We start from the raw sequence: 139,881 nt of genomic DNA, 5'->3' as shown, positions 1-139,881 counted from the left end.
CAGGCCTGTTTCTGTGGTAGGGTACCTCGGAAGCATGCATTGCTGCTCCCAAAATTCGGCCTTTATCTAACAAAAAGGGTGCCGTTCGCCTCCAGGGCCATCGCCAAGGTTTTCTGAAGTCAGTAGGAAACTTGAGCTTTAAGTCTGCTCCCCGTGTACCTCTCAGAGAAAACTGCCTTCCTAGCTGAAACGTGGCTGGCAAAGAGGAAATGCCTCTCTCACAACTGTTATTTGCTTCCACTCGCCAGCCGCTCACCAGCCCTGCAGAGATGGCCCTTAGGCGTTAAGAGGATGGATGCTCTTGTTGTCCAGTGCTGACAGAGACCTGGCAAAACGGATTCGCAGCAGGCGAACGTAGAGGCTAATGTAGAGAAGCAGCCCCTAAATAGCTGGATCTGGGGACATGCTTGAAGAAAGCTGCTGATAAACGTTAATACTCTTCCCAGCACACAGGACACGCCAGAGTTCAGTGTGTAGGGTCATTTCCAATCACTGCAGGGAGAGGTTTATTCAATGGAAGAGATGCAACAGCCTCTCTGATTTCTGAGCTGTCTTGGGAGGAGAGTTTGGGAGAAGCCGAGGTTACATCAGCAAATCCACCCCGGAGCGTGCGTGGGAGGGAGAAAGAGCTCAGAAAAACGGAGAAATAAAAAAATTCTTCCCCCCCCACCCCGACCCCCCCCCAGGCTGCGGGAGCCCCGGACGCCCGGCTGAGCCCTTACGCAAGGGAAAGCAATGGCTCCCGCCGAGTGTGCTTACGGGCTGGTGATGGTTGGTTTTAATCACAAGCAGTGGAAATTCAGGGCGCATTTGTCCCCTGCCCTGGCTGTGGGACGAGGTGCTGGCGAGGTTAAAGCCGAGAGGTCACCTTTGTGTGCTGCCTTAACGTGCAGCCGCCACCTTGTCCTCGCCAGGGATTTATTTTATCTGTCGCAGCGGAGGGGAGCCCTGTGTGCATGTCAATATTGCGAAGGCAACTTTGGCTTGATGGACATGTTGGGTAATAAAAAAAGCTCTCTTTTAAAACAGAGATGAAAAGCGGTAGCAGCAAGGCCCGTGCTTTCAGGGAGCACATTTGGGGGCTCCGCGCTTAGCCCTGGATATGTTTATAGCACTTTAGATCTGTTTGTGAGTTTGGAGCCTTTCCAAAAAAAGAAGGGGAAAAATGAGAAAGACATATATTATTGTTTATAATCTGCTTTATTCAGCCAAACCTTTCCCCAGCAGCCTTGTGGATTGCTGTTTAAATCCCCCAGTGCCTTTAACTACCGCTACAGAAAGTGGTTAATGTGCATTCGGGCTAAGCTTGGCATCTACTCCAGGAAATCACTTTAATTGAGAAGCATTAAATGTTAAAATGATTAAAATATATGAAGCCAACACACCGGTGCCTACGGCGGGGCTCGGCTGCCCTGGCATCGCTCTCGGCCCCGCGACGCGCCGGCCCTCCCGCGGGAGGCCGGGAGCTGCGGCCGGCTGCGGCGGGACCCCGGCGCGGGGGCGTTTTCGGCGGCGTGCCAGGCCCCGCTCGCCGGCAGAGAGGGGCGGCGGGCAGGGCGAAGCCGTTTCGCTCGGCCGAAGCAGCTCGCCGGCTCACCCCGGCCCTCCCGCTGCCGGCGCGGGGCTGCGGCTCGGCTGGCCCCGGCGCAGCCCCCGGCTCCACGAGCCGCCCGCTCGGCCCCGGAGGTTTAACCTCGGCCCGCTGAGCAGGCAGCCGGGGCTGGGGGGGCTGGGGACGAGGGGGGGGTCGCAAAGTGCAGTCCAGGGCTTGCGGGCAGGGAGGAGCGCCCCAAGGGCAGCGGCCGCAGCGGGTCCCGGGGGGGGCGGGGGGCAGGACACCCCACGCCGCGCCGGCCCTGGGGGCTCCTCTCCCCACACACGCGGCAATTTAAAAAAAAAAAAAAAAAAAGTTGCCGTCTTTGATATATTTCTTTTTATTATTATTATTTTTTGTTGTTTGTGTTTTTTCCAGGAAACAAGACTCTCCCTTGTTGGAACTGTACAAAATTTACACCGCGAGGGGGACAAAGGGGGGAGGAAGGGGTGACGTTTGGCATGTCGAAGTTTTTGGGGGGGGGGGGACAGAGCGAGCGAGAGCGCGCCCCGCGGCTCCCGGCTCCGGCGGGGGGGGAGCCGCCAGCCTCCTGCAGCACCAGCACGCGCGGCCGGGGCGGCCGGCCGCGACACGGCCCGACCGCTCGTGTGCTTTCTTCCTGGCGTCTGTTTCTATATTTTTTGGACCCCCCCAGCCCCGTCGCCCTCAGCGATCCCCCCCCCCCGACCCCAGCTCGCCGCCGCCCCGGCGAACCCGCCGCCTCCGGCCCCGGGCGCTGCCAGCCGCCGCCGGCCTCTCAGCCAGCAGCCCAACCGGCTTCAGCGTGTATTTTTTTTTTAAACCTTTATTTTTAATTATTTTTGTGCGTGTGACTTTTTTTTTTTTTAAACCCCGGCAGCGAAGAGCAGGCAACGGCGGGGGTGGGGGGGTTTTTTTTTTGGGGGGGGGGGGGAAGGTGGTATGTCGTCCTCTGCCGCGCTACCGCAAACCCGCTCTCGCCGGTCTCGCCTGGGCCGTCGGCCTCCCCCGCCGCCGGCGCCTCTCTTGTGCTTGGGCCCGGCCGCGCGCCGCGGGCGGTGAGGGCCGCGGCGGGGCTGCGCGCCGGCGCCGCCTCGGCCGGTTCCCCCCCACCTCAAAGCCCGGGGCGGCCGTCGAGGTGCCGGCGGGCGCTTAGAAAGGCGGGTGATCCATGTCGTCCAGCCAGGAGGCCGGGCTGGTGGGGAAGTCCGGGTAGCCCACGCTGCTGCCCGTGGAGATGTCGGAGGTGGGGCCGGGGGCCAGGGCCCGCAGCGCCTGGCCGCCCCCCGGCCCGCCGGGGGCCGCCAGCCCCAGGCCGTTGTCCATGGCGTACTCCAGCAAGGGCGGCGGCACCGGCAGCGAGGCGATGGACGAGGGCGACTGCGGCAGGCCGTAGGGGCTGCCGTCCCGCAAGTCCTGGTAGGGTTGTCCCGTGCCGTCCATGGAGAAGCCGCCGTTGAGCAGCTGCCCGCCGGGCACGTCCCCGCCGCCGCCGCCGCCGCCGCCGCCGTAAACCCTGTTGGCGTGGCCGAGCTCGGCGAGGATCTGGTCGTCTGCCGGCGAGAGAGGAGGGGAGGGCGCGGGGTGAGCAGCCGCCCCGGCTGGGGTGGTTTCGGCCGCCCCTCTCCGGCCACCCTCCCGCCGCCCCGCTCACCGCGGAAGCTGAGCTCGCTGTCGCTGACGCCGCAGTCCTCGGCCGAGCTCTCCTTCTCCAGCTTGCCGCCGCCGCGGCTCCGCTTGACGCTCTTGTAGAACTGCCCCCAGCGGTGCCGCCCCGCGTCCTTCTTCAGCCGCTTCTCCTTGGCCCGCCGGTTCTGGAACCACACCTGGGCCGCGGCGCCCCGCCGTCACCGCCCGCCCCGGCCCCCGGCCCCCCGGCACCTCGGCAGCCTGGCAACCCCTAGCCCAGCGTCCCCGGCACCCTGGCATCCCAGCACCCCAACATCCCAATACCCCAGCACCCCAGCACCCCAGCACCCCAGCATATCCAGCACCCCAATACCCAGCCCCCTGGCATGCCAGCACCCCAATATCCCGGCACCCTGGCACCCCAGCATGTCCAGGACCCCCATACCCCAGCACCCTAGCATCCCCGGCACACTGGCACCCCCATACCCCAGCACCCTAGCATCCCCAGCACTCTGGCACCCCCATATCCTGGCACCCTGGCATCCCAGCACCCCAACATCCCATTACCCCAGCACCTCCAGCACCTCCAGCACCCCAGTACCCCAGCCCCCTGGCATCCCAGCACTTCACTATCCTGGCACCCCAACATCCCCAGCACCCCCATACCCCAGCATCATAGCATCCCTGGCATCCCCATATCCCAGCACCCCAATTACCCCAGCCCCCTGGCATCCCAGCACCCCAATACCCCAGCACCCTGGCATCCCAGCACCCCACTATCCCAGCACCACACTATCCCAGCACCCCTACATCCCCAGCACCCCCATACCCCAGCATCATAGCATCCCTGGCATCCCCATATCCCAGCACCCCAATTACCCCAGCCCCCCTGGCATCCCAGCACCCCAATACCCCAGCACCACACTATCCCGGCACCCCACCATCCCCAGCACCCCCATACCCCAGCATCATAGCATTCCTGGCATCCCCATATCCCAGCACCCTGTCATCCCAACATTCCCAGCATCCTATTACCCCAGCACCCTGGCACCCCAGCACCCTGATATCCCAGCACCCCAGCATCTCCAGCATCCCATTACCCCAGCACCCTGACATCCCAATATCCCCAGCACCTCCATACCTCAGCACCCCAGCATCCCTGGCACACTGGCATCCCCATATCCTAGCACCCCAGCATCCCAGCACCCCAATATCCCAGCACCCTGGCACCCCAACATCCCCAGCACCTCCATACCTCAGCACCCCAGCATCCCTGGCACACTGGCATCCCCATATCCTAGCACCCCAGCATCCCAGCACCCCAATATCCCAGCACCCTGGCACCCCAACATCCCCAGCACCTCCATACCTCAGCACCCCAGCATCCCTGGCACACTGGCATCCCCATATCCTAGCACCCCAGCATCCCAGCACCCCAATATCCCAGCACCCTGGCACCCCAACATCCCCAGCACCTCCATACCTCAGCACCCCAGCATCCCTGGCACACTGGCATCCCCATATCCTAGCACCCCAGCATCCCAGCACCCCAATATCCCAGCACCCTGGCACCCCAACATCCCCAGCACCTCCATACCTCAGCACCCCAGCATCCCTGGCACACTGGCATCCCCATATCCTAGCACCCCAGCATCCCAGCACCCCAATATCCCAGCACCCTGGCACCCCAACATCCCCAGCACCTCCATACCTCAGCACCCCAGCATCCCTGGCACACTGGCATCCCCATATCCTAGCACCCCAGCATCCCAGCACCCCAATACCCCAGCACCTTGGCACCCCAACATTCCCAGCATCCCATTGCCCCAGCACCCTGGCACCCCAGCACCCCGATATCCCAGCACCCCTGCATCTCCAGCACCCTGGCACCCCAGCACCTCAATATCCCAGCACCCTGGCACCCCACCTTCCCCAGCACCCCAGCATCCCTGGCACACTAGCATCCCCATATCCTAGCACCCTGGCTAGAGTCCCCAGCATATCCTAGCCTAGCATCCCCAGCACCCCAATACCCCAGCACCCTGGCACCCCTATCACCCTCTGCACCCCAGCACCTCACTCTCCCCAGCAGCCCCATATCCCAGCACCCTGGCCCCCCCAGCATCCTTGGCACCTCAGCACCCCAGCACACCCTGGCAGCCCGGCACACCAGCACCCAGACCCGCCAGAGCCCAGCACCCCCGCCCCACCGCCCAGGCCTCCCATGCCTGGCGCACGGGGTCCAAGCCCTTCGCTACGGGACGAACCCGCTCCGGGCTGGCAGCGGGGCCTGAAGCTGGGACCGGCTGTTTCCCACGCGCCGGGCCCCCCTCCGCCCCCACACGTCCCCACGGCCTTACCTGCACCACCCTCATGTCGAGCCCCGTCTCGGAGGAGAGCTGCTCCCGCACGTGCCGGGCGGGCTTGGGGGAGTTTTTGTAGGCGTTCTTCAGCGTCTCCAGCTGCTTGGCCGTGATGGTGGTTCGGGGCCGCTTAGCGCCCGCCTCCGAGTCGTCTGCAAGAGAGCCAACGGCTGCGGCGGGCACCCAGCGGGCTGAGCGCCCGTGGCTCGGAGGCAACGTGCCTCCGCCCGAGGAGAGCAAGGCAACGCCACGGAAACACTGAGGACAACCCTTTCCTCCTCCGTTCCTTCAGCTCCTCCTGTAGCTCAGCACCCAACCGCCTGCAGCTCTCCCGCCCTCCCCAAGCTGCTCTCCGGCGGAGAGGAACCCTCTTCCCACTTCCAGTTGAACCAAACCATCGGAAAAACCCAGGCGGTAAAAAAAAAAAAAAAACCACCCTACAATGCACCCCGCACCCTGGCCACCAAGTCTTCCAGCACCCGCTGAAGCCCTCGGCGCCCGCGGCGCCTACCGTTCTGCTTGGCCGTCTCGTAGTCCTCCTTGCACACCAGCCGCCCGTCCTCCATCAGGTAGAACTCGTCGCCCGTGGCCAGCTGCCGGCTGCAGATGATGCAGGCGAAGCAGTGCAGGTGGTAGACGAAGTCCTGGGCCTTGCGCACCACCTGCGTGGGGGGGATGCCCTGCTGACAGGCCGTGCATTTTGTCCCGAAACGCCTGCAAGGAGAAGCGGCGGCCGTGAGCGCCCCGCGGGACGGGCGCCTGGGGCGGGGGGCTGGCCGCGAGGGCGGTGGACGGGGTGGGGGGGACTTTAAAACGGTGATGGGTCTAATTATGCGTGACCCTTCGCCCGGTGGGGTTTTATCCTCCTCAAGCGTCAGCGAGTGGCCTGACGGAGCCGGTCAAGGCTGGGTTTTAATGGCCCCCTTTAACTGGTGCCTCCCCGGGTGGCCTGCGGTTTCCACCCGCTACCGCCGCTTAAATGCTGCAAACCGCAGCCTGGCCGGTGGCGGAGCAGGTACCTCGGCGGCAAAGCTGCCTCCTGCCCTGTCTCTCCAGGCTTCGAGAGCAACTTTGTCCTAAATCCCCGCGTCCGCCGCAGGTCGCCTACCCCTGAATCGACGAGCGGCTGAAATAAAGGCGCACGGCGTGAGTGAGTGAAGGCCGTAAAGCTATTGATTGGCACAAAATAATCTAGGCAGGACCTAATCTAAGAAAGTCGCTGATCTTTCAACTCTAATTAACATTGATTACCTGCACCTTTTGGGCAACTATTTAAATGACTTCGAGATTAATAGGCTGGAAAAAAATATATATATATCACAGGCGAAACGTTAGCAGGGAGCCTGCAGCCGCTGCCGGGCCGTGGCAGAAGCCCCGCTGGATACTGGCCCCATCCGCGCCAGCACAGACGGCTCCTCGCCGCCCGCCCGCCTGGCAGCTTTCCGCTTCAGTAACAGCGTTTGCATTGCCTGACTTGTGTTTACACCACGGCCTCAAAGGGCTTCACCAGCCCCGGCCCATTAATCAGCACGTACCCCCCCAGGGCCGCGAGGAAAGCAGCCGAGACGGGCAGGGCAGCCCCCAGCCCCGCTAAGCCGGGCTCGCGTCAGGGAAAGTCCTGCCTCGGGGATTAACGCGGGTGTGTAATCGCCGTTTCGCGGTTTAGCCGGGCGGGCGGGCAGGGGATGAAGCTCGGCCTTCGCCGCCCTCCCAGCTGACCGCGCGGGAAAGGCGACACAGGTGCCTCGAAGGCGCAAGGTCTCAGCCCCACGTCGCTCCAGCCAGGACGCGGCTCTGGGCGGCCGGCTCACGGGCCGGCGGCCGCGGGAACCCGAGCCGGGATTAGCCGGGGAGAGGGATCCCGGTAAATAACGGAGGGTGGGCGAACCAGGGGTCCGAGCGCGGTGGTCGGCACCGTCCGCTCCCCTTCGGCCTCACCCGCGCCGGGCGGCCGGCCGGCGTGTAATAACGTTTTACACTACCGCGGTGGTGGTGGCGGGGGGGGGGGAACCAAGATTAAAAAGCTGAAGAGAGCGAAGCGGCGGCGGCGGCGAACCCCCCCCTCCCCGGGAGGCGAGCGGAGGCGCTGGGGCCGGCGGCGGCGGCACCGCCGTTGTGCGGGTTTCTCCTGCCCTCTAGCTCCGAGCCGCACAGATGTGCCCGCCGGGGCCGGGCGATTAGCGAGCCGAACCTTTAGTCCAATTTGGGTTTAAAAACGTGATAGGGAAGGGGTGGGCAGGGGGAGGGCAGGGAGTATTAGAGAGATTTGGGTCTTTAAGAAGGTTAAAGCTCAACAAATAGCATTCAGCCTGCGGCCGCTCTAAAGCAGCCAAATTCCCTTTATTTAAACACTTGGGCTTAAAAAAAAAAAAGCAGCGGGCGAGTCCCGGCGCGGCGCGGGGACTCACTTGAAGAAGTCCTCCTTGCAGTAGACGCTGCCGGCCCGGGAGAAGCAGCGGTCAGCCAGCTGCATCTGGCAGTCGGCGCACTTGAGGCAGGAGCTGTGCCAGTGCCTGTCCAGGACCTTCAGGATGAACTTGTCCAAGATGTGCTGGTTGCAGCCGGCGCACTGGGGGATCTCTGCCGAGGCGGCGGGCGGCAAAGAGAGAGCAGAGCGGCGTCAGCGCCCGCGGCCCCCCACCCCGCGCCGCCCTCTCCGCCAGCCGCTAGTGCCCAAACCCCCCCCGGGCCAGGGCAGGTGTGTGCTGGTGCTTCGCAGGACCACGCGTCACCCGGAAATGTCCCGTCGATGCCCTGCCACCCCTCGCTTTGCTGGTGTCCCAGGGCCTCTTCGCTCACAAGCATTTGCCAGACCCCCCCCCCCGGGGTACTCAGAGCCCCCAGCCCCGCCATGCATGTGCCTCTTGGGCTTCTCTTCCCCACCCTGGTTTTTTAGGCCACCTCCTGTCCTCTGCCACCCTTGTCCCTGCGGGCTCGCCGTTGAGCAGCCCTCTGGCCCACTTCTTCCATCCCCAAAGGGAAGCGGGTGCCCCGCAAGTTTCTCTGGCCATAGCAAGGCCCTCCCCGATATCTTATGGGATCTCCTCGATAAGAGGTGGCTCATCCCTGATCCACCCAGGTCCCCTCCAGGGCGTCCCTGCAGAAAAGAGCCGCTGCACAGAGAGAGGACCTGGCCACAGCCCGGACGTGCTGGGCATCCCCGGCCACGCTCAGGAGGAGAGCTGGCATGGGGAGCAGCAACGTGGACAAGTTACTGCAAACTTTGTCTTTGCTGGCAACCTCCTGCCTGCTCTGGATCAGGGGCCAGGCAGGCTCCAGGGGGCTCCCAGCTCCAAGCCAGGTCTCCGGGCACTGGTCTTCTCCACCCCACCACTAACGGCAACCTCACATGATGAGAAGCAGCAAAGGTAAAAGCCCTGCTCGCAGCCACATGCCCGTTTCCGTGGGCATCCAGCGCCGAGGCCCAGCCCCAGCCGAAAAGACAGTGCAACAAGAGCTCTGGCCTTGGACAGACCAGCACAACCAGCCCCGTCCTGGGCAAGTCCCACCCCAGGGGACACCCGGCCTGCGTCCTCGGCGGTGGCCCTGTGGGCTGCCAGCACGGCGCGGCGGGGAGCACAGACACACGCGCGTGAGCAGGGTGACCCCCGGGGGAGTCCCTCTTCCCTGGCCCCCTCCCTGTTCGGCTCCCCCCTGCGCACGCACCCCGCTCGCCGGCACCGTGGTCCCGCCGCATGTTTGGCCGGAGCCGAGGCTGGAGGACGCTAGAGCCAGACGGCACCTTTGGGAGACGAGGAGCCGGCGTCCCACCAAGCCCTGCCCTGAGACGTGCCCCCTCCCGGCCGGCCCTCTGCCCTCTTTCAAGCCTCTTCCCTCCCGCCTGGCACCAAGGGGAAAACAGAAAATCTAGATTTCATCAATGTGCGCGAATGTCTTTTCTGCTCTGCTCCCACTTCCTCCTGCGAGCAGGAACCGCCCGCACTGACCACCCTGGGCAGACCAGTGGCTGCCCAGTGCCCCCTCGCCAGCAGCGGCCACCCGCGCGTGCCTAGGAAGACGCCTAAGGCAGGCAGCCCCGTGGCACTGGCGGTAGCCTCCTCGCCTATTTGCAGCTCGGGGGACACGAAAAAGAGGTCGTCACTTTGCATTCACCTTCAGCCCAGCACCAGCGTGGTCACCGAGGCCCTCGTTTTCACGTTACACGCGGCAGTGCGTTTCTGTCTGCTTTCTCCGGGCCGCTCGGGGTTTTACAGCCCTCTGTCCCTGGAAATGGTTGGAAAATCGGGGCTGAAGGAAGCCCACAGCGAGGCACAGCGACGGCGCAGGAAGCAAACGGGAGCCAGTCCGGCACGACGCATGAGGGACGTTTCTCTCTCTCAAAAGCTCGGGGGGGATCTGCTGGGAGCTGTTAAATAGCTACCTTGTACCGTGCCCCCAGCGACGGCATTTCGCAGGGGGACAGTCACCTTCCAGAGCGTTTGTGCTTCGGGAAGATCCTTTGGGATGGTTGGCGTGGGAGGGCTTTTCATAAGGCAAGATATATATCCAGCCATCTAGAGTCATATGTGATGTCTGTCTGCAGCTGGACAGCTTACAGACATCTGGATAGCTGGGTATTTATCTGTTTCTGTCTGACCACCGTTCAGCATAAACAGGCGGTGCTGTAAAAGTCTGCAAGAGAAGATTGCCCAGTAAAAGCAATGCACATAATGCTGACAAGCACGCATGAAAGAAGATTGATTTTGGAAAAAAACATACCCATAGCTGGAGTGTAATAGCACCAGAGATGTTTATGCATAAGGTCTGCCTCCCTCTCCTGCCGGGAGCACCGGTGCCGGGAGAGCGGCTGACAGTAAATATCTGTGCGGGTTTTTCTTTTTCTTTTTTTTTTTTTCAACGCTACCACAAATCCTGCACCGGATTAGGAGCTACTCTCTTCTATCCAAACGAACTAGCTGAGCTGATTGCCTTCTTTATTGACCGGCATTAAAAAAAGCCCTCATGCACATCAGCTCATCAAAGCCAGCCTACAAGGAAAGGAAAAATATAAGCCAGACAGACAGAAACTGTGGCTGCGCTAGAGCCGCTCGCCGAGTGGCCCCGAGCACCCGAGAGCTGCTGCTCGGACAAGCAGGTGTCACTTTGCGAGCGCGACATAGCGATCCCTCGCCTCCGTTTCCGTAACCGCTCGGGGCTCCGTCCCACCGCGGTCCGGGCTCAGCCCCGCGCCCGCCGCCGTCCCGGGGGCAGGCGAGTCCCGTTAGGCTCCCGCGCAGGGCAACGGCCTGTCGGGGAAAAGGGGGAGGCTCCTGCTCCCCCACCCCTGGCCTTCCCGAGGGCATGAGGGGGAAGAAAAGAAAAAAAAGGAAAGAAGGAAAAAAGAAAGAAAGAAAAAGGAAAAAGGAAAGAGAAAAGAAGGAAAGAGGAAAGCAGGAAAGCAGGAAAGAAGGAAAAAAGGAAAGAAGGAAAAAGGAAAGAAGGAAAGAAGGAAAAAAGAAAAAAGGAAAGAAGGAAAAAGGAAAAGGAAAGAGAAAAGAAGGAAAGAGGAAAGCAGGAAAGCAGGAAAGAAGGAAAGAAGGAAAGAAGGAAAGAAAGAAAAAGGAAAAGGAAAGCAAAAAGAAGGAAAGCAGGAAAGCAGGAAAGAAGGAAAAAGGAAAGAAGGAAAAAGGAAAGAAGGAAAATAAAAAAGGAAAAAAGGAAATAAGGAAAAAGGAAAGAAGGAAAAAGAAGAGGACAGAAAAAAAGGAGACACCTCATATGAGTAATAGTCTCTCGGAAAATGAAGAGTGTTTTGAGCACAGCTGAAAATTATATTGTTACTGTCTAAAACAACATTATTTAAAACAATTTTAGGTACTGACAGGAATCTCAAGTGAAGCCAGTTTATTTCATAATTTACCAGGTTGGTTAGGCAGTTACAGCCAGAATTAATTCAGACCACATTTATTGCTGACCTTTAAGTCTGTTGCATTAACTACACTAGCATAAATAAAAACCGTATATATAGATGCCATAGGTCCCTCTTCTCGTTCTTGCTCTGAAAATGTGGGTTTCTTCCAAATGTGAATTATTAGCTCTCTCCTTTCAGAGCATTTCCGATATCAGTAACGCCACCTCTGCAGCCAACAATAGCTACGCGCTCTGTTTTCCAAATTTCAATTGTTAATCCTATTTCAGAGGCATATCAAAAATGGTAAGATACATGATGGCGTGTGCCACATCATCGTCTCTAGGTAGGTGCATTTGTCGTTATTGAAGAGTAAATCTTTTTCATTTATTTCAGAAACAAATACACTCCCGCCGCCCGCCCGCACTAGCAAACAAACACGGCAGCTTTCTCAGTCTTAAAGGCAACAACGCAGCTTAATTCCAACAAGCGAACAACGGCAACAAACATTGCAACGTCTTCCTCCCCGTGTCCGGAAGATATTCCGAAAAAAACCCCGCAGGGAGCCGCTTTCTGCGGGCTGCCGACGGGCGCCCGCAACCGGCGCAAACTTGGCCGCTTTTTCCTGCGCCCTGTGCGTAATAAAACAACGCGCTTCGCAGCCCTCCACCGCTGGCTCTGCCACCCGGGTGTCCCGGGAAAGGGGCGCCCGGAGCGGAAAACACTTATTTCCCGTATTTCCGAGACGCGCCTTTGCCTCGGTGCCCGCAGGGGACGAGCCCGGGTTTTGTTGTTGTTGGGGGGTTGGGGGGGGGGGGCTGCTGCTTGTTTTACTGTTGGTAAACTTATTCCGAGCCGGGCAGAAACCCCAGAGCAATTGTTGTCCACGGGCTGCTCCAACCAGCAAAGCCGCGGGGGGCTTTGATTCCCCGGCGCGGCCGGGGGGAGAGGTGCCGGTACCGTCCAAGCCGTGCGGGAAGTGATGCCGGAGCCCAAAGGCGGGTTGCTGAGTGATGTGCGAAGCCCGGATTTTCGGGTACCTCCGCGGCGGATGCCTCCAGCTCCCAGCTCTCTTCCCCTTCCCCCCCTCCCCCCCCCCCAAAAAAAAGGGTGCCTGAGACACCGCGCACGGAGCCTCCCCGGCCCGGAGCAGCCCCCGAGCCGGCCCGTCCGGCCGCCGCCGGCTCCCGGGACGGACGGACGGAGGGACGCACGGACGCACGGACGCACGGACGGACGCTCGCGCGGGCCAGCGGCACAATTTTGGCACTAACCCACCGAAACCCGCAGCCCCTTCCCCGACCCGGCCAAGCGGCGGGCTGGCAAGGTTTGCTGGGGTCCGTCCCGAAGCCCCCTTCCCCAGCAGCGGGTTTTCGAGCAGCTCGGCGGTTACACTGAGTTATAAACGGCAGGTCCAGCTTTGCCTCGCTGCCTCCCTGACGGGAAAGAGAGAAACGATTACGGAAACGAGAGAAAAACTCGCGGAGAGCCTCAGAAATCCCTCAGCCCGCAAAAACCTCAAAACGCAAACGCAGAGGCAATCCCCCGGCGGCTTTGGGAGACCGCCCAGCCGGTCCCCTCGTGCCCGGGCAATACCCGACCCACGCGCTAAGTTTGCAAGTGACCCCCCCGTTTATTTTTTTTATTTTTCAAGTGGAAGGGATCGTCACCCGCAGGCACGAACGCGGGGCAGAGCTGGTGCATTGCAAACGCGGGTCCGACGCCAGGCTGCGTTTGGGGGGCACGAAGGCGTTTCTGTTCCGCCCCACGCGTGCCGGCCCCGGCTGCGCCGCCGCGCTCGCTCCCACGCCGCGCCGCTGCAGCGGGCTCACGCCTGCTTTCTGCACGCTTTCCGTAAACCCACGCACACACTCCTGTGTCACACAAGCGCAGCGCGGCCGGAGCGCTTTTGTTTCCCTCACGCACACCGAAATCTGCTGTCATAAACGCGCGATCTGACAAAAAGCACCAGCCAAGGGGCTCCTCTAACGGCTCGGGGGGAAGAGGAGAAGATCATTCCTTCACAAGCGAAAAAACCTCCAATCCGTTTCGCTGCATCGCAGCACGCAAACGACTTTCCCAGTGCCAATTAATCAACCCCCCCCCACCCCCGCCCCAGACCTTTGGACAGAGGTTGCTCCTGCTGTCTATACCCGGGCACAGTTCCCACAGGCTTTGGCAGAAGTTTTGCATAACTAAGATTTGCAAAACCGTAATAATAATTAATACTATTAATAATATCTCCAAAGCAGGGCTGTAGCTAGCTTCATCGCGGGGCAGCTCCCCAGGCACAGCTCCCCTCCTCTTGGCGAGCTTGATGCTACAAGACCCAGTGCCCGCTAAGTTAAGGAGGCTCAACAGTGGTTTAAACTCAGAGAGCAACCTGCAATTTAATAGCCGTTAGAAATAAAAATGCCAACTGTTTTTCTCCCCTCGCACACACCAGCGCTGCGCAGGGGGATCACAACAAAAGCGAGCGAGCCCTCGGCCGTCGCGGCCCTTCGTCCCGGCCTCTGCGACCCAGACCCTGGCCACGCACCCCGGGCTGCGGAGGGACGCGCAGCCTCACTCGCCGCCCAGCCACGAGGCAGAGGCCTTCGAGCTGTTTCTGCATTTCGGATAGCAGGGGCTCGCTAACCTCCCAGGGCTGCAGGCGTGAGGTGCTGCTGGAAAGCAGCCCCCGGCACAGCTGGCGCAGCTGGATTTCCCCTGGCTTTCCCTGCCCGGGGGCAGCCCCCCCTCTGCCACAGGGGCACCGTGCGCGTGTGCAACCCGTGCAGGATCGGGCCCGAAGCACGTCCTCCCATAGCGAACTGACGGCCCTAAGCGTGCGGCGGCCGCACGGCTCTGGGTGCTGGAGCAGCAAGGGGATTACACAGCTTTTCCCAAATAGGCAGCAAGGAAAACTTTCATAGCATCCCCCATCACATATTTTGTTTATGCCAGTATTTTTTGGTGCTTAAATAAATAAATAATAATTTTTAAAAGCCGGTTATTTCCTCCCTGAAATGCACCAGTTCCTATGGAAATGGCAGTGTCATGGGGAAGAGTCTGCTGGCACTCGGGGGGGGGGGGGGGCAAATGGCAGTTTTGCTGGGTGGTTGCTGCTCCGAGGTGACTTAGGCACCTAATTTCTTGTCGAGCCGATGAGGCTTCAGGGGCATAAAAGTAACTCTGCGGCTCTGCACACGAGGTCTTATTAGGGGACGGGAGGGAAGGCGCGGAGTCGGCTGCGGGACAGACCTCTGCGGCCCCTGCGGTGGCACGGGCTGTGCTCCTGCCCGGCTCGGCTCGCTTTCCCTGTTGGGGAATTTCTCTCCTCTCTACTGCAGAGAAATACCGTTTCAGAAGCGTGTTTACCCATCTAGGGCAGAGAGCAGAAACGAAAAAAGGGTAAATCCGGGAAAATACAGCCAAGGGAAGAACGAACGCGAGGACCGGGGGGCAGCGGCTCGCCGCCGCGGCAGGGCCGGGGCTGGCGCAGGCGGGTGGCACCGGCTTGAGTCCTTGGGAAAAAACAAAAATTAAAAAAGACCGAAAACGAATTAAAGCCGCCCAGGGCCGGGGGGAGCCGGAGAGCCCCGGGCACCGGCTCCAAAGCCGGGGGGGAGGCTCGGGCTCCCGATCAGGGACCCCCCACGCACCGTGTCTCAGCGCGTGTATCCTGCGCGGGTGCGTGTCCGTGTGCTCTACGCATACATGTGTCTTCGCACATGTATGGATACACCCACGCAGAGCGCACCCGCGCGTGCGTCTCCATACGGAGAGGCTGCTCGTATCTGTATAGATTATACGTGATCCGTTACACTATGCTTTTTTGGTATGTATAGACACAGCTATATTAACACACGTGCTGCGCGGGAGCGGAGCGGGCCCTCCACGCAGGCAACGCGCACACACACGCACGCGGGCGCCTTCCCGGCCCCGCTGCGTGCGAGGCTCCGCATATCGCGATACACGACATAGCGGGGCTCGGGGCGCGCGGCGGCGGGTGGGGGGCACCGCTGCCCCTGCGCACAGCCCTGCACACGCAGCGCCGTGCACACACACACACACACACAGACACACACACACACACGCCGACCGCTCCGTCGGGGCTGGGGGAGCCCGGCCGTCACCGCGCCGCGGGGCTGCCCCCCCCCGGCACCCGCAGCCGCGTCCCCCCGCGCTGCCCGGGGCGCTGCTCTCCCCACCGCTCGCTCCTATCTTCACGTCTGCTAACGCTGCTAGACATGGGGAGAGGGGGGGAAAAAATAAAAAATAAAGCCAAGGCCAAAGCACACGCAGGCAAAGCCCGGGCCCAGCAGCCCCCGGCCCAGCCCGCCCCGCACTCCCCGCTTTCGCCGCTCGCCGCCCTTCCCGGCTCCGCCGCGGCTCCCGGTTTCCTTTATTATTAGCCGAAGGAGGGGAAAAGAGAAAAGCGTCCTTACGTTGCATCGGCACACCAAGAATCTCTGGAAGCCCCTTGACAGCCCCTTCGGCAGCCAGCGCTGAGCTTTGCATCATTTTATTGCACCGGGGTGGGGGGGAGAAGAGAATCAAATCAAATCAAACCAAATCAAATGAAATAAAATCGAGGGAGCCGGCTCTTTTCCTCGCCCCTCCGCACACGGGGGCCGAAGCCAGCCCAGGGGCGAGGGAAGGGCGGCGGGCGGCCCCGCAGCCCCGCAGGCTGCCCCGGCGGCCGGGATGCCGCAGCTCTGCCCGCCCGAGCGCTGAGCTGAGCCGGGCCGGGCCGGGCCGGGCAGTGCCGAGCCGTGCCGAGCCGTGCCGAGCCGTGCCGAGCCGTGCCGTGCCGTGCCGAGCCGTGCCGTGCCGTGCCGAGCCGTGCCGAGCCGTGCCGAGCCGCCCGCCCGCCTTTGATTCATTCACACTGCGGGGAGCGCGCCTGACGTCACCGGCCCCGCAGGGGGGGGCGGGGCGAGCCGCCCCCCGCAGCCAATCCCCGGCAGCCCGCGCCTCGGGGCGCCGCCGGAGCGTGGCGGGGGCGGGGCTTGCAGCCGGCGAGTGGGCGGGGCCTGCGGGGAAGGGGCGTGGCATCTTCGGGTGCCCCGCCCCCAGCGGCTAGAAAAGGGGGCGGGGCGGGGCGGGGGAGCAGGGTGCTGTCGCGACAGGCGCTGTCGCGACAGGGGCTGCGGGGAGCGCACGGCCCGAGGCGCGGCGGCGGCGGCCCTGAAATCCCGCACCCGGGGCTGAGCCCGCTCCCCGAGGACAAACCTGCTCCCAGAGCTCAAAACAACAGTAATAATAAAATAATAGTAATAATAAGGAAAAAGAAGCCAGTAAGCTGAAAGCGAGGTGCGCAGCGGGCTGGCAGGAGCGGCGCGGAGGAGGAACCCGTGGGGGCGTCTGCCCCACGGCTGCGCCGGGCAGGACGCGGGCGGGCGGCTGCGGGGCTCTGCCGGCGGCGCGGGGGTCCGGGGGGGCGCGCGGAGCGGCCCCGCGAAGGCTGAGCCGGCCCTCCTGCCCGGCGGCGGCGGGGCAGGTCGGGAACCGCACGGTTTCAGCAGGTTCATGGTTTCACAAACTGACCGCCGAGGGGCAGGGGAAGGGGCTCCGATGCGCCGGAGCAGCCTGACGGCGTTTCGGCGCGCTTCGGCCTTCGCTCCCGCGCCAAAATGAACAAATAGAGGCGGTTCCCACCAGAAAGCCCTGAAACGGGGCCTCCGGCAAGGCGAAGAGGGCTCTCAGCAACTTCAAAAAAAGTCTTTTTTTTTTTTTTTTTTTAAACCCAACCTGAGACATTTATTAAGCCTGACGGTTTCAACAAGAAACCATTTTCAACGAACCGGTGGCTTTTAACCCCAAAGCCCCGTTCTGCCAGCGAAACCCCAGCCAGCACCTCTCCCGGCTCGGGCAGAGACCAGCGCGCACTCATGACAGGAGTGAGTCCCGCGGCACTAACACGTCTCCCCGGGCTTTCAGCCGGGGCCTGGTGGCGGTCTCGCCCGGAAAGCAGCTCCCCGCGGCACGGCCGGGACGCGGCCGGCCTCGGCCCCGTCGCCCCGCTCCGCGGGGAAGCCCCCTCCTCACTCGTCTCTCCGCTGTGCTAGGTCGGGGCCGACCCCCGCGTCCCCGGCCGCATCGCTCGCCGCGGCGGAGCCGAGCCCCGCGGCAACGACCGCTGGAAGAGGGGTTTCCGCTGGATACCGAGGACGAGGACGGTCCTGCTCCCCGGCTCGCCACGGCTCCCCCGGCGTTTGCATCTCCCCCCCCCCCAATTTCTTTGTCTCCTTTTTTCTGGCTGTTGTACTTTTCGGCTGCCCACGGGTTTTGCTTTGCCAGAAGGGAGGGGTTTGCAAGCAAAAACCCACCCTGGCCCGGGGCGGCGTTGGGGCTCTGGACAGGCGGCCCACGCCGGCAATATGGCGGCTCCCATGGAGTGAGTTTGCCAGGTCTCAGCCTGGCGTCTCGCCCTGCGCGGCCAAAGGCGCTGACGGGGACCGCGGAGGATCGCCCGAGCCCGCCGGGTGCAGGAGGCCGCCAAACCCTCGCTGTCCCCCCGCTTCCCCCCCGCCCCAGCCTTTCGCAGGGGGACGCCCGCCCGCCCTTCGCTGCCCACCCCGCCGTCGGCACCGCAGCGGCACCGACCGACTCCCACACGGGGCAACTCCCCTGCTTACCGGAGGCGCAAGACACGGTCTCGCCCCGGCGCCGGCCCTCGCCTTGCAGCAGTCGCCCGACGGGCGCCGAAGCCGCGGCGCCCCGCGCGCCCGGGGAGAGATGCTCTCGCCCGTGCCGAGAGGGGAAAGAAAGAGGGAGGCGGGAGGCAGCGCTGGCCGGCGCCCGCCCGGGGCGGGGGGGTGGGGGGGGGGGGCTGCAGCCCGGCCTCGGAGAAAATTAAATTGCACTCGAGGGCAAATGCTATTAGGGAATAGCGAGCGTCTCTCAACAGCCTGCGGCCATTTAGGTAATTAGCCGCGGGCGCTCCGTTTCCCCCGCCGGGCCAAGGAAGGGCTCAGACCCCCCTCGTCGGCCCGGCGGGCGAGCAGGGCTCCGCTAGCGGCAGAGACCTCCCGCGCTCGTCACACCCGCGGGCTGCGCCTGGCCGCCCGCCGGCTGCCGGCAGGTCTCGGCCCCGCAGGCGGGAGCCGCCGGCCGAAGGCTCGGCTAAGGGCACCTCTCCTCCCACCTGGGCAAAGTGAAGATATCAAGAAAAAGGCTCCAAATCGGATTGACCCCCCCCTCCCCTTGCTCCCCCCTAATAAAGTTTATTATCAGCCGGGCTCTAATCCTTTTTAAATCCCCCGTGCTGGGGGGAAGGGCTGGGATTAGGGCAGGGCAGCGTAATCCCAATGAATTTGTTACAGGGGGATTTAGGCAGCGCCGGGCGAGCAGATGGCCCCGGCCCCGGCTCTGCAAAACAACCATTTTCCTTAATGATTCGTAACAAGGATAAAAGGGCAGGGAGGAAGGGGGCCGGGCACCCGCCGCGGCAGGCGGGGACGCGCGTAGGGGACGGGACAGCGCGCGGCAGGGACGAGCCACCACAGCCGAAGTGATGTTGGCAAAAATAATTTATTCCGCTACCGCACGAAAACGAAACACGCTGCTGACCACGGCCCAAACCGACGGCTTTTCCATCACCTGCCCGGGAGGGTGCAGGGGATAACACCCAAAGCCACTCCCGGGTCGTCTCTGGAGGATTCGGCCTTCGAGGGAGCGAGCCGGGAGCGCGCGGGGACGGTTTCCCCCCTTGCGGGCTGCCGCCACCCTCCGCCGCGGGGAAAGCGAAGCGCAGAGGCCGGCCGGCCCACCCCGCAGCCTCCCAAGCGCCCCCAACGCTGCTAGTGGTTTAACCCCAAAGGGCTGCTCGGCCGCGCCGGCCCGAGCTTCCGCCCGCTTTGAGACCAGCCCAGCGCCGAGGAGCTCCGCAGGCTGCTCGGTGGGGAGACCCCGGCCCCCGCCGGCGATGCCGCGCCCAGCGAGCGGGGTGCCCCCAAACGCGGCGCGCCAAGCCGAGGCGCTGCTCTTCTGATACCTCCCCCCCCCGCCCACCCCCAAATTCGCCCTCCCGCCAGGGTGAGCTGAGCTGGTTCCCAAACCCGGGGGCCTCGGAAGACGCGGCTGCCGCAAGCGGGGCAGCTCCTGGCGAGGAAGCAGCAAAACCTTTCCCCTTCCGCTACAAAACTGGCCTCAACGCCGTCCCACCTGCGAGCCGAGCAGGCGCCGGGCCGGGGAGGAGAACCCCTCGCCCCCCGCCATGCCCCCGGCGCCCCGCTCCGGCTCAGGCCATGGGGAAGCCCGGGCGGCCCTTGCGGGAGCGCATGCGGAGGCGGAAGAAGGTGTACATGCCCAGCAGGCACATGGAGGAGAGGAAGTAGAGCACGATGCACAGGCTGATGTCCACGCGGGAGAAGCCGAGACCCAGCACGCGGAACCACTGGCTCCTTCGCAAGCCGGCGCCGGCCTCCTCTTCCTCGCCCGGGTCGCCCCCCTGCCGCCACGAGCCCAGGTCCCGCTTCCGCGGGCGCTCCCAGCCCGCCGCGTAGTCGAAGTCCTGGGGGCCGCCGGGCGCCAGGTGCAGGGGGATGGTGTCCCTCTTGGTGAGTCGCCGTCGCCTGCCGGCCGCCGCCGCCCGCAGCGCCTTGCTCTTGAAGTGCTGCTCGCTGAAGGAGTCCAGGTCCACGATGTCTTCCTCCGTCTCCCGCGGCTTGGGGTTCATCCGCACGATGCTGGGCCTGCGCAGCTCGGAGGAGCCCGGCCGCTCCGGGGCTCCCATCTCCCCTTCCGCGCCGTCCCCCTTCGGCTTCTCCGCTTCTTTTTCTTCCTCTTCCTCCTCCTCCTCCTCCTCCTTTTCCCTCTCCACCCCTCTGTCTCTCTCCCCTGGCCTGTCGGTACTGAGCCTGGCGTCTGCCGCCGCTCCCATCTCCCGGCTCTCCCTGGCCAGGAGGTCCGCGCCGGACTCGGTGTAGTCCGGGTAGATGTTGGCTGGGGAGAAGTGAGCCTTGAGGAAGCGCAGCACGGCCGGCTCGTCCCACGCGTGCACCCCGCTGTCCTCCTTGTGGCACAGGGGACACATGTCCGGCGGAGGCCACTGCAGCTTGGGGAACTTGGGGTCCTCCGTGTCGCTACCTGGAGGAACGGGATCCAGCAAAGGGGGCTGGAGAGGCTCCTCCCAGCAGCCCTCCCTCCTGCAGAGGGGCCTCCCCTGCCCCAGCACCAGCAAAGCCCTGGGATTTTTCAGGATCTGCTCGGCTGTGGAAGGCAACCAAACACAGCCCTTCCCAGGGACTCTCACCCTCCCTCCTGCGAAAAACGGGCTTTCTCCAGAGAGGAAAAAAAAAACCCACACGATCCAGTCTGGGGGCAGCATTCAGAGAAATGCTGTGCCAGGAGCAACACGCCGCAGCCAGTCCGCCCCGAACAGCAGGTTTTACAACCCCTTGACTTTTTGGGATGCGGCAGGGGCTCAGCCTCCTGGAGGCTGCAGCGAGCTCCTCCTCGGCTCTCTCGGCTGGAGACCTCCCCGCAGCACGCGCCGGGGCCGCAGACCACCGGGGACGACGGAGACGCATTCCCGAGAGAGGGGAGGCCGCCCCGACACGCATTCATCCGCCCCCTCCTCGCCGGGGCACGCTCGTCTCCTTTTCAGCCGTCAGCGGCTTTTGTCCCCAGCCCCGGCCGCGCAGCTGGGGCCGGGCAGGCAGGGAAGCGAGAACATTTGGAGGAGCCGTCTCGGGAGGAGGGTCCTCCCGGGGCACGTGGCAGCTTTGGAAAGCTCCCCGCGGGGGGCCGGATAAGGTTTAACCGCATCTCTGGGGCGGTCTCCGACGCCACGCAAACAGCTGCCGGGTCCCCGTGGCTGCGGGGGCCCAGATCTCCCCGAGCAGCCCCTGCCCGGGGCTGCGGGGTGCCCCCTGCCCAGACGAAGCTCTTAGCGGATGGAGCCAGCCCTTGGCCCACCTGCAAGGAGCCTCTGCCTGGGCTTCCGCCCACCTCCCAGACCGCCGTCCTTGCTGCTTTATCCGCCTGCAAAGCAGCCTGAGGACAGAGGCAGCCTCAAGGCCACGTATGACCGTATTTTTGGCAAGAAGGAGACCTCCCAGCCTCCCTCCTGTGATGCGGCCAGGAGCAGGTATCGCTCCCAGTGCTGCCTAGCAGGAGAGGGGAGCTTCTACATCTCATCTCTTCCCTTTTCCTTGGGAAACGGCCCCTGCTCCTGTCTCCCATGGCTCTGGGTTGCCTACAGCACCCGGCAGCCCCTCTCCCCGGCCTGGCCAGTCCGGGGCCTTCCCGCTGGGGGCTAACACCGCATCCCCCCCGGCGCTAGGCGCACGCCTTACCGGCCAGCCGAGCGTTCACCTCGTTGTGGTGCGACCAGAGCCAGAAGACCGCCTCCTCCCGGCCCTGCACCTTGTCCATGGACTCCGCGGCCATGGCCTCGAAGTGCTGGGCGCACTCCTGGCAGCCGAAGAAGTTCCTGATGTAGCAGCGCATGGTGCTCAAGACCTCCAGCGGCAGCTCTAGGGCAGGGCAGAGAGGGACGGGGTGGGGGAGCAGGTCCAGAGCCAGCGCGCCCACAGCCACGCCGCCTGCCCCTCGCTCCGCGGCCCCGGCAGCACGGCCGAGCTCTGCCACGGCCCGGCTCCTCCGCGGAGGCTAGAGGGAAAAGGGCAACAAGCCTCCGCCCCCAGAAGAAAGGAAAGAGCCCCCCAAACAGCCTTCTGGGTCCCATTTCCAAGCTGAGGGCAGCGAGCCGGCAGCCTGCAGGCTCCCCGCCGTTTCCCCCTGGACAGGGCATCCCTGGCCTGCCGCCTCAGCCTGCGAGCCGCGTCCCTCCCCACGCCCGCAGGGAGCCCCCCCGGCACCGTCCGCGTGCCTCACGCCGCGGTGTCGAGGCAAGCGCCGCCTGAGCCGTTACCTTTGTCCGGCCCGCTCTGGAGGGCCCGGACCGTCAGCAGGTGGAAGAGCGTCCAGAGAGAGCAGGGGTAGCCGCGGAAGTGGGGTTCGCTGCCCTGGCAGCCCACCCAGGTCACGTTGGTGGGCAGCATGGCAGGGTGGGAGGCCTGAAGGACGGACGGACACAGGGTGACGCAGCTGGAAACTAAAACGAGGGGCAGCAAGGGGAAGGGGAGGGAGAGGAAGGCAGGAGCGTGGACGCCCTGCCCGTCGCGGGAGGCGCTGCCGGGTGCCTTACATCTCCCTTATTCTTCACGGCCTCCTTCAAGACGTCGCGAGGCAGCTCGGGCTCCGTCCAGTTCCTCAGCCAGCCGTCCAGAGACTGCAGGTAGGTCTGCACGAAGGGGCGCCCAGGGAAGTACTGCGCCAGAAGCGAGAGGAGAGGCAGGTGAGAAAAAAAGCTGCCCTGGCAGCAGCGCCGGCAGAGCAGCCAGCCCCGCGCCGGGGAGGCAGCGTCCGCGGCCCCAGCTCAGCCCAAAGGTTTGGCGCTGCCGGGCGCTCGCGGCCCCAGCCGCCTCCCCCTCCGAAGCCACCCCGGCGGCTAAGGGTACGAGAGCCTTTCATTTGCACGCGAGCTGCCGCAGCAGCGAACGAGCCAGCTCTGCCGGCCGAGAGCCAAGCGCCCAACCTCGGCCCTAGCTCCGCGTAGTCTGAGGAACACAAAAAGCTACTCTGACAATAAGTCAACTCAAATCCGATTAGCATCAGCACTTTACAACCGCAAGCGCTCCAGGGAGAAGGGGGAGCCGGCGAGCGCGTGCCACCGGCAGGCGGACCGACACAGGCAGCAGAGGGACTGACCCCCACCGCCGCCACAGCAGGGAACGAGGACAGCGGCAGGACATCGGAAGAGCAACGGGGCAGCGAAAGACAGGAGTATTCCTTTCTGTTCTCCCCGGGCCCGTGGGGGAATTCAAGCGACTCCATGAACTACGCTGGAAGTCCCAAACGCAGCAGGGGGATTCACCGACGATCTGGCATTTCTGCTGCAGAACTCAGTTCCTCCCTCCTCGCCACGCCGCCCAAAGGAGGTTCGACCGCATGACGTGTGGCTTTCTAGTCGGCGTTTCTCTCCACACTAAGTTTTTTTTTTTTCCCCCCCGCTTGCCTGAAAGACCTCTTGGAAACACAACAGTTAAAAAGCCCAGGCCCCGGTGGCAGAGGGAGGGTGGATTCCCCCAGTCGGAGCAGGCTGCAGCTGCCAGGGCTGGCAGCAAACCTGGTGCCGCTGCTCCGACCCGTGGACGAGAGCTGGAACGGCAGCGCCGGCTCAGCATCCTCGGGCTGCCGCTCCCCGCACGCGCCTCGTCCCCGGCCCGTGGGACCGTCCTCGGCACCCTCCCAGCCAGCCACCCACCGCCTCCAGCCTGCGTTTCCAGGCCTCGCAGAGCTTCAGCTCCTCGTCAGATCTGGGTGCTGCAGCTCGTCCTCGGCCGGCGAGGGGAAGGCTTGGAGGGACAGTTAAAAGCTGATCTGACGAACGGTACTCCTCCTCCCTACAGCCCTGGCCAAGCTCGTAGGCTTGGCCAGCGCGGCCCTGCAATGTGACACAGCGCGCACCGCTCCGGACCCAGAAAAGGGCAAGGCGACCAGCTCGCCTCCGATGGAAAAACACAGCAGGCTGCAGGCTCTGCAGGACCTGACCTCTAACAGGGACCTTTTGGGATGGGGCATTTATTTAACAAAATCCTCCATGTTCCAGAAAGGGAGAAACATCAAAGGCAACAACTGGTGGCAAGTAGGAGAAGAGATAAACAGGCTTCAACACAGCCAAGCCAAGCACGTCTCAGTCCTGACCACTTCCTACATGGCCTCCTTTCTGCCGTGCTGAGCTCACCCTGCCTCATTTCACACACACACACACACACACACACACACACACACACACACACACCTTCCTGTTGCTGTGAAAGGGACCACCAGCAATGTAAAATCATTACGAAGCTCCAGGCTGAGAACTTAAGACTTGTTGCACTAGTGGCTTGTGTTCGGAGCAGCTGATTATTCCTCTCTCTGTGTTCAGGAAGAGGAGGCAGACGTGGGAGCAGGGACTGTCTTGCACATCACGGAGGTCTGTCTGCTCTGAGACCCAGAAGGTCCAAACTGAGTGCAATGGTCCGGGTAACGAACAAGGGAGAAAAGAAAACAGACCTGGTTGGGGCAAAGGTCTACCAGAGAGCCCCGGACTGGGAAAGCCACGGGAACAGAGCTCTGTCTACACCACCAGCAGAAACATCGTCTAAACACAGCACTCGACAGTACCAGGCAATGAAACTGCCCGGCTTCTGCTGGCTCAAAGCTTTCCCGTGCTACTGGTGCGCTTGAATTTTGTCAGCCCATTAGAGGGGAGAGAAAAAAAGATCTTACATTAGGCTATTCCAGAGCACAATTCAGAGCAGGAGTCTCTTTCCCCTGACTGTAAAAGGAGCCTGCAGAGATAACCCCCTAAACTGAGCATTCAAGTCAGGAGATGAGAAACGGGCAGTGCAAACCCCTCCACTCACGTCTGTCATCTCTGCCACCCCCGCTGGGGGTCCGCATTTCTTTTCAGAAGACCTTCTGCCTCGATACAACTTCTGCAAACAGTCTGCTCTGTCCATGGATAAACTGCACCTTATTTCTTGTCTGAACCTAACTGGCACCTGCTTTTGGCTGCTGCCTCTCATCAGCCCACCAGATTAAGGAATCCTCCTCTATCAAGAACCTCATCCGCAGACTCGACTTTGACCAAATCGCATCTTTGCCTTCTGTCAAATAAAATCGCCCAAGCTTCTTAAGCAACCTCCTTGTCTTAAGGAACCCAACCCCCAAGGAGCGAGGGCACAGTCTGCAAGGGGGTAGGAAAAAAAACATCACGAGTCTGTATGACTGCGGGCAAACTGCAGGGCAGGAGTCAGGCCAGCCGTGGAGCTGCCGGCTGCAGAGGGCTCTGCCGGGACGAGGACAGCAGGGAATGCCACCGCCGTGGCCCGGGAAGCAGCAAGGGACTCGCCGAGCGACAGGAAGCACGGCTCGGCTGCCTACGTAGGCTCGCGAGCACAGCTTGCGTTATCAGCCCCGCGGGGATGCAGTCCACATCCTGCATTTACATTTAATAGCATAAACAGATATACAGAAATGCAGACAGCTCCTGTATCAGTACTGAAATACAACAGCTACAGCCACAGCTCAGCACAGGCAGGGACCTGACTTGTGCCCGCAGGATCTCATGTGGATTTTTAGCCTGCTGGATTAAGGCGTCCCCGGAGACCCAAATTCCTGTCCCAGACTAGGCTCCGACCGGCCAACAGCTAGGTCATTTGTACTCTTAACACAGGCTGGTCCCGTGGCGAGCACAACTCACCAGGTCTCCCCGCGTGAGCGAGAGCGGGTCAGACCAGCGCCGCTGAGAGCGGCGAGGAGGCCAGCAGGCCCCGTTCCTCCCCCCGAACGAGGCCACCGCAGCTCCTCACCTTGGCCAGCAGCGCCACGTAGCACTTCAAGGCTGACAGCTGGGCTCCCGACAGCACGGCGGCCCGGGTGGCCTCCACCCGCAGCGAGTAGTGAAGCGCTGACTCCAGGTCGGCCGTGTACAGCTTGGAGCTGGGGAGGGCAGGACAACAGGCGCAACGGGCTGTGAGCGTTTTACTCGACCAAAGGCAGCTTTGAACCCCAAGGGACCCGGCCACGAGAAGGAGAGTTTTCTTTGCAACAGTGATTCGGGGCTTTTGCTGGGGGCAGGGCACGGTCCAGCCTGTTGCTGACTCACCCAGGAGCCACCTTCGCTCCGCTGCTTGCACAGCCCTGCACAGACACATCCCCTCCTCTGGCTCCTGCCTGCCCACACCAAAGCCCGTCTCTCCCAGCTTCCCGCAGCCCCAAAGCAACTGAGCCGCGTGCTTGCCCAGCTCGCACCGCGCACCGGCACCTTGCTCCTTGAGAAGGCACCAGCGAGGGGGCTTGTGGGAGTGTAGGGGCCGTGCAAGGATGAAGGGGCTCTCACCGGTCAGCGTGCTTCAGCTGGGAGGCAGTAGTCGCGCTGGAAGTGCTGGCAGTCATGTTCAGCTTGTAAGAGCCCCGGGTCACACCAGAGAGCGTCCTCAAGTAGTAGGTGTAGAAGGAGCGCGCCTCCATGTGCCTGCAAGGAAGGAGAAGCCACGAGTGAAACCTCTCTCCATCCCACAGGGCTGCTGGCTATGGCAAGGAGGTAAATGAGACCCAAGACTCTGAGGTGGACCAGCAACTCCCAGCCTGGTATAACCCACCCTGCGACCCTTCATGCTCTCTCTGCTGGGGACATCTCCACTCCCAAACGCAGCGTGATTAAAGCTCTCCGTCTGCCCCCAGCAGCAGGTATCTTGGCACACAACCCAAAGTAAGCCTTTTATCACAGAAGCCAAGACTGGGACACCCCAGCCACCAAGCCCTTCCCAGCACCCTAGAGAGGGGAGGAGGGTGTTGGGGCCAACAAGGGCTGCAGGGAGGAAGGCGTCTCCGCAAAGCCCACCCGGCACATCGGCAAAGCTGGCAGGCAGCAGCGGGAAAGCCCAGGGGACCCAGGCAGCGCGGAGCTGTCTCTCTTGCCGCCCGGTGCTCGCCTGCAAGCAGATGGTGGAGCGGCAGCTTCGTCACAAGCAATTTTCCCCTCCGCCAGCTCCGCGGCGGAAGAACAATAGCTCGGCTCTGGGCAGAGCTGGCATCCCTCGTTTCGCCGCATCTCCCCCTTCCCTCACCTGCCGCCAGCCCCCGCAGCATCCCCTCGTGCCTCCCACACCAAGCAGGTCTGCAAATCCCGTCCCTCCCCAGGGAAACATCCCCTCTCCCTGGCGGGGTGGCACCAAGGGCCGCCTCCTGCACCCTTCGCGGGGCAGCCACAGGTGGCCCCGCCAGGCACCCTGCTGCCGGGCCGGCCCCACGTCAGCCGAGGCTGCAAAGGCACCATCTGGCCGCTTCTCGGCGTGCCATTCAGTGGCAGGATCCGCTCGAGGGAGCGAGCGGCCCATTGTTCCCTGCCAGCCGTTCAGAACCAGCCATTGTTTGCCTCCTAATGAACTTTTCTGCAATTAGAAAACCAATGGGGAAGAGCAGAGAGATGGGGAGAGGGTCAGGCACAAGCCTGGTACCCTGCCAGGCTTGGGACGTGGCAGATTTGTCTGTCAACCAGCAGGACAACTGGTGGAGATGGAAAAAAGCCCATGGCTGGGCAGCTCCCCAGGTGCTGGGAGCCGGCGCTCCAAACACAAAAGGTCAGGTAGACTCACCAGCACCCCGGAGCCAAGATTCATCCCCTTCCACCACGAGGAAAACATCCCACAGGAACTAGCGTGGGACTCCTTCAAGGAACTAGCGTGGGACTCCCTCCAGGCCTTTCCAGCCCGACAGGAGGGCTCAGAACGAAGCAGCTCTGCAGGAGGGGTGATGCTCTCTGCTGAGCCCGTCGGCTTTTCCCTCTAGCACATCCCTAGTGCCGAGCCAGGCCAAGGGGAAAGGCCGTGCACAGTCCAGCCATTTTCTGCTCCCTCATTCAAGGACACCAGGGAAAATCCCCAGGTAGAGTGACTTAGTTTCCCCAAAACCCATCTAGGGTACCTTTTAGGAGTTCAAACAGATGCAGCACAGTTTCCATTCCCATTACATGTCACAACGCTGGTAGCATCCAAATACACGCACCCTCCTGATCAGGACTCATCCCCCAGCCCTATCCAACCACTAGTGCCACACGAGGCCCCGGCCCTCCGCAGCCAGGACCGTCCCCTCCGCATCCCCGGACTCACACAGGCAGGCGGGAGAAGGACCCATTGCTAAGGAGCAGGTAGCCGGAAGGGAAGGTGGTCACGCCAAACTTCTTCACGAGCTCCTCCTCACTGCTCAGCACCCTTCTCACCGAGATGTTCTCGTACTGCAGCATGTCCAGCGTCACCTGCAACCCAAGGAGCTCCAGGGTCAGGGAGTGGGACGCCCCAGCCCTGACAGCACCCGCTTTCTCTCCGCGATGGAGAGGAATGCCACAGGACTATTTAGCACCCTGTACAACACCTCGTGCTTTCAAAGCGGCGTACAAACATGAGCTAACCCTCCCTGACTGCCTCGAGAGGTGGGGAGGCTGCAGGGAGAGGCCTGGCCTAAACTGCGGCGGGCTGAACCCACCAATCCCTGGCCCCTGGTCCCGTGCCCAAACCACACCACAGAGCATACGGGAAAGCTCGCCGCTACGCTCCGGCTGGGAGAGGCCAAGGGGTGAGGACAGAGCCTAGGGCAGAGCCTGGAGCCTAGGGCAGAGCCAGCAATTTGCAATGCAGCGTGCGAAAGCAGAGCTTGTTTTCTCCTCATCAGCCTTGTGTCTCAAAGCAGGAGTTCCTGCCTGCGTTTCCAGAGGCCGTGGTGTGAGCAGCCCCCTCGGTACAGGGTCCCTGTCCCCTCCTGGCCCACCCGTTTTCACCAAGGAGAATGCAACACCACTTGGGACTTCCCCACCTCTGCCAAACGCGTTTGGGAGTTATTAGACAGGACCGATGGGACTGCGGGCATCAATACGTACATTGGGGACACCAGCTTCAACAGAAATGCAGGATAAACACGGCCATACCCACCTCTCTGCCCACAAAGGAGTCGCTCTTCTCAAAGATCAGCGCCAGGTACTTGACGTTGTTTCTCTGGAAGAAGCCGCGAACCTCCTCCGCGCTGCAGGAGAGAACAAGAGTGAGCGGCAGCGTGCACCAGCCCAGAGCTGTGGGACATCCCAACAGGGTGCCTCCTGCCAGCACACATCAGCTTGGCAAAGTGGACGGATGTTTTGCCCTCTCACATGAAAGGAGCTCAGCCCTAATCTGAGGGGATTTGTCACAGCATGTCGATGCTGGGTTCAGCTTTGCTGAGCTAACAATTTCTTCCCGCTGAAGTTTCCAGCCCAATTTTCTGCTTTGGTTCACAGGTTCTGTGAAAACCTGCCAGGGTCAACCAAGGAGGCAGAAACAGCGAGGCTATGGAGAAGGGAGTTGCATGCTCCCCCAGGGGAAAAATACAGCAATGAATTTGAACCAGTGGTTTTTTTTTGCTATGACACAGAGGCACCAGACAAGACTGAAGCCTGACTGCTGCTCTGGGAAAGCCAGACGCAAGGCCCTCTCTCCAGGGCTGGAGAGGGGCGCAGTGTCAGACGCAGCAAGCGTGGAGGTGGTCCTCACCAGGGCCACCCCCGCAAGAGGTAAGCCTCTCCGCCGACACAGAGGAGCCCACTGGGGCCAGCCATCGCCTGGACGGCAAAGCAAAGACTTTCTAATGAATGAAGAAAACCCTTTCTCAAGCAGGGCAAGAAAAAGCCGCTCTGGGGTCTAAGGACACAGACGCTGGTGATGGCTGCTGGCCCCATCTTGCTCCATCACCAGCTGAGCGCTGGCCTTGCTCGGCATGACACAGCGGTGGGCACTGCCACGTCCCTGCCCCGCGCCCAGCCCAGGCACCGCCTGCTCTAATTGAGCCCAGGCTGACGAGCAGGTTCATTAGGAGACGTGCGAGAGACAACGAAGTAACCCACGGAGGCACATGAAACCAGCAGCTCACAGCTACCTGGCTCAGAAAGTCACCCGTCCTGTCCAGGCCACGTCCTAGCATCTCATTTGATCCCAGATATCACGGCACGAGTCTCTCCCACGCCAGGTGATCGGTTTGGCTTGTACCTCGGGCACGTGCCACCGTCAGCCACTCGGCTCGGTCCCCACATCACCTTCCCCACCTGCCACCGGCATCACGTCATACAACCTCCTCCAGAAATGAAACCAGGTTGCATCTCCATTGCGTAGATCTCATCACTTCTACCAGGAGCCTGAGCCCTGCGGACCTTACTATTACAAGCTACCTTCAAAATAACAGCGGTTTCTTCTAACTGCAACGGTTCTTCTCTGAAGCACTCCTAGCGTCAACACCTCTCCCCTGAGCATGGGGAACCAGCACCGGCTACAGCACCGCAGGTGCTGCCCTACCAGGCCTTGCGCCTCAGCCTGAAAACTGCCGTAGCCACCAGGGAACAGCTCTGCTGTCAGGCCAGCGCAGTCTCTGGGCCTTTCTCATCTTGCAGACCTCCACCAGGAATTCTTCCCTCCATCCTGATATCCCCACCAAGCGCTCCCCACAGCCACCCGCCTTTAGTGGTTCCATAGCTCTACTCAGCCCTGCACAATCCTGGCGTTTTTCTCTCCTAGGTGACAATACATCAAATGTTTCACCGAAGTCCAGAGATCAGGTCTATCACATTTCTCACATCTAGAAACAGCTATCAGTTACCTTATCGCAGAAAGATATCCATTCAGTCCGGCACTGCCTGTTACTGGCAAATTGATGTCCTAGTTTTCCCCTATTTTCCATGTTCCTCCATTTTTATTTTTATGAGCTTTTTTTCTGTTAAAAATGCATAAATCAGGCTGCAAATGGCTGTAACCTTGCCAGACGAGTTGTGTCTCCCCTGGAACAGAGGTCATAAAGCAGCTACTCCGCGCTCGTTTTTGGCTCAGGACTTGCATCAGAAACCAATCTTCACTACCCAGACTACACTTCCAGCTGCCAGTTCCTCCCAAGATCCAGGAAGGACGTTAATCCAATGATTCCCAGCTAAGCGCACTTGTTTCCACCTCCAGCATGGCCACTTCTGTTCCCTCCTTCCCAAGAGCCACCCTGCTGCTCCATTTCCAGAGTCAGAAGCGTGAAAGCACAGACAAAATTTGTGCTCTGTTCTTGGCCACCCCTCGATTTGGGCTCATCAAGGTCTTCCCATTTCTCTTTTCTTCCTCATGGCTGTCCACCTGGCTGAAAAGCCTGGTGAGATCTTTGCAAGAGGCCAGAAGCCCCATCCACCTCCTTCTGGTGCTTTGAGCCTCTCATCATCCCTCTCCGCACCAGCATCTCTCTATCTGCTCTTTGTGGGACCGCTCCCAGTAAGCTGCCAGGAGCCATCCCCTCCTTCCCAGCGCCTCGCTCCACCACCCATGCACGGCCCCAGGCCAGCGGTCAGCCCTACCTCGCCGGCTCCAGCGGAGGACAGGCGGGCGGCCAGGCATCCTGGCTCTGCTCCAGGTTGGTGATGATGCTGTGCCTCAGGTCCCGGACGGTGGCGCTGGGATCTATCAGGGGGACAAGACGCGGAAGGTCAAGCCCAGGGGGAAGCTGGGCTCAAAGGCCGAGCCCGGCTCGCCCCAGGCAGGTCGGGTTGCTGAGCTGAGCATCCTCCCAGGGCTGCCAGCTTCACCCCTGCCCTGACGGCCCAACCAGGGAACGTTGCCCTCCTCTGTCCCTATTGCACGGGGGCCGCAGAAACTGCGGCAGGGCCTTTCACACCCAGGGTAAAAAGCTAACATGGCTTTGAGTACTCACTAGCAATCTTTATCCCATCTTCTGCCTTCTTGGAAAAAGCTCTGAAAAACTGAAAGGAAAGGAAAAACAAGAGAAAGCTGGAGAGAGGGCAGCTGGACAGGGGGCAGGAAGACAGCCCAGCCCAGCCCAGCCAGCAGGTTTCCTGCCAGGTCCGGCTCTGCCTCTCCACCCCACTACCTCAGTTTCCCCACTCTCCCCAGCAGTTACCTGGGCTCCTTCGCAGGCCTCAGCTTATCGCTTTCTGAAGCCCATTTGGCATGAGATGAAGCCACAGATTTACCGACAGCCCTTCTAGGTGCATTCAGACCAATCATTAAATTAGAGTGTATCAACCGATACCACGCACCGCTCGAGGAACTCCTGGCTGCAAGCCCGCGCGGCATCCACCCCGCCTCCTCCCAGGAGCCTGCGCGCCGGCACGTCCCATCTCGCAGGGCGAACGCCCACCCTGGCTGTGGCAGCCGGAGCTGGGGGCACAGGGTGCCCCCACGCACTCCGCTAGCCTCCACCAGCCACCCCCAAAAGCCCCAAGACATCACCCCCAATGGCATCACCGAGCCGAGAGACCTCAAGGACGACGAGGGAGGCAAAAAGCCACAGCAAAGAAAGCCCGGACTGAACTCGAGTGCACAAAGGGCTCAGGAGACAGGGAGGAGAGCCGGAGGCAAGGATGGCCTTAGGAAAGGGAGGATCAAATGCCTTGTCTCCTACATCTCCCTCAGAGGCCGGGGCCCACTGCAGACAGTCTGGACACACCCGTAGCGCGGCCAGACACTGGGGAGACTCTGGTCCCCGCTCCCATGCCTGGCCCGGGCACACCAGGCTCGTTGCACAAGGGCTGCGGCTCTGGGCCCGGCAGCCCTGGAGCAAGCGGGCTCAGAGAGCGGCAGGCCTGGGCGAACCGGCTCCCGTCGAGGGGGACGCCAGTTGGCACAAAGGACGGACGCTGGCCGGCTCCGCATCCGTCTCGCCCGCCCGGAGGGGAGGGATGCAGACACAAGGCCAGGAGCAGAGCCGCACCTCAGCCGTGAGCGGGTGCACAGGAGACATTTCCAAGGGATGCAGAGAGGCAGCCAAGACCCTCCAGGTCTTGCAAACTGTTGACTCTCCGCCTCAGAGCTTTTTAAAAGGGGAAGTAGAGGTTTTATCCCAGTTCTGCACGGGCCACTTCCTGCCCAAACTGTCTGCTGTGCCCGGTGGCAGTGTCCCACAACGGCTCCACCGCAGGTGGCACGGCCGGAGCAGCGCAACCCGATTGCATCAGCCGGGTGTTTGCTTAGCAGGCTGGGCTGGGAGCAAGTGCTGTTTGCAGAAGGTGCTCAGGTCTGAAGGAGAGGAGGGGAAGACAGGGCAAGGCGAGCGACGTCTCAGCACTGCCACATCAGCACATTTTCCCATCCTGAGAGACGTTTCTGTGAACACCCAGGTAGAGGCATCTGGGGCAAGGAGGCAACCAGGTGGGTGTCCGGGGCAGGAGACTGCTTCAACCCCACTCCAGTGCCTGCCTCAAGAGGAGGCTCAATAAATGCATCCATCTCTCCTGGGCCCCTTGCTGAACCGCCAGGGTGTCCCAGCTGGGGCGCAGAGGCAGACGAGGCCCCCGCCGGCCGTGCCAGCTGCCGTCGCTGGCTGCCACGCAGGGAGAGGAGCTGGGACCCCAAAGGGGCCAGGGTGCTCACCGCGGGCCTGGCGCAGGGTGCACCCGCTCCTGTGGCTGCCCAGGTGGGTGGCTGCCCTCAGGTGACCCCACGTGCTCTCCTCCATGCGCTGAGCAGCATAAAGGCAATGTTCATCTTCCTTCCTAAGGCCCAAAGAGCTCCCGTGCCCAGCAGCACCCCAAGTCTGACCCCTACCCGACACTTACCCCCACAGCTCCCAGCGCGTAGCTTCTTTTCCCAGCAGAGAAGGAAACGAGCTGAGTTTTGCTGCTGGAAAGAGCACGATTTTTGTGGTGAGGTTCCGTAAAAACCTCGTGAAGCCGGATCGGGAAGGAGAGGGCCAAGAGCATTTCGCTGTACCATAGTCAGGGCTCAGGGAGCCCTGGCAGGACTCTCCAAGGAGCGTGCGAGGTGCGTTAGCAATCAGAGCCAGCAGCACGCGTGCGCTTGCACGCAGTGCTTTCAACTAGTGTAGACAAAGCCAGAGGTTTCAGCCTGGTGAGGCTCTGCCTAACTGATTCTCAATTATCTCAGGCTTAATTAAATGATCCAGGACATGACTGCTGCCCATAGCGCTACAGGAGTACACTCCAGGTTAGAGCTTCAAAAGCCGGGCCAAGCCTCGAGGCCCGGAGAATAGCTTAATCGGCACCGAGCGCCTAACCATCTCCCACCAAACACAGGAAACATCCCCGCCACCAATTGACAGGATGGCACGGCAGGCCAGCGCAGAGGAAACGCGCCGGGGCGGCTGAGCTCACCGGCAGGATCGTAAGACACGCGCGGGCTCCTGCAGACACCAGCTCCCCAAAGGAAGCCTTGGACGCGGCGCTGGCTCCGTGCCTCGGAGCCGCTGCGCCGGAGGCATCTTGTATCATCAGACGCTCTTCCCCTCTCCCACACCAGAGCAAAGCAACCACATGCCCTCCCCCAGGCTGGACCGGATCCAGGCGCCTGCTTCCCTTGGGGAAGGAGCACGGGGCCGGAGAGGCCTGCTGGGGACGCAAGGGGACGGCGAGGAAGGCTCTGCTCTTCCTCCCTGCGATCTGGGGGACAGCTCCCGACGGAGACACCCCAAGGCCGCGCAAGGGTGGGAATTCAAGCAGGGGAAACTTGACACGGGCCTTGCACAGATCTCTTGGCGCGCATCTCTGAACTCCACGCAGAAGAAAGGTAACGATTAAACCCCTATCTCCCTCCTTTTCAAGGTAAACTCGGCTTCCACTTCTCGCTTAACAGGTATCCTGCTCGCTGCATCACTGCTCGCTAGATAGCCATCTTGGGCACTGCGGCATTATTGCTTGTGTTGGACTGGGCCTTTGTTTGTACTGGGAAATACTGAGATCCTATATATTTACACAGCTAAGCTGCCGGGCCTGGGATCAAGAGGTGGGACAGCGCCCTGCCAGCCAACAACAACAGAGCCACCCGCCGCGGGACGCTCCCAGGCGAGCCGCGCGAGAGCTCAGCCCGGCAGCAGCCGCGCGGCCCGGGAAAGAGCCGCAAACAGGGCCCGCCGCGGCGCCCTGCCAGCTCCGCCGTATCTCCTTGCAGAGGCTGAGGCACGGCCTCCAGCAGGCAGCCCAGACGCCTGCGCGTGCCCCCGCGCTCTGCCTCCCCCAGCCCTGCCGCTGGGGCCGTTTCAGATTCGCGTCTGCAAGTCTCCCGTCAGCCCTGGGAGCGATCAGGTCTCTGCGTTTCGTTGTGAAGACGCACTTCGGTTCCCCTCGTCTCTAACTCCGGCGGCAGCTGCGCAGGCTGCCGTTTTGGGGAGGGCGAAACAATTGCAGGTCGCCAAGCCCCAAAGAGAATATTTTGATGCAAGACTGTTGTTAATCTGACCGAGCAAGAAAAGGACAGATCAAAGGGGAAAGCACTGGGGAAAGGAGGGCACTGCGAAGGGGCTCTCCCCTCCCGGCCAGCCCCGCAGGGAGCAGACCTTACCTTCAGCGTGGGGAAGCTGGTTATCCCGAAGTCCGCGCACACCTGCTGGTTAGCCTCGTCGGCACAGTCGAGGGCAGCAAGCATCACGGCGGGCCTCCACTCTGCGGGGACAGAGGGACACGGTCAGCACAGCCGCAGAGCGCCGGCGGCGGAAGGACGGCGCGAGCACAGGCCTCCGGCTGCAGCCCTGGGAGCCGGCCGCGCACCCCCAGCTCCCCGCCGCAACGGCGGGGCAGAGCAGCACATCGCACCCGGCCGGTTCCTCCCACGGCTGCCGAGGGCCGGGCCGCGCTGCCCTCAAAGCTGCCCTCCCGCATCTTGCCCTCCTGGACGGGATTTTGTTCTCCCTAGGCAAATATCGGCACGAGCAGGCAGATCTAAAGGCCAAGGCGTCGACGCTACCGCCGGGATCGCTGCCTCCTCCCCCTCCCGCGGTTACAAAGCGCTGCGCTAACGAAAACCGCTCTGCTCCCCGTAGCCGCTCCGGAGACGGTGGGGATCTCAGCCGGCACCAACCGCGCCGTTGCCCAGCCCAGAAAGGCCCCTCTCGCTCCACCGCGACGGCACGAGGAGCACCGCGGCGTGCGAGCGTACGCGGGGCGAGGAAGGCGAGCGCCCGGCTCCGCTACGCCGTGCCTTCCGCCCCGGGAGCTGCCGCGCGACGGGAGCAAAGCGAGGGGCGCACGGAGGCCAGGCAGCTGGGCAGGAACGCGAGGGAGAGCACGTCTGCGCCGGCACGGGGGCCGAGCCGCAACCGCTGATCCCTCTTCCATAAACACCCTCTTCAGCAGGGCTGCAAAGCTCTGGACGCTGTCCGTCTGTCCGCCTCCCCCTGCTCACGCACCAAGGCCTGGCCGTGCTAGGCCAGCTCGAGGGCTGTCCCACTCCACATCCAACCCGCGCACGTGGCAGCTCGGACGTCTCCGTCCCTGCCGCTGCCTCCTCCCCGTGCCGCAGCACACGGGCCCCACGGCGGGCGGCCTGCTTAAGCATCCTGGATCCTATCTTGCACAGGAAACGCAGCTCGGTCTCTTCTCTCGCCTCCCAGGACTCGGGGGGGTTCTTCCAAGATGATGTCTGCCTGGAAAAACCCATCCTCGAGAAGCCTGATTCAGCTTCTCGCCGCTGCCAGAGCCCTGAGGGCCCCCAGGCCGAGGGTGGCTGAGAAACGGCAGTGAGAGGCACAGGTGCCAAAGGAGCAAAGTCCAGCTCGCGCCCCCGGGGAAGCGCATGGGAGACCCCCTCCATCCCCCCGCCGCTCACGTTACGGTCTGCTCCACGCGACGCAGGAGCGGAGCCCGGGAGCCGGAGGCGATGGCCGCGAGCCAGGCGGCTGGGCCGGCGGGAGGAGCACGGCCAACCCGGTTCTTCCAGCTCCTGCATCCGGGAGGCCGCATAATCCGACTCACTCTGCTTCCAGCCAGGTGACCCATTACCGCGGCTCAGCAGGCACCCGCCGGCCAGCGCTCGCAGCCTGCTGGTGCGGCACGACTGAACACCAGCAGGGACTGCTCCAGGGGCCTGCAACATCAGGGACAGCCCTGGCCCCACGCAGTGCCAACCCCGGAGCTACTACAGAAACGGCACTGGCAGGGCTGCATCTGAGAAGCAGCTCTCTGGGCATTTGTTGCTTAAAGTAAGCTCCAGAAAAAGGGGCTGCGAATGGGCTTGGGAAGCACCCAGGGTCCCCCCACCCCGTCCTGCCACCCAGCAGGGCTTGATCCCAGCAGCATGCAGGGACGCCGGCTAGGTGGGTGCTGCTCTATACAGTCCTCATCACCTATCTCACCCTCCACCCCTCCTCCTGCAAAGCAGGAACGCTTCCCATGGACCCAAATGCTTCAAGCACCTCGCTGGGTATTGCTGCAGAAACACCAAGCCCAAGGCTTTGATTGCAGACAGTCACCCTACAGCTGCAGAGGCCATCGGAGCAACAAAACCACCCAGGGCAACCGAGGCTGTCACGCTCCAGCCCACAGCACCTTCTGCCCAAAAGCAATAGGAACCATCACAGCGATTCAAAGCTTGATTTGGCCCCACATTGCACCAGGCCTGCTGAGATGCGAATCTCAGTGCTTCGTGCCCTATTTTTTGGGTGGCAAAAGCAGAGGGAAAGCCGCGCGAGGCGGAGCCAGGCTTTGCGCGCCCTGGTTTCCCACCTGCCTGCAAGTTCTGCCCAGGCCCACTGCCTGCAACCGCGGCCGCCCGCCTTTCCGGTTCACCGACCTCGCTCCTCGCCACAGCACCTCCTGCCCCAGCGCCTGCAGCCTGCCCAGTGCTCCGGGCCGAGCAGAGCCCGACATCGCCTCCAGGAGAGGGGGAGGGATTGCTAACCACAGCCCAGCGAGAGCAGATAACACAGGCTCCTGCGTGTCTAGCCCCAGACCGAGGGGACGGTCAATAACCCAACTCGAAGCCGCGCCAGTGACGCGATAGCAAAGTTATCCCCAGGAGACGAGCAGGGAAAGGAGAAGATGTTTATAAGGATGGAGGTCTTCACCTAGCGCAGACAAGAACAAATTACAAGGGATACAAAGACCTGCGCCTCCAAACTTGGCCTTGTAGGAGCCAGAAAACCAGCTCGCCCCACGATGGCCCACGTCTCGCCAGTCATGCCGGGGGGCTCCTGGTGCAGGCCCCGAACGAGAGTGGACGAGGCGCTGAGGAAACACCCCTATTTCCACTTCCCCACAGTTGGGAGTCACCTTTCTGCCCGTGATGCCGTGGTTTGGGGTTACGGAGAGGCCAGGACTCTGTCACTGAGCCTCCCCAAGTGCCAGATGTGTTTCAGGCCTGGCACGTCCTTGCCCACACCCAACGCGAGCATCCAGGCGTGGGATCTCTGCTCTTAACCCATTCCAGGCGGCTTCTCCCGCCCTGTCCTCCCAACACAGCCCTACTCTGATCCCCGAGCACCCAAGCCCCTGCAAAGAAATCCTGCCTCTCAAGGCTTTTCCAGACCTTTTGCAGCCTTACAACGCCAGGCCGCATCCCTGGGGCTGCCCTTGGCCTCTCCCCGTGCCTCCTCCCACCCCAAGGTACCTCTCTCTCCCAGGAGAGGAGCAGCAGACCCCTGCCAGGTCCCTGCTCCCTGACTCCAGCTGGGTAGCAGGGGAGGAGGCAATATAAGAGAAAGACGAAGAAAGCAGGCAAGAAGGCATTTCAGCTGGCAGGCTCTGAAAGTCAGCAGCAAAACAGAGACAAAACATCTGAAACGGTTCCTTTTCCTGCTTGAAGGAACAAGCTAAAGCAAGCAGGACCTCTCCTTCAGGAGAGGAGGCCATGCTGGCACACCAATCCAGCTCGTGCCATCCTACTTGGGAGCCTGCAAGAGAGGAGGACCCACCTGGCCACCCTGCTTCGAGGGTGAGAACGCACAAGCCCCTCGGAGACCCCTGCTAGCCCTATGGCTGGCAAGGAAGGGCACCCCTTTCTTCCCAGCCCAGGCTAGATGTTCCCCCCAAAGCCAACTCTCCAAGCAACGACTGCTCCCGCTGCCTGATGGCCGGTACCCGAGGAGGCCCGGCTGCCACATAGCCATCGGAGGTGGCAGCGGGGGAAGAGGATCACCAGGCTAAACCCGCATCGAGCACTGGCTGCGGGGGCGGCCGGGGGCAAGGCACGCTCCGCGGGGCTCATCAGCGCGTGGCTCCTACGAGCTGCCAGAGAGCTAACATCCTCCCAGTCGAGCCCGATCCCGCAAGAACCCACCCGGGGGAAGAGCGAGCGGCTCCTTCCGCCCCTCCAAGCGGCGCGCGGCGCCTTCCCGACCCTCCTGCCTCCAGACCAGGCGCGCCAAGGGCCGCCGCGCCAACCCGGCGACGGCCCGGGGCAAGCCCCACGGGCAGCGCGAGCCCCTCGGGCCGCGCGCGGGGCCGGTTCCAGCCCAAACAGGAGGCGAAGAAGGGCTGCACCCGAGGTCAGCCAAGCCGCTCCAGCGCGAGCGACCGGCCGGCCGGGAGGCCGCGGAGCCGGAGGCTGGCGTCGCCCAGCTCGCCGCGCCGGACGGCCGCCGGGAACTTCCCCCGCGAGCCGGGCCGCGGCGTGGGTGCCCGGGTCGGGTGGGTCAGCGGGCCCCGGCTGGCCCGCGGCGACCTCGAGCATCCTTGGAGGGCGCCAGACGGGTCCGGAGGGGTCGAGGCAGCGGCGCGACAAGGAGAAGCGAGGCGCGTACGGAGGAGGGGCCGGGCCGCGATCCGTCCGGGCTGCGCCGGCTCCCCGGGCCGCGCTGGGGGGCCCCGGGGGGGCGGCGCGGTGCGGCGGGGCGGGACTCACCGCGCAGGTCGGCGGCCAGCGCCCGCCATGTGGGGGCGAAGTGGACGCAGTGGCCGCACCAGGAGGCGAAGAACTCCACGGCCCAGGCGCTGGGCGAGCCCAGCAGGCGCCGCTCCGCCGTGCCGGCCCCCAGCAGCTCCAGCGCGTCGGCGGCCGAGTAGAGCCCGCGCGGCCGCGCCCCGGGCAGCGCCAGCACCACCAGCAGCAGCGCCGCCGGCCACCACCGCCGCCGCCGCCACATCGCCCTCCAGGCCGCCGCCGCCGCCGCCCGCCGCCCTTTAGGGCCGCGCCGCCCGGGGCGGGGCGGGGCGGGGCCGGGGCGGGGCCCGCGGCCGCCCCCAGCGCGGCGCCCCCTGCCGGCCGCGCCGCCCCCTCAGCCCGCCCGCGCCCCCCCCCCCCGCCCCAGAGCCTCCTTCAGGCCCAACTGCCGCCGCCGTGACCTCACTGCTGACGTCACCAGCGCCTTTCTGAAAACGGGGTGGGGGAGGGGGGTGTCCCTCAAAGCACCCCAGCCCCACTCCTCCTCCTCGGGCCGCGGCCTGCTCCGTTATTTCCTCAGCACCCCCCCTTGAGGCGTAGAAAAGCCACCGAGAAGAGCAGGGGCGCGGGGCGGGGGGGGTCCGGCCGCTCGGTCTCCCCCCGAGGGAAGGGCGGCCGCCCGCGTCCCACCGGAGCGCCCCCGGCCGCTCTGGGGGCGGCGGGTCGGAAAGGGCCGTGAGCCGCGCCGAGGCGTTTCAGGAAAACCAGCCTCAGAGAGGCGAGCCCTGCCGCGGCCCGACAGGGCCACGAGGGCCTCCGATGCCTCGGAGGGCGGCCGCAGCGGCTTGTCTTCACCCAACGGGCCGTTCAAAGACCAAAAGCCCACTGGAAACTGCCCCTTTTTCGGTTCGGGGTGGTGGTGGGGGGGGGTGTTGTCCTGGCAGCCCAGCCCAGCGCTGCGGGATGTAATCACGTCATTGTCTTACCCTGCGCTGAAGCCCTCGGTTTAAGGGCTTTGATTAGGTTATCACAGCTGGAGGTTAGCACGGGACGGGAGAGAGGAGCGCGGGGCCCCCGCAGCCGCCAGCCTCCTCCGCGGCGGCGGCCTCCCTCACCCTAGGGAGCCCAAACGCCTTGAACCCTCTTTCGGATGCAAAAGCAGCAGGCGCGGGTGTCCCCAAGGCAGACGGCGAGAGCCCACGCCTCCGGGCTCCGGCTCCTTTTGGGGTGAGCCATGAGGTTGCTCATCCGCCAAAGCCGAGGGGTGGGGACGCTCCTGCTTCCGGCTGCCCCGGGGAAACCGGTGACCATCCCAGGCCAGCACGTCCCTTGTCCGCTCGTGCCTTGCGTGCCGGGCCGGGAAGGCAGGGAGGCTGGGGAACACCCTCGTGCCGGGGCAGGGCGCGGGGGCTTCCCAGGCGCAGTGCTGCCTGCACCGCCTTTTTCCCCTCTAACCCTGCTGCAAAGGACAGGATCAGGCTTTGCCTGGAGCTGGGCAGAGCTGGATTTTCACTGCAGAAGAGCCTGGCAAGAAGCACGTGCACGGAAAGTCACGGATGAAGCCGAGATTTAAAAATATCCCTTCTAAAGACAAAATTGAGAATAACAGACTCAGCTCAGGGCAGAGACAGGCTGCGCTCCTGTGCTACAAGAATGAGGGCTCAGGACCACTGGAGAGTTCCTGGCTCTGCACAAGGCCCCGTGCGCCAGCTGAGTGGTGGCTTTAGCTGCTTTAGCCAGAACTCATCAGCTCGCCAAGCTTCTTCCCCAGACTAAGAGCCAGCAGGACTCTCTCCCCAAAGTCAGTGAGGGCTGGGCAAGACCAACAGGCCAAGATCCTCAAAAGCCACCAAGAGTCCACTGAAATCTTTTAAGCCCTGCAGAACTTGTTTCTTGCACCCAAAAGGGATCGTTTTCACAGAGGTGAAGAGCCACTCTGGCATGTTCTGCGCTGGGTTAGAGGAGAGGAAAGACCAGTTGGATTTTGTGCGTGTTCAACCACTGACCTGTCTGAGAGGACTCTACAGAAGAGGATTTTGAAAAATGTGGAAAGAGCTTTATTGTCAATTTTTAAACCTGTGAATCCAGGTGCAAAACACCAACAGCTCCAAAATGACAGAACAAGGTGACTCAGGGCCTTCTTGCTTCCCTGTAGTTTTGAAGATCCGGGGACAGGGCAATCCTACTCCCCATCTCTTCTCGGCCCTGCAAATAGACTTTCTTCATCAGAAATTAAAGAACACGTTCCTACCTAATTGCGTGATTCCAGGAACCGACTCTAAGAACTTAAACACGCAACTAATGCAAAGTCATGATAGAGGCACGAGAGCTGGCAACACCGTCACCCGGCCCTGGCATGCTGGAGGCTGTTCAGGGAAGTTAGCGTCCAGCTCCTCTAAGACGGCCTTTGAAAAACCAGCTGCACAGTAGGTTTAAACGTTTTATCTCCAGCTTTCATGCGAGGGATCGATGAAATCAGTAAAGTCCTCCTCAGTCTGAGTTTTCAGTACAGCGTTACTGAAAGCGTGGCACTTCTCTAGATAAGAAAGCCTCGTTTCCATGATTTTGCGTTTCCAAACAGCCTCAGATTGCGAGGGGAAATTTTGCCATCGACCACCTCCCAGCCTGACAAAGTCAGCGGGGACGCTCCGAGTCGAGGTGGCCCTTTTCCACTGGGAATCAAGTCACACCTTCACTGACACAGTTCTCCGGCTACACCTTTAGCAATACCTTTGTGATAAACCTGCCACCTTCCGCAGCTTTGCTGCGATGCCACACGCAGGAATGACACGCAGGGTGGCTCTGAACCCTGGCAGCTTCCCCCAACCTGCCCAGGTTCTGCTGGGTAACACCCATGACGAGCAGGAAACCCCCTCGCAGCCACAGCCAGTAGCCGACAATTGCTGACTATGTGGGACAGGCCTGTTTGGATCTGGTCAAGATGCACCTTTCCAGCTCAAGAACCCTATAATAACAATAGATAGAAAAGAAAATCCAGGGTGCGTTCTCAGGATGTGATGAATGCGTTCACATACTCGCTGTCTGCAGAAACACCGTAGCAGTACCAGCCCCTTTCTGCTATTTACTGTCTGCTGACTCATCCCTGCTCAGAAGGACAGCATCAGCTCCTTCGATTAGCTTTTTTGGAAGGAGGTGAGGAGGAGTGGTAGGGACAGATGCCGTGTTTGGTACGTCAGGGTTGGAAACGTTTCACCCATGAATTTAAGGTCTACTCAAAGTCCCTCCTTATAAATCATCACCACTACCCAGGATGCACAGAGCAGATGTTTTCCACTCCAACTCACCTGCCCAGCTCCCAGGAGTACATCGGAGGAGGCCACACCACCCAAATTTGCCACATAATCATCTGGCAGCTGGTTTAATTGCAGCGCTTGAAACTGAGAATGCCACACAGGTGACAACGGGGCAATCCTCTCTTTCCGGGGCAGTAGTCCTGCAACATAAGCAAGGTCCCAGCTGCAAAGGATTGGTGCCCAAGTCTCAGGTTCACTGAGCCACGCTGTCTCCGTCATCTCCATTGAGTGACACAGCCAGTCGAGGTGCAGCGGGATGGGGGGCCACTGAATCCAGGTTCCTCACTGAGCTCCTCTTGCAGTCTCCCTTATTTAGCTGGAATAAAATAAAATACATTCCAACCATTTGGAAAGGTTTTCAGCAGGAATGTCTGCTGTTGTCCCCCCATCCCTGCAGCCCTGGCTGCTTCTCCACAGGGCCCGTGTGCCACCACGTACCATCCAGCACTGCAGCTTGGCAGAAGACACTTTCAGCACATCCAGGTGAAGGCGCAAAAAAAGGCTTGGCCTGTGTCTGGGATGCTGCTGAATTAATGCCCCAGAACCGCCAGTTAATTCCACTTCCAGCAAATTCAAGAGAAAATCCTATTTTGAGGCAGCCTAGATTTCCCCGGGGCGGTGACAGGCAGGTCAGCCTCCTGCCAGGGGAAGCCACACACGGAGGGGGCGCAGCCGAGGGACACGGCAGAGGTTTAGCACAGTCGGACTACAGGGCCCCAAAACCAGGCTGAGAGAAATATTCGGAGTGGGAACCAACCAGACCTGTTTCTGGCCAGCCTCTCAAAAGTGCACTCGCCAGGCAAAACGCCTCCCATAAGTCCTACTCCCGCCCAGCCCTTGCTGTCCTGCCAAATAGAGCTACTGTCCCTCAGCAACTCTTGTTTTCCTTTCCTCCATGTTTTTGTGGGGCCTTACCTGGGAGGAGGCAAGGAGGGGCTGTATGTTCTCCTTGCTATAGATTTAAAACTTGGCAGGGTCTCTTTCCCTCCCCCACAGCCCGCGTTGCTGGGATCCACATCCCCGAGAGAGCCTCAGGCATGCTTTCAAAATCCATTATAGCTCATCTGCATTTCTGCCTGCCACCAGCCCGTGCGCTGGGCCGGGCGCCAGCACAGCAGGCCAAGCAGCCCTCTCTCCTCTCCTTCCTGCGCTCTCAAGAGAGCTGCCAGTGTTCAGCAGCTTCCCACTGGCTCCTTTTTCTCCGCAGCCCATGTTAATGAGGGCCTGGGCACTGCAGAAGCCGTTGCGCTATGCAGGACACACCGAAGTTTGGAGCAGAGTCAACATTTCAAGTGCTGCGCAATGCAGCATCCTGCCAAGCTCGTAGGCATTCAGGCAGCGCAATGCCCGCAGCTGGCACCACCTCCCAGAGGGAGATGGATGACATCCCGGGAACAGAGATGGCAGAAGAGTCCCGCTCAGTGCGGCGTGCTTAACTGCTGCCTTCGGGAAGGTCCCAGCCTGCCATTGCCCAACCCGGGAGTTTCAGCGGGGAGCAAGTCCACGGGTGAAGTGGCTTTCAAAGCCTTTGCAATGCAGTTGCGTTCTGTCAGTTGTTCTGGGAAGAGTTGCATAAACACCACAGTAGAAAGTCAGTGCCAAAAGTGAAGCAACATAGATTTGCAAATGAGGAAATTAAGAGCCTTCATCAAGCTGATTACTGGGCATCTTGGGTAAGGACAGGAGGAACAACGCAGCAGTTTGCTGTGTCACTTGCCAGGGAGTTGTGGCAACGTTCCCACCGCTCAAGTCCGCTTTTAAAGTGAAGCCAATTCTTCAGCCAAGGAAGTACAGATCAATTTTTTCAACGTGAAATGCACCCTGAGCCACTTCCAGGGGTGGATGCTGACAGCTGCAAGTAGATCACTGCCCTAAAACACAGGACTCGGAGGGCAATATAGCTGCAGGGTGAGGAAAGAAGGGCCATGGATGCTCTTTTGCTTTTTGTTAATGAGCGTGCACAGATGCCAGGGCCACTTTGTTTAGGGCCTTCAGACAGCAAGCGATCTGCTGCCCTGCTCAAACCCGGCCGCAATGCACTTCTGGGGCCGACCGGTAACGTGGCGGAGGGCGGCGTCCCCCGCTCGCTGCGCTGGGGGCTATTGCTGCTGCCCCCCGGCACGGCAGCACTGCAGCTTCCGCGTGAACGCGTATCGAGTCTTCCTCCAAGACGAGGTGCCTGCGTTAAGGGAAAATGAAGATCCACTAACGGCTCAGCACACAGCGCAACGCCTTTGGTGTTGTTCACGTGTACTACTCCCTCTAACACACAAACACCCATACACGACCTGCGGGGACTGGACAGTCACGCAGACCAATGTCTTCTGTAGACTGCTTACGGCACACACGCATACACCTAATTAAGCAAACGTTAGTCTGCACTGTGAACTGCGGGAGTTTAACGTGCAAGCTTGCTAGCCTCAAAGTTCTTCTTGCTTAAACCTCCCTTCCCCTAGCAAAACTGATCTAACTGTGTGAAACCAAAACACTCGAGCTCTCTAAGAAATTCCAAACTGCAGTAATTTGCCTGGAGGAAACGTTTTCTACATCCTGTTCTCAGGAAACGGAAAGCAAAATCTTTTACGCAAGGCTATATGTTAATGAATGGCATCAAAACATGGCACAGGTAAAGGAGCAACAGCAGCTCTCAGTATTGAAAAGGCTCAATAAACACACTTGGTCTTCCGCGTGTCATACTGCACCCATTCTGCTGTTCTTACCTTTAATGACTACTGCTGCCGTTCAATTGCCACGTGCCCACATGTCGATAGTTCGGCAGCACGACTGTTCAGCCATCCCCTTACAGAGCGTCGGTACCTTTCACGCATTAAAATGGATTTCTCGCAGTTCTGGACAGTCTCCGAACAGCAGTCAGAGGAGAAAGGAAACCACAAAGCTTTAGAAAAGTTCCACCAATAAATACAAGTTTCCAGAGAACAATGCTTGCCCCTAAGTGAACACATGGTCAGAGCTAGTAACAGCAGCTTTAAGGGAACAGGAAAAAATTTAGGAACCTAATTGAGGGACCTGAAACAAGGCTTAGACGCTAATGAATTTAATTCCAAGCCAATTGTTTAACATAAAAGCTGCATCTTTTTAAAAATGTTTTAAACCACGATTTTTTAAAACCTCTTTTAAATAAACATGTGCCAAGAATAATTTGTTTCCCCCCAGCAAGATCATGTAGTGCATTTCGGCAATGATTAAGCAGTGCTATTTTCTGGTTTTGCTTTTATCAATAGTCAGCTGTAACAATGAGGAAATGCTAATAATGTATCATTATAATTAAGGCAACTCTAATGGGATTTCATGGACTGTGGTTGGCATCCCAAGTGCAGCATCAGACAGAAAGGGGAAGGTACGAGGGACAAATCTCCAGGACACCTTCAGAATTAGCAACCATTTGGGTAATTATAAAACTCCATTTTATAAAGGACAGGAAACAAGATTAATTTATAAATCAGTTTATTTACAGATTTTATTCTCTTAAAGTACATTTCAGTTACCAAAGATATTTACACTGGTGTACACAGGGACTACCCTGGTTATTTTACAGTTCTTAATTACAAAAAAATCCCTCCACATCCTTGGGTCTGTCTACTGTGCAAAGCTGCTCTGGATGTGAACGTTAGCTGAAACTGGCCCAAAAACCAAGTTACCAGGTTATTTACACATACACAGTAAACAGGTTTCTTTTTAATATCTCCACAATACAGTACACAGGGAGACGGAGCCTCCCAAAAGGCGGCTTTGCAAATGTGTATCAAAAGGCTCTGCAAAGTCAAGGAAAAAAAAAAAACTATTAAATGCAGGTTAATTACAGTATTCCTCTTTCATCTGTATATATTTTTGCATTTAATGTTTAAATTACAAATAAGTTCAATAGTTTGCTTTTCTCCATTTTAGTCAATTTGTAAACACTTCAGATGCGCTAAATACCTTAGAAGATTCAACTGTTTCTCTGCTCAATATTGTGTTTTCCTAATATTCTTAAGGTAGCAAAGGGATACGAAAGTCAGAACTGTACTCAGTTCCTTGCAGAATAGTTACTTAAAAGGTCTCTATCACTGTGCTACTGAAGATCTTCTGCAGGTACGCACTTATTCAAGTATTGCAAAAAGCTAAGGCCACTTTTTCAAGAAAGGAAAGTGAACAAGATAGGATTTTTCAATCCATCATTACACCTTACGAGCAACAAGCCTTTTCCGAAACGTAAAAGTACTACTATTCCACAGCTCAGCTCAGGAAGTATCCTGCCGTTGAGAGAGGTACTCGCGCTCTTCGTCCGCGTGAACCTGGGCTTTGCCCACCTGGCACCGAGATCCTTATGGGAAGGGAATCCCATCTCCACAGTGACGACAGCCACCACTTCGACCAGCTTACAGGTCTCAAAACAATTTCTCGGCCTTGGTAACTAAGATAACCAGGACCCAGTGATATGATTCTGTTCTTATAATGGCAAGGTTGAGAGAAGGGAGAAATACAGAATTCAGCCTCTGTTTATAATACTCGGGATTTCCCCGTATCTCTTTGTTATCCACTTTGGCCTATACAGACCCCTGTTCCGTCTCAGTAATCATCAGTCCTAGCGTCCAAAGTAACTCAACGCACCTGAGGTATTGAGAAGGTAACTCATAGGCGTTGAAGTCTTTCTAGGGTTGCTCCCATCAGGAATTGCTACCAAAAATAAACGGTGATCTTTGCAAAGGAATAAAACCACTCCTTATACGCAATTTCCTTCTGCCCAAAGAGTATTTTTACAATAGCTACTGTTTCTGTTGAGGGTACTAAACTGCTGCTGATCCAAACCAGCAAGACAACAGGCATACGATCTCCGATGATCCCTGGTACCTCGGCAGGCCAACTGTACAACCTTCTCCCTGTTGGTGTCCATACTAAAAACCACTATGCCAACCCCGCAGAGCGGCTGAAAAGCCTCAGTGATGCAGGGCTGGCCACGTTCTCTAGGGAAAGGAAACTACAACCCTACACTGCAGGTTTCTGCCCTCTTTTCCATAATTGCTACCTATAAAAATAACAATCATCTCTGTTGAAAAAGATACACCCAGGAAAGGGAATCTGAGGCAGCGACCCAATTAGCGACACCATGCAGCAGCTCTAGTTTGCTTCTATTGTAAGAATTTCATAATTTCACAGTTCAGCATCCTGACACGCTACGAGGACAAGTGAATCACTTATGGAAAAAAGCTGAACGATGCTCCACCCAGACCACCTGACTTCCAGCCAGCCAGCCAGCCAGGAAGGCCACTGCTGTGGGACAGACATGCACATGCCCCATTGGAGGTGTTCCTATACACCACTACCTCTTCCTTGTTCTTTCACTCATTACGCTCCCATATAAATATGGCTCACCGTTAACTCACAACTGAGGTGCTGGCAATACTACATCTGAGAATCAGTTTGGACCTCTGACAAATCCAACACTTCCCAGCGCCGTCCCTGAAGAACTACCAGCTGTGTGTCATTGTGCAAAATGCAAATATTCCAATGATAGCTTTCCAAAAATAAAAGGTGGAAAAGAGAAAACATAATGGAGAAGTAGCAGAGGTATGCCTAGCAGGAAGCCCAAGAAACACACAGATGAAAGAAACTATAAAGAGATCTCCCCGCCATGCCTATCATGGGCTACAGCATCTTTGGGACACCTCCAAGCAGGCTTCAAAGCGTCTCTCTACGCTCCAGCTTGTCCAGAGAATCCGACACCCCTCTGGGTCTCGCCCCAAGTTAGCGGTCAGGACATCCACTATTAAGGCAACAACATTTGACCCCAGATTGTCTGTGTTCATCTAAGGAAAATACAAGGATGGGAGAGAGAGATTAGGAAAGAGCACTCTGCAGAAGGACATCGCAGTTGAACCCAGCACCAAACGAACCGCAGAATGGCTGCCTATGGCCTAGGAGTTCTAGGAGAACAAGGAAACAGATGGAGCAGGGAAGTTTCACGTCTTTTCTTCAGCTCAGTCCCTTCAACTCTCCATTGGCTCTGAATCAGTTGCAAAGAGGCTCCGTTCCTAGTCCTGCTTTTGCTTCCCACCCTCAAGAAGCTGGAGTTTGTGTGTGAAGAATACAGACTCTGGAAGTCACCAGAATAGATGCGTTCAAGTTCTGCTGTCTCAAAACATAAGATAGTGCAACCTCTGCACAGGACACTCTCTTATAACGCACTCAATAAATTATCTGAAAATAAATTAAAGAAAAATACCCACAAGCACAAAACATGCAGACAGTCAAGCACCGGACACCGCTTTCTTTGGTGAATACACTCTTTTCCCCAAATTGTTCAAGTAACGGCTTCTCCGATTTCATAGGTGACAGTAAGGGAGCAAGCTGAGGGACAGAAGGCCAGGTTTTTTTTGAAAAAACATTTTCCACTCCTGCATGCCTCGTGCCTGAGAGAATCCTGAGTACCCATTATCTAGGAGCAGCTGGCACCCCAGGAAGTAAAGAAGTGCTACATGATAGGAGGAAAGTTGTCCACAGACTCATCTTTTACCCTTGATGTTAAGTGGCCTTTATCTTGCTCCACCTCTGAACTGAAGCAAGTTACATAGAAAAAAAAAAAAAAACCCATATAGTAAGAATTCTTTACTTGAATGCAGAAAGCAACATCACCTACTTTTCCTGGATTAACTGGCACCATTATTTGGTACCCTATCACAGGAAGAAGGATGAAAACCAGCTTCGGAGAGAACGAAATTAAACGGGCTCTAGAGCAGAAGAAACTGGTGCACATTGTTAGGGCTGCAGGAGGAGAGGTGTTAAGACTATAACACTGTTCAGTATGGTAAGTATCCACTTATGACTAAAACCTGACCAAACTGTTTCTTCGCCAAATTACTCACATTTCTAAAAACAACTTGAGTGCTGATGGCTGACAGCCATTCCAGCCAAATAGCCAACATTCCAACTTAACCCAGCCCTTTCAGGGCACAAGCTGAATGCTGAAGCCCCAGGCAGGGGCCACGGACCGCTGCTGACAGTTATGCGGCATACTGCATTGGCACGAGAACAGTCTGAGCACTCCACAACGCAGCCTCAAGTGAGGCATCAGCTTGTTTCAAAAAATAAATCCGATGCAAGGTCTCTAGCAGCAGAGGAGGTAAATTCAGATTCCTTTAATCTCATCTGAACTGCCTTTAAAACCCATGCATAGAAGTCCAGCAGCAGCGCTTGCAGGGTGGAGAGTACGTCAGGAGTCAGAAAGGCCCATGACTCAGAGGTTTTACAGCTTCTAGCTTTATTTTCAGCGCTGTCACACAAGCAGTAATCTCCTCTGTTTCTCATTTATCTGGTTCAGTACCTCAACAGTGTCTCTGATTAAGGCCTCAAAGATCCCATCTGCCAACTGCATCTTTACACACAGTTCATCCTCGTCGTAATTCACCCACTGTGCTTCTTCCTCATGAAGTTCCTGCACCTTGGAGGGTAGAAAGGAAAAGACAAAACACAAACAAACATTACAATTCTGTTGCTCTAAGATAACATTCCCTGAAAAGTTCTAGGAAAAGTCCAAAACAGTCTATATCTGCTAACAACACAACTGTCTTCATAACAGATTACAGGAAACACTTGGAATAGCAAAACAAACACAGGTCTACTTGAAACAGGTTATTGTACCATATAAACTTTTTCTACTTTTCACCATGCTATTCCTTGTAAAGGATTTCATACTCCTGCAAAAGATTTTTACTTGAAAGAACTCAAATAATGACATATGATGAATCATGCTTGATCAACAGAATGAACTCCACTAAAAAAAGAACATACCCTAAAAACCTTTAGTTGCATATTTGCAAGAAGCTGCTTATATTGAGGTGTATTTGCAAGAAGCAACTTAAACTTTGTACTGATTACAGCTAAAACAATAACTCAACAGGTATTTATTTCCTTCAAACTGTTGACAAACAAAATTCCCCATTTCACTGGTTGCTGGCAAATAGATACTTCAATAACAGACAGAAGTATATAATTTCATTCAGCAAATCAAGTCCTATCAGGCGTCTCTCCAAATCGCACACCTCCAGCTAAACTTACCACTAAAAATTTGTTTTAGTGGCATTTTGCTATTACAGATTCACTCCTACAAAGCTCAAACTTTTTCAAAAGATGAAAGAGTGAGTACAAACATCACTCGTTATATTTAAAATGCTGAGGAACACCTGCTGAAGACGCTTCTGCTGCTTGGCCACCTATCCTACACGCTGAGCTCTAAAGACAGTGCAAGAGCTATAGCTCTACTCTGCTCTTCCTCCCTTTAGTCTGAGGCTCAAGTGCACAGAAACATGCCTATTTTAAGGGCGACAGCCACTGTCACAGAATGATGATTCAATAACCCCGAAACAATGTGAAGGCCCAAGACCAGGCTACCATGGGAACCCCAGGGAACTGGCACCGCTTCCAAGGGTTTTAGCCTTTTAGAAAGCCTCAGTTATACAAGCATTTTCCATCTGACAGCTCCTTTTTATTTCTGTTAAGAGAGTTTGGGGAAAGGAGCAGGAACCTTGTCCTCAAACAGCTTTGGAAGAGTCACACTATGTGCTTACACATCTCTGCGCAAACACAATGTTTTGTTTTATGTAAGAAAGGCCAATATCCCTCTTTGTCACAGCCCTCATTTCCCATACTACTGTCAAAGATGAGGTGTAATGGTTTCATTACACTTCTTACAAGCAAGAAGCAGCAATACTAGCAATCAAACTTTGAACATGTGTCCACAAAAAAAAAAAAAAGCTTAAAATGTGAATGCTAACAGGCAGCAGATAAACGGGGTGTGTGTGTGTGTGTGTGTGTGTGCGTGCGTGCGCGCATGTGGACAAGAATGTCCAAAACTGAAATTTTGAACTCTTAAGAAATTTAAAAGTCTGTGACTTGCTAGCTGCAACTGGTATAGGCTGGTTGTAAATTCTGATGGACCTTGGACTAAAAAAAAAGAAGTGGCCTGTCCCAAATCCTCCCATTAATAAAGAGGACAGGGAAGGGAGGAGAGTAGCCATGGCACAGTTCGGTCTAGTCCCGTGCAAGTAAGTCAGTGCAAGGAGTTCTGTCTGAAGACTCAAGCAAAAAAAAAAAAAAAAAAAAAGTAGAGAAAATAATCTATTGTTAGTGCTGGCACTTAAAGGAGGAGATATGAGGGGTCCTTCTACACTTTAAAGAGAGGTTTTGAAAGGTGCAGACAGCAATGAGGTACCCAAACACAGCACCTCAACTGATGTGGACATTTGAGATTTTCCCACAGAGCAAAGACAAAACACTCAAGATAAAGGTGACAACGCTAAGGGACATGGGGAGAAGAAAGCAAACATCTAAACATTTTTTAACTTGAATTCAGACAAAGTAGCTTTTCATAAACATGAATCTCCCATACTTGTTTGCTGAAAGCCAAGATTTGCTATAAACGTTAAGAATAACTGGAGCAACTATCCAGCAGATCAGAGAGTTTTTGTTAAGAAATTCCATTACAAGTGCTTTCTGAGGAGAATGATGTCTGATCAAAGTTAACAGTCAAGTTACCCAGCGCTGCAAAAAAGGAGCAGAAGATGAGTTTTTCATCACTGGCAGAAAAGGGTTGCTAACAATGATGTCAGGGTAAGACAAGGCTGATTTGGAAACAGAGAAAGCTATCCAGCTACCCAGTATTTTAAAGAGATTTCAATAGAACAAGGTGAAACAAATTGAACACTATCTCCCCTAGGTTTTCAGTTAGAAGTTCCTCTGACTTGCAGTTTACATTACAGCACAAATTTGGTAGCAGTGCCACTGGGACTGTCCTATTCCTAAAGCAAGGCATGCGGCAGTTTTCACAGAGTTATTCCCAGCCTTTGGCTTAAATTTTATTACCGTATTCTTGTGAGAACAAAATAAGATTAAACACATCAAACTATTAGTTAGAGCAAACTAGTCAGAGCTGCATTAATCTCTGATGTCTGGTCTGCATGTAAATTGCAGATTGGATTGTCGCAATTTACTGTGTCCCGCTGTGCAAATTTTCAAACTCATTCCACCTAAAGCACTTCGGATGATTTCAGCTGGAACAAATTTTTCCAGTTGGGAAACTTACTTTCTCAGTACGGTTCACAGAAATCAGGAGTAGATGTCTTAAGCTGGTACACAAGCATAAAGGTTGTACTATTAGTTCTCTCGGGGATCTAAACATAAGACTATTCTTTGTGCGTGCTATTACAACATCCGCATTCCAAAAACTGAGCACCCCAGGACATGCAGGTCCTGTTTGTAAACATTTTATTTACATACAATTCCAATCAAACCCCTCAGAAAAAGCCTGTGTCGGAAACCTTCCACTGAGGGGCAATTAAAAGACCACATGAGCCATGCCTTGAAGTTACTTTGTGTGCGTACGTGTGGAATCAGTTTTGGGTATAACTAAGCGAAGCATGATGTTAATGACAACTCATGTTCCCAAGCAGAACCTTCATTATCATTATGCCTAATAAAGGTATTAATCATCCTGTAATACAACCTTACAAGTAACTTTCAAAAAAGTAGTATACAACCAGACATACTCTATCTTACGCAAGCTTTAACACTGGAAAAGTCTCTCCCGCAGTGAGGGCTGCATTCACTAGTTAACGTGAAGTACTATTGGAGCAGAAGTCCTGCTCATTGCTTAGCTTTGAGGAAATGCTTAGCTGTGGGTACCATCTGGCAGACCGGTTACATTGTGTTAGGGAGGATCACAACCATACAATCTCTTGAACCTTTGCTATTTTAACCTGAACACTTCTGCAGCCTTTCTGTTGAATCTGGTTAGCATTCGGCCGTTACATTCTCGGTATCACTATCTCCAATTACACAATATTACTTCAGAATAAAAACATTTTTAATTAAAGGTAAAAAGGAAAACATATTCCCATCCCAAAGAAAAAGTTTACCCTCCTTTCAGTCAAGTATTCCAATACTTCCTTCTGTAAATTTATGCTTCAAATCTTTGGGAATGTGCACATTTCTCCTCCTGTCAAATCAGTAGGTATGAACAGTGAAGTCACTTGAGTCACCCTATTTCGGTCAACAGGGTGCGCTCTAAAGTGAAATACCTTCCATCAAGAACCCATGCACACGTTGCCTTCTGTAGGCAACATGATCAAATACTGAAAATATGATCATATATCATATTTCAGTCTGGAGACAGTATCTGATCATTTGATCCGCAAACAATATGTGATGCCATTGCTCATTTTCACCTACTGACCAGTATATGATCTACTCTGTCTCGTTTCTTCCGCCCAAATTTCATCATCTTCTGCCAGTCTGTTTTGTGATTAGGTTCCTTCCTCAGGCTGAACAACTTCAGCACTTCAGCTGCAATGAAACTCTACAGAACAGAAAAGATGAGCTGTTACCATATTTGAACAAAGAAATGAATTGCATGCACAAAGTATCTGCCTTGAAAAGTCAGATTATGGAACGTTTCTGTTTAGCCAAGGGACGTATGGTGCAAGGAAGAGATTTACAGTGCAAGTCTTTGAGGCAGCATTACATAAGCAGAACAACTATTAAACACAGAACTGGAAAAAAAAGTGACACCTTTTGCTGCAGCGATCTCGAGAACTACTTACTTTCATGTAAGAAGGTCACTAAACAGGAGATTTTAGGACAATTCAGTTTATGGGAAGACATTAGAGAAAAATAGGTGGGAGTCTGGTGTCCTTCCTGTTCTGTGCCCCTGCTTCCCTCCCCCCCAACCCCATACACTTTTAAAAGTCTTCAGGGGGGAGAGCAGGGGCAGGGGAGATCGAGATACTATTTCTGACGTTCTAAGAGTTAACGTGTATCTTGAGCAGCTTAATGAAAATATAGCCCAAAAAACAACTTCAGAAGAAACAGTACAGCTGGCAGTTTTCATTTATGCCCTGATGAGCTGTACGGAAGTGCTCTGTTGAGCACTAAGAGAAACAGTTTTTCCCCTAACGTCCAGCCCTGCAAGTTTAACCTGGCTCAAGCCAAGCTCTAGCTTTTCGGAATTTTCTCTTTTCTTGAACACTACCACCGGTAACAGGAGACCTAATCTGGCTTGCCAAATGCAGCAGTGCCCTCACCAGCCAACCTATGGGTCCATCTCAGCAACTCCCATTGTCCTCAGTGAGGCTGGCACAGGTGTGTGTGGGCATAAAATCCAGCTCATCCCATTTGGCCCAATCCTGCAACTGGATCCGTGCCAATATATCCATACAAAGCTCCGCTGAAATCTGCTAAAACAGCAGTCTGTCAGCACACCAATTTTGTATGGACAACCAAGGTCATCCTGCTAGTTCTGCATAGAGGACTATGGTTTAAAAGCAACCAGTGTCAGCCAAAAGGAGGAAGGCAAATCTGTTGAGTAAAAAGGGCCCCCCCTCCTTTTTTTTTTTTTTTTTAAAAACAAACTCCCCTCCTACAGGTTCAGGTTTGTCATCTCATTTCTCTTCTCAACTCACATCTTACTGGATACATCTGCTATGATCTTTTAACCCTCAGGCAGGTGGCAGTACAAGATTTTTCATCTCACTTCTCCTTCATAAGAAAGATTTCTTCCTACCTTGATTTCATCCAGATCATTTGGATCCTTTACTCGGCGAAAGTAAGCAGATGCGATCCTACACGGTTTCATCCAAATAGGTTGATTGAGATTAGGATCCTCAGCAAAGATTTCCCCAAAGATCTCTCTTGTTAAGTCAAATACCGCCTTAACAAAGAAAGACGTAAGAATTAAAGACTTCTGTTGCTCATGGTAAGGCAAGTACAAAAAAGCCTTAAGGCAAGTACAAAAAGCCTTAAGACAGTACCTTTCTATAAACCTGTTTGTTTATCATCTCCGTGTCCTGCTCTTTGGTGGTATTACTAAGATCCAGAGGAAGGCTGAAACTTTGAAGATCATGACCCAGCTCTTTCAGTTTCCAGAGTTCCTCCGCTGCTGCATGTACCATACCTTCTACCTCCACTGCAGTATGAGGGACTGCCAAAGGCTCCTCACACGGCTTTGTTGGTACTTTCTGTGGTTCTACCTTGGGCAGCACTGCTGGTTCTTCAGCTTGCTTCTGCTGGACTTTACGGGAACTCAAGCCATAGTCCTCATCAAACCAGTCTTGATCATTTCCCAGCACGCTCAGGAACTCCCGATTGAGCTCCAGCTCTGCCAGTCTCTTGGCAAGCTCTTCCTGACCGCTGGCACCAAACACTGGGCTTTCCTGCGGATTAAGAGTCACAGAGTAAATACAGAAGTGGTGTCACACTGTTGTCTATCAGACATTCAACATAATCAGATTTTTAAACGCACTGCTGATATAACTGGCAATATATACATAAATGCTCTACAATAACTCTCTCAAAGGTAATAAATAACCCACAGTAAAATCAGAAATGCTTCAACTCAAACAGCTGGGTTTTCTACCACTCCGCACGAATGCTTTCAGAGGGTCCCTCTAGAGCTTAAAAAAGACTGAGTGTTCCTGCTCAGTTTGCCCTAATGTTTAGCTGCTTACGAAAGCTGATATTTTCTGTGATAATAATATATTGAGATCAATGGCAGAGCAGCCAGGTTTACTGGGATGCTCAGCAGAGAGGCCAAGTCCTATATCTGTATCATTAATGGCTGCTCTGAGGAAGCTTGAACTTCCACTATTTATGATACATTAGTTCAGTGTATAGAGCAGTCTGACAACTTAATGATCTCTGTTGCAACTAATTATGTTACAGGATGATTACTTCATATGGAGAGTAGGCAGAGGTAAGTTTACAGTCCACCATACTTTCACGCTTTTAGAATTAAGAAAACAGGTGTAAGGATGAAATACAAATTGAACATGTAAGCAGAATGTAACCTAAATGAAATACTTTTCACGTTCTCACGTGCTAAAATGTCTTTCATACAACTCAAGAGCTACCAAAACAAGCCATCAAGTGGGATACATGCAAGAACACGTGTCTATACATAGACACGTATATACAGACACGCTCCACATCACCAAATACAACCTGAGAGAGAAAAAAAATGGTGCCACACTGCATTCTTCAGATTCAATCATCATCAATCAAATGAACTATCAACTCTTAAAAATCAGTGCAAGATGTGTGTTACTCACTGGTCTGGGACACATGTCCGGAGAGGAAAGTTCTTCTCTTTCATCTTCCAAATCAGAACTCAGAAAAAAATTATTCAGGCCATCAGGAATCTGCTCTTTCACATGCTGGGCTGGGGCACTGGTTTCTTTCTTCACATCACAGAGCTCTTGGTTGCTAAGCTGGATTTTCTCATTCCTGACCTTCTTTATTTGCTGTAGCTGATTGACTGTGTCTTTCACAAAATCTCTGAGGAGACTGTCTGTCAGTAAACTGACTTTTTCTAGTTGGTCTTTGGACTTTTCTTCCTCTCGAAGTGGCAGTCTAAGCTGGGCTTCTAGCTGGTTCCTCTCTTTTGTCAGCAAATCCAGAAGCGGAGTTGAAGGCTTCTCCAGAATCCCAGGAGAGAAATCATCTAACTTTTCAGCACATTCTTCCCCCAATGTCTTCTGCCTCTCCAGTTTTTCAGAAAGAAAATCTGAGATGTCTTCCAACTGAGCAGTGGAAATCTTCTCCATGACACCAGAAATAGGAGGAGCAAGGTTGGCCTCTTCTTTTGCAGCATGCTTCAGATAATCCACCACAGATTGTTCTTGGGCAAGCGATTCAGTAGCTATAGAAAGCTCCTTCACGTTGCTTGCTTCAGAACAAGAGTCCTCATCTACCCTTTCCCCAGCTGAGGCCTCCAAAACAGTTGTGTCCGCAGGACCTTTGTCTTGGGAATAGTTCTCTGTTGCAGCTCTTCTCTGGCTTTCTTCCTCTTTGCCAGGTTTGGAACTTCCTTTGTCTTTCTGCTCAGCTTGGTGTTGCCTGTCCAGCCTATCATCAAAAAATGAGTCTTCATCCTTATTCGTGTCTAAATGGCTATCAATGCTTTCTATAATATGAGAGATTTTTTGAGGAGGAGCAAAAATACCATGCTTTTCTCTGCAATCAAAGTATTTTATACCATCGTAAGTTCCATTATTGTTTCCTTCTGGTTTATCCAACTCCACACCAGCCCAAAACCCTTTGGCAAACTTGGTCAGACCTTTGAATCGCAGCGTTCCAGGCTGGACTTTACTCACAAGTACCCTGTCACCAATATTGAAATTTAGTAAACTGTCTGTTTCTTCTAAGATCAAAGTGGAGGCCCACAGTGGTAATTCAATAGCAGCCTGGTCTTTCTCCATATCTCTGCGTTCATTATTTTTTATAAATTCTGTCGGTGACTTAAGTTCTAATAACCTCTCCGAATGGATGCTGCCAGAGAGGGAGAGAGATCTGTCACTGAGGTATTCACTGATTTCACCATCGCTGCCAAGGCTGGTGGATCTGCTTCTGTTGGTTTGTGTGTGCCGTGTCTGCTCTCTCAGGGACTGAGTGTCCCCTTTTGGGGAGAGAGGAGACACTTCAAAGTCATCTTTGTAATTTTCCACAAGAAGTGTTTCTTCAATTGATACCTCTTTTTTGGGTAAGGATCCCTCAAAGTCTTCAAGGTACAATGGCTCTTTTTGAGTAAAGGCGTGTTCTGAAAGCAGATAATCTTTCTCCTCAGCAGATTTGCTCAGTTTGTGAGAAGATTCTTCTACACTTTGGCCAGTTCTGGTATCTTTGTCTGTCAGTTTCTGTTCTAAGATTTCTTCTGTACCATGAAGACGTTCCACAGTCAAACCAAAAGGTTCCTTCTGAAACTGTTCATTTCCAGAACAAAGGACTTTCTTTGGAAGGATGTCCAGTGAGCTCTCTTGCTCTTTATCTAACGTCAACAAGACGTCAGAATTCTCCAAAGGTTTACCACGAGAATCCTCAAGCTCATATTCTTCTGATTTTATGTATTCTATGTCTTCCTGTACCTCAGATTTATGACTGAAGATAGTCTCATCGCTGGATGTATTGCTCATGGACCTATGGGATATCCTGCTAATGTCTTTTACGTCTTTGAGAAGAGGCGATGAGGACACGTTATCTAAGGAATCACCAGATTCTGCTCTGGACCTCCTTGTTGACTTCCAAACCAAAGATGATGTTCGAGAAGGTTCTTCGGCATGAACATCTGTTGCAACCACTCTCTTGGGGTGCACAGACACAGACCTCTCAGTCCTTGATGACACAGCGTCTTGAAGAAAAAGAAAAAGTGAATCACAGGAGACGGCATAGCCTGCATTGTCTTATTGAAAACGGCAGCCACAGGCAACAAAATTAACATCAAAGTTTCTATGCTAAAGGATATGAACCAGTGCCATGGAAGCATATATTTATAGGTGGTCCAGGGAATACAGGCAACATTCATTCAGTTTTAGGGCTCTAGTACTTTCTTTCCATTTCTTTCCTTGCACTGATATTTCATAATATCATACAATACAATGCCAAGATAAGGGCTCAGTTATTTGTTTCAAAGTCATATAAAAACAAGCAAGATTAAAATGGTAGCTAATGATTAGATAATGATTGGCAGCAAAATACTGAAAAGTATCTGAAAAATATCTACTTCTAAATATCTATTCCTAAAGCTTTCACTATTTTTGGTTTCTTAAGCATATTTTTTCCTCAAGTGATAAAGGTACAGGAAACAAAGAAAGGAAAAAGGCTGTCACACGATTACGGTTTCACACAAGCCTCAGCAAGAACAAAACTAAACTCCGAATATTCAGGAAACGGCAAAAGCAGGAGCCTACTAAACGGAAATAATAAAGCACGAACAAAAAAGCCAACCACCTACTGTAGCGTAAACGTGGAAGAGTAAAAAAATATAACTTGTGCATTATAATTTTATGAAGTGTGCATGCTCTCTTAAAACCTCTTCATGAATCAAGAAGGAAAGTTTAAAGATTAAAACAGTCATCTGAGATCTTCATCTGTAGCCCTGATTCTTCAAGTTACATACCTCCATGCTCTGCAATGGATTCCAGAGATGCTCTGGATCGCTCCGACTCAGTCAGTGATTTCCAATTCTTTGTTGTTTCAGGCCTAAGGTTGAAAAAGCAAATTCAGTGAGCCCTGTTTACAATATACTTTTTTTTTTTTTTAAGATAAAAATGGAAATACAAGCATCTATGATTATAACATCACACCAATGATAATTTAATATAGCATACTAAGTGAATGTCAAAAATAGGACTGGAGCAGAGAGATGGGTTTGGCGAGTCCTGGAAAGGGTCACTTTCTAAAAGGTTAATCACAAACTTTTGGTTTTTTGCAGTTAAAAAGGCAACAAAAAAATATATATTTTTTTTTTACTTGAGTGCACTAAAATTGCACCATCTGCTGGAGGAAATGACACACCTGAAAAACATACCATGAAGTGCAGAAATTTGCTGAATTATCTACCTTGTAAAATGTAAGAGCTAAACCAGATTTAAGTTGCAAAGGTGAATGGTTTGCCTCACACAGTGCAGCCGGCAAGATGGGTGACCAAAATGGGAAGAAATTCCTTCATGTCAGTAACCCATAACACCATTTGGCATATATTTGCACAATCAGAAATTAAGTGTTTAATAGCAATTTGAGACTAGGACCTGAGAGACAGGGCAGGACAGAAGTGAGATGCATATGATTACAGGGGCAGTGCATCTAATCCGTTTTGGGGCTGATGGGACCAGCAAATGTGATACCAGCAGATAGGATATGGCTACTATCCAATGATTTGAAGAACGGCAGTTATCAGGTTTCCTTGCAGTATTGGTTTCTGCTAAAACAGCATTCATCGCAGTTTCAGAATAATCTCAGTAAAAAAAGAAGAAATCATCCCGTTACCTATGGAGTGGTGGTGCCTTGATCTTAGGTTTTTCAGCAGCTGAGGATGGAGTTTTAATCTGAGGTTTGGCTGTGGGCGATGTCTCCAGATCTTGGCTCAGCTCTGCTTCAGTCTTCTTGATGAACTCATCATACGACTGAGCGTGAAAAACAATTATAGCTGCTAATCTACTAAGCCATAACTACAGTTCAGCAAACAAAACCTATCAAGTGAATACAGCATAGCCTCGACTACTCAGAGGACACACTCTGTTTTTACGTAAAGCAACATATTTAACTTCCTAAAGCTCCACAGCTGTGAATATGAAAAAGTTTTCATATTTTACTTTGAAGAACGAATTACATTAGCGTTACCCTTTAATCCCAGCTAAGATACTAACGTATAAAAATAGACATAAACTGTCTGAATACATCAAATATATATCCATTAAGGATATACAGTTTAAAGGAAATAACATTTTTGCCAAAGGGGCTCTTTCAGTTATTACTGAAAAGAGTTAAATGGGCAGAATACAGTCACACTTCTATCGCAATAACATGCCCTTCACAGCTGTTGATACAATATCGTCAGCAACACCCATAGTATAATGATTTATCCAAGGCTAACAATCTGATTTTTACTTTGCCCTCTTCCCCCTGTTCCTCACCTCTAGTTGCTTGATCAAACTGGCCTCCTGGGCTTTCAGTCTCTCCTTTTGTCTCTTTTTCTGTTCCTTTTTCAGCTGATAAACCACAGATTTCCTTTTTCGTAGTTCATCCTTCAGGGCCCTTATCCGGCCTTCAATGTCACTCTGGTCAGATGTGGTTTCTGAAAAAGTTTAGTTTTAGCCTTTAAATATCTTGCACACTACAGAACAGTGTTATTCAAAGCACTGAATAGTCCTTTAGTAAATACAAAACACTGTCCCAGTGGAATATCAAAGAACTTAATTTCAGCAAGTTAATCTCAACATATTAAGATGGCTAAAGTGGAACCTCAGGTTCATAACACTACTATATAACATATGAAAGAAAAAGTCTTGCGTCTTACTTAATTCAGAAAAGAGAGAGAAGGGCTCCAATACATGCACTAACTTATTACCAAGCTTGTTCATGTCAGCTGCCCGTGTTCATGCTGCTACCTCATCAACTCCTTATCACATCAACTGCTGCAGAAAGTAACGTTCTCTGATATATTTGAAAAAAACGACAACTCAAAGATGTATAACAAAAATCTATTTGAAAGATTTTTACAATCTCCATATACAGCCTCAAGCTACAAGGTACACTTCACTGATGAGAATTTCACTTGGAATAGCAGACTCCAAAAGCAGATTAGGTTTCCCGCCAATTTAGATTTCCAGACCCTAGACTAAATATATCTATGAGAGCGCTGACTGGTTGACAGCAGGAAGGAGAATCAAATGGAACAAAGTAGACGTTCTACTATTGTCAGGCCTCTAGACATCAATTTATTCAGGGTGAAAGAGGAGGCATTGAGTTTAGACACAAGTTGGACTCCCAAATGATATCTTATAAAAAGCTACTTGGCCTACCCTTAGCTCCAAGTTCAATTTCACAGACCCTCCTATGATCCCATTAGTGACTGCAGCTATTTTCCACCTAAAGAAGTTTTTGTTGTTGTTCTTAAAATCGTTTTCCTTAGTAATGTTAATAAGGTCTATTCTGTCCCCCCCCCGCAACCCTAGAAGTCCCTGCAGCCTGGCCTCCCAATCCTTCTTCTGGTTTTCTGCTTCTGTTCCCCTGGGACACTGTTCCCAGCTACTTAGATCCATTCTCTACTAGATAAGCACATTCTACCAGTAACTCTGCTACTATCGTTATTATTGTTCTAACGACCTCTGCGTCTCTTAGACCTTATAGAAAGGTTGCTTCAGCGTCTCATTACTTATTCTTCTCTACCCACCTGGTTACGTCCACTTGCTTCTCATTCTAAACTTACACCAACACAGAGCAAAATAAAATCCGGGTCACGAGCTCGTGCTACCACAATTAAATATCAAAAACTTGTCAAAATATTTATCTGACATAGTCTTACTGGAAGTTCCTTCCTGTGGCTGATGTCCCCATTCCTCTTCTATAGGAGCCAGCTCCTAATTGAAGTATCTAGGCTGATTTGCTTTTCTAAAAGTCAGTATTTTCTATACTGTTCTCTAGACCAAAAAGCCTGGATGCTCATAAACCCCACCTGCTTCCCTGAAACTTCTAGAAAGTAAGTCACCAGTACTATCTGGTCAGTTAGCACGAAGAGCAGGACATTCTGCTAATCAATCCTATTTCACAAAGCAACAAACAGCCATAACGAAGGATTTCATCATCAACTACAGCCAGTAAATACAATCAAACCACTGTATTCTTCTTCCATTAACATCTGTTGTTAACCATTTAGGGAACTAAAAGAAAGAAAAAAAAAACAAGCACGAAAAGAATGGAATCTCACTTACTAATCAGGAGTACTTTACGATGCTACTGTAATTAACTCCTCCTTCTGAATGGTAAGTGACCACTATGTAATTATAGCTTTTATTGATCAAGTCATAAGGGAAAGATCTGCATATGCTTTCATCTTTGATGATCTTGTCTATGCAAGCATTAGGACCGACAAAGCAATGACCTCATTACTACTCAGCAGCTTGGAAGATCTGTCTTCTTACAACAAAATGATTCATTGGGAAACCAGCACCATCCCGATGCACCTTTCCCTCCTTGATACGTTTATGTGGTGTTTGAAATGATGAAAGGACTGCAAATACTCTATTCTGAAAGTTTATTCTCATGACCACTGTTGCCTCCTATCTTTTTCCTAATGGCTTGTGTGGGTTCTCAGTCAGAACTCGAAGATAACTTCATCACGTTACTGAATGCTTACCTGCGCTGCAAAGCGCCCTACAGACAGAATGCTAATACAACTTATTCAATGCAATATCTAGGTGTTATGTATTCATTTCTATATCCAGCAGGAGAACAGCTGTCTCATAATTACTGTTTTTAATCGGACTTACACATGTATTACCCAAGAAGCAACATAAAAGATTAAGTTGGCTATACCAAGCACTACAAAGACCGGAGAGGTACACATGCTATCCAAGTTATCTGGCAATCATGGACAACAGCCAGTACATGTAATCAACCCACTACGTGACTAGTAGACTGGAAGAGCACCTCAGGGAAAGGATCGCTCTGTACCAGTTCGCTTTTAATAATTCTTTTCCTCGGCACTTACTGTTAGCCAATTTGCACACTGGTTTAAAAGAGTCAGGATATGAGACCATACAGTAGTTCTTGCATTTTATAGCGCAAAATGCAATCCTAGGCCCTACTCTACTGCACACAATTCTAACCCTCCTCCAAAAATAAAGACGGATTGATTTCCTTAGGGGCTTCAGTATGACACAGATTAGTTACAGTTAGCGATGCACAGAAATTACTGAATTTCTTTTCCAAGGAGTCTAAGAGAATACCTTGTGACCACAGTACCAACGGAGATCTAGGACACACGGAAATAAGAAACACTCAGTAGTTTTGCAAGACCCAGCCTGACACACCCAGATCATCATTTTTCTGAAGATCCACTGTCTTGCAGGCAGATTTTCCTGTTTGTGGACACAAACCCTCGGCATATGTCCTGAAGAGTCCGTTAGCTCTGCACATACCAGAGCAGGTCACGACAGTGCACGTGAGCCAGGCGGACAACAGAGCTATTCTGTTTCTGGAGCCAGGTTGTGTTCAGAAGGAGGACAATCACGCTTACATGCTGCTCAAGCATCATCATCTTTCTTAAAATAAGTGGGCTGCAGCTAACCTGGTACATTTAAATTCTAAGAACATCTTGCCTATCGACTCCTTATCTTCTTCATACAGTTCAGGAACCTGAACAGTTTTCTAAAAAAGAGGCAATAAACAAACCTCCCTAAGCTTAAGAGACCAAATGAAATCATGGGAAAACACCCCCACAGAACCTCAAAATCTGGCAATTTCCAGGAATTTGTTTCCTCCTGCCCCAGCCTAGGTCTGTGTGTTAAGTGTACTCATCAAAACAAAAAGTCTTGAAAATGCGATTTTAACCCAAGTAGATATTAAACTTACCTGACTGTGTCATAGATAAAGATTCATCAGACCAGCTGTGAGATATCTGATGAGACTTTACAGGTGAACGTAGCTGCCCTCCAATTCTATGGCTGTTTTTGCTGGAATCTTGCTTTGATACAGATATGCCGCTTTTAGGAGAAGACTATTTGAGAAGAAAAGGACAAATAAGTAACTGCTTGTAAAGCTCAGTTTGAAAGTAGAGGATCATCATCATCATCAGGCGCCAATTACAAGGGAAAGGACGATAGCATGACTGCAGAATATCTCATAAGTAACGGTACCTATCCAGGTATCTTAAGAAGAACTTAACTTAGTTTGTTAGACAGCAGAACAAAAACACCCCAAAAAGCAATAGTTAATTGCTTGCTTTGAGCCCTGATTTTAGTAAACCTTACACTCGCCTATTACCACCTAAGTGAACTGACATGCTTCTGACTCACAGGTGTTCGAAACAGTTGATATAATCATATTTGATAGTAACTAAGGCAATAAAATCTCCTACTAAATATACCTGTGAAACCAAAAGGACCTCTCTATAGAAGAGGTGCACAATGCCATTCTAAATCACTAGAACAACACAGCCCTATTCTTTGTAGCCAGGCAAAAAATTCTTTTAAGAGAAAATTTTCTTCCAAAATGCTGCTTCCCTTCCTGCATCAAGATTTTAACATAAGCCCTTCACACACCTTGAACACAACTTCTAGCCCATACTACTCATTTTACCACGCTATCTTCTCAGCCTCGCATTCAAAGCAAACTTTCCAAGAAGAAAGTATTTTTAATAGAAGTCCAGTTGAGCAGGTTTTTTTTTTTTTTTCCTCCCCCAGACACTGGATAACTCTGCATCGTTAGTGTTTCAGATTCAGCACAGCAGACCAAAACTACCAGGATGAAGCTCATCAAAATTCAAGAAAGCAGAATAGAACAATAAGGCAGAATTAGCAAGCAAGCAGGCATACTCTGAAACCCAAAGGCTTGTGCTTGAGGTATTAGCTATGCTTCTTCAATCTACAGCTATACTTTGGGATACATTACCTATACATAAAGCAAGCTGCAAAAAGAGAGCGTAATTTCCGTGTCCAAAAGAATTTACATAATGGCAACAAGCTAGCCTACGGCTAATGCACATTGCTAAGCTGGGTCAGTGTTCTACCACTTAATATCACATACCTCCGTGACGCACGTGAAATATTTTGCAAGACCGCCCACAAATTTAGCTACCTAAACCCTATGCTGAAATAATTTTTCCTTAAGACTTAATGAGCACATCTGACCACAATGTTTACACATACTAATGTAAAATGGCATTGCAAACACAGGGAATAGTTTAATCTCTGCTTACACAATTGGAATGGCTATATTTCTTATGACAGACATTTAAAAGTATAAGAATGCATACAGCATAAAAAGCTCACTCACAAGTTTGCTAGGTGAGGTAGAGGACTTGAGATCTTCAGAATAAGCCATTTCTCCTGTAACTGTATGCTGATTTGGGCTCTCTGACTGTCCATGGCCCATCGTCTCTGATGGAACAGACTCAGCAGCTGGACTGCCAAGATCTTCTGGGACAGAGCTTTCACTGTTTAGATGAGAGCAAGAAGGCACTGGAGACTCTTCTCCACTGGCTGTTTCTGAGATTGAATAATGAAAGGGAAAAACAGAGCACATAAGAACTTGCACTGACTTACATGCACCTAATATTTGGATTTCTGCCTTCAATAAAACTGTTGCCTGCACATAAAGCAGTAATTGCTACCAGCGCAGTAGCTGATAAGCGTTATTTCACTCACCTAGACACCTAGAGTGAAATATTTAGAAAGAACAGGCATGTTTACCAGAGAACTATGATTTAAGACTGTCAAATATTCTTAGCGATTGCTGGACGTCTAAAATAAAGAGCTTTTCAGGATATTCTAACATGTTCCAGACAACAGGTTCTCCAAAAAAGATCATTAGGGAAACCTGTCCTTCCAGGTGACCATACAACAGAAAGAGTCACTATTATTACAAAGAAGTCATGGTAGAGCATATAATCTGCAAACAAGATCTTGAGTTTAGAAGCGATTGCTTCCTTTACAGTAGCTGCAGAAGACGTTTTAATACTATGATTTCATCACGAGTCTCTCAACTGGCAACAAGTAAAATAACCTGGGTTTTCAATACTCCTGTTTATTAAATTCTGCAGGACACAGAGCATTGTTGAAGCAGCCATGGAGAACAATTCAATATTTGAGCAAAGGCTTGGGTGAGGAGTTTTCCCTCCCCAAGTAGGGCTGTGCTCCCAAACCTTACTGGTAGATTCAATTAACAGAGGCACAGATGAGAAAATACACTTCCTTTCCATCATCAGCATGATGAATTTTTGCTCACTGGAACTTACTAACTCACAGAACACCTTTAAAACGTCTTACAGATTCCCAAAATCCACACAGCAGTTTTCAGCAACAAGTGTAATGGGACACAATTACGAATTCCCTTTGCACATTCAAAAGATATGGTGCCTGCTTTCAACAAAGTGGGGAAAAAAATGACAATTTCTGGGACAACCCCTAAAGTTTCATCACTTTCCCCCGCTACAATCCTGCTCTCTAGCTCATCCGGAAAGTGCAATCCACTTAGAACAGTAAAGCTGCAGCTCCCAAAATCTGGGAACTTACGTTTCTCAGAGTAGTACCTTTTATACTACTTACATACTAGCACACTTCAGTACAGTTGCAGATTTCAGTTACCGCACTAACAACAGAGGTAGAGAGAAGTCAGGAACAAAGCCAAGGAAGAAAAAACAACTTTCAACTGTTTGAGGTGCAAACAACAAGAAAAAAGCAGCCTCTGATGGTAGGAGCTATCCCCACCAACAGTAATAAGGCTAGCAGGAGGGAGACACAAACAGTGCTGCAGTGGAAAAGGATTTTAATGGGTAAGTTGGGAATAAGACCAGCAAATGATCACAGCATTTTTTTGTCTGAAAAGACTGAAATACACTTTAAATTGCATGTAGAAACATCTGATGGGCCTATGCTGCACTACACACCTGAGAAGATATATACAGATACCTAAGGTTTAAAATAGGATTAAAAGAACTAGGCAGAAGACAGTAAATAGCTGAGTGCAAAAATCAAGATTCTGATAGTGTCCTAAAAGAACCACCACCATGAAAACACCAAAAAAAGGAAAGAAGCGTAAAACCAGGCAATAGTTGACGCCAAATTATGTTTTACTCCTTTCATTTTCATCAGTTTTCCCCATTTGCTCTTTCCAGCATATGTTAGTATGTATGCTATCTAGTATACATCCTTACTACTACCTTTGGGCTCTGTTCTCTGATCCCCCAGTTCTTTCTTGGCTATTTTGGTTTTGAGCAGTTCTTTGTCCCAGGCAGCTAGAGCCTGCTTTTCTATCCGCCGTATTTCTGCTTCCTCCGCATCCAGGCGGCGTTTCCACTCCAACAATTCTTCAGCATGTTGTCGACGCTGCATCAGCTTCTGTTCTCGCTTTGTGAGGAACCTGACAGAGCAGAAAGTAACGGAAAAGTAGTCAACCACAGCCAAAGGTCCCAACAGCCAGATACTCTCTGGCCGCAATTCCCAGATTTTCAGCTGTCCTAATTGTTTTCCAGGATAATATCCATACTAACTAACATCTCCTAGAATTCTGATATGCTGCTAAAGAAGTCTACATATAAAAACCTACATCTAGAGTAGACAAGAGATTTTTCTATGCAGTAAGTAAAATCTACAGAATGTTACAACAGAGGCTAAAACAGATACTATTGTCTCCTAAATTTCTCTACGAATTTTCCTTCTCAAAAAAGTGATCAAGTAAAATGCTAGAATACCATGAAGCCACTCATTTCATAATTTTAATTCCCTTCCTCTTTTCAGAGATTTTTTGCACCAGGTCTCTGAACTGAAGATATACTTTAAGTTCTGTAATTAGAGAAAATTCTGAAAGTTTTACAATCTATTTTTCACTCTGCATTTTAAACGAGGTAAGCATACTGTAAGGATCTAAAACTTGACATCATTAAAAGTGCTACTCACTATTAACTAAAATGAACCGTTTAAGTTCCCAATTTCAGGACATGAAAAAGTACCTGTGGCATTAAACTGGAACCCTCAAGAAAGCAGGGACTATTTGAAAAATGAACCTTTCTTGTAGTTTATCCCAAAGACAGAGAAAAGGCTGTAGCCCTAACTACCCCACAGTTCTTCCCAAATACATAAGAAGAAGCGATTCTGTCCTCCTGAATTACCAGAGTTTTTATCCTTCTTCCTCTGAAGATCATCGGTATGGATCGCCACTCTTGGCATGTTAGTTGTCAGCTGACAACATCAAGAAAATAAAGATGTAGGACTGTTCCTTCCAACTACTAGCAGATTTAGCTGCTAGTTTAAGACTAGTAGTAGATGAAAAGCAAAGCTCATGCTGAAAGTTAGTAGATTTTTTTTTTCCTTTGTGACAAAGATTTCTCAGGTGATCCATGAAACCTCAAAAAATGACAAAATTCATGCAGAACTTCACAGGTACAAATAGGCTTGTGTGCAGATACTAATTCTCTTTGCCAGTTTTTGAATAACAGCATGTCTGGTCTTATTTCTAAGTATTAAAATTGCCTACAAGAGGACATTTAACCTTTAAGATAATAACTGGAAGCAAGTTCAACATCCATTATTACAAAAACTTCCTTTAGTGTACCAGGTCTGCAGAACAGTGTAAATCAACCCATTACATTTCCTTAAATGAAATTCTGAACATGCCAGACAATCAGCCTGTGGAAAATATATGGTTTGCAGACTAGAGAGAGAGCTCATCACTAGTACAAAAGTTGTGAAGTCTAATAATACAATCTTCAAAGATTTGCAATATTTTGCTTTGCAAACGCCTGCGTAATGTGAAATTTCCAAGCCAACCCAAACACTTAGCATCTAAGTTTTTAGTCTCAAAGCAGCTATTAACTTCCTATGTGCTTTTTAACTTCCCATGTTTCAGACGATCCTTTTAAGCACAGAGACCGGAACGATCAATTGTCTAATCTGCAGGTCTCGCCTGCTAAGGGATATTTCTTGTTTGCTCACTTAGTGCTCATTCTATTCCCTAGAAAAGCGAGCTGGCAATTTTACAGAAAGGTTAAGATTCAGATCCGTGTTTCTCTACAATAGGCACAAATAAGGCGAAAAATAGCTATGGTATGAAGGTAAAAGTTTCAGAAGCCAGTAAGACATGTGGAACATGGCCACCATCCTCTTTCCTATGGTCAAAACAAGGGTGGATGAAAAGCAGAAATACCTTGTAGACTTTTTGGAATACCTGGCACCTTTCAGGCGACAACGCGTTCCGTGATTTTGTACGTTATCACTTTCTATAGGCAAACATCAAACATTGTCTGCCCTTAGGCAAAAGAGACAGGCTAAATATCATTAAGAAACTAGATTACCAACAATAGGCAATCAGGCTTGTCTGTGTTTTGACTTTTCAGTACCAACAGATTCATCAATTCTTGTGCTCAGTAACCCATCAATTCCAATGAATCAAGCAGGTCATATATTTTGAACTTGTTATGGATGCCAATATTAAAACAGTGACTTCAATGCAAGACGCAACTTTTTCTTCTTTCTTTACCAGCTATTTGATTTCATCAGAACGTCTGGATCTTCATGGCTGACTGGATCTTGAGGGAGAGAGTCCAGTTATAATAAAATTCAAGAGAAAGGCTGCAATAAATGGGTTCAAAAGAGTACAACTCCTCAAAAGCAATTTCAAATGAATTAACCCAGACAATCGCAACAGGAAGGAGAATTACCTAAATGACCATAAAACTCATCACTACACAAAGACTAACTAACAAGGAAATCAGCAGTCAGGAGAAGTGTTAAGAAAAAGAAAGAAGGATCTATGTTCAATCTATAGGAAGAAAAGGATTAAAGCAACATGGCTAAAGATGCAGACCCTTTTATAACCTTGGGGTTTAAAAGGTCAGAACCACAAGGTAGCACGCATGCTGCCTTAATATTTACTACGCTCTAGAGGGTTCCAGTTGAACACCAAGGGTACACATTCATCCTCAACAGCAGGGGCATCTCCATAGAATACATCCGAAAACACACCGAGCACCTATAGGGCAGGAAAGCTGGGGGAGTGAGGAAGAAGCAGCAGCACTCAGATTACACTGTCATGATTTTCAAAGTTTAACTATTTCTCTGGTGCTAACGTCATATGTTTTATCCACCCGTTACAAAAGATTAGGAGAAGAGACCACAGAACAAGGACGGTCAAAGTGCAGAGCTAAAAGTATTAACCTGGTGCTCTAACCTTTATTTATACTGCATTCATATCCAAGGTATACTGACTTTAAGCTCAAACTAAACCGTCTCGGTGGCTACTCTGAGGTAGCAATGAGACAGTGGGAACAAAGTGAACTCTCTGTCTGTCACTCACAGCACAGCAGCAATAACAAGAGATTAATCTGGAAACAGTGCGGAAAAGTCGATCAAAAACGTTTGCTGATGAGGAACCTCTTGACTTTTTAGGACTGAACGGAGCATGCTCTATCAAAGAGTCTATCACTTGAGAAAGGTACAGTTACCTGACCAATTGGTTGTAGATATACAGCTGGAATTTGGGGTGGAGGTTGGGAAAACAGACACTGAGAGAGGCCCAGTGGTGAGACGTAAAGACAGAGAAGAAGTAGTGAACAGGAGAGCAGTGTCTACAAAATAAGGAGGAAGAGTTTAAAACCAAGCTAGCAAAAAAGACAGAAAGAACGAGAAAAGGATAGCATCTAGTAAAGAACTTTAAAATTAATTGCGTTTCACATTGTATAGTTATTACCTAACATCTAAAGCAGAAAAACTATATATTGTTATGCAGAAGGCAATAGAACATATACGCTTATGCATAAGCTATTAAACTTTGTTTTCCTGTTAATTAAAGGCATGCCACTTTCAAATTGTTTTAGTTTTTCCTTACATTTTGGAAGGAGTTTTATTACTTTGATGCAAACACTTCCACATGCGCTTGTTAACATAGCTCAACCTGATCTTTTTGCAGCTCCTGCTATTCCAGCCCTCAAGAGAGAACATTATCAGCATTAAACAGCATGCTGGTTTTGTGATATGAATGACGTTGCTAGTCTTGAACCCTAAATACATTTTCACTCACCAGGCCAAACCCGAATCAAATTATTTCCCCAAAGGTAAGCCCCAGTGAAAGGGCAAAGAAAAGATTAAATAATTTGTTTCTAAAAAGTGAGCAATTCCAGGCAAAGTTCGAGATACAGCTGTACTTCAGCCTCTGGTTGCTATTTGCTTTTGCAGCTAAATGCGGACTTGGTCTTGGATTATTCACATATTGTCTCTTTCATTTGAGGTATGAACTGCAGAAAGGTAACTTTTTTTTTTTTTTTTTTTAAATCTACATAAACTTACAGCTATGCTTAAAGCGGTATTTCCTAATGAATGACTGTTTTAAGCTAATTCCTAATAAATGACCATATTTAAAGAAAAATACCATGCTCCATAAAGTTCTATCAATTACAATACAAGGTAGGAAGCATAAAGAAAAGCAAAAGAAAACAAGCATTTCATCAGGTCTTCTGTTGCACAGGTTATCATTAAAGCTGCATATGCATGGGAAACTAGGGGAAACGGATTAATTCTCTTTGACAGAGCATGCTACTGTTCACATGCAGGCTACGAAGATTCACAGATTAAGATTCAAACTCTTTCCTTCCCCTTTTAGCAGAAGAGAAATGTTAAAGCTGTCTCATAGTAAGGATGCCAAAGGATTTTCCCTTTGCTAAGGATTACAGCAAATCCAGCATAGCAGGGTCTCCCAGTAACTTTCTCCTAGTTTACTTATACTTCACTTGTCATTCAGCTTCCTTCCTTTTGCACTGTAGCGCAATCTAATCCTGTTTTACCTTCAAATGGATAGCTTCCTATTCTTACATCCCAGATCAGCAGAGTCTTACTCTATTTCATTATTGTGTGTCTTACAAATAAGGACATAAAAAGATGCCAAGTTGGCACTGTGTTTAAATCAACAATCATTCCTACTAGTATCAAAAAAATCTGCAAAAATGCGTGCAAAAACAACGCAATTGGAAAAATCAAGTTCCAGAGAATCATTTATGTTTAAACAAAACAGTTTCCTTTGAACATAAGCAATAACCCAAGGCAAAGCTATAAAAGCAAAATGAAAACATTCGAGCACAAACATTAAATCACACACAAGTACAATTTCTATTTGTTACTGCTCAAAGCAGCTGTTTTTTGAGAACTCTTTTCAAAAGGTGGATAGCAGGATTGTAGCAGGGTGAGCAATTATTTCAGATAAGTAATTAAAATAAAGGATAGATACTTTGTATCTACTACTATTCCTTGTAATAGTAAGGATAATTATTTACTATTATGTAAGTCTTTCTGGAAGCACAGCTGTTGCTTAGGAATAAAGGATTACTGAAAAAATAAGATTTTAAAAACAATATTGACAAAAACACTACGTGATAAAAAGTGGCAAAGGGAGTCTTGAATATAAAAGTATATTGGTAATCTCTTAACTCCTATAAGGCCACTGCTTAAATTAATATACTTATCTCAAAATTCCTAAGTTTCAACTTGGTTTGGTACCGCTTTCTATCATCATACGTTATTTTGTATGTTGACCCTCTTTTTAACAAAGAGACAGAATTGGAAGAAAAACATCTTCTTGACATTCTGGAAATCAACACGGGCTACAAATAGAGCAGATTCCTTTTAAGTCCCCATTTTAAACCATTTACTAATATCAGAACATACTTAGAAAGAGCTTGCTGCTATAAAGATGAGCGGGTTTCCACACAGCTAACTTGAAATGCCCAGGGCTTACTTTTGGAGACGTGACACTTCCAAAACTTTAAATACCATTGGTCATTTTGGCTGTTCAGTCCCCTGAACCCTACCAGAAGGGTCAGAATAAAAAAGCATCCCGTGTTCAATACTAGCTTGAACAGGTAAAGACTATGTAAACTAGAACAGGTTTTTATCTTTTTTTCCCCCCCTCTACATCAGTCCTCACTTGCTATTATTTTTTTTTTTTTAAATTTTTGTTGGGAAGCCCCTTTCCCATAACTGCAGATACACGGATTTGACAGACTGCAAGCAATTAGGATGTTAAGGAGTCATTGTCAGCTTGCCTTTACAAACTGTAATGCTTGTTTTTTGATGTTATCACCAACTTTAAGAGTCAAGAGAAAAAACATTACAAAAAATCATCTACAGGCACTAAAATAAGAACTTAGCAACAAGTTAAACAAAAATGAAGCCAAAACTGTTTCTTGAGCTAACTGATGTAGGTCAGACTTCTAACGAGTTAGTCTCAAATAAGAACTCAAGATTCCAAACTACCAAGTAGATGCTGGAAAAGCACTTGCGATGTTCAAGGCAGACAAAGCAATTTCTACACTGAAAAGATGCAGAAACAATTTCTTCAGTTCAAAACAATTTAACAGGTGAAACCAGCAGATTCAGTCTTAGTTTTCAGATCCAGGAGCTGGACATTATTCGATTATTTCCTTTGAAGAGAAAGAGTTGTTCTCAATTTTTTCCACTCCGTGGACCACGCAGCAGGAAAAGAAAGGTCTTATTAACTGCCTGTCCAGTCACTCACATACCACCTCCATTCATTATCAAAATACTTACAGAACTCATGTCTAGCTGATTTTAAGGCAATTAGAATTGAAATTCAGCAGCTGGATACAAGGCAGAGCTCATGTGATCAACAAGCTCTCTCACTTTCTGTGAATCAGATCTCAAAATCAGTTACTGTTTTTCCCACATGACTATAGCTCTTAATAACTCATGCTTCAATCCAGGATAGAAATAGACACTGCAATTCCAGAGTTTCACTCTATTTTACTCCTTTAAAATAAAAGGGAAAAGAATAGATACAAAATACGGACACCACTTTGACTGTATGACTTCAGGTCTCTGACTGTAAGAGGAACTTTGACAAGATGTACTATCAAGCTGAACTCCATTCAAGTCCTTGTGTGCACATATGTCAGTCTTTTAAACTGAAGTGCTTTTATGGAGTCCATCAAGTCCAGAGAACATTAAAATCATCTAGAATAAAGTCTCGAGCATGTAACACTTCAAAGAATGGACTACACAGTGTGCCCTCTAACAAGGACTGAATCTTAGTACTCATGCAAAAATGCTAGCCTTAATTTATCTTCAAAAAGGAATATAGTTCTTTTTAAGCTTCTAACCAGTTCTTTTTCAGGCAAGTCAGATCTGAGTTAAAACTTGTGTGCCCACGGTAGACCAAAATATATACATGCGATATAAACAGCTCTGTAATCTTTCTCATGGCTATTTTAATGTAGATGCTGGCAAAACCAACTTGTTCTATTAAAATAGTAAACAACTTCTGTGAAAGGGGAAAAAAAAAAAAAGAGTTACTTTTCATCCATTCTGCTGCGCATTTTTTTAAGCTTCTGCATGATGCTACTAGTCTCACTGCTGGAGATTGAGATTGGGGAAGGACTGCGTGTTTCTGCATCTGTTGGAAGTGGGCTGGAAGCATTGCTCTGTTTGAGGTCATCTTCGCTGTGAAGTTCCTGCAATAAATGTTAAAAAAAAAAAAAAAAAAAACCAAGTAAATCCAACATTAAGAGTAAAAATAGTTATTATTCTACCGTCTTTCAAAAAAATTGTGTTAATCTATCCCACTTCTCCCCAGATCATATCAAATAATACTTCAGGATAATACTTCTGTCCACCTGCAGATCTCTGATGAACTAACATCATACTCCAACTTCATTTTTATTTTACACAACATTTTTTAGGTCAACCTTTGTTTTCCTGCACAATTTAAGTTCTCCACAGAACCAAAAAAAAAACCCCAAGAATACTGTCACCTGAGTAGGAAATCAATCCTTTCTATATTACTATTATTAAACTTTCGTCTCCTCAAAATTTTGTAAGGAGACAGTCAGTTCCCAAAATCTTATCTTGCTATCTTGTAAAACAGATGTGAGAAACTTAGTGTTAGGACACTAAATCACAGGCATCAAAACAGCAAGCTTTGTTTTTTAGAGCTTTAGGGTCTAACAGGGCCATATTTAAAAGGAGATGAAAGAGGAGATTCCTTCCTGAACAACCCTCCTTCCACCTACTTACGTAGCAAGTATATTTCAACTTCTCACAACAAAACAAATCCAAAGGTCCTGCCTTTGGAACTGAAAACAATTCATTACTGTAAGTACATACACTTTTCAATGATGTCTCTATCCAGGAAGCATAACATCCGTTAGTTGTCCATGATGCAGTAATTCCCCTTTAATAAATACCCTAGCCCCATATAATAATGCTCAACTGAAAGAATACATCAAGTATTCTGAAGATCACCAGAAAGGTGATCCAAAGTCTACCCATATTAAACCAGAGAAACAGGAGAGGAAAACCCCATATAGGCAACATGTTTTGGATTGTTAGTCACGTTTAACAAATAAATCCCATAATAAACTTGGAGAACCACAAGCTTTTGTGGTTCTTCAGCAGTCTTCGTTCTCAAGGGAGAATGAATCAAACTTCACAAAAATCAGAGCCAGAAAGAACTAAGCGTCCAGAAAACCGATATATCCAAAGTCACTAGCTAAACTTAGGAATTAATAAACACCATCTCCTGTCTGGTTAAAATAAACATAACTAACATCCAGTTCAAGTTTTTTCCAAGCATCTTTCCTTGGACAATGCTCTGAAGAGATTACACAAAATTGCTGAAATGCAGAGGATGAGAGAGGTTGAGGAAAATCAAATTCCCAAGTGATAGGAAAGTTTCGGACTAGTACGTTTACGTTCTTATAAACACTCAAGTCAAACGCTAGCTGCACAGTCAAGAGGGAACATCCTTGCTTCTGTACTGACACTTACCAGCTTGTTTTCTCCCGCAGACTTTAATTTTTCCTGCAGTTTCATTGTAGTCTGACGAATTCTTTCTATTTCTGCCTGCTGTTTCAGGATCAGCTGTCTCTCCTTCCGGGCAGCCTTGTTGGCCTCCTGAAGGCGCTTAATTTCTGCCTTTTATGTAGAGAAGATTAAGCAAAATAACTGTAGTGACAAACATCTCAAGGACACATTCTAAACCTGCCACTGTCTGTGCTGCAGTATTTGTTACTTCATCATATAATTTCAATAATTTTAGTCTGCAACTTCAGCAGCAGAGACAGAAGATCAATTAATACATTTAATTGGAGCTGGAGCTTCACACCAGCGACACTACTGATATAAAAGGCTCCATTAAAACAATGTGTTATATACTAGTAAAATATAAATAAAACATATTGGTAAGAAATACTGTTAGCTTCCCATCCAAAAGCCCAGTAAAGAGTTTTCTCAATACTTTTACAGCCTCTGAAATATTTAATCATTACACAGTGTTTTCAACAGGATTGTCCTAGAGGGCATCAGTCACCTTTTCCTGCTGTAATCTCAACAGCAGACCACGCTGCCTCTTTCGTATAGGAGGCATCTTATCATCTTCTCCCTTGTCTCGCAAATGCCTGTAAATAAAATGAGAGAAGAGATTAAACAAGAGAGGAAAAAAAGGGCACACCTAAACCATGTACAGCAAGCCTTTTACTCTTCAAAGTAAAAAAGAAAAAAAAAAAGTTTACTTTTCCTCACCTGCAGAAGAGTGTAATGCCCACACTTAATCATTGGTATTCTCTTTAGTGGAATACTATGTATTGTCCATTTGATTTTGTTTAGTCAAAGACATACAAAGTTAAAAGGCCAATGCAGGTAATATAAGATCTCACATGAATGGGCATAAGTTCTGCAAAGGTAGTATGCTCATCATTTGAGAAAGAGAAAAGAATGGACACTTGGGTCACTGCCTCACAATCCTTTGTCAAGCCCACAATGATAAGCAGCTGGAAGAAAATGTCTGGTAGGCAGAAGTTCTCTCCTGCAGCAAGTAACCAATTTGGGAGAATGGGAAAATATCATTGAATCAATCAGGCAACTACTATCTAGTAGTATCACTAGGTACTTCAACTGGAATTTCATACAAAACATGTATAAAGTTGGAAACAAAACAGTAAGGACATCATATATTCAGGTTCACAAAATTTGGCCTAAGTCAACTAAAATGAACTTGGATACACATTAAACAAACACAGTTCTAACTGGTCAACGCTTTTATATGTTCCAGAATTAAGACCTGTAGAGTAAAGTTAGGAACTACCCTCTCTTTGACTGACGACACAAATATCTCATGGTCTACTGTCTCAATGAAAGTACTTTTATTTAACCATATTCGATGTAAAAATCGAAGCACACTTACCAACTAGGGTCTGTTCAAGTGACAACAGTTGTATAGATCATAGGTATCAGAAGACTAGTTCAACTACTGATACTTAATGCAGGGGTGGAAGCAAAATCCATAAACAAATGAATAAATAAATAAATAGAATCAAGTACAAGAAAACGGCCAGTTAGCAGCAGTGCATATTCAGAGCTCCCTTACTTCTTCTGGTGTTCCAGCCATGCTAGTTCAGCCTTGGTCTTCTCCTTCAAAGCCTTTTCCCGGAGCCGAAGTAATGAAGATTGATGAGCTGCTCGCATTTCTTCCTCTTTCATGTACTGTCTTACCATTTCCATGGTAAATTTAGAGAAACTATCTTGCCCCCCTGAGAATGGCATGCTTAGCTCCTGGAAGACAAGACAAACTTGGCATGATTTGATAATATGGGAATTCCAAAGCTTTTTAAAGTTATATACATACATACAAATATACATCTATGTGTGTGTATGTACACACACAGACACACAGCTGGATGTGAGAGGTTAATCGTTTTCTTCTTCTGAGCTTTGTGCAGACCCGCTTTCCCTGCTCTGGGCTGTGTGACAGTTTCACAATGCGCACTCTGGGTCCACAGCGAAGAGGCGACCTCTTGCACTTCCTGGCTGCGTATAGGTATAGCAGGAAAACTTCAGCCGCCGTGCTTTTATAACTTACCTCAAAAGCCATTCCTCTTCTCCAAGAGGAGCCACAAGAGAAGAGGCAGAGGCCTGGATATACTGTTCTATAAGCAGAGCTATCTCACTTGCACAACACTGACATGCAGTGTGACTCATACAACTCTACATTTTGGAATACGCAAAGAACCAAAGGAGAAAAATGAATCCTAAAGCTTGCAAACACAACTAACAAATAATAGCTCACTTCAAGCTCACCAGCTTAAGCATCTCGGGTCAATTTTTTTTTTTTTTTTTTAAAAAAAAAAAACCTTTACAGTCACTCATCCTACCTTAATAGATGACAGAGCTGTTTTTTCCGGGGAGACTTCCTCATCAGAATCATCACGATTACCTCGTTTCTTCTCCAGGTTAATTCTGCGATGACTCTCAGAGGGTAGCAAAGACCGAAAAGACTTTTCCTCAATTTCATCCTCTGTCATAGACTCATCAAATTTCAGAGAATACTCTGTTGCAATTGAAGCAGAATCTGAGGGAGAAATCAGAGAAGCTGTTTTACTCTCAGGTATGTACCACGAAGGCTATATTACTCTGCTTCATCCCAGCAAAAGTGTGAAGGGGGAGAAGATGACTAACCTAATGCAGAAAAATGACAGTTTAGAAGTGATCTTGAATTAAAGGACATAACGAAATACCGCTATTTAGTTAAGAAAGACATAATTAAATTCCGCATACAGGTATAAGTACATTTCTGGGGCTGCCAAAACACTTGGCCTTCAGCCTGCATATTCAGTAAAAGAACATCTGGCTACAGTTAGCACAGCAAAAGGATAGCCTACAAACTCCATCACTCTGAACTGCAGAATTTCAAAGGTTCCCATCCCACTCTGCCATTCTCTGTTACCTCTTAAGAGGCTACCAATCCAGCTGAGGCTCAGCTTTCTTCACACATATTACCTCACTTATCTCAGAAATTAATTCTGAAACATGACCTCCTCCTGCCCCTTCTTATCACCTCCAGATTAGTCACAGACAAAGCAATACAGCTAACCTTTTTCATCTGCCAGTGATAAAATACTGTCACTCGGCAACGAGTCATCCGCAGCAGTACAAGCCTGCTCCTCAATACAGCTACTTGTCTTCTCACGCCGGGAAAGCTTTTTCTCATTCTCCTTAGAAGATGGAACTGAAGGACTCTCTTGGCGGCTGCTGGTACTACTGTTTCACCAAGAAATAACACATATATATACACACACATATTTTAATGAGGATAATACTTTGGACATTTCAAGCTATTTAGTTTTACATACTAGTGACTAACATCCCAGCAGTAACCAACATCTAGGTTTTGTTTTTGTTGTGGGGTTTTGTTTGTTTGTTTTTTGCTTTTTGAACTGAGCAGCCCCAAACTGGACAGTGTACTCTAGACATAGTCTCACAAGTGTTGAATAGAGGTGAATAAGCACTTCCCTTGACCTGCTCACTACGCTCTGGCTAATACAGTCTAGTGAAAAAGTAGCTGTGGAATTCTTAGATTCCTAAGTTATGAAACAGAAAAACATCAAACTAAAACAAATACAGCAAATACAAAACTGAAGATCTTAACATACAATGTACAATTACACAGTGGAATACAGAGTGGCAGGATTTTATAATTATAAACAAAGCAAAGTCTGGCAGGAATAGACACCTTCAACCTTTAGAACATAAGACAGCTTCACCTGCAGAAGGTTTAATACCAACTTTGGTTTAATATAGACTTCCCCTCTTATTTTTTCAAAAACCTTAAGGAAATGTCTCTTTATTGCTTTTTTACAAAGTATTTTTAAAAATTATTTCTTATTCATAGCAGAAATAAATTGTGTAATCTAATCTCTTCTTACCTCTGATCGTGAACCTTTGATCTTGAGGATTCTGAGTAACTATCAAACACTGGTGAGTATGTTTGTTTCGAGTCACCCGCCTCCTCTTTACTCTGAGAAATGGCACCAGACTCAGATTTCCTGAAAAAGGAGAGCGTTCAGGCTGAATCTGCATAGTCTTAGAACGAAGAGTAAAAATTACAGTTTTCGTAAGCTTGTATCAGTTTACTAGAAGAAATAACAGCTACGCTTCTGAAAAGACCACTTCAGGCTTAGACTAGTTAAATAATCCCACAAAATGTTTAGAGTATCTTTTTCTACTCTTTCATATACAGTTTCACAAAATAGGTAATATCTCACATTTGGGTCACACTACTAAGGGCACAATGTTGCAATCTAAATTCTTCTTAAATGCTCATTTATTTTAACACCTTATAATTTGCTTCAAGAAAAGCAGAAGCAAAAACTAACAGATCTTATTTCCTCCTTGCCAAGATGTGAAACACATTAAACAAAACCTGTTTTTATCAGTTCGGGCTCTCAGTTGTTTCATGAACTCTGTGTGATGCTGCCGCTGGTGGTCAAATAAGGTGGTCATCGGAGCAGCTGGAGCACTGCCAGCATCTGAGATCTGGGTTCGGGCTAACTCTGTCATCTGAGTACAATAAAAAAAAAAAAAACATGAAAACATGAAATACAACAAACTCAACATTAAAGTATTTTTTGAAAGAGAAAACATAGCCATTCCTCTTGCAGAGAGCTTGCTGATTTATTGAACAGATGTGTAAGACACATGGCTTTGAGATGGTTTTTAAATACTTCCATGCCAATTTTGGTGATAAGAGGTGCATATTGCACTGTATATATATATATTCTTTTATTTCTACAGAGTGGAGTTACGCATGTGAAACTACAGACAGGCAATAGACACCACTTATCACACCATTCTGACCAGCTTACCTGTATTCTGTTCACTAGAACGAGATCTCCACATAGTAAAGCATTCCAGACCTACAGCAACTACAATTCATTTTTAATAACTTGCCAGAACCAATGTTTTCTTTTTCATTACAATGTGCTTCTTCCCGAAAGAGTAAGAAAAATTATTTTGAGGCTTAAAGCAGCAACAGATTGAAGTCCTAACATCATGCAAACTGCCAGGACTAAAACTCACAGCATTAAATGAACAGAGAAGCATAAATCTCCCCTCTTTAATATATGGCACTCACTATGTACCTGACTAGAAATAAGACACAGAACTTTAAAAATCACAACATATGGTAACACTGTTTTGAGAAGCTTTAGAATTTACTAATTTTGTTCTTGTTCAAATGTTTCTACCTTCAGCAGCAGGGAACTAAGGCCGGTTTCAGAGTGAGGTGGTATAAAGTATTAGCACCAATAACCTGTTTTCCAAGAACTTACAGTATACTGACTGTATACATGCTGAGCTTTTTTTTTTTTTTTTTTGCAATGCACAATTTAAGAACATCATATAAATCAATTATTTTTTAATTGGACTGTCTGCATACATCACTCACTGCTTCTTCTTTCATTAGCGCAACAGCCAACCCTAAGAAAACTTATATAGCAGCATGCTATATTATCTCTTTTGCATAAGATAAACATCTAATTGAAAGCAATGCATACATTTAATTCCCTTCCTTTATACCTAAAAAATTACAGTGTACATCCAAAAATACACCTCCCACACTGGCAACGGGCACTTCCATCGCTGCATTCTGCTTAAATGGATGTTTGTTCAGTTGAGTATTGCCCCAGAAGTCATGTCTCAATATGGATGTAAAAGCCACTCTGCTAAACCATCATTACTGACCAGCTCGTTCCCAGGAACCTTTCCACAAGCTCCTCTTACCCTCTGACTTCAAACTTAAATCAAGACAAGACATTAAAATCCTATACTGAATAAAAGCTGTCTGTCTATTCTGCCTTGTTTCTTAATTTATTTCTACTCATTTTGACTCCACCAATGACATTTCTTTGTCTTTCTCTATCCAAGTCATCACTACCTCCTATCAACAACCACTGCATGTACCTCAAATGCCCGAGTTTCTCTGTTCCATCAACCTAATCCATTCCTGTCTGTTCAGGAACAATTTAAACTTCCTCTATTTGGCAAAGCCCAGAAGTAGTAATTCAGTATTCTACAATCATCATCTATGATGAAAATAGCCTTGTTAACCACTAAAATGTGCCTGTGCATAAGCTGCGAAGGAACAGCATTCTGTGCTCATATCCATCAGCCTTCTGCATACCATCTCACAACCCAAATCCATAGCCATTGAGACTGCAAAACAGTAACAAAGCAACATCATTTTTGGTTTCTGTGTTTCTTACCTATGTGTGAAGTGGCTATTACTTGTTGGGAACAGCAACTATACTTAAAAACTGAAAACAATTCTGTATACCACAATATGAACAAAGAGAGACTCTGAAAGAGAATATTTCAAACTCCGGACCTCGGTGAGAACTCTGCTGAAGAATTTTTTTTTAGTTTGTTGGCTTTAGCTATTTCCTCTCTCACTCCAAAGGAAGCAATTTTCCAGTCTTCCTTCTTTTCTAGTTAAACTACATATGAAACAGATACAGAATCAATCCCTGATGGAGTGTAATATTTACAAATTAAACATGCTATGTTTACTATCATCAATCCGTCCTTGAAGAACAAGGTTCTGAATGGTTTGGTAACTGGAAGACTGCAAGAATAACGAACAGGGGTTTAAGGCTGACAACCGACTTCTTTCTAAGCTGTGATGCGAGAAGAGCTCTTTAGAAATTCTATCATTTGTCAGTACAACTTCTTCACTTTCATAACATGAACAGAAAATAACCTAGACGCAATTTCAGTATTCCAGTACTGAAATTGGAACAGTATCTCCTTTCATACAGTTTCTCACCTCACGGATCTGGCGAGCTGCATCCGTAGTGAGAAGCGCAGCTTCCACCTGCTTGGCTGCAATCTTGCATGTGGTCTCTTGCAGTACTTCTACAGCCTCCTGCCGTGACTGAACCAGATGCTGTAGTGACTCTGCATGGACCTATGCAGAAAACACAGCTAATTAACCCCTTAAAACTGTACTTAATAACTACAGAATTTTGATTTCTCACAACCTAGGAAAAATAGTGTGAAATTTGTTCCTTGAGAGCTTTTTTCAGCTATATTAAACACCATCACCATTTCCATATGTTCACAGCTTCAGATTAAGAATACTCATAGGCATGGATTTACTTACAGTGTTTTGCGTCTTATACACCCCACATGTTTTGAAGGGTAGCATTACCTGAGCTGCCTTCTGCCTTGCCTCTTCCAGCTGTCTCTGACTCTCTAAAGCTTCTTGTTCTGCCTTCATTTTCAAGAGAGCCAAGTCCCGTTCATGGCGCTGCTGCTGTGCCTACAGATTAAGGAAACAAGTTTTAATGATAGAACTTAAATGCAAAAATCCTTTCATCTAATCCACTGCATGCAGCTACCTTTGAAAGACAGATCTGCTCCATTTGTGTCTAAAGTCAAATTTTCAACCTACCTCCCCATTCTCTCCCTTTTTAAATAGAGAGTTAATTACGCACGTTCCTCATCCTCTTCCACCTCAGTGTGGAAAGATAAATAGATTTAGGAGATCAATTAATTCTACTTAAACTAGAAGAAACAATCTTGTCAATAGAAGGAAACTTCAACCCCAAATATATTTCGCATGGAGTAAGACAAAAGATTATGCCTAAACAACTACGCTGCATTTCATCAGGATCCAATATCAGACTCACTAAGCGGCCATGCTCTAGTTTTACTGAGGTACCCAGTCACACCTGTGATTTCAGCTAACGGTTACACGTTCCTGGCCCACTAGTTCTTTAATGTAAAGAAATGTAATGTCAGTGTAAATAAGAAAGATAACATTAGACAGTAATCCTAAAAAACTGACATTATCAGAGATGCTCTAGTGCGCCCACTAAGATTTCTTTGCATCTCTAACAAAAAGTATTAGTTACCCTAATTTGATTAACTTTCTGCAAAATATAAAACAGGAGGGTTAAGACAAGGAAATATTTTTCCATTACCTTCAGAATCTGAGCCAAAGAAACACTCTCCTGCTGGGCAAGTGATATGCCTCGAACTCGTTCCACATCTGAAAGCTGTCGCACAGACTCCTCAATGGCACTAAGGTAGTTCAATTCCGCTGACAAACGATGCTGAAGCCCAGCAGGGGAGAAGCGCATACATCCTGCAGGATAAGACTTACTGGTCAGCCTCACAGGCTTTAGTGTCCCACATCACAGAGTAAAGAGCAAATATTTAACTGCCCTGGGATAGCAGAGCTTTAACAAAACCACTCACCACTTGCTGAGGCTGCTCCTGCTCCAGGCCTACTCATTCCCAGACTCAAGTCAGAGAAGGCCATGTTAGGTTTCAGCCCTGATGCTGAACTTGCAGAGAAGCCAGCAGGTGACTTGGATCTTTCTGCTGTACTGCCTACAGAATCAAACTGCAACAATTTTTGGGAGCCTGGAGATGAGGAAGAGGTCGGTGTCTTTTGAGATCTTCCCTTGTCTGAGAAGCTGACAGGAAAACCAAAAAAGAAAGGCATCGGTATTCTCTTAAGTCCAGGCATTTAATAAGACATTAAAGCAATAATCTAGTTCCTCTGTATATAAACACTAGAACAGATCTATGCAAAAAGCCTATTCTTTTATGGTTTGCACAGGCTTAGTCTGCATTTAAGAAATAGGCTCATGAGATGGGTTTTCCACCCATATTCCAGTTTGGGACCAAGTTTCTAGAGTGTCCTGTTTTTCCCCACAGTATTAAACTCAGCACACACAAAAAACCCTCAGATTATTTACATGTTCCAATCCAAGGAAAATATTGCCAGATGTGGCAAAATCTCCGGCAGTAATTAAAATAAGGGCAAGAAAGCACAACTTCCCTCATAGAAATAACACTGTCGAAAGTGGGTAAGATTCCTACAACACTGATACAAACCTCCTGCAGTATCATAAAGTAAAAATTAAAAGAAAACAGGGACGTAAGGTGAGGAACTTGGTCCATAGTTTAGCATCTCGATAAGACACTATTACGTGATCAAGTCAGCAGTTTCAATGCCTCCTGTTAGGAACCTGACACTTGAAAGTCATTCAAATGCACGTGCATCTATGCATCTGTTTCGAAGTCTGAGTCAAGAACTTTATTTTACTTACAGGAAATTAGGTCGGTATTTTGATATGAAAATACAACAAGCTCTTTTTTAAACAGCGAACAGGTTACTATCAAAATACAGATGCAATTGAATGTAGTAAGCCACTGCCTTGAGTTTTGATCCTTTCAAAATACAATAAATGCTCCAATCGCTTAGAAAGACATTCTGCTATACTTGGCACATCTTACTAGGTCAAAAGGAGCTTTTGAACTCAACACTGGATATCAGTGCAGGTCACTAAAATAAGTCAGGATCATTCTATACCCACAAAGAACGAGGGAAAGACCATTGGTATTATTTGTTGTTTTTTAGGAAAAAAAAGTGAAAATGAAACTGAGCACATCTCACAACTGTCTTCATTGTGCAATTAGCAGGAAACAAACTGCATTAGTAGCTAAGAAGACAGGGGATGACACAGGAAAATTACTAATTTTTCTCTTCCTCTGCATTCTTTTTAGAGATGAACTGCACCTCAGAAAAGCATCAACTCACAGAATTGGATAGGCTCATTCAAGACTATTAGCAAACAAGTCTAGCCAAAAACGTCTGTGGTTCCTACTAAAAAGAGCAAGATGAGCCTGCCTAGCTTGACTACCTGTTCTTTTCACTTCTCACAGACCCTTTGTAGAAGCGGAAAATGAGAAGTGTACTTAAATGCTTAAGTACTGAAACTGACAGGACACCCCTACCGACCTTACAGCTTTCCTTACAAATACACTGGGTCAATCAAGGGGGGGAGGGGAATAAATAAATAAGTAAATAAATAAATCTCACTCTTTTGTATTTACTCTTACTACAACCAACACTTTTGGGCTTCCATATTTACAGTACAGGAAAAAAAAGTTTTTCTGCACGTCCATCCAATTAACACTTGATCATTTCTGTTATTTTCCTTTTGCATACCCAAAGACACAGCCATTTTTGATAATACAACATAACACTACACAAGATACAGTTATATTTGCATACGGTCTTATAAAGTTCATGTTACCTCATCAGAGAGTGTCCAGATAAATTTTCTAGCGTGCTGTCAGTATCTGGGTTCTGCTCAAGATCTTTATTAGACATTTTGTTACTAGATAAGGACTTCTTTGCCTGCTGGGATCCCCACTCCAGTTCTGAGAGCATTTTCTCTTCTTCCCCTGGAAAGCGGTGAGAACTTCCATTGAAAGATTCCAGTCCTAAGAATCAACAACAATGGCAAAGCTCATGTTTGATATTCTAAGTATGAATATCTTAACCATCAGGAGTCCCAAAACAAATAATTGAGTACCTTTTTTCCATTTGATAATGCCTCTGAGTTAAAAGCAAGAAAAAAAAATGTAAATCTGGTAACTTCCTACAGAGATTAACTCAATCATATGCACTTGTGTAGATATACTAGTACACGTTCTTTGTTATCAATGCAATCTTCAGTCAATTCTTTTTTGGATATAGCATCCACTGTCAACAAAACTATCAAATTTTAACTTGAAAACACTATCAATTTAAATAAAGAAAATATCAGTTTGATTTTCCAAATGCTGAAAACTAGAATAAAGCCTACCTTCCTTTTAGTAAACTAGAGGATTTTGAAAAAGTAGTAACAAGGAAATTGGAATGCCTAATCTTATATTTTTCTGATCCTTTTATAGATTTTAAAGCTAGTTTTTCCCTTATGTTATCCATTGCTTAAATAGTAAGTGCTGCAAATCCCTATTTTCTTCATGTTTTTGTAATGTACATTCTACTGTAGGAAGAAGTGCATTACTTCATGCACTTAAATGAAAGCTGTCTGTGGTCCAAAGATGGAGCATACAGTTAAACATGTCCCCTTTGCAAATGTGGCCATATCTCCAATTTTTCAGCAGTCTACTGGAATCTCCTCAGCATAGAATCTGAGGATAGTTCCCACATGATACAAAAGTACAGAATTAACTAATTTGTTAGAAGGTTGGTTTAGGAAAGGAACGTTTTTCAACAGTGTTAATAACCTTTTGCGTATTTGTTTTCAGATGACTCTTTTTTAAGGTCAGAGATGAATCATGATAGACACATTAACAAAAAAAAAAAAAAAAAAAAAAAAAAAGGAATGAACCATGGGAGGTCACATCACCTGATTCACCCATTCAGCTCAAACAAGGGCTGCCACCAAAGAAAGATCAGCTGGTCAGGGCTTTGTCCACTAAGTTTCAAGTATCTCTAAACATGGAGATCTCAACCTTTCCGGGCCCCTGTTCAATGTTTGACTACCCTCATTGTGAAAACTTTTTTTTTTTTTCCTCCTACCTTCTGACTGGAATCTCTCTTGTTGTAATTTGTGTCCACTGCCTCTCATCCTACTCCTGCACAGCTCCAAAAGAGTCTGGCTTCACCTCTGTATCCTCCTGTTAGGCAGCTGAAGATGCCAATAGGAAACCCATCCACCTTAGCCTTTTCTTTAGGCTAAGCAAACCCACTCACTTCAGCCTTTACTCCTATGTCATGTGCTGTACCACTCCAATCATCTGTGTGGGTTCTGCTTCAGTTTATCACAGAATTGTTGAGGTCGGAAGGGACCTCTGGAGATCATCTAGTCCAACCCCCCTGCCCCAGCAGGGACACCGAAAGCACGTTGCCCAAGACCACGTCCAGACAGCTTTTGAATATCTCCAAGGATGGAGATTCCACCACCTCTCTAGGCGACCTGGTCCAGGGCTCAGTCACAGTAAAGAATTTTCAACTCACGTTCAGAAGGAACTTTCTGTGTCTGTGTTTCAGTTTGTGCCTGCTGCCTATCATCTTATCACTGGGCACCACGGAGAAGAGTCTAGCCCCATCCTCTTGACACCCTCCCTTCAGATTCTTGGATACACAACACTGATAAGATCCCTCTCAGTCTTCTCCAGGCTGTACAGGCCCAGCTCTCTCAGCCTTTCCTCATAGGAGAGGTGCTCCAGTCCCCTCATCATCTTTGTAGCCCTCCACTGGACTTGCTCCAGGAGCTCCATGTCTCTCTTGTACTGGGGAGTCCAGAACTGGACCCAGCACTCCAGGTGAGGCCTCCCCAGGGTTGAGGAGAGGGGGAGGAACACCTCCCTCCGCCTGCTGGCAATGCACTTCCTAATGCAACCTAGGATGCCATTGGCCTTCTTGGCCACAAGGGCACATTGCTGGCTCACGCTTAACTTGTTGTCCGCCAGGACTCCCAGGTCCTTCTCGGCAGAGCTGCTTTCCAATAGGTCAGCCCCGAGCCTGTAGTGGTACATGGGGTTATTCCTCCTTAGGTGCAGGACCCTGCGCTTCCCTGTGCTGAACTTCAGAAGGTTCCTCTCTGCCCATCTCTCCAGCTTGTTGAGGTCCCTCTGAATGGCAGCACAGCCCTCCGGTGTATCAGCCACTCCTGCCAGTTTTGTATCATCAGCAAAACTGCTGAAGGTGCACTCTGTCCCTTCGTCCAGGTCATTGATGAATACATTGAACAAGACTGGACCCAGTATTGACCTCTGGGGGGGTCAATCTCACTTTTCTACTGGGGAGCCCAAAACCAGGTACAGCTCTCAAGATGCTACTTTCACGAGTGCTGAGTAAAAAGGGACCAATCACCTCAAGTGGGCTGCTTCAGATGCAGCCCAACATAAAGTTAGTTGCCATCACTACAAGGGCGTACTGCCGACTCGCATTCAATTTGATGTTTACCAGAACCCACACAACATCAACACAAGTTGATCACAACCTTATCAACACAAGTGGATTTTCATCACAAACTGCCCTGCCCTATAGTATTCATTAAACTTGGCTGCAACACTGACTGGAGAAACTAAACAGCTTACACAGTCAGAACCTAACTGCTGGAGACCTATTTGCCACTTTGTTACAAATGCGATGTGACAGACAGTTTTCAAAGAGGGTTAAGGAGCAAATAAATCCTCCCATCAGTATTAGACTATGGTTTCTGGATAAGTAGAAAGACTGCAGCTACCATGATAAAAAACCTAAAACATTCTTCAGAAATGCAGATATCCTGCAGTCCAGTACTGCACTTACGTTCCTTTTTCCCTCTCTTTTTGGAGGAAGCAGATGAGCGAGAAGATGCTGCAGACCGGGGTCCAGAGGAATGCTGGGATGCAAGCTCTACAGATCGAGGTTCATGGGGAGACTTCCTACTAGGAACTTCTTCCTGAATGCTTGAATTACTGCTGCCAGCAACACTAAAAAGGAATAAACAAACAGTGATTAACTAAAGATATGCAACTCTATTACACGGTGCACAGGAACTCCACCATGCCTTAGAGAGACAGACGACTAAAACTACACCAAATAAGACTGTGTTATTATAAATCCATCACGAAAAGCATTGATTTTGAAATTAAGAACTATGACAGTTAAGACGCAAAATTCAACATACTGAAATGTACTTCCTACACTACAAAGCAATAAAAGACAGAAAACAAACATCCTTTCAGATGCAAACTCTAATGGTTATTTGACTACAGACTTGGACTACACAAGAATGACTCCAAAGATTATTGCGTTTTAGATGATCTCTGGACACTTGAAAACATCCATAAGTTGACAAAAACATGACCGGTTTTCAACAAAGAATTATAAAAAAAATTGCAAAAAAAAAGTGGAAGGTAATGCATCATATCTGGAATAATACCAACAAGGACCAATAAAGAAGCTTAAGCAAAAGAAGTATTTTTTGCAGCTGTTTTCAACATGCAAAACTGCTTTTTAGCTTGCTTTCTTCTGAGATAAAAAATACAATACAAACTCAGTACCTGTGGCTACCTTCCTTCCAAGACACACAAAACATGTAAATATATCTCATTCAAAAAAAGTGGGTTCAAGAAATTCAGGAAGCCACATAAATCTATTAGGAGGCCACTAACAAAGTAGAAACTGTAGAATTTACAGTCATCTTACTTTAGTTTAGAGAAAAGGTTTTAAGAGTCCTTACAGAAACTTTACATGTTCATTACGAAGCCTTACTGAAAGGCTGATAACACTTCTAGACTTTTTACAAACTATCAAGTATTGAAGTTATTGCTTTAACACTTTCAGATCTTATTTCTTTCATGATTTTTACAAAGACTAACCAACTGAGATTTTTAACAGCTACAAAAGTTGGAGAGCTAATTCGTACCTGATTACAAAGAGTAAGAACCCTTCAGAGCTACCTACCAGACAAATAAAGAGCCAAAATTACACAGAGATCAAGACTACTTGACTCTAACCTTTGTTTCAAAGCCATTCTCCTTGATACATTAACCGTAAAGGTCATAAGGAAATACTTGATCTGTTTCACACTGATGAAAATGCGTAACAGAAAAGACATCCAACACAAATGAAACAAATTTTGCATTAATTACACTCGCTCAGAAACTCTGCATTCTGGTTTTTACAAGAAGTCTAATACACAGTTACCTGAGGTCACGTGCAATCTTTTGGTCTGTCAGAGTGGCACTTCCCTGCGATGAAGCAAAATCATCTTCATAAGAAACGATGCTTTCTGGAGGGCTGACAGCAGGGAGCAACGGCCGCAGAAGAGCAGACCCTCCATTTGACCTTTCATCAAACACTACAGTGTGGACAAAGAGAGGGAAAAGACAAAAAATGACAGCAAATGCAAGGTAACAAAGTTGTAGAAATTAAAATGTTTCCAACCCCACAGAGTTAAAACGATTTCTTTTCCAAAATGAGACCTTTGGCAGAATAACAGTACAGACATCCCATGGCAGTTTTAACACAAATTAACAAGCACAGTCTTCCTTATTTGTAAACTAATAAGGCTACTTCATTAACGCACTCAAGCTAATACATTTTTCAAAAGTACAGCACTTGAGGATAGAGCCATCTGCAGAAAATGTAAAAGCAATCATCTTTAATGGACACAAAAAAAAAGGGAAAAAAATCAAGAACAAACAAGATATAAATTAACTTCTCAGAAAACATTTATCTTCAAAATGAGGAACTCAAGGCAAGAGAAATAGTACTTACAAAATGAAGAAATAATTTTGAACAAAAACTAAAAATGAAACGAAGCATCCTGCATCAGACTTCTGTAAAACATGCCCTAGGACATTAAAATAAGTAATTCATGCTTGTAAGGTGCTCATTTAAGGAAGAGATATTGCCTATTGATATACTAAAACCTTATCTTCTCAAAATCAAATAGTTGTACAAGTTTTAATTCGTTAGGCGTGAACACGTCACACGGTTTTCAGAGACATTATTCAATAAACTCATACAAGCAAAAACACAAAAGAAAAGCCCACAGCTTTCACCCACAACAAAAGTTACATGTTTCTAATAATACAGCACAAGCTGCGTGCAGAGACGCCCCAGGATACACACACACACACACAGAGGTTTATGACATGAAATAAATGCTGCATAAAGCATGCATTTCATCCTTCTGCCTTAAATGAAACTGAAAGGACAACAGGATGATACGGTATGGGAATACATATACAGTAGGAGGATGCACACTCCCAAACACAGGCTCTGTCCTCCTTGGCGGCTCTATTTGTCCCCACAACAATAAAGAAACCTAAAAACAAAAATGGCAGAACTACCTCTTCTCATCAAAGGAGCCTTTCTACTTCTAGCTATTTATTTAAAAGCTCACAAGCCTAGAAACTGGGAAGATGGTCTGAAATGCGGTATAGTGAGAAAAAATTTAAAAGGCCGATATTTGTACGGAGTTGAGGTAAACAGAGTGGGGAGAGACACAGATAAGTAACTTACAGTAAGGGCAGTTTTGGCAGATTTCTACAAATAAACTGTTTTATTTTTTATTTATCTATTTCCCTAGCTACAGGGAAGCATAAAAACACCAATTTCCAAACCCAGTCCAGGCAATTTAGCATACAACTCTGGATAAGATAAATGTAAACTTTACATTCACATCTGTGTAACTCTAGGTGTTCTTAATATAATTAATATGCACTAAACGATTTTGCATGACTCTAGATATGTCTTAAATATGGAACTGGCCCAGAGCTACTGATTCAATTTAATCATTAATACTGTCCACGGCATGGGTTAACTATGGATCTCGAAACATGTAATAGCAACCTAATACAAAATAACCTTCTTCCCTGAAAAGGGGGCATTTTCGTTTTAGACACAAAGGAAAAAAAAAAAAAAATCTGGTAACCATTTATCATCCAAAAGCTATGTGAAGGAAGCCTTACGCAGATTCATATCTGAGACACCTGAAAGCACATTCCTCACCTGTGAATTGTAAAATGTAAGGAGCAGTGAAACTGAAAATAGCAATTCAAGAAAGCTTGGAGTACTTTTTTTTTTTTCCCTTTTCTTCTCCTTACCTTTTCCATGAAGCTGGTAACTTTTTGCAAAGATGTTGATGACGCTGTGCGGACTTCCCTTCGCCAGTTCTTCCCATGGCCCCTTGCTGTGCGCGCCACTTGTCTGAGTGAAAAGCGGCAAATATTTTTCAGCTTCTTTCTGAAACTCTTTCATGGGCTCAAAAGCATTTCGCTCCCGAACACAGAAATCCTTCTCTTTTAATGCTTCCAACATCTTCAGTGGTGATTGTTTGTGTTGGCCTCCCTCCTCCTCCGAGAGGCTTCCCTCACTCAGGAGGGGCCCTTCACTGATGGAGTCTATGCTGGACTCCGGAGGAATTACTGCTTTGTTCTGACCATAAACCTGGTTTTCACGCCCTGGGGAGTCTGTCTGTCTCTTAGATAAATGTCCTAGTACCCCTTCATGTCTATTACCAGCAGGGGACCTCATGCCAAGGCTAACTGCAGCAGTATGAGGCCTGATCATCTCAGGGAGCTTTTTAAATTCACTAAGGTTGCCTACCCCAGGAAGGTTATCATCAAAGGCTGTATGAGACACACAGGTTCCCAGCATTTTTTGAATTCTGGCTGAAAAAGTGTCTTCATTTTCCTCTCTCACAGGAGGACTCACAGCCTTTGCCCAGCGCCCATCGTCCTGGTTTTCTTGCAGGAAATCACGGTCCGAGTTCCACACGGTGCCATAATTGATGCCAGCCCCAGCCAACTTTTTGGCTTCACTTTCAATCCTGCTAGAAAGGGAAGCAGCTGTAGCTTTCAGAGCTTCAATGCGATCTAATTTGCTCTTATATTGGTTAGCAGTAGGTTTCACTAAGAGATTTTGCTGGGCAGCAGATGAATTCAGGTATGGCTGAGATGTCAAAGTCAGCGATCCCACAGGTGCAGCGTGGCTCCTCCTGCCTGCCAACACCGCGTCGCACTCCTTAGACAAAAGGCCCATCTGCTCCAGACTCCAATGTTGGGAGCAAGGGCCTCCATTTGAACCCATAAGAGCTTGCGAGTGAGAGAGCTGGACTCTTGGGCTCAACCTGTCTGGCTGCACCCATGCAGGCTCCATCAAATCACTTCTGAAATGACAAGTCAATGTGTAAGTTGGTGATTTATAAGTACTGTTATGTTAGGTAAACACCTCATTACCATAAGTTTATTTTTAGAAGGAATTATTTTGGAGGGTGTAAGGGGACAGGAAATGGGAGAGGAAACAGTTGTGGGATGTTTAAAAAAAAGTATTATAAAAACCAGAGCACCTCCAAGTTGAAACATTGTTTACTATATATGGTGTGATGCAGAGTTGTAACAAGCTGAATATTTTGAATCATCAGCAGCAAGCTTTTCCCACAAGTTTCCTGACTTCAAAAGGGAGCAGACACCTCCTTCTCCCCCCTCCACTCCGTTACATGGGATTTCTTAGCCCCCGACTCCCCCCTTCAGTTATACTCAGCCCGCGTTTCACAGCAGCTATTAAAGTAGGCACTAAGCATAGTTAGAGGAAGGGAAGACTAGAAATACAAGCAGGTTTAAAATGCTGCAAGATCACCTTTTTATTTAGAGATAGCTCCAATTAGCACAAAAGGAGCTCTGTAAATGCTCTTCCAGAGATGCAGTCTTGGAGCTTCCTTTGCTAAGATCACTTGCACAATATCTGACCAATAAGAAACGTGGAAAATTCCCCTCAAAACCCTTCTTCTCCATTCCCTATGAGGCTCACCAAACAACGTATGGAGCCCTGCAAATCTCAGCTCTCCCCTACTATTATTAGCTATGCTTATTTTTACCTTACGATGGTAAACTAATAATACTTAGTACCACATGGTTTAGCGGTCTGTTCTGTACATAATCCTAGATAACCTTCCTAGCTGAACTTTTTCAGAATGAAAACAGGTCTTGTTGAATTTAGAAAGTCAGCTTTGATTTGACTAAGTTAAAGTAAGGACAATCAAAGCTGATATTGATTATGTAATTAAAAATGAAGACACATACGCACAACAAGACAATTAAGGACGTGCAAGAAACCTCATGATTATTATTTCCTTAAAGTGTGTGGCTATGCACCTTAACTTACAGTAAGAGAAGCTCTGATGAGGAGACACCGAACAATTAAAAATGGGGAAAGTGGTAAGATGGGAAATAGGGAAACGCTGGTTCCAAGCGGAAGCAGAGGTGTTTGGTACTGTAAGGACAGTAACTAGAGGCCTGAACCCAAGACAGTAGATGAGATGGAAACAACGAAGCAAATCAAGTAAGAAAAACTGAGAGATATATTTACGCGATCAGCTGCTCTTGCCTGCTAGCAAGGGCAGAGGAAATACAGTCTCCCCACATGAAATGCACATCCCTCTGATGTCAGCAAAAGATTAACAGCAACAACCCTTCACTTCATTTATAGACTCATTAAATACCAGTGACCAACGTTTTTATACACTTTCCCGTATCAGCTTCCTCCTTACGGATGAAAAAACATTATAATTGCCATAAAGACAATTACTCTCTGCAGAACATGAACTTAAGAGACTAGGCAGCACTATTTTCACCTCTCTCAAAAGGCCTATAACTGCTCACCTCAATAGTGGCTGTTGAGGCTCTGACAGCGACATGTCACTACTTGAAGATGCACTAGGAGGACGCTCTTGAGCCTTGTTTTCTTTGTCAGATTCCCCAGATGGTTGATAACCAGGTTTGGGCTAGAAATGAAGATAACCAGAAGAATACATTTTCAAAAGTCTGTAGGGGTTTAAGCAGCTTAGGTCTCATTATAACTGAAAAGGTTTAAATGTCTCAACGTAGTATCAATTCTTTCCTACTGCACAAACACTTAAAAACACAAGACAGATATTCAACTTTGCTTGTACATTGAGCTGGTTCAACTGAGCACATCGAAGTGATATTAATCTTCTTTCATATCCAGTTTCTGACCTGCAAACTTATTTAGCTCCGCTGATTCAGTGTGGCCACTGACTGACAGTAACCTCAGTCAAAGCACTTCAGTTCATGGTCTGACTTACATTCACAACTTCTTAAGAGTCAACCACTATAGCTGATTGTTAGTTAATATTCTGAACTCTTCTTCTATTTATAATAACTCTGCTTCTATTTATAATAGAAAGATGATTTCCATTCATCTTTCTGGCAGGCACTGCTGTGCTGAGAAGCAGTCACTAGCAGGAGGTCTGGATCAATGCCACCGTGTCTCGTAAGCAAAAGCTACTTTCACAGCTTGCTTTGTGCCCTTTCTCTGAACTGCTAACTGGACCAGGACAATCCATAACCTTCCTAAACACATGACCTATGCAAACTGCAACACACGAATCAGCTATACCTGTGTTTCCTGCACTGTGGGCAGCTGAGCTGGCTCTTCTAAAAAAGTCCGCTCCAGCAGTAGTTTAGAATACGTTTCCTGTAACCGTTTAGCTGCTGAAGGTTCAGGAGGCGGCACATTCTTGACTTTAGTAAAAGCCTCCTTCTGCTTTCTGTAAAGCTCTTGGAGTCTTTTGTTCTTCTGTTCCGTTGCCTCCTTTTGTGCTTTCTTCTCTTCATTCTGCTTCTTCTTCCTCTCCTCTTGCTGCCTAATAATGTACTGACGAACCTCATCTGTATCATAGTGACGTTTCTTAGAGATCACCTGAGGCTCCTCACTGGCAGCTAGCTTGTCCGGTTTCCTTTTGGTTGGACTGTGGCTCCTGGCATTTTGTGCAGGCAAAACACATTTCTGATTCTGCTTTTCCACATCTTTCTCTTGCTTTGTACTCATGGAATCCAACTGCAAGTCATCAAGAATTCCACGTATTTCCACCGGCAGGAAGTCCTTATTTAAGGAGGTATGATCTTGGTTATCATCTGGACGAGCAGATTCCAGTTTCTTCAGATTATTCTCAGACCGTACTTTACTCCTCGACCTTTCAGAACTTCTTGAAGAGGTTTTACGGGTAACATCCAGCCTAGAATCTGAACCAGTCCTTCCAATATGGCCTGCTAAAACAATGTCAAATATTTCAGGTAAAAATCAAATTTGGAAACTACATGCCATCACTGAAACAGCTGCAAAAATGAGGATGAAAGAGGGGTGAGCTATACAGTAGTGATGAGAAACTGTCGAAAAGATGGCACTCATAACGGAGATGGTGATAAATACAGTTCAAAACCCCCCCAAAACAGTTATACATTTGTTAAAACCTAGCTGCAAATTTACTGCACGTGAAAACTTTACCAGATTAACTCTGCATACAACTTCGCACATCTTTAGACAAATGGCCTCAGAAAGATACTTTCAACTTTTCAACTCAATTGGCACAATATACCCCTCTTTTTCTAATGACTCTGAAATAGACACAACCAAACACAATTCTGTTCTTCAGTACTTTGGGAAACCGCTTTCCTTGGAGCAAAACACCTGCTTAGTCACCTCAACTGCAGTTCTCCAAGATGACATAATCTACGCAGATCTTGCTGTAGATGTGCTTTTGCTTCAAACATGCAACATCATAGCCTCTCTTTTGGCTCAGCTCATAGCCTATCTGCTCTTGTACCAACCTCATCACTTCATCAAGGGCATAAGAAGCACAGCTGCTATCACCACTCCCTACTTGGCCCACCTGAGATTCTGGGTATTTTCTGAAAAGGGCTGGTGAAGGAATCATTAAAGACTTCAGGATGCACATGGATGACGGTATATATCAGGAAGGAACACAGTCCTATAGGGATGCCCAACCATAGCTTATGTATTATATGCAGCACATCTGCAAAATTCACATGGGCTGCAGACCGTTTCCAGCCATTCTTTTCTCCGCTAGCCTCAAGAGGCAAAGTCAGAGTGCAAGCGGTCTACTTTTCTGGTTGCAACCTGTTTCCAATCTTTTCCAGAGCTCCTGAGCACATGCATGTATCATGAGTCAAGTCAAGCGGGCAGGGTAGACTTTCCATCACACCAAAAGAAGTTCCATAATCCATCCAGGCAAAGAGGTTATGCATCATAACTATAAACTTAAGTAACATCCCCTCACCCCCTCCTTCCCCACTCCCCACCCAAAAGTTAAAAATCAGACTTATTTCAACAAGAAAAGGATTACATTCCATCTCAGGAGTCTGCTTAATTTCACAGATATGCAAAGTTACATAACAAATAAAAAAACCCGCGCACCGATAAAGTACACCTTACCAGACTTAGTAGCTCTCTCTCGTCCTGTTCTGTCACTAGATACAGCTCTTCTGTCCTGTTCTATTCGGGGGGCTGGACCCAGTATCTTTTTTACTAGCTTTTGTCCCTCCCGCCAGGAGGATGCACTTATTACATAGTTCCTACCTGCAAAGTAATACATAAATAAAAATCAAGGGCTAGATGGATTTTCCAATGTACCAGAAAGAAAGGTAAGTATGTATTGCAACTGTTAACCACTACTACATCAAAAGGCACCATTTAATGCTGCACAAGTGGTACAGCTGCAATTACACAGAACTGCAGTCACACAATAGCGATGCACCATGAAGATACTCCACAGCTGAATCATACAACTGAGTGCTTCATGCCCACACATAATACAATATAAAAATTCAAAACATCTTGTAGCCCATTAAAGCCCTATAAATTTGGGGGGGGGGGGGGGGGGGAAGAAAAGAAAAGGCTTATATATGCCTAAAACTTATAGGCAAATGTTCCTGTAGGGAGAGGGGAAATATTTATAGAATACTGAAAATAAGCTGTTCATCTCCACTTAAGACAAGAAAATAAGACAAAAAAAAAAATAAAACGATCTAAAACGTGAAAACAGTAAGAACAAATGCAAGTGTGGGGCATTAACAAAAAATTCCTCTTCACATTCAGAGAAGACTAGCCGTGTTTCTAGAAAGAACTTTTAAAAGAGATTCTTAAAGGTAATTTATTTCTCAGATAGGTGTCTCATGAGGAGGTAACAAATACCGCGCTCCAATTGTCCTCAGCAATACTACTTCACTGTCCTCTAACTGGGATTTCTGTACCATAACCGGAAAAAAAGCTGAGATATTACCCTACTAGCCGATACTTAATTCAATAACAGACTGCCTTGCGGATGGCAGAAACCAAATTAAAAAAGGAATTAATATCATTTTATCATCCAACATGTAATTAAATGATGAAAATTGGTACAGTGGCATCTTTACCAAACATCGGTTAGATTAAATACTAAGTTCAACTAACTCACTTTTCTTCCCACTACTTTCCCATACTATTAATCATTTTTTGAAATAATCTTCTTAAAGTGCTCTGGAGAAAAAGTATCTTAAAAAAGTAAAGTATGAATTACCTAGTTCAGATGGGAGTCTTTCCTAGCTGGAAAAATATCTAACACAAATACAAAAATTCCAGTTGATTTCCAACCACTCAATTCCAGTTTCTATTTTTGGCAGCATAGCTTTAAGGGACAAACCCATACACTACAGTATGAACACAACACAGAAGCTAGACAAACAAAAAGGGATTGTAGTCCAGGGCCCTACAACACTTTGAAAACATAGTACCAAAGCAACTTCAAGCGAAATCTAGCACAGCAGACCAAAAGTGCTTTGACCGTCCAGGCCCTCAGTCTTCTCCCCCTCCCCTTTTTCTTAACCAGAAGCAAGGAACGCGTTCAGCAAGAAATCCGTAACCTACTATTTCATCCATCTACTGACAGTACTTTCTGCTTGCACTGTAAGCTATCCAAACATTTTACAAATCTCTCACTTCAGACACGTTACTACAAGCTGCTTTTTCAGAGGGATGCGTTAGCCAAAGGGGTTCTCTAGCCTAACTCACTGTTCTTAATTACTTCTGTGATCCTTCAAAAAGGCAGTGGAAAGACTCATCTTCCATTTCAAGTCAGCCGTTTGAACTAAAACAAGCTAAGGGAGCAGAACATGAGCTGTGGCTATTTATAGGCTTGGCTACATTGAGCAGTTTCTTACTGCTGTGACTGGAGGCGGATGGACCATCACTGACATGCCCCCGAGTCAGTCCTGGTTCTTTTCTTCTAGGGATTTCAGGATATCATTCTCCTCACATTCAGTCCGCTACAGAGACGGTCAGTGCCATTAAAACGTGAAACAGTCTCATTAGGGATTGTCACAAACCTTTAAAAGATAGCTGAGTACAGCTCCTTAAATATTATAAATTGATCAGCATAGGAAGAAGCAAATCCATACACTTAACATTTACTTTGAGTATCAGTTTCAAGTATCAGCAATCATTATCACAACATAATATCTACACACAGCTTCATTACTTACAGCACGTACAAGTGCATATTCACCTTACTCTCAAAAACTCTTTGTAACAATTTATTTTTAAAATGTACCTTTTTTCTTTATAGGCTTTCTTCGTCAAAACAAAACGTTTACCGATTATGGGTCACTGTACATAAGGAGAAACATACAGCCTTTAAAGGTGCAAGAGATGACTACCTTGACATACCTTGCATGTATTCAAAGAAAAAAAAAAACACTCCATAGTGTGATTGCACTCATAACTGCTTACTTCATTTGAAAATTAAAAACAAATATGAAGCAGAGGTGGACGTCTTCCCATTTCTTCCGTTATTCACAACATAAAAGATTAACACAACCGGACAACTAAGAAGCAATGACAGAATTCTATGGTACAGTTAATTTCACTTTCTACGATAAGGCATTACTCTACAGTAACCTACCCACATGATCTCTTTTAAATACTGTAATATTATTTCATACGCAACAGAAATTTCAGACAACAGTGAAAATTAAAAAATAAGGACCGCACAAAGTGCCAGGCAACATGCTTTTTACACATTTCACTAACTGGAAAAGTCGGTCAAGAATTGGCCGAGTCAGAACCAAAGGTGCAGGATGGCAACAACTTTGACACAGCACGTGGAAGAGCACTAGAGCACCTAGTCGGGGAAGAAACGGAAGGAAATTCTGTTCTGTGCTTCCCAAGTGAGAAATCATGAGAACTCAAACAAGGGAACAGCCTTCATTGCAGCCCCTCCTTACAACTCCTGCAACTCAGCAAGACCTGCTGGCTCCATCCCTACCCCTTGCTTAACTGTTGGCATTTTAATCCGTTCCTCCTCTCATCATTATTCACTGAACTATGCGTCAAAACAAAACAGAAGCAGAATCCAGAATAAAGCTGTTACTTTTTGTCTCCGCTGGCCTGACAGATACCTACAGATATCCCACAAGAAATATGCATTCTTAAGCGGTTTCCATAAGCTGCACACAGCAAGTGGGAAAATGGAAAAAAAAAAAAAAAACTTGAGAAATAAAAAACAATCCCCCACACAACACATGACACAATCCACAAAGATACTATAAGAGCTTTTGTGCACATCTGAGAAGAATTCAAAACATTATTATTTTCATTTAATCCTCCCCCATTTCTTCAGACCAAATTCATATCTGAAGCGCAAACAACAGCCTTCCCTCTACAGGAGTAGAGCTCATCACCTTGTCTGGAATCTGGACTTGACGACCGGGTTAGTTTTTGAACTTTCCGCACTGGTTTGGTTGCTTTTTTCTCTTTGTTTCTCTCACTAGGTTTTTCTTTCACTGTTGAATCCTCTGAAAACAAATGAGAACTGTTAAGTGATATCCCATGGGAAAGAGCAAACATATAAAGGCAAGCTTGCTTCAACATTTACCTTGAAAAAGTAGAGTTCGGAAATACAACAAAGCTCACTCACTCTCCCAGATCATATATTGAGATCATTTACCCTCGAGATGAGCATTTTAAAATCCTCTCTGGAGCTTCAAAGCTTACAAATACACCCCATAATAATTTTGGGTGGCATACCTTATCTTTTTTCTAAGACATTATAACATGAACATTTTGAACCTAGTATTGTTTACCCATGCACCAGAACAAAGCAAAGCCACAGACAACAGCCATAATAGAGCTTTACAAAGTTCATTTTCAATTTTAAGAGCAATTCTGCAGTTTGACAGGAACAATTGCTGGTTCTCTTCTACTAAAGACGTTACATTTTCCAATATTAACATTCCCCAAGAACATATAGTTCCTTCACTACTCAAATACACGGGCCGCTGCCTCCACCATTAATGCGTGACAGCACTTTCATTCGTTCCTCCACGCTGCAGTGTGAAAGCGAGAATACCCGTGCGTTCCACTTTCTGCAAAATTTGTCACAGAACGCATCCAGTGAAGCAGAATTATTCTATATCACTTAAGCCCTCTCTTACAACACAATTCGGCTTTAGAGATGCAAGGAACACTTACTAAAGGTGAACCAAAAATCATATTTTACCAAATTGCTCACACACGAGGGCAAACAGAACAAGAAAGGAAATGCGGGATGTAATTTGTCACCAGCCCACCAAGGACCAGAGGCCTCAGTGACTGTTTCCAGAAATCTAGATTGTCTCTTCACCTCTTTCAGTGGTGAACAGTCCCTATAGCCATAAGAACCTGCAAGCTGCCTCACACATTGCTATGCTATGAGTAGTATAGCAATTTTGTTCTAGCAAGGCCAATTCTGAGTATCTTTAAAATACAGTGTTACTGAAAGTCTGGGGGACAAATAACACCCTCCAAACTAATTGCTAAACAAGGTAATATATTCTGCATGGTCTATGCTTACATATAAAAGCCTCAATCCAGAGGAAAAAAAATACTTCCTAAGATATGAGAGATCTTACAGCTTATTTTAGCACTGGGGAGCATGGAACAGTTTTGATACAACTGACTACATACACCCAAAGCTCTACATGCTGTAACTGTAGTTACCACATTACAAGGGGCATGGAATAGGCACATGGCTAAACATGCACACTGCTCATTGCTTTCTGTTGACAGAAGTCCTCTGAAAGGCATGATCTAAATGCCTTTTTAGTTGGACAGCTGCACTGGACACAAGAAACTCTTGAACAAATTTGGATTTCTATACAGAGCTCATGAATAATTCATATTAACTTTGTCAAAACTAAAAAAAAAAAAAGCTAATGTAAATTAGAAATCTTGAGAAACGTGGCATTAAATGCAGGGACTGATGCTGAATAGAGTATTTGCACAACAATTTTACTGAAAAGAAGTGGCTGCCCTTTCTGAACTTCTCTCCGAGTGGTTCCCGAAAAATTCCTCAGTACCTTGACAAGTTGTACAAGCAAAAGAAAAATGAAGTCTAACCATCTCCACCGCAGTCACCAGCAACATACAAAGAAGCCTACAGATAAACCACCACATCACATTTTCCTTTGGCCTTACATGTGTGTTGACCATATGAGAAAAATTACTTTTGCTACGTAATAAGCAACCTCTTAAGTTGCAAAGCTGCAGGTCCTCAGTAGATTTTATTTTCTGTTCCCTTCCTTTTTACTCCCCTGACCTCTTCCCCCTCCCCCCAACTTGGTCAGTCAAAAGCAATTCAACCTTACAGCACTTCACTATAACCAGTCTAGCAAATTAAATAGCACACTTGGGTATCCAACCCTAGATTAGCTAGAGAAAAGAGATGTGAATGACAGTTTTCCAGAGTGAAAAAATGAATAAAGATGGGGTCTTGGGGCTGTAAATCTAAAAACCTAAAGCACGTGTTACAGTCCTGGTCTTCTCGCAGCTTAACCATAAAACAAAGATAAAGCAAATTTTATCGTCTTTGCTTACAGCTTTAAGCATCAAAATACTGTGCCGTTAAATGATCTCATCACCTAAAAAAAACTTTTGTTCTGTGTTCCTGTTTGGAAGCAACAATATTTAATGTATTCCAAAAGGCCACCAAGCAAAGAGGAAGAATACAGTACTAAAATAACAATTTATTTGATACCAGTTTTCTAACTTTTAGCATTCACATATCCTCCTGCACCTTTATGTAGAATAAGCCCAGGAGGTAAAGTTCTGCTCTAAAAATACCACTGCAAAGTTACATAGTCCCCTCTCCCCAACCCCATGCTATCCAAGCCTTACAACACTGAAGGCAAAAGAGCTGAAAAGGAAATAAAATCCAACTTATTTAATAGGTTTCATACATTTCTTTCTGGTCTACCTGTTCTCCTCCTCCTCCTCCTCAGTAAAAGTCACACAATAATAACACCACAGCAGTTATCCTAATTAGCTCTGTAAAACAGAAACCTCACTTTCTCAGAGGACACCAACCCCTCTGAAAGAAAGCTCGATACAATTGAACTTTGTTTTCTAGAACGCAAGGACGACCTCTGAACAAATTCTCGTGTGCAAACCTTTGGAACAGCAAGAATTCCGCCAAGGACCTCAAGGATTTGGATTATTCTGATCTAATAAATGACAGCTCTACAAGTGGGGAGACATTAAGCCAACCCAACGGCATATAATCTCATCTTCTTCGCCCATAGCTGAAGGCATACCCCAATTAGCAATTCCCAGAGATGTTCCACAGCACATGCCCTCCAGCTCCCCTTTAACTACTTATGCGTTCCCAGTTAAAGCACTGCTATACTAACAATTCCCACACTTGTTTCAGGACTGACAGTCTGTTAACACCACGCTGAAGAAAGAAGAATTCAGGCTTCAGCATGCAGTATGCAGCGCACCTACCACTTTAAAGGTGTCAAGATGGCAAAAAAGAACATCAAAATTGTTCCCATGAGATAATATGGGGTCATCAAAATCAAAAGTGGTTTCATTTCACTCTTTTAAACAGCAAATAGTTTTCATGTAAATGTGTACAGAGAAATTACAACATTGAATAAAAAACTGTTTTACTGAAAGCTTTTTTTTTTTAAATTTATGTTTCAAAGAAAAGCCATCCTTTGATTCTTTTCAGTATTTCTTTTCCGTTAAAAATATTTTATGAGAGAATAGGGGAGAAGGATTTTTTCTTCTTTTTAGCATTCAGCCAGTTACTTCTCCTGTGGACAGAGGTACAACATATTTAACACTCATTTCTTCAATTTTTTATTTCCATGACTTTGCGGATTTGTACCAAATAAATTTACCTGCCTCTTAGAGAAAAGTCTGCATGGCTTAATAAATTCAGCTTGTATCTCACCTGTTAACTGGAGAGCTATATCTCTATATAGCTCCTGGCTAATGTGAAATTCTTCCTCATGCCAGACCTTTCCATCTGGAGTGCGAATCCTCGTTTCAGCGGGATTGAAACCTGAAAGTAAACAATTTAAGAGTTTAACATAACTCTGCAAAATGTAAATAAAGCTTTTTTTGGGGTGGAAGGGAATTGTCAAGCAAAAAAAAGGAACTTCTTTAATCTGCAAAAACAAAATAGAAGAAAGCAGTATACCAGTCTCCCAGTAGCTGAAAAATAACAGACTGGATGAAGAAAAGAATTATGAAAAATGCAAAAAGACTTCCAATACACACAATGCTAGTAACCTCCGGCACCATTAAAAAAAAAAACATATCCAAGTAAACACAAATAGTAATATAACGAGATTCCTTTTTATAGCAATTTGTGGGAAAAGAAAGGAAGAATTTCAAAAGAATTTATACTTTTGAAGATTGGCAAGAATTTCTTTTCTTTCTTGCTCATTTCTGTGAGCATACGATCCTATCCACTCCTGTATTGCCCAAATTCAGCTATGAGTCACTTCCACGTTTTGACATATTGCTCAACAAATTGAACTCTGCTCCTTCTCCACGTGTAACAGTCACATCCTGCAACTCCATACCTTTGTATGCTGGAGCAGCAGGTGCAGCTGCCACTTTTCTCACTTTGGGAGTCACTGCACTCTCCGTAGTTGTGATGACTACAGGTTGCTCAGCGTATCCCAAACGCTGCCCTCTGCCACCTAGCTCTTCAGAATGCTCCCACTGCTTTCGAATCCGCTCCTTCAGCTTCTCCAGTTTTGCATCATGCTGCCGCCGTTTCAAAATTTCCAGCCTATGAGCGCTAGAACTACCGGTGGCAGAAGGGGAAGACTCTGCCAGTTGGAACCCTTTGAGTTCAGCGTCCTGGGAAGCGTTACTCACGGGAGTTTTAGTGCTACTCTCATCCCTGGAACCACTAGTTTTTTCTTCTTCCAGTCTTGGAGGTGTTGCAACTTTAAGAAACACCTCATTATTCTGCAAGGCATCAATTGCTGGTCGGTCATTCAAATACCTAACAACAGTCTCATCGGCAGCAGAAGAACACGGGCTTTCAAAATCTCTGCTGTGTAGATCCCGTTCATCTCTGTCATATATCATAGGGCTTGTTATTTCAGTCTTCTCTTCTGCTTCACTGAAGTCCAAACTAGACAGAAGTCGCTTGGCCTCTAGTTGGCTAGAACTTTGATAAGATGGAGAACCATAGGTATCTCTGATGTAAATAAAGGAGGGAAGAAAAAAAAGTCAACGTCAGAAGCAAAATTGTAGGATCGTCCAACCAAGCAATTGCTACCACCCATTAATTAAAAGAGCACCTTCCTATGCCCACTCTCCATTGTAAAGGTAAGTTCTTTCAGAGTTTGAATGCAATCCCTTTAACAGTGCAAATCTGACAACACTGAAAAAGCTTTCTATTCAAAATTTCAAAGTATTTTCTGCACTCCTTTTTCTAATCAGGACTACATATAAAGTTGAACAGCCAAAATTATGGCATGAATAAAACCAGCAAGCAGTAATGTCATCCTTCAATTTAAAAAAAGTTTTAAATAAAAGCAAGTGTACAAACTTACATGAGAAGCATCATAAATATATATTCTCTAAAACAAAGCAATGCACACATGCACGTTTACTCAAGGCCATTCTCATTAGCTGACAAAAAGAAATATTGCACCAAAACACCTTGCCTTATATTTGAGCACTACAACCACTGACAAGTATCGCAATGAATTTAAAGCTTACTGAGAACTTAGAAGTCCAGCAAGCTAAGTACTTCTAAGCATTTTTCCACAACCATCTTCCCTACTCCAATTTTCAGAGCAATAAATATTAACGGCATATGGAAATGTACACTATCAAGCAAGAAAAATACATTTCTGCTAGGACAAATCTCCTCTCATTCACAGTATTTTACATATAAATACGCAGAAACATGACTTGTAACCCTTAATTGAGCACATTAAGTATTGGCAAGACAAATAAACTGAGTAGTTAAGAAAGCCTACAGCTGCTTCTCTGGAAAGCAGGGAGAAATCTGGAGGAGAGGGAGAGGGCAAGGGCTTGCTGTAATTTCCATTTGGGAAAGATGATGTAAGGAGGAGAACCAAGGGCACGCAGAACTGCCGCTGCTCTAAAAGAAAAGAACGAACTCAGGAAGGTTAAAATAAAATGAAACAAAACCTGAGAATTTTGCCTTGCTAAAGAAGGTAGCAAACTTCTTGTTTTCTTTAGCCAATGCCTGTAAAGATGCAACTAGAGTGGACTCACGCTATACAGGCTGTCAGGACAAAAACATATTTAACATTTTTACTGATGATGGACTGGAGACGTGAGAATTCTCCCTCTAAGCTACTGGGCTTAATTCTACTGGGCAAGTACGCTTACAGAACTCACTTCAGCCACGTCACAATACTGTAACTGTGAAATTGTCTACCTCTTTTTCCCTAGGGGCACGCGTTTGATAATGATCACACCACATGACAATCAACACCATAAAAGTCGAGTGGTTGTTTGTTTTGTTTTCTTAGGCACACTTTCGTTAAGTACCTACTTACTACAAGCCATTGTCACAGGAGGAGTAGTAACACATTAATGTCACAACTCTGCTGTTAATCCTCAACTTAATCATCCCAATTCCACAAAGTCTTCATACTGTAATAAAACTGTTCTTTTCAATAAAATGGCATCAGGCTATCTGCTCCCATTTTCTTCCTTTCCTGGAAGTCTGCTAAAGTCACTAAATGTCTTTAGAACAAATAATTGATGTATTTAAATTATTCCAAATAGGGTACACAACAGAGCTGTTCAATTAACAGAACAGCCCCAAGTTTACACGACTGAGCCAAATCAGCCTCACATGCAGCAAGGAAGGAGAAGAACCTTAGAGCTGACACGAGAAGTAAAAACGAGATCAAAACTTGAAGTATGCACACATTTCATTTTTACGTTGAATGAGATGCTAGGATAACTGAATTTTTAAAAGAGATGTAGTGGAATTAAAAAATACCACTGTCTCAACTCCACTCTAATCAGTCAGCAGTAATTTGACTTTATTGGGAGCACATTTCTAGCAAAATGTTATGTGTATGTTAGAATCCATCCAAAAACCATTACCAACCCAACCAAGCTATTCATCAGGGATAAAGCCTGTGTGAAAAACATATACTGGTGCTAAAATACAAGGAGGGAGGAACTTACGGTAGAAGTCCTCTATGCTCTGATATCACAGCAAGTTATCTTTTTCTTTTTTAAAGCTGTGGGGCCATCTTGTTTTCCCTACTGTATTCAACATAGGCTAAGAAAAATAGACCCTCTGTGTTTCCCTTCATTCCTCACCCCCACCATCTTCTACAGCCTGCATGATTCTCTGCCACTTTTTCCTCCTTGATCCAGCTGTTCTTATCCCTTTGATGACCTAGTTTTTGGGCTTCTCGCATACAAACACGCATAATGAAAACTGAATGTATCTTTAGTAGTAGATGCTCTTGCTCTACACCGCCTTATGGTAATACGTTTCGGAACTCGTGCTGAAGAACAGATCAAACAAAGCTGAAAAAAGCATGAGGAAAAACATTCTTCTCAGTCGTTGCTACTGAAGCTAAACACCTAAGGAATCCACCAGCCCACCGAGGCCACAGCCATGTCAATTTGATGATGCAGCCCCTTTACACACACTCGACTTCAAACTCATATTCACTGAACAAAAAATAAATTTATAACATTTTTAAAAAGGAAGACATTTTTGTCCAACACCACACGCTGCCTATGTGGGTAGGTGAGGGGATGGAGCAAATTAGCTTTTGAGGAGTTGTCAACAACCTTGGTATTAGCTTAATTCTGGTCTTAGCATATTTTTCTTTAATAGTCAGTTCTCCCAGCACTAACCTGTATGAAGCTAACGGCTCACGAAATTCCACACGGTTACTTTTCTTCACATTGCTTTCAAGAGTGGTTGCTCGAAGAGGGCTGCGTGAGGACTTCTCCTTGCTTGATTTATTTTGGCTGGAGGACCGGGAAGCTGAAGCAGAAACCAAAGAATCTGCTGCAGACTTACCTCCCCAGGAAGAGAGGGCTCTTGGGGCTGAACCATCAAGAAAGCAGTTGTTCTTGGGTTCAACCAACGCTCAAAAACGGCACAGAAAGTATTACCTCCCTTTTTCAATAAGCTGATTCAAGACACTAGGAGTAAGGTAGTAAATGCTTGAAACAATGGTAATATTTATAAAGAGACAGTAACGCTTCAACCTTAATCAGAAGTAATTAAACCTAAGCAAGTTGATTATGTTGCCACTAGAGGTCAATCCGTTTTTGTCCAATGCCAAGCTACTAGAGTCCTCTAAAAGTTAGCATTAAAATTTCTTATAAGCAAATGCTTTTCTAAAATGAAATTATGAACACAGACTTAGCGTTCTCTCAGGGTGTAACAGGTGACAAATATTAGAAAATATAAACAGTTACTCCAGTGTAACATAAGCACATACAGCTGTTAGCCCAAATGCCACAAAAACAAGGTATCAGAGCAGTTTAAACAGTGGTCATTCAAAAAATCTGGCAAGCCCTTTCACTGCCTCTAGCCAGAAGACTATTTAGTACATGTTTTTTCCCAAGCTAAGGGAAGGAAAAAATGAGTTCCTCCTGGACCTTCATGAATAAAGATCATTAGAGGAGACAACTTGGGGTGTTCCCTCAGGCACAGGGCTTCCCAGAAAGCAGTGGCTTTACCCTGCCTTACATTCTATATCTTAAATAACACATACCCTTACGGCTTATTTTCCTGCTAGCGCTAGCACAGGGCTTCTTGGTATCCATGACAGAATCAAATACGGCTGTGCTGGTGGGAACTATTTCCAATTTGTTCTCTATATGACGTAGCTAGAAAGCAAAGATAATAAAAATTAAAATACTGTTTGTAATTTTTAAGCTAAAGGTTTTTTTTTTTTAATATGGTAAGATTTTCCTCATTTTCATAAAGAAAGAAAGTGCAGGCGAAAACAACTTCTGAACGCTGTTGTTGCAAAACAGTCTCATGACCAGAAACTTCATCAGATTAAAAAGATTAGTTAAAAAAGATTACCTACATTAGGTTTTGCTGCATAGCTGTGTTTCCATAAGCAGGCTGTTGTGAAGAAATGAATAATAACACGCCATTCAGAGTCCTAATGCTTGACCTCAATGAAATATTAACTCCACTTGGAATAAATTCTATAATACTCTTCTCATAATGGAGCATGATACAGTCTTCCATGTGTAAAACCCCACACTGATACTCAGCTATTCAAGCAAGAGGGACAAAGCTACAGGAAAACGTCAAATTCCTCAAAAAACAAGCAGCTTGGCTTCACTGAAGCCAATCTTTAGAAAACACAGTAGAGTATCTTAAGCATCTAACAAGTTCTCACAGAAAGACAGCAAATCCATTGCTCAAAGTAACATGCAAGATTATGAAACACACTGGTATAGACAGTTTCTGATTGTTTTAGGTAAGCAAGGGAGATTTGTTTTTTCAGAAAAAATGAGAACTCAGCACTTTCTTAAACAGAAGTTTAGGTGGTAATACACTCAAGTCTTTGCAGGTATTACTATACTCAAGACTAAGCTTACTGTGGCAACAAGTTAATCAACTGTATGTAGAAGAATACAAACATCTAAACATCCAACGTCCAGGTACTCCAACGATTTGCCTATTTTCCACTCACCTAAAAGCGAACCACTGAGCAAAACAATACCTTGGTTCAAACAGTTACATACAATACCTGAAGGGGGGAAGGGAGGAAGGGAGAAAAAAAAAGAGAGAAAAGAGTACTTACAGCAGCCTTAGTCTGAGAAAAAGTAGCCCATGCTGCAGTTAGATCTTAGAATAGAAACACAGGAATAAGTTTCTCATTAGTATGTGGAAAATTAAAGAAAAAATTGCTTCAAAACAATGTGCAATGGCTCATTAATCACATTTTTTTAATGACTCGATTCCAGCCTGTATCTCTCCTCTGTAAGAGGCTATCAGTCACAATTCATTTCAACAGAGCAATAAAATATTAAATATCAAATGTAATGAGGTCATTAAGTTAGGTTGAGTGCGTTATTACACTTGAAACCAAATCTGCCCCATATCTACAAGAAGTCTAGAAGATAACAGAAAGCTGGTTATCTACCCCAACACAAATATCTTACATTTTTCAATTATACTAAAACTTTGACTACTGCTATTTTTTATTTTCTTCTTCAGTAAACTGAGCAATGAACACATGGTCAGTAGAAGACACTACTCAAATGCCAAGCTTCGAGTATGAGAACTTTGAATACTGTTTTTGAACTGTCCACATCACAAACAAAATAGAAGCAACATATGCAAAGGGCAAGCAGGAGGCACTAATCAACTTCAGCCTTTTAATCTAAACAGAGAACATGAGCTCTATGCACAATCTAGTTCAGCAGTATGCTGTAGTATTTTCCTTTAAAAATACCTACCCAGGGCTCCCCTATTCTTAAAAAAAAAAAAAAAAAAAAGTTTACAATCACAATATCCAAAACATTAATGTGGATCAGAGCCACGGAGAGTAATAGTACTAGACCATTTAAAAAAAAAAAAGAAGTATTTTCCTTGTAGTAGAAAAGTTACTAATTTAATTTCATGTAAGATAAAACAACGCAAAGAAAGAGTAGGGATAAGGAAGTAACACAGAAACAACTTTGCCGTGTCTTTGAGCGATGGTACTTGAACAAAGCACGTACAAAACACCTCAGTTTTGTAAGTTACATAATTTGAAGAGAAATTTGAAAAGAAAATGGAAGTATCATGGGAGACAATCAGGAACAATGTGCTTTTAGAGGTAAAATATGCACCTATTATACATTTCTACTTTTAACATAGCTTCTGGTGTCAGGTTTTGTCATAGCAGAGATCATATACCTGATCTTGAACCACAGACTGTTAGCCCGTGACTCAACTGCTCTACAGACTAGAGCTTTCTTCCTCTCAAGGATGTACTACACTTCTTTTCTTTTCTTTCCTAAATTAGAGAGTAATCATGGCGGTAAAAAGCTTACAGGCTTCCTCCGTCTCAGGGAGACAAAAAACGCTGTCAATCATCGTAATGGTCATGCACTGTTGCTATTCAAGGATCTTTAGCTCCTGACCACTTCGGAGTTGAGCTAGAGTCAGAAGTAACTGCCTCTCAGACACTTCTTTCAAGAGGCTTCGGTTCCCAGTTTCTCTTCCTGTACTGTTCCTCCAAGCCATTTGGGGGGGGGGGGGGGGAAGAAAAAAGAAAAAAAGAAAATCTGTCCCTGTGCCATCTTGGCAATCATATCATAGACTGGTAATTTCTAATGCAGATCAGCAAATACTCTGCAGATCAGAGTATGAAACTGCCATCCCTGCACAAAGGAATCCATATAACATATGGTCTTCGCTTCCAATCTAAGGCAGAAAACTTCACCTGTAAAATTCCAAAAAAGTTTCAAAGAACTCATAATAAAAAAAAAAAATCTGTTAACACAAAGCAATAAAACAGACCAAATCATTACCTCTGGTAGAATCCTTGTTTTGGTTATGCCTCGAATTTTGTAAAGGCACCTCATTTGACTTGTTGCTCCACATCATGTCAGTTTATCTACACATAAACAAAAAATATTCACATAGGAATCAAAGAAGTACAAAGTAAGAGCAAATCTACCTCATGCTGAAGATAGCATAACCTTGAGCACTGTGAAGAATTTTCACTTTCACGTGATGATTTCAAACTGCCATCATGAAAAAAATCAGAAAATCAGCACCAAATCACAAGTGGTTACAGCTTGCAGCTGTTCAGAAACCACATAATGCTGTAGATAAATAAGGTTTTGCTTTTGGTCTTTTTTTTATTTCGTTACAAAAAAGAGCGAATTTGATAAAAGGAAACCCAAAGGTCATGCAAAGTGGAACCTTAGCAGTAAGTATTCTGGTGAGTCTGAAGAGAAAATGACTCCACTGAAATACTGTACACGCAGGGGAAACAGACAGTGCCACATAGCTGGAACCTATAAAGGTTTGAAGAAAATATCTAATCCCGCCAGCCACAGATGAAAAACTGACATGGCACTTGCCACCTATCTCTGCTAAAGGATAAAGCAGAAGAGAACCGCACACTAACACAAGCAGAAAGACCCAAGCTGCAGTTGTTCTCTTGTCAATGTCAAAAGTAAGACTCCCAGTGAATTTTTTTTTTTAAAGTGTGAATTGCTCTGAGTAACAAACCAGGCATCCACTATCACCAAAGGAGTTTTTGATAAAGGAGGGAAAAAGCTACTCAGTCAAGAAGGATAACTTTTTAAAGAAAAAAGCAGGTAACTTATGTGAATGGTTATTTCTCACTATTTTTGTTGTAGAAGATGGTTTGTCACCGTAAGTAAAGGTAATCTACTTTAAAGGAGTGCAACATAAGAAGAAAGTAATCTTAAGCACATGGCTTAAGAAATTTAAGAGGAGTTCACACAGTCAACAAGAACTTCGATTAGTCAGTGCTGTTGGAACCCTCCCAGCCAAGGGTCTCCTATCTGGTGCGCATGCTTATTTAGCTGTCTTGACAACAGACTGAGGACATTTCTATTACAGAAAGCACAAATTAAGTGACCACAGAATGACTAATACTTACAATGGAAGTTCTGGGTTTCTAGAAGGGTCATAAGAGTGTTTTTTCTATTCTTTCTCTCACGCAATCCCAGATACCATTTTTCTTGTTTTAAGAAGCCTAGAATTTCTGAAAATCTCTCCCTTTCACTTCCCTACATAGTCTGCCACGTAAAAGAGTATTCAAATTCAAAGGTCATTCTTCCCATAAAAGGTGACTCAAAGTCTCATGAAACTAACACTCTGTACTATTCACTGAGGCAATAAAAAATATATTGCCTATATGTTTTGTTGGAAGGATTTTATCATACGTTGTTTTAAGGACATTCACAATGATCAACAGTGAAGCTTGATCCTCGCTTTCAGACACATAGCTCATATTTACAGCAGTAAGTTATCCCACAGAATTAACCTGATACTCTAAGAGAGACTATTAATTAAAGAAAAACAGGTCTTCACAAGACCTTTAGCTCTGCCTTTCTTAAAAGAATCATACAAAAATAGACATATCCAAATGAATGCTCCGGTGACTGAAAAAAGATGTGTTGGTCTATGTATGTAGCTACAGAAACACACGCGTGCACATACATTAAAAGTCTACAACAGTGCAGACATTCTAGAAAGAAGGTCTGGGGTTTATTTTATTTTAACTTTTTTTTTAAAGTATTCAGAGTTATGGGTAATGAACCAGTGGAAGTTACAGAATTCTGCTTCCAGAAGAGGTGTCACAGAGCTCATTCATGCAGAACTGCAGCTTTTGGTCTCGCCTCATTCATGCTGTAAAGTGCTACCCTGTACTGTCCTACCATGATGTCATACCATTATCCAGTTTCTGAACTGAACAGTAGCATAACAGAACTTACTCAATTGTAAATTTACCTTGAAAGATCTTCCGCACAAGCAGCCATTTCTGAAAAAGGGTCCCATTATCCCTCTTTAAGTAACTATTTGGAATTTGTTCTCATCCTTAGAATTACAAATATACTTAGGACAACTTAGGAACTAGAATTGTTCAAACCTATACAGTTTTTTTTTTTTTATGATTCTCCAATGAATGTACTATTTTAATAAATTCTATGTATTCCTGAGCTCTTTATGAAAGTATTAGACTTAAGAAGTGTGAAAGTACTTATTATGTCTTTCATCCCGACTGACAGGTAAGGTGAACTGAGCTAAAACAGAATACAAGACAGACTGAAACAATGCACACTTCTGAGAACACCTTAGGCTTGCTAATGACTCATGACTAACGATCTTTAAATGACGATGATCACTAATGGTCAACAACAGGGTCCCAATGCCTCAGTTCAAAAGTATATTATCCCCTTCCATAAAAAGCAACCCAACCTCTCTTCTGTCCTGTAAGAGCTAGGAAGTGATCACAAAGCATCCTGCTACATTCCTCTTAATGAATACCTCCAGCACCAGCCTCCAGTGTACAATATGATTCCGGCTGGTTTCGGTGCAGCCTGCTGAGACCCACTGAACAGTTTTGCTTATTCAGGTTGTTGCTGTTTGAAAAAAAGACATGTAAGAACCAAGGCCTTTGGAGCTGTCTACAGTTTCAGGAGGCAAAGACTTCATTAGTTTTCATTTGCAATGTAATCTACATAATTATAAAGCCTTGGCTTTTAGGTTTTTTCACTTTGGAAGAGAGGTGGGAAATTTAGCAGCTTTTTAAGATTTGCTTATAAGTGATGTTGATTCCTACCAACCTCTGAAGTCCTAGGGGTGAATAAAATAACTTTCTATTGCTACAGCTTCCACGAGTAAGCAGAACCCTACAAAAACAAGTACTTGTATAATTCAATACCCTGTCTCCACAAGAAGTTGAACTAGATAGAATAGATGTTTTAATGCTATCAGAGTATGGCTGGTGGGTAGAGGGGAAAAAAAAAAAAAATCAAGATACAGCTGCCGTTTCTATTTACAGGATTTGCATTAAGGAGAATGGGCCAATTAAACAATAAAATATATTGAGATTAATACTGACCAGAGAAAAATAATACTCTAGGAAGCTTTGCAAACAAAGCTTAAAGTATTTTTGACGACACGTTTTACGTCAACACAAAAGTTGTCTCAAAGTTCCATGAACATTAAGAAAAAATACACTGCAAAAATTACATTCCGAAATGATTGCTTCAATAAGATTTTTTTGCTCAATTGAATAATCCATCACTATTAAACATATGTAATTTAAAGAACTGAATTTAACTTACAAACTCAGCTCATCTTCAGTATATTTGTGCACAAACAAGCACATGGGTTCCCCTCCTAACTGATGTTTCACCTTTTCCTGACCGTGTGGTGGTGATGGATCATCACCATTTGCCACCCACCCATTCTTCTTCCCTACATGGAACATGAGCCGTAAAGAATAAGGTTACACAAAATCTACATGGGTATATATGCAAACATTCAAGCTATTTTAAGTAGCTACTCTGATGTCAGGGACTGCTGCCCATTCTCATGGATACACATTTTGCTTGGTAACTTATAAGCCAACAAGGGGTGGGGGCAAAAAGCAGCTTGGCAGAGGAAATGCAGAAGAACTTCCAGCAGCCCTCAGATGTTTACATCTGAGAAGAAAGCAGCGATGTCAGAAGGCTATCCTGCAGGTTGAAAGGATCTAAAAAGTTTGAGAAAGAGGTGGAACACTGCTGATTCAGCACACCAGATCTCCTGTTTATTTGATCATTCACCAGTAGACACAGAAATCCTACACAGGTTCACTAAGCATTAGTTTGTCTAGTCTTGGGTGAATGGTGAAAATGTAAATACAGTTTTGGGCTGGCATTTCAATCCCACAGCAAGCACCTGTCTCATTCTTTACCTGGTTGTCCAACACAAAAACAGTACACAAGGGAAGGAACAGCAGAACAGGTACTGATCAGACCATCAACACTTCACGAAGAGGATTCAGAGGCAGCAGAGAATACAAGCAAGAGACTGCCCACAGTTATTTTCATTAACATTTAGTGGTTATGTAAAAAACAAAAAACAGCAGTATGTAAAGGAAATAGCATTCCTCAAGATTTTTTTTCTTATAAAAACACAAAGGATACCAAATGAAAGCAAATAACGTACAAAAGATGAAGCTTTGCTTAGAGTACTGAGAGTACTGAAAGAAATGAATATGATTCATATTTATTTCTAAGAGATGTTCTTAGACATTAAACCCCCAGAGTGGCAGTTTTTGTTACTGACTGGGGATACAGTATGCAAGACCAGTGCTTCACACAGTTTAAGTTACAATAAAGCAACACGGCCACTATTCATTCACCTGTTTGTCTTGCCTTATTCAAGCAGAAAGCCAGTGGGATTCTGTGGTAAAAAGGACTAGGAATTTGGTAAGGGGTGAAAGTAACTTCTTTGTTCTTTTTGTTTTAGCCGTTTTAGCTGTGTTCTGCATTGAACTACAACCTCCATGCAAGCAGAAGCAGAAGAAATGGAAGCATCAGGGAACAGTGGGCTCATTCCCTTCTTTTTGTACCAGCTATGCTGCGCACAGCTTTCAGTCTTTCCCCAAGAGCCAACGCTTGAAGCTACTCTTGCCTTTACCTTGAGAAGAGTGAGACTGGGGAAAACAAGAACCACTCACTTTCACCCTATCCTTACATGTGGAGCTGTCACCAGGGCGCAAAGGCACAACAGGAGGCTCTCCCCCCCGCTCTAGCGTGCCCCAACACACAGTGCAAACAGCCAGCCTGTTCCAGAAGGGAAACAAAGACAAATAAAAGATTTTCAGGGATTCTTTTTTTCTGTTTACAAGAATACTTGCAGTTTTCATTTTCGAATAATTGCAAGTAGGCACCTGAATCCTAAAAGCGCTCTTTGAACGCCTCTGTGTGCAACTACAGTTTTGCCTTACTGATAATAACAGACATACACAGGTGGACAGACACAATCAGACCCTGTCAAGCAAACTATTTTTTTGAGCAAGCCTGCTGAAAGTGATGGAATGTCTATCTAAGGATGCCAGAAACAGTTTCCATGTCTCCTGAAATATCACAGAATACAATTTCTGATGATATGCTTGAGTTTGGAATAGGAATACCTTTTCCTACTTACTTGTCTGGTATGTAAGCTTTTACCAAATTGCCTTATCCCATCTAAATGAGAGTGCAAAACATCCACAATAGAGTGTTCTAAGACCTGTTTTTAATATTAATTTGATATAAGACTAGAATTTTTTTGCTCAATATATTTTGAGAATACTTTGTCTCTGCTAAAGCAATTAGATGCAGGTCATTTACTGACCTTCCTCAAGGATGAGGAAAAATTCCAGCGTAACAAACAAATATATGGCATATTTGCAAAAAAACCCACGTCTCTAGAAACTACAGCCTACTCTGCAGAATCAGTGGGGTTCCCTCCTCACCTTCTTCCAGTGCTCAGTTATACAATAAGCCCTCAAATGACAATAACTGTCAGGATGACAGTATTTCAGAGGCAAAGGTTTTGAAAGGAAATTAATATCCAAAATCCAAGTACAACCTAGCACTTTTCTGCCCTATTATCTCTAGGTTTGTAATCTCTGCATCGCTTCTCCAAAGTGATTTCTGCTAGAAATTTGGGGATATTGGTTCTCATGATTTTTGTCATGCTGCGCTATACAGTCTACGCATTCAAACTCACCAGAGTGCCTTTATAGGTCCATTTTGATTGGTGTTTAATCTGACCAGCTACTAGTACTATTTGACTCTGAAATATTGTACTAGTCCAAATCGCATTGCGCTCCATGAGTAAGGGAGTATGTAATCACAATGGGCACAATTACGTAAAGCCGATGCAAGAAAAAAGCGGAAGTAACAAACACCAAGATGTCCCAGGAGCTTGCGAACATGAGCCATTCTGAATGAATATAATTTCAGATAACATTCAGTATTTGTCTTGAGGCATGCACAGCAAATACACCAGAATAGCTCACATTACACTCATGGCTTTGGAAAAATAACATCAACCAAAAAAACCCCTTCAAAAGTAGAAGAAATATACCAACAAAATTTGATTTGTCAAAGCTAGAAAAACAAATGTGTTTTCAGGAATACCAAAGTAGTTAAAAAAAATGGAGGGAGGCAAGCAAAATACTATACGCGTTTGCAGACAGAAAAGCAGTAAAGAATTTCAAAGTACATGTCACTACCTCTAACTGAAACAAGGAAGTTAAATTACATCAACAGTCACACCTCCATCATATGTCAGAAAACACATTTGAAAAAAATAGGAACACGTTTCACGAGCTCTAAGACAAAATCACTGACATTAGCCAGCTACTAAATTTGCATTCAAACTATATGGAAGGTCTTTCTATACATGATGCATTACTGAATTTGGTTCTCTCCAAGAGGACGATATTTACAGAGGATGGATATTTACAACGCGCTTCTGCTCTGAGAAGATATGGCAGCTTGCAAAGGCGTTCCTATTTCATCGCAAATGCGGTAAAAGCAATGTTTGGCTGTAAAAAATGGATTAGTAGCTTCACTGAAAGTAAAGTGCATTGAATGTCTTACTCTGCGGCATCACATGCTACAAGATACTTTGAAGAAATCTATTAAAATGAATGTTGTGACAGCTAGTGTAACTTGATTCATTGCTCACGAAGAAATCAGAGTACAAAGGCACAAAGAATGTATCCATTCGTTAAGGAGATGAATACAAGGGTTTGCCTATCTATTCTGCAGTTCTATATTTCCTTTGACTTAGACGATCTTCGCATTTACGATAGAAAAGAAAATAAGCCACATATCCCAGGTTCCAAAAACAGAAAAAAATATTCCTGCATTCATTTTTTTCCCCTGGCCTTCATAACAAACATAAACATTCATTCATTCTACCTCCAGTTACAAGAGATGGCGTATCAGGAGATTTCAAGTCTTGTAGCCCACAATCAATCCATTCAGCAGAATAAGCTTAAGTTCTTCCACAAGTCCTGTCTTGGAAAGACCAGCACCCTCTATTTTTTGTCTCACAAGGAACTCTTAACTTGGATGGAGAGTCTTTGACATCACAGGCAAACTTCTCAGCTAAGTACAAGAACGAGATCTGCAAATGTTGTGTGTAAGATACAGCCTGCAACTGTTCAACAATACCACAGGCATATAAGCAGAGCAGCAACTTCATTACAGCTGTCTCAACTGCAGAACGATCCCTGTTTTCTTTCAGAGCAGAGTAAAGTCAATGCAAATTTAAGAGAAATTGTTCCAAACGTCACTTTCTCAAGTTTCACGTCTCTGCTCTCAAATTGCATTCAGGAACAAACACGGCGTCTGAAAAATCTCTCAATAACAAAATGTGAGAAGTCAAAAAAGAGAAAAAAAAATCACAGCAAGCTGAGCAGTGTTAACCAGCATGCTGTCTCTGACCTGGCATTCCAAAGACTGATACTCAGATTCCACAAAGACAACTTTTTCTTGCATTGGCTAAATACAACAATAAACTGTTTTCTCATATTTTAGTAGGTTACTATTCCATCCCATTAAATGCTTTAAATGCCTAAACCCTAAACCTAGACTTCTCTGTTTCTGTATGACACTTCCAGCTGATCTATTTTGCTGTTAACAAATATAACACATCACATTAATATAACTGGATTAGAGAAAAATTTAACCTTTTTAAAATTTGTTCACTTTTTACTCTTGACTAGACTCTGTGCAAAACCACTGGCCTCACTGAGAGCATTCTTATGAAGTTAAAATGCAGCCAGAACTTCTGTTAGTGTTCAGGAAGTTGCAGCTGACCTAGTGTAATTGACTGATTAACTTATTTTCTCTATTCTTTCTGCAATACATTGACAAAGGTTCAGACTTATGCATACAAGTACCCTTATTCTCAATTGAGTAGTCCATTAAAGTCTATTAGATAGATATCATTAGAACAATGATACGCATATCTCTTCCAAGCACTTACATCTACGGATACGTTTTACACTCAGACATTCTGATCCAGCACATGCTTAAAATATTAACCATACACACTGGGAAGGTTTTCTCTATGTACAACTTCCAAAACCCTTCTGTTATAATTATACCACTGTACCTGGTCTCATATTAACACAGCTTATACTGGTTTGAACAGCATAAATTATATTAGAGTGAGTGCACCAGCAGCACAGTTTAAATAGCTTTGCTGATTGATTTAAAAAAAAAAAAAGTCACACTCCTAATGTGAATTTATACAGTATAGCCAAACTGCTACATTTGCTCAACAACGATGAAAGGAATACATTCCTTCCACAGTGGAGCTACACTCCACTGTGATAGCAGCAATGCTCATCCAACTGCGTGATAAGCCAGTTCAACTCACTAACACAGCAGAAAATGATTCACTTTTTCTTTTTTGTTGTTGTTTTTGTCGCATTAGTTTTCTACCCGTTTATCAAACTGAACCAGGTGGCTGCAGGGTCAACGCCAGAACTATAGTCAAAGCAGGGGAAGAGAAGCAGCAGCAAACCATTATGGTTGCTCATCTCATGTTGTGCAGCTTCACCTAATTGCCATGGATGCAGTAATATAACACAGACCTAGTGCTATGCAAACTAACGCTCTTGATTTCAACTGATGCTACTCATGCCTTTAAAGCTAGGCGTGAGCTTAAGACTACAACCTCATGAGACCCTACTAAAGGCAATGAGACTAGTTACATTAACGGTTTTACACAGGTGTGTTGGACATGACATAACTTTCTTAGCAGAAACCAGCAGTTATGTCTGGTAGATGGGTGCAAAAAGATGCAAAAGATCATTACCTCCAAGTCAACAGAAACTTTTAGAGTAGAACAAGCTACAATAGCAAAATTAGGCTCTAATTCATTTAATATATTTAGTTCACAAGGGATGCTTTTACTATAGTCCAACAAAAGCCAATACAGCTATTCCTACACATGACAGACACCGTCCACTTTGGGACTGTTGCATTTCTAAAGTTTTCCCAGGGTAGATGCAGCTATAATGGCAAAATTCAGCTAGGCATCAACTCAGTAGAACCAACCTGTGTAAGCAAAGTGATTCACAGTTGTAAAATCATATTTTTTCAGGTACAGCCACACCTGGCCTAGGGAGTCTACCGGAAGATCTAAATCAGTCAGCAATGTAATTTCTCCAGTACCATGGCCCTTGGTACAAACACATGTCGTATGTATGCTGTACATACATGAATTGCTTCATTCTACTCAGCGGATGCAGCATACCTTTGTTTTAGGTAGCGTCACTCAAAGACACTGAAGCCTTCAACAGTTGACAGTGTTACTGTAGCCCCACCCTCAGTTGGATTTAATCATCTAAAGCATTACCTAACGAAACTGTTGTAGCAACCAGAACCACACGAAGCAGCCAGCAGCTCGCACAACTTAGCCTGCCCATGCAGTCAGGCAGTTTGACAGAACATTTTGTTGAGTTCACGTGCAACGCAACAAACAAGCAGGGTGCTCTATAATCTAGGCGTCCACTCACATTTTTGGTCACAGAGAGACTTTTTAGCCACTTTTCAAGTATGTGCACCCTGTAGCGCAGTGAAGTAGTTAAGGAGGGCCAAAATATAGAACTGTCTGGTCAAGTTACAGAGTCTCAACTACAAGACACCGAGAAGTTCATCTACACAAAAAAGTTGACTCATAAACCTCTACCTGCACATACTCAGCTTGCCAGTATACGCCTGGTTGCCGAGATACAGCCTATTTCTGAAGACAGAAGGAGATAAACCAATCCAGAAAAACTACATCAACAGTAGGTGTAATCTCTGAAGACACTGTGTCCGCAGAAGAAAGCCACAGTCGCACAAGCATAAAAGTCTTAATACTAACCCGGGCCAAAACAAACGGTACCTATGAAGAGTCAGAAAGCGCTTGGGACAGCCGTTACAGCGGGATGCAAGAAGTGCACTCAGCTGGCAGACACGGAGCGCCCCAGGCTTCTTCCCCCGCCCCTGCAAGCATGCCCAGGTCCAAGGACAGCGAGCCCAGAGCGCACCTACCAGCGGAGCGGACATTTAAACTTCCAGAGCGCTGTCCCAAGCCGGACGCGGTACAACCGGGCGGCAGAAGGTGAGACGGGCAGCGAGCCGGGGCAGCCAGGGCGTGAAAGAAAAGCCCCTTTTCAGTGGTTTTCCCACAGAAGGCGAACACCAACAGCGAAGCGAGAGCCCCTTCCCTCCCCCATCCCCCCCTTACAAAACGCGCAGCAGAAAACAAACTGAAACTAGGAGAAAACGGAAAATAAAAGAGACTGAGCGGACGGTGAGGGCAAAGCGCAGGAGGCCGGGCCCGCGGCGGCGCGGGGAGGCCGAGGCAGGTGACAGCCGGCAGCGCCGCCGCCGCCCGCCGCCCTGGGGCCCCGGCCGCGGCCCGCCGAGCCCGGCCGCCCCCACCTCGCCCCGGCCCCTAGCGGCACGGGAGCGGCGGCCGGCGCCGGGCCCAGCACGGCCTGCGGCGGCGGCACGGGCCGCTGCCGGCGCCTCCTCACCTGGTGGCGGCGGTGACCGACGCCCGCCGCCCCGGGGCCAGGTCCCGGCGCATCCCGCGGAGTCCGAGAGGAGGGCGGCGGCAGGCGGCGGCGCCCCGAGCTCAGCTGCGCGGCCGCGGGCTCGCGGTCACCTCGGCGGCGTTAGCCCGCCGCCATTACCGGCCGACGACTGACACGGAGCGGCGGCAGCGGCGCGGGGCACGGCGGGAGCGACCGGCGAGCTCTCGCGAGAACCGGCCGGCCGGAGACCTTCCCAACATGGCGGCGCCCCACCTCAGCGCCGGCGGCGGCCATGGTGGGCGCGGCGCGGCTCCCCCAGACACCTAGTTCGCCCCGGTTTTGCTGCCAAAGTTAAGTCTTCACGGAGATGACCAAGTAGCACAGGTTTCATTTCACTTGTAATAGTTTTTATAAACCCAGAAGCGCTTGTTACTCTACTGTCTTCTGTTACGTAGCATTCGCCTCAAAGAGGCGTTAAAACCACCCACGTTTGACAAACAGGCCTAAGACGTTACCCGACTACAAGAAGATTATTTCCACTGAAGAAGAAAAGTCATTAGAATAGGGAAAAAAACGTAATTTTTCCTAAAGGGATTGGGGAGGAACGTCGCCTAAACGTCTCCTTCAGGCCTTACCTACAGCTTTACCAGACTCCGGTTTTCGCTTACTAGTGTGACTGATGGACCGCAGCAGCCAAGTGTCTTGGGGGAGCATGGGGGCAGAGAGTCCTCTACTCCAGCCCCTGAAGGATCATTACAATTATGGGAGGAGCTTTTTTTTTTTTTTAATTAAAAAAATAATAAATTGTTTACATTGCCTCTCTTCTTGTAAACAGTGGACATTTTCCCTCCCAAATTATCCCAAGCTTAAGCTACTCAGAACTTAATCACATCACAATTACAGGATACCCTTAATTTGGCTCCTTTACACACACAAACTAATTACAGAGTATATTTTCCAGCGTAAGCATACCTCATTCAAAACAAAAAGGTGAGTTGAGATGTCAGCGGTTAAACCTTTGAAAACAATTTTCTTTTGCTAGGCAAGGGGAAAAAATTGCAAGCACCCATAGACATGCACAACTCCAATGGGAAAAAGCGGTAAGCAGTACCTTACTCCCTCCAGACTCCGGAAAGAGTAAACCTGCTCCTCCCAAACGCAGATACTGTTAGTAGCAATAATAATAATGACCGTTTCAGTCAGCGAAAGCAGTATTACTGCAACATACGGGAGCCCTGATTGCAGACTAGGACAACTTAAATTATTACATTCCCATCATCACCTGGTGTTTGCTTAACTGCTCACTATTGCTGGTTGGCAGTCTTTTTAAATTATTCAGCACTTTCGTAATGCACTGCCTCTTTAATTATGCTTTTAAACATAGGTCCTCTTTTCTGCTTGGAAGCAGTTAATTTAGTTTCATTCCTCTTCAGGCAAACAAGGCATCATATTAGGATTTTCTCAAACAAGAAAGTCATTATAATTTTCAGTCAGTAAAATAAAATTAAAAGGCAACGTTTCTCTACCCTGATTTTGCTTCTACATGGCTCCTAGTTATTCTCTGTATCTGTCAATGGAACTTAATCAGAAAACTGTGGGTAACTTTTTTAAAGATGCCCCACCAACGGACACAGAGCTCTCAAAGGCAGGCTTCACACGAAAAGAAAAGAGAAACAGAATTCGTACAGAAAGTACAGTTCTCTTGTGAAATTTGCTACTGTTAGAAGTAAAGAAACTTTACCTGCAAACAACCATGCCTGAGAGAAAAGCAAAAATCAAGTTCCAATCCAGGCCGATGAGCTGGTCATTAAACTGCAAAGCAACGAAGATGCTGCAGCAAGCACCGAACGTGGTGGATGGAAGCAGATTGCAAGCTAAGCCTAGAGAACCACGATCTCATTTTATGCCAACTTGGCTATTGCAGCTTTAAGAGAGAGGCTTGGAAAGTTTTCCACTCCATACTACTCTTGCACACCCCTTCTAAAATTAGAAAGGGGCAGCTGGCTATTGCAGCCGAAAGAAGAGCAGCCAGCTTCTCCCTCCCCCCTCCTCAACTGACAAGCTTTCCGAGAGCCATCGAGGAATTTGGGGAAGGGTGCTTCCACCTGTCGAACGAGGCATGAGGTTGTCCAGGCATTCAATTATAAACCCAACTGTCAGGGGTTGACAATAAAACAGGACACCCGACAGCTGTGAGGACTGCAGCCCTCCCCCTGCTCCTTCTATATACTCCCACAATTTTGCAGTTTGTATTACTGTGGAAATAACGTAAGAAAAATTGTTTTCTGTGTGTGATTTGGGCTTATAAAATAGAAAGGCTCATTACAGAGCACTTACTCTAGATTTCCAAATCTGTTCTCAGTTTTCTAGCTGCGCTACAGGACCTTAGCGCAAAATCTGGCAAGCTATTTGAGTATCGTTACATGCCGCCAAAACCATGGGGTTTTTTCTAAATGCATCATGCAGGCAATGGCACTGCAGAGGATGTGTATAGCTACGTTCTGTAAAGCACACATCTACCACGTATAGCAGGTACGCGTTTACCTACCTTAACATGGAGCTCAGCTTGCCTTTTGTACCCAACCTGACCTTAATTTCTTACCAGTTCAGAACAGAAATAAATTTAATCAAAAAAGCATCCCATAACCACACAGTGGTTTTTTTTTTTTTTTTAATTTGTGGAAAACAGAGTGAATGCTTTTGTCGGTGTGAAGAAAAGGGGGGAAAATTAGTCTTTTAAACTAACCTTTTAAGCACATTCAAAACTCCTCTTTGCTCAGTGCAACGTGACTCCGAGCAGGGTGTGAAAGACAAGGTAACAGCAGATGAGGCTGCACATCATTCTAGGTCCCTTTTACATCATTCACTGCTGAAGGCAAAACAGGTATTGTCATTCTCCGGCCGCACAAAGGTGACAGCGGCAGCTACAAAAGAGGGCCCATACTACACCCTCTGCTTTGGATTGCTACCTGCAGGGCAGTGACTCTTCTCGGCTCCCAGGTGTCTGCTCACAGCAGGAGGAGCATTTTGGCTGCCCCAGGAAAGGCACTCTACTGGGGCAAGCTCCCTGTTCTCATTCCTAGACATCTCACCCCTGGAACAAGCAAGTCAAGATCCCGAATCAATCTGCAGAGAAAGCAGTGAGGGAAATCGATTTGTCACCCCTCCATACACCATGCTGAAATTACTTATTTACTGTTTCCATTAATGCGTGCATTTCACTGTTCAAAACAACGGACTGATCTGTGCCTCCATTTCCTGTCATCAGACAGGCACTACATTTTCCAGTCTTTCCTTCTGCAGCACACTTCAGACCCAGAAAGTCTCATCTTCAGACTGTCAGCATGTACATTTTTCTACATTTTCAGATCCTAGTAACTTCTGTGAAGTATGGTCTGCATAGCAAGCCGTTTTGTTTCCTAGTGAAGTTTGTCCGTACTTTCTCAAAATTGTTGTCCTATTCTTTTAAAAAGGAATTTTTTAAAGTAGCTCAAAGCTCACGAACCCCTTCCCCACACTAACGTTCCTGCTCACAGGCATTCATTTGCTGAGTGCTAGAAAATAAGCGTTTTGCACTATTTTGATTGTGAATTGAAGTTTAACTGGTTTTGCTCCCCAAAGAACGTTTCTACCCAGAGTTTATACGCTCTAAGCCCTCAGCACACTGAGAAACGTTCCTTTTTCAGTCTCAAGGCCAGACCTGGTGCCTTTCCTATAAGCACATCTTTCCATTGCAGACTGTTTTACTTGTGGAGCTGTTGACAATTAGGGATAGTTCAACTTCAGAAATGAGTTTTCTCCAGAAGAAGCCAAAGCGTTCTGGAAACTTTGGAAAACATCAAATGTTCATTTGCTGCAAGCAAAGAAGTATTAATAAGATGAGGACAGCAATCAGCTGCCTGTGAGCAACATAGACGTTACTCTTCACCTCTGGCTGAGGAGGTATTTAATGAGATCTGCATTAAGTTCCTGCAGATACCTCATGACAGCCTTCTAAGAACAAAGCCACAGAAGGCTACAAAGAGGACCTGCTTCTTCAGCAGCACATACAGTTTTCGAATCCTGAGTCTTCCCACTTCTCCAGAAGAGGCAACAACTGCTGTGTAGCATCTTGCTTTTAACTTATTTTTCCCAGACTCTGAGTAGCTCTATCTGTATTTGGAAACACACTTCACTTTCCCTACAATCAATATAAAATGCAACTCTCTTGTCTGACGCAACACTAATAGACCATTAAGTCTTTAGTTTCTAGGCACCTTCCTGTTTTATCTTTACAGAGTGGAACATAACTCTGTAATACTCAGTAATCTCATAGGTGGGGCAGTTTTAGAAATATAAAATAACTTGGATTATGTATGTTTTATTAGTATAAGAGCATGAAATCTCTTCCATTCATGTCACAGCTTAGTCTTCTCAGTGATTGCCAAATCCGCCAAGTATATTCTTTTTTTCTGAGCTAAGTTTAAGTAAGATCTGTCCCTCCAGCCAGTTCACAGCGTGCTACTTGGGCACAGGTACAGGAACGTGCATCTAGGAGTGGGACAAGAATGGAGTCATCCCGTTTGCCAGCTGCTGACACTTACACCATACTAATGGTGAAATGGTGAACCATGTCTTATCATTAGTTCCACCTGAACTCAGAACTGAGGAACAGTACAAGAACACCAAGTAAGAGGAAATTCAGAGCTACAACAATTTCCTGAATTGCGTCCAGTTAGAGAACAGTCCTGATGGTATCAAATACATACATCCGCATCTCAATATCTAGCCCACGTTCAAGTTCCTAAGAAATTCTAAATTTTGCCAAGGCTTGTATTTTACATGTTTGTATTTGATAAAAGTTAAAAAAAACTTAAATATGTTAAAGAGTCTTAAACGTATAAACAGAAACAGCCCGACCGCTTCAATCGGCAAATCTTAAAATTTGAGTTATAAAACAAACAAGTAAATTTATTTTTAATGATTACTAAAATAGTTTACATAATATACAAACAGGTATGCTATCACTATGCACTCAGAAATAAGTCACATTTTAAAAAAAAAATTTGTCCAGTGAAATGTCTAAGATGTAAATGCCACCTTTTCCTTCCTGAGCGATTCTTAAACATCTAGAAGAGTAGCACTTCCATGTCTCTTTACTGTTTATGTTTCTTCACATTAAAATAGAAAGCACGGTCCACTTCTGGCTCTCAGTGGTCAGAACAAACCCACCTGTGGTTTAAGTGACCACAGCTCCAAGTCTCTGAAACTGTGTTCCCTTGTGCGCTTAAGACAGTTTTGGTCCATTCCACGTCAGAGCCCAAACCTTTACTGGCACAATGAAGCCAGAGGCTCCAGCGCCTCTGAGAGTTTTTCCTGCTTAAGAAGGATGTTTAGGACAGGGTGGTTCAAGGGGGCATTGTGAATAAAGGACGTGTCTGAGAGCCACTAATCCCTCAGCTGTTATGAGGGAACTTTCCCCTAATTTGAGACCAGTCTCCATGCATTCCTTCATGCACATTAAAATTGAACATACACAGACCAATGCTCAAGAGTATACACTAACAGCAATGAAATGGAAGTGCTGCAATTCACTTATGCACACACCCACAATATTCACAATAGAAAAAAGTATCTGTTTTTTAATGTGAGGGATGCTTGGCATGAAGCACTATAAAATATATGTTAGATATAGGCAATGCAAATCTCTTCTTCACTAAAATTTCATACAGTAAGCAGCAAGTTATATGCAGACACACCAAAAAGGTTATTTTTATAGGATATCAAGTACCTCAAATAAATAAATCATCTTGATGCAAAAATAGTTATCTTATTAAAATGGGAAATAACCTATGTCTTCCTAAATTTGTTTGAAAAGGAGATGCAGTAAGTCTTTAGCACACACACTAGGCTGACATTTATCATTTCTCCCCGAGTTTTAAGACTTGAAGAACTTGACAAAGAGCAGAAAATTCCTGGCAGCAGTGAGGCAAAGAGGTGCCGAGGGATTAAACAACTGAATTCTACTACTAACATCAAGCAATCCTTTGTATCTCAGCTTTTCTCGCTCTCCAGAGCTGTTTGGGGCAGGCTCACTTAGGGAAGAAACCCTTGCTGAAAGGCTCTCTCCAAATCACAAACCTCTTGAGTACTTTTGCCATTTCTAGGCGTCCCCAGAGAGAGCGAACAGCTATGCTGTGGTCAACTGCATCAAGAAAAAGCTCGCGCTTGAACTCATACCACTTTATCGTCGTTTTCAGTTCATTGAATGTCCCAGACAAGAAAGAAAGCAATTCCGTCAGATGAAGCTGAGCTTTTACACGCCGTTACCTTGTCACACTCAATACCAGCATTACCCACGACTAGAAGCGACCCTCAGGGCAAAGCCAACAGTGCACCAAGACAACTTTACAAGCCGATGAACGATTTGCAGCAGAGGACACGTACTTCCAACTCCCCAGGGTGCTTGGCCTGAATAAGTTACCAAATACAACTTACCAAGAATTATGCTCCTTGCTTACATTTTGAAGTTTATTTAGAGAAGTCCTAGTTACTTTAGTAGAAACAACTTTGCCAGTTGGTTGGATTCCCTTGCACAGGAAGCACTGTGTGCTGCCTGAGCTCAGCAGCTGTAGGAAGTTCTGCCCTGTTCAGCCATTACAACACATTTTCTGTCTTCCTCCTTTCCTAAGCCTTCTCTAACAACTTATGTGCATCCCTCCACAGGGAGGCCCTTTTCAGGCCAAACCGGCAAGACGAGGTGAGATATACGGCTCCACAGTCCACTCAGCTTATCTGTGTCCATTTTTTTATAAGATCTAGGAGCATCTGAACTGGTGAACTTGGCCCAGAGGAAATCCCGCACTTTCTCCTCAACTTCTTGCAAGGTCAGGCTCTTTCTCAGGGACTGCTCATCCAGGAGAACTGTCAGCAGAAGAGCCACGTCCTTAAACGCTGCATTTTCATGGTCACAGTACTTGTAAAAGATGAGGGTGGAGCCTGCAGGCAGTAATTCAAATCGATGCACCACGGCTACCTTCTTGCCTCCTTTGAACCCAGAGCTGAGCTCATCATCTACTTCCTGCTTGACAATATCGCTATCCAATATAGCTTTGTCTGCCCCATTAATTTTGATTGCGGTAGCATTCTGGGAGAAGGCAAAAGCATCCGCAATCTCATTACTCAAGCACTTCAATGCCTTCTCAGCTTCCTGGCCAGCTGTGAAGAGCAAAACAGCTGGCTCCAAATGCAGATGGGAAGCACTGAGGTGTTTTTCAAGGAATATGTTTGTTCTCTTCCATAGATTGGGATCCTGACTTTGATAAGTATTTTTGAGTTTCCTCATCTGGGCGCGAAATGCTTGCAGAATTTGAATATCTCTACTTGACAAAGTTGCATCTAGAAACCTTGGCAATCCACTCCATAGGACCCAAAGCAATGGGATAGCGATTAACAGAATAACCAGTAACAAAATCCAGCCCTTGTGAAATACACTTTGCAATCCACCACCACCTATAGAAAGGAGGACCAAACAGGGAGAAGAAATAATACTTTAAAATAAATCAGAAGTCAGTAAGCGAGAGGAAAATATCATTTTAAGAGGAACCAGTAGAAGTCAATTAACTCTTCCCACTATCTGGAGCTATCAGTACAGTAGCTGAATACAAAAGATATTTTAATTTTTAAAAAAAGCTTCAGCTTCTTTATTAACATAGTGAAGTGATAGCATTAAAAAATAAACATTTTTGAAATATTACTGGCAATGACACAGTAACCGCACATCCTTCTGAAAAAGGAGTTCTGAAGGTTTATCGATACCCCACCCTTTATTTAATCAAACACAATCTAACAACCTAAAATCGTTCTGAAAAAGGTCAAGTTTGTTCCTACATTTAGGTCAGGCCAAAGCAGACTGATACAAAAGCCGGTGTCACCAGAATGGTTTCTATGGTGCTATTTCTCTTCCATAGCCCAACAAGGATAATAAAACTAGTTTCTGCAGTAGCATTTGCATTTTAAACACTGGAGCTCAACACTATCAGAGTACACATGGTTTGATTTGGTTTTGTATTTGAACAGTTAAATGAACGCTTGCTTGACCTACTACGAGGCCCAAGCCCTGATTCTTTTCCCAACAAAATCAGTGACAAAATACCACCAAAGCTCCCTGGAAACAGGTTAAAAAAAAAAAAAAGATATATACCTTATGCTACCTTTTTACATCCTAACCTATAGGAGAGCAGCAAAACAACAGCTGTTAAATAAGAACACCACTAAGCCTGCCTCAATTTTAATCTTGTAGCAAACTTATAAGCACTACAGAGGGAACACCTTAAACTCAGATGGAAACATCACTTATTTTACAAGGCTCCTCTTTCCTTAGTGCTGAAAACACACGCCCTAGGGAGTAAGTCATCTGTTGAGGCAAGGACCTTCAGTTTAACACCAACTACCAGGAGATCCAGTACTTGGACAGGCATGAAAATGGTTAAACACAACACAAACATGAAACAGAAGTGAAAGCAGAAGTCTTACTTTTGGCCAAAGGCTGTGACTGCTTCCCTGTAAGGAGCCAGTCTCGAGATTTAATTCTGTCTGTTAAGAGATAAAGAAAGGAACATGAGAACAATACATAAGACAACAATTCTTACCAATATTCCAGCAGAGAATTTGACAGGACATTGAAATCACAAAACTGCATTACTTTAGTTGGAAAGCTGTTCCGAGTTATGCTTTTACATACTAAATTCCTACAAAGCCTACAAGAAGGTTAACAAACCATCCTCACATAAAACCTGGTTGATGTGAACTCAGTCCTACTAAATAGGAGCAAAGGCAAGGCTATGACCTCATCCTGGGTATTTACTTGATGCAGAAGGGAAGCCCCATTCCCGATAAAGAGCTTCCTGTGCTGAAGCGAGGCTAGTCTGGAACTAGGCAAGTGACAAGTTCATTGCTCTTGCTAGCCTGAGAAGAAATCTCATTCAACTGACAAACCAGCTCTTTGCCAAATGCCGGTTCTTAAGTCATCTTGACAACTTTGCATAAAAAGCAGAAATCAAACGTTCACTTATCGCCCCCAATGATTTTTAACTCGTCAAGAGTTAAATAAGAACTGAGGCATTTCAAGTATAAAATGACAAAGCGGCAAAGGCTGAGCAACTTACGTGTTTATCTACACAGGGGTACCACATCCTGATCAAGGTCTTCCGATTTTGCTCAAGAAGTTGGAAGACAGAAAATGGAAGCTCAGTTGACACACATTTCAGGAAAACCCCACCATGCAAGATTTAAGTAGCAAAAGCACAGTTTTATTTTAAAGGCACAGTCTCATATCTCCTCTCCAACTAGCTGGGGTCAAATGCCTGCTTTATTGGCAGTCAACTGGGATGAATTGTGCTTTTAAGGCAAAATATAAGCTTTCAACTGAAAACATATTCTTGGTCTATTTATTTAAATGGGGCCAGACAGCAAGATACTAGAGACATTATCCATAAAAGAGTTCTGAATACCTTTACTTATCCCAAGAGACCTATATGAAAATGTACAGTGCAATTACTGGTCAGCATGTTTTCTGCATTTAGTCACTTAATTAAAAAACACGAGAATTTTTCACTCCTTGAGAACTACAGCAACTGATTTAACAACGAAGGCTCTTTATTAATATATAGACCAATGAGGATGCTGCCAGTGACACTATTAAGAATAAATTGAACAAACACAGCCTACTACTGCAGTAGTTTTCAAGAACACCAAAATAAATGCTACAACCTTGTTTCCATATGAATGTAATGACCCAGATGCTAAAAGCAGCTCTGGTTTCAGCCAGAGCTTAACAGAACGACTCCGTTCTCCATTTTTTCCCCCCTGATAGAGCACAGACATTGAACTTTAATTGGCTAATCTGAAGCAAGTGTGCTACAGTTAACAAATTACTCTGTAATATTTTGCAACACGACCCTGTTTAGAGATACTAGTTTTTATATTTAGAAACAGCAGTGATTCACACCTTAAAGTAAACAAAATATTTCAGTAAACAATCTAATAACAGATCCTACTCTACCTATGAATCTTGCCTTATTTACAACACCATTTCCTTAAAGGCCAAACAAGCTATTGCCTTGCCTAACTCCAATGGAGCACTTCTGTAAACACTCTAAAGCTTTCAGTTTCAAGTGATTTTCTGAAGTTCTTCACCCAACACATAACTGATCACTCCTGCAGCGCATACTGCCTCTAGCACATGAAATAAGAAGTATCAGACTAGCAAGAACTGCCTGCATCAGTTAACTTTTCAAAGGCTTTTCACCAATATGCAGCTACCACAAGATAAGCCTCTTCTAGAGGGTGCTGTAGTTTAAAATCCACTTAGAATTCAGAGCAAATTTTTTTCCCCCATTTCAAAAACTCTTCCAAGAGGAGAAAAAACAAAGAACTGCCCACAAAGGACAGAACAATAAACCCAAAACATGAAGGCCAGGTCATTACAAGAGTAGAGTATGCCAGTAGAGAAAAGTGTTGCTCCTCTCCAAGAGGACCAGGTGATCAATTCAATCATAGCAGGCCACCATCACCCAGGTTAGACAGGAACGTAGCATGTCTGTATGCATATGTGCGTGATAACTGATTTAACAGTCATTGCTAGCAAAAGGTGACGGCTGTGCTCCCTTCCTCATCTTGCCCACACAATACCATTGCCATGTGCTCTGGCACTTACTGATTGTCCAGTGAGTCAACTCAACTGCCTAACCCAGGCCAAAAAGAAAAAGAAGTAATTATTTTCTGCTGAGTAAGCAAGATGAATAACCTCATAGAAGGATCTGGCTCTGTGATATACTGGTGTGCCCATCTTCTGTTTAGGTCTGCCTCCTGGGTCTCTCTTTCCACCTTCTTGAGCAGTGTTACAAGGCACAATATCAGCACAGAAAAGGAAAAGCGCCCTTTTCACTCAGCTCACTTTTCACTTACGTACAGGTAAGGATCAAGTATTTTTTTTTTACCACCTACTTGGTGATGCAGACGAGCGGTGCTCTTTCCTTCTCTCAATGAAGTCAGCCTTGCTTTCTGAAACCAAAGCAAAAACAAAAAGACTTGGTCATCACATCAGAGCTTAGAATAAGACAGACGAGCCATACACGTTTTTAGCTCTTTCTCTGATAATCTTTTGAAGAATTCACAGAAGTAGTCAAACTGATATGAACTACCAAACCAAACCTTCTCCGTATGACCATCTCTTAGACTCCTCTGCAGAGGGAACAAGCTACCGTATCTAACGGAAAGGGCCCAGTTTGGCCCTTCACACTGCTTTTCCCAGTAGGCCGCAAGTGTAAGTTGTGTTTCTTCCTGTTTTTCTTTTCAACGCAGTAACGATAAAACATAAAGGATAAGAAATTAGCAGCATCAACGGAATTCTCCTAAGTACGAGATTTGTCAGTTTTGAAACTGAAAGCTGACTGAGTTGACAGATAGGCGCAGCCTTTATTATAAATTGCCTCGTTCAAATTTTCCTTCCTTTAGGTCAAGACACACAAGCCAAAAACTAAACAAAACCAGCACCAATTGAAGACATAACACACAGTGGTGGAAAAGATATTGATAAAATTACTACTGTTACCTTTTAACAGTGTATCACTGTCCAGCTGACGCCCTGTTGGTTTCTTGGGCTCCTCACTGTCATAAGCCTTTTCCTTTTTTGGTTGCTCTGGGAGGAAGGAAGTTAAAGGACTGCCTGTCAGAGGAAACAAAAACAAAACAAAGCGATTTGTACAGTCAGTACCATTTGCGTTCATGACAAAGGACCAAGACACTGTTTATAACATTTATGAACTAAACGAATGGTTTTCGAGTTGTGATCTCCCAAGGGTCTCTTTCCTGGCAAGTCCCCCAAAAAGGGGGCTGCAAAATGAAAAGCTTACAGGAAATTCAAGTCCACTACGAATAAGGTTGCCTACGCACCACTCAATTTTTGAGGAGTCCTCCGCTTAAAAAAGCTTGGGGTATGGGGGGTGCTCAACACTAGATACTTAAGGGTCAAGAAACGTCGCACTAAAGGGATTCAGTGTAAACTAGTAAACACACAAACATGGGAGTAAAGAGAATTTTTCCCCCCTGAGTTCTGGGCACACCATTTACAATCGTTCTCTGCTCGCCGTAGCGCCAAGCAGAGGGGAAAGGAGAGGTCTCCCTCTCTCTACCCCCCTCTCTCTCACTATAGAGAAAATCTAGGATACCTATACTCCTAACCCCCTCACCTGGCTGGGGAGAATCTAAACCAACATCTTCAGTCTGCTTGCCAAATTATGCAGCCATTTAGACACTAAAACTCATCTTAGTTAATGTTACTATCTAGAAAGAATAAAGTCCAGTAAGGCAACAAGAGTTGTAGAGCAAAGGTCAGGGCTGGAAAGCCAGTCAAAATTGGAGAACCAAGAGATGAGCTTTGAAAGGATAAAGTGCAACCACACAGCTGCCCAGATTCTTGGGGGGGGGGGGGGGGGAGGAAAAAGTTCAGGTAAGCAATGAAAGCTGTAGTACAACTGTGGAACAGAGATCATGAAAGCGTTATCAAGCTGAGGGCATAAACAGAAGAAATCACAAACAGAAGAACACAATGGTAATGTTTTTCTCTCTTCAATACCCACAATGGGCCCCTTTTGTACTCTTTGAACAGTACAGGGTTCTCCTGTGGTTTACTATGTTTCTGTAGCTCTTATACCACACACATGAAGGCAACGCACATCTTGCCACCTAGTGTTTATTATTTTACCTCAAAAAATAAAACAATCCGATGAGAATATTTTCTGGTACCTTTGGCATGCCAGTGTACACACAGCATACAAAGGAATTTAAAAAAAAAGGGGGGGGGGGAGAAAAAAACCATAAGTTTTAAACTGAGATGCTAAAACTCACAGGTACAACAGTAAAATATCTGCAAATTCTTAAGCAGGATATGATATTTTCAAAGCTATCTCAAACTGTGTAATGATTGTATTTTCTCACCGAGTTAAGAAAAAATATACTCGTCCATTTACTCAGTTTTCAAGAATGCCAAACAACATGGCCATATTTCAGTATACGTGGAGGCTTTGCAAGAAAAATCTCACTAGTAGTGTTAGCTAGTAATCAAAGGTCAAGAAGGTCTATGAATCTCAAGAGGGCTACTCATGCACTCCACACTGTTTAATTCCTATCCCCCTCTCTGCATCAATCAGTACTCTGCATCTCTCACCAAAGTGTCCTAAGTTGTTGTCGTCAGCAGGAAAGAAGATATAAACACAGGCAACTTTATTTCGCACCTGAAGACAGCTGCGAATCAGCAGTTTCTGTTTCATCTACTAACACTGGATATCTCCAACACACAGGAAGACTATCAGCGTAACAGGCTGCATGCATGGCACCCCTTCCAGAGAAGGGTAAACTCCCTGTTCATGAGCTTTAACTTTCAAAAACAAACATTGCTGTTCTTCCCTTACAAGACCTCGAGCCTCCTACCAAAAAGGATCATTCCTGCTTCCCAAAGAACTAGGGAGAATTTACTAATCCACCTTAAATCTGCCAGCCAGCCACATTCTGCACAATCAGCCATCTGCGATGAAAGAATGATCTTATAAACCAAAATATACAAGTTTTAGCATAGTACAGCTCATTCTTGAAGTCTGGTACATCTCCAGCCTTACGGGTTCAGTCTTCTTCAATACCGAGATGAGAGTGCATGCAACACATATGCTGCAATAGTCCATAGCTGCTATGGACAGCGTGAATTCAAGTGCCAAAAACATTTAGCTCGTGCCTTTAACTTGTAGGGTCACAAATTCTACTTGGATATTTTAGGACAACTTCAACAGAGGTTACCAACACTTTTGCTAGCTGATCTAGAAGATGCCTTATTCGTGACAGGGTTTATAAGCTCTTTAAGCTTTTTAGCTTTAGAAGCAAGTTTCCTAATTCATATTTGAAACCTCTAAGCAGGAGTCAGAAACCAGTTTCTCAAGCTATGCTTTTGCTTCCATTCTGCTCTCAGGGAAGCACAACCACAAGGAAACAAAGTCCTTACAAAAACCTCCAAGCAGTCCCACTGTTCTTCCCTAAACTCTGCAGAAAAAAAATACTGTTATACTTACAAATGAGAGGACTGCGAGGAGGAACGGGAGTTCTTCTATTCCTTCACTTCTGTATAAAGCACTAAGGTCTCTTAACATCCTACCTTTATACCCTTTGTCGATATAATCAAATACCATTGATGCTAAAATCCTGGCATCTCTCCTCCCCATCTTCATTTTTCGAGATGCCAACATAAAAAAAAAAAAAATCCACTGTACCATACCTTGCAAGACAGCCCCAGACACATTTATAGCACTAAGCATGTTAGTGCTGTGTTAGCCATCATTTGGGAGTAACGGCTTCCCACAGCATTTTTCATCAGTAAAGCTAACGGTACTTTTTTATGGGCTAACTAGTTGCGCATAAGACAATTCTCATTCTTAAATCAGCAATTACTGACATTTCCTACTTTCTGCCCGAAATATACATACCCTCTTCCTTCTTCCCTCAAGGAAGGATTCTTCCATGTCTCCTGGAAGTTTTAAATCTGAAGCATAATGCCGGCAGCCCTTACCTATCCAAGTTAGCATTTCAGTGACAAAGCCAAATGGAAATGCTGCGTACTTAAGGGTATGCACTGCAGCTGTAACAAGAACTCAGTGACAGCCCTAGCACAAGAGTACAAATGGAAACAGAGGCGCCCCAGGCTGGCCCAATTCACCCATCTGGGAATTGCCAGATACTGCTCAACTCAAAGAGATTGAGAGACAAAAAAGGAAGGAAATGAAGATGATTTGCTTGCAGTTTTCTGATGGAAGGACAAATTTCTAGAGCTAAAGCCACATGACTAGGTGTTATGAAGTTAGCATCACTATAAGTTTTTAAAAAGGATACCATTTTCATCAGGTAAAGAAATAAAAACGCGCTACAGAGGTAACACAGTTGCTTGCCCAGCCCAGTGTCCAACAGCAAACAACAACACACGCTTGGTGCTTCAGAGAAAGGACCGACAAGCCCAATTAGGCACTTCCTCAAAAGCAGTGTTGCACGTTGGATGGGGAAGTCTTACCATGACCTGTTTTTGCAACTCAAGACATCTTCTTTTAATTCAGGCTTTTGAAACAAAGCAGCTTTAGTAAAATCACCCATCCCCAATTTTAACCCCCGACTAAACACTGTTCCAAGTCACGCACCGGCTAAAACCGTCCTCCAAGGGCTTCGGAGCGCTCTACACGCACCGATCACTTTGAAAGACCGAGGAGCATGTAGCACACGTATCAAATCAAAGCAGAAGCTGGATTTCCTCACCTGTACACCACAACAGCGGTGAGACCAGCAAAGGAGCCAAAAACCAACAACCGACGCTTCCTCAGGCCTTGCGCGCCTCAGTATCTTTGCAGCGCAAAGCGGCGAACGCAGCAACTTCTCCGGGTGAGAAATCACAACTTACCTGCCGATCTACATGCTCTAATAGGGGGCCGGGTCAAGGAATCGGGACTTCCAAAGGGATGCTCGTTCGCTAAAACGAAAAACATATTAAACGCGCAGCAAACCCGAGCTGGTCCCTCGGCCGCCCGCCCGCCCGCCCCGCTTCGCGCCGCCTCCCCGCCCCCTCAACCGCGGGACCCACCGCGGGGCGCCCAGCGCTGCGCGCGCCCGCCCGCGCCGCTCACCCGCCGCAGCGCCTCCGGGACCGGGCTCGGCCTCGGCCTCCTCCGCCTGCGCCGCTCCTCCCGCGCCCGACAACCGGGGGCTCTTCCGCCTGCGCTTCAGCTCGGTGGCGTCCGGCGGAGCCTGCCCGCCGCTATCCCCCACCATCCTCCCCGCCGCCGCCGCCGCCGCCGCCGCCCCACGGAGCCGCCGACGCCGCCGTCCCCTGCCCCGGCCGCCCGCCGCCGCCGCTCCGCTCCGCTCCGGACCGAAGCTGCCGCCTTCCCGCGGAGGGGGCGTCGCCGCGAACCTCACTTCCCGCCGCGGGGCGGTGCCGGCGGCCGCCGCTTCCGCCGCGCCGCCATTCGGCGGGGCCGGCGGGCGGATGGAGCGCCGCGGTGTCACGTGGTACAGCGGCGCCCCGACCCCCGGCATGGCCGCGCGCCCTTCCCGCCCTTTCCTCTCTGCCCTCCCCCTCCTCGCGCCGCTGAGGCGGCGGCAGCGGCCGCCGGAGCCCGCCCGTCCGCCCCCGCTTCCGACGGGAAAGGCGGCGGCCGTCCCGGCGCCCCACGCTGCCCCCAAGTGAAAAAAATGAAGGAGAGCCCAGCGCGCCGGGCCGGCCCCCTTGGCCCGGCCTCCCGCCTGCCTGCCCGCCTCAGGCGGCGGCGGCCTCGGTGCCTCGGGCCTGGTAAAGGCCGCGGGGGCCCCACCGGCCCTGGCCGCCCCGGCTGCGGGCGCCCTTCGAGCCCGAGCGGGCGGGTGCGAGAGCCCGCGGCACACGGCACCCGTCTCGTTTGGAGGCAAGGCGGTATTTGCCGGACAAATTAACGGGCACCTTGGCGCGTACCAGTAAATACCGCCCTTCTCTCCAGGTGTGGAAGCTGAATGCAGAGGCAGAGCAATGTTTCCGAAAGCAAAAACTCAGAAGAGGGTGTGATAAATAACCTCATTAGGAAGGAGGTTTCAAAGTACAACGGCACTGCTCGTTCTGATTCAAACCCGAGTAGAAAAAAGAGCTGCCGGATGACTGACTCATCGTTTCTGATCAGGCAGGTGACCTGCTGGAAATGAAGTTAGAA

At 47.5% G+C, this 139,881-nt stretch overlaps 4 protein-coding genes and 1 long non-coding RNA gene across 6 annotated transcripts; all 5 read right to left on the bottom strand.

Annotated features, from left to right (window-relative positions):
- Positions 1 to 2,725: 2,725 nt before the first annotated feature.
- Positions 2,726 to 16,281, bottom strand: LHX4 (LIM homeobox 4). Its single transcript, XM_068952107.1, has 8 exons — positions 16,145 to 16,281; positions 16,097 to 16,111; positions 15,844 to 15,950; positions 7,974 to 8,145; positions 6,077 to 6,279; positions 5,563 to 5,717; positions 3,228 to 3,399; positions 2,726 to 3,126 (listed from the first exon to the last, which is right to left on the bottom strand). The coding sequence occupies exons 1-8, from the start codon at positions 16,279 to 16,281 to the stop codon at positions 2,726 to 2,728; spliced, it is 1,362 nt and encodes a 453-aa protein (XP_068808208.1).
- Positions 16,282 to 18,912: 2,631 nt separating this feature from the next.
- QSOX1 (quiescin sulfhydryl oxidase 1) lies at positions 18,913 to 39,798 on the bottom strand. Its single transcript, XM_068952106.1, has 12 exons — positions 39,535 to 39,798; positions 35,260 to 35,360; positions 31,658 to 31,706; positions 31,305 to 31,407; positions 28,885 to 28,975; positions 28,069 to 28,214; positions 26,298 to 26,432; positions 25,768 to 25,897; positions 22,554 to 22,676; positions 22,278 to 22,422; positions 21,700 to 21,879; positions 18,913 to 20,488 (listed from the first exon to the last, which is right to left on the bottom strand). The coding sequence occupies exons 1-12, from the start codon at positions 39,773 to 39,775 to the stop codon at positions 19,641 to 19,643; spliced, it is 2,292 nt and encodes a 763-aa protein (XP_068808207.1). The 5' UTR covers positions 39,776 to 39,798; the 3' UTR covers positions 18,913 to 19,640.
- Positions 39,799 to 41,111: 1,313 nt separating this feature from the next.
- LOC138067988 (uncharacterized) lies at positions 41,112 to 45,696 on the bottom strand. Its single transcript, XR_011142460.1, has 3 exons — positions 45,548 to 45,696; positions 43,743 to 45,006; positions 41,112 to 43,143 (listed from the first exon to the last, which is right to left on the bottom strand). It is a non-coding gene; the product is annotated as an uncharacterized lncRNA (long non-coding RNA).
- Positions 45,697 to 46,275: 579 nt separating this feature from the next.
- Positions 46,276 to 123,326, bottom strand: CEP350 (centrosomal protein 350). Of its 2 annotated transcripts, none has more exons than XM_068951809.1 (38): positions 123,134 to 123,326; positions 112,593 to 112,678; positions 110,876 to 110,919; positions 109,826 to 109,940; positions 108,954 to 109,086; positions 105,656 to 106,284; positions 105,019 to 105,129; positions 101,486 to 101,599; positions 98,205 to 98,348; positions 96,369 to 97,021; positions 95,612 to 95,733; positions 93,056 to 94,119; positions 91,149 to 91,302; positions 89,766 to 89,929; positions 86,752 to 86,941; positions 84,902 to 85,122; positions 84,625 to 84,788; positions 83,850 to 83,960; positions 83,466 to 83,606; positions 81,066 to 81,202; positions 80,569 to 80,688; positions 79,737 to 79,903; positions 79,018 to 79,214; positions 78,234 to 78,418; positions 77,178 to 77,265; positions 76,637 to 76,783; positions 75,164 to 75,321; positions 68,029 to 68,228; positions 66,144 to 66,355; positions 64,722 to 64,866; positions 61,283 to 61,443; positions 60,636 to 60,772; positions 59,767 to 59,849; positions 56,924 to 58,998; positions 55,628 to 56,029; positions 55,381 to 55,527; positions 54,055 to 54,177; positions 46,276 to 50,265 (listed from the first exon to the last, which is right to left on the bottom strand). In XM_068951809.1, the coding sequence occupies exons 2-38, from the start codon at positions 112,666 to 112,668 to the stop codon at positions 50,101 to 50,103; spliced, it is 9,399 nt and encodes a 3,132-aa protein (XP_068807910.1). In that variant the 5' UTR covers positions 112,669 to 112,678; positions 123,134 to 123,326; the 3' UTR covers positions 46,276 to 50,100. The 2 variants fall into 2 exon arrangements, with proteins under 2 accessions (XP_068807910.1, XP_068807911.1); XM_068951810.1 differs by having other exon boundaries at positions 96,369 to 97,018.
- A 4,736-nt stretch (positions 123,327 to 128,062) lies between these two features.
- Positions 128,063 to 139,083, bottom strand: LOC104142662 (torsin-1A-interacting protein 1). The gene is made up of 6 exons (XM_068951808.1): positions 138,826 to 139,083; positions 138,603 to 138,671; positions 134,727 to 134,840; positions 134,120 to 134,176; positions 131,648 to 131,707; positions 128,063 to 130,624 (listed from the first exon to the last, which is right to left on the bottom strand). Exons 1-6 carry the CDS (start codon positions 138,968 to 138,970, stop codon positions 129,819 to 129,821), a joined length of 1,251 nt encoding a protein of 416 aa, XP_068807909.1. The 5' UTR covers positions 138,971 to 139,083; the 3' UTR covers positions 128,063 to 129,818.
- Between the last annotated feature and the right edge of the window lie 798 nt (positions 139,084 to 139,881).

Source organism: Struthio camelus, chromosome 8 (genome assembly GCF_040807025.1).
Source record: "Struthio camelus isolate bStrCam1 chromosome 8, bStrCam1.hap1, whole genome shotgun sequence".
NCBI classification, from domain to species: domain Eukaryota; kingdom Metazoa; phylum Chordata; class Aves; order Struthioniformes; family Struthionidae; genus Struthio; species Struthio camelus.
The sequence above is the reverse complement of the archived record's forward strand: the minus strand, read 5'-3'. Positions and strand labels throughout refer to the sequence as shown.

Coding starts and splice junctions, on each gene's coding strand:
- LOC104142662 (XM_068951808.1), bottom strand. CDS start 138,970: ATGGTGGGGGATAGCGGCGGGCAGGCTCCGCCGGACGCCACCGAGCTG. Junction 134,177..134,726: donor CAGTGATACACTGTTAAAAG/GTAACAGTAGTA, acceptor CTTTGGTTTCAG/AAAGCAAGGCTGACTTCATT. Junction 130,625..131,647: donor GTCACAGCCTTTGGCCAAAA/GTAAGACTTCTG, acceptor TCCTTTCTATAG/GTGGTGGTGGATTGCAAAGT.
- CEP350 (XM_068951809.1), bottom strand. CDS start 112,668: ATGATGTGGAGCAACAAGTCAAATGAGGTGCCTTTACAAAATTCGAGG. Junction 109,941..110,875: donor TTTCTCAGACTAAGGCTGCT/GTAAGTACTCTT, acceptor TTTGCTTTCTAG/CTACGTCATATAGAGAACAA. Junction 76,784..77,177: donor TGAGATTACAGCAGGAAAAG/GTGACTGATGCC, acceptor TCTACATAAAAG/GCAGAAATTAAGCGCCTTCA.
- QSOX1 (XM_068952106.1), bottom strand. CDS start 39,775: ATGTGGCGGCGGCGGCGGTGGTGGCCGGCGGCGCTGCTGCTGGTGGTG. Junction 31,408..31,657: donor AGATGGGATAAAGATTGCTA/GTGAGTACTCAA, acceptor TCCCCCTGATAG/ATCCCAGCGCCACCGTCCGG. Junction 25,898..26,297: donor CAGCTGAAGCACGCTGACCG/GTGAGAGCCCCT, acceptor TGCCCTCCCCAG/CTCCAAGCTGTACACGGCCG.
- LHX4 (XM_068952107.1), bottom strand. CDS start 16,281: ATGAATCAAAGGCGGGCGGGCGGCTCGGCACGGCTCGGCACGGCTCGG. Junction 8,146..15,843: donor TCTTGGTGTGCCGATGCAAC/GTAAGGACGCTT, acceptor CCGCCTCGGCAG/AGATCCCCCAGTGCGCCGGC. Junction 6,280..7,973: donor TGCAAGGAGGACTTCTTCAA/GTGAGTCCCCGC, acceptor TTCTCCTTGCAG/GCGTTTCGGGACAAAATGCA.